The sequence below is a fragment of the Xenia sp. Carnegie-2017 genome, unplaced genomic scaffold, assembly GCF_021976095.1.
Source record: "Xenia sp. Carnegie-2017 unplaced genomic scaffold, XeniaSp_v1 HiC_scaffold_6, whole genome shotgun sequence".
In the NCBI taxonomy this organism is placed as follows: Eukaryota; Metazoa; Cnidaria; class Anthozoa; order Malacalcyonacea; family Xeniidae; genus Xenia; species Xenia sp. Carnegie-2017.
In genome coordinates, this window is record NW_025813526.1 from 16,916,891 (window position 1) to 17,061,069 (window position 144,179).

The 144,179-nt window shown below is 32.6% G+C and overlaps 9 protein-coding genes and 5 long non-coding RNA genes across 26 annotated transcripts in view; 6 read left to right on the forward strand and 8 right to left on the reverse strand.

Moving 5' to 3' along the window:
- Window positions 1-1,547: 1,547 nt before the first annotated feature.
- Window positions 1,548-18,355, reverse strand: LOC124457209 (IgGFc-binding protein-like). Its single transcript, XM_047007490.1, has 33 exons — window positions 17,932-18,355; window positions 17,579-17,822; window positions 17,449-17,504; window positions 17,058-17,162; window positions 16,280-16,396; window positions 15,885-15,995; window positions 15,351-15,461; window positions 14,114-14,185; window positions 13,917-14,066; window positions 13,263-13,742; window positions 12,910-13,153; window positions 12,780-12,835; window positions 12,389-12,493; window positions 11,612-11,728; window positions 11,219-11,329; window positions 10,687-10,797; window positions 10,062-10,187; window positions 9,248-9,520; window positions 8,593-9,072; window positions 8,240-8,483; window positions 8,110-8,165; window positions 7,716-7,820; window positions 6,932-7,048; window positions 6,537-6,647; window positions 6,003-6,113; window positions 5,382-5,504; window positions 4,564-4,836; window positions 3,983-4,462; window positions 3,630-3,873; window positions 3,500-3,555; window positions 3,107-3,211; window positions 1,943-2,060; window positions 1,548-1,658 (listed from the first exon to the last, which is right to left on the reverse strand). The coding sequence occupies exons 1-32, from the start codon at window positions 18,353-18,355 to the stop codon at window positions 1,999-2,001; spliced, it is 5,580 nt and encodes a 1,859-aa protein (XP_046863446.1). The 3' UTR covers window positions 1,548-1,658; window positions 1,943-1,998.
- Window positions 18,356-18,679: 324 nt separating this feature from the next.
- Window positions 18,680-29,291, reverse strand: LOC124457210 (neurogenic locus notch homolog protein 1-like). Its single transcript, XM_047007491.1, has 18 exons — window positions 29,044-29,291; window positions 28,464-28,943; window positions 28,131-28,374; window positions 27,991-28,046; window positions 27,631-27,735; window positions 26,110-26,226; window positions 24,669-24,779; window positions 24,055-24,177; window positions 23,243-23,515; window positions 22,589-23,068; window positions 22,403-22,479; window positions 22,265-22,361; window positions 21,721-21,825; window positions 20,944-21,060; window positions 20,553-20,663; window positions 20,020-20,130; window positions 19,400-19,522; window positions 18,680-18,852 (listed from the first exon to the last, which is right to left on the reverse strand). Exons 1-18 carry the CDS (start codon window positions 29,252-29,254, stop codon window positions 18,680-18,682), a joined length of 3,114 nt encoding a protein of 1,037 aa, XP_046863447.1. The 5' UTR covers window positions 29,255-29,291.
- Window positions 29,292-29,294: 3 nt separating this feature from the next.
- On the reverse strand, window positions 29,295-38,537 carry LOC124457212 (adhesive plaque matrix protein 2-like; the record flags this gene model as incomplete). The annotated part of the gene is made up of 9 exons (XM_047007492.1): window positions 38,388-38,537; window positions 37,402-37,435; window positions 35,256-35,366; window positions 32,280-32,547; window positions 31,683-31,966; window positions 31,436-31,546; window positions 30,142-30,252; window positions 29,860-29,982; window positions 29,295-29,314 (listed from the first exon to the last, which is right to left on the reverse strand). Coding segments are annotated over exons 1-9 (1,116 nt in total), but the record flags the coding sequence as incomplete, so codon positions are not given.
- Window positions 38,538-42,325: 3,788 nt separating this feature from the next.
- On the reverse strand, window positions 42,326-72,944 carry LOC124457825 (neurogenic locus notch homolog protein 1-like). The gene is made up of 4 exons (XM_047008016.1): window positions 72,830-72,944; window positions 71,419-71,565; window positions 42,645-42,754; window positions 42,326-42,470 (listed from the first exon to the last, which is right to left on the reverse strand). The coding sequence occupies exons 2-4, from the start codon at window positions 71,555-71,557 to the stop codon at window positions 42,414-42,416; spliced, it is 306 nt and encodes a 101-aa protein (XP_046863972.1). The 5' UTR covers window positions 71,558-71,565; window positions 72,830-72,944; the 3' UTR covers window positions 42,326-42,413.
- Window positions 47,987-50,802, forward strand: LOC124457830. The gene is made up of 3 exons (XR_006952821.1): window positions 47,987-48,106; window positions 49,618-49,850; window positions 50,757-50,802. It is a non-coding gene; the product is annotated as an uncharacterized LOC124457830 (long non-coding RNA).
- LOC124457831 lies at window positions 50,866-53,350 on the forward strand. Its single transcript, XR_006952822.1, has 2 exons — window positions 50,866-51,098; window positions 52,992-53,350. It is a non-coding gene; the product is annotated as an uncharacterized LOC124457831 (long non-coding RNA).
- On the forward strand, window positions 53,453-56,422 carry LOC124457829. The gene is made up of 3 exons (XR_006952820.1): window positions 53,453-53,985; window positions 54,842-55,125; window positions 56,002-56,422. It is a non-coding gene; the product is annotated as an uncharacterized LOC124457829 (long non-coding RNA).
- Window positions 72,945-74,199: 1,255 nt separating the features above from the next.
- LOC124457820 lies at window positions 74,200-78,935 on the reverse strand. 4 transcript variants are annotated; one of them, XM_047008012.1, is made up of 2 exons: window positions 78,662-78,906; window positions 74,200-76,321 (listed from the first exon to the last, which is right to left on the reverse strand). In XM_047008012.1, exon 2 carries the CDS (start codon window positions 76,269-76,271, stop codon window positions 74,463-74,465), a length of 1,809 nt encoding a protein of 602 aa, XP_046863968.1. In that variant the 5' UTR covers window positions 76,272-76,321; window positions 78,662-78,906; the 3' UTR covers window positions 74,200-74,462. The 4 variants fall into 4 exon arrangements, 3 of the variants coding, with proteins under 3 accessions (XP_046863968.1, XP_046863966.1, XP_046863967.1); XM_047008010.1 differs by lacking the exon at window positions 78,662-78,906 and adding an exon at window positions 78,233-78,627 and having other exon boundaries at window positions 74,200-76,323; XM_047008011.1 differs by lacking the exon at window positions 78,662-78,906 and adding an exon at window positions 78,245-78,271 and having other exon boundaries at window positions 74,200-76,323.
- Window positions 78,936-84,946: 6,011 nt separating this feature from the next.
- On the forward strand, window positions 84,947-85,620 carry LOC124457827. Its single transcript, XR_006952819.1, has 3 exons — window positions 84,947-85,014; window positions 85,095-85,254; window positions 85,492-85,620. It is a non-coding gene; the product is annotated as an uncharacterized LOC124457827 (long non-coding RNA).
- A 13,114-nt stretch (window positions 85,621-98,734) lies between these two features.
- LOC124457823 lies at window positions 98,735-105,736 on the reverse strand. The gene is made up of 8 exons (XM_047008014.1): window positions 105,583-105,736; window positions 105,102-105,126; window positions 104,083-104,320; window positions 103,421-103,701; window positions 102,804-102,908; window positions 101,165-101,396; window positions 100,293-100,576; window positions 98,735-98,873 (listed from the first exon to the last, which is right to left on the reverse strand). The coding sequence occupies exons 1-8, from the start codon at window positions 105,625-105,627 to the stop codon at window positions 98,869-98,871; spliced, it is 1,215 nt and encodes a 404-aa protein (XP_046863970.1). The 5' UTR covers window positions 105,628-105,736; the 3' UTR covers window positions 98,735-98,868.
- A 4,351-nt stretch (window positions 105,737-110,087) lies between these two features.
- LOC124457826 lies at window positions 110,088-110,574 on the reverse strand. Its single transcript, XR_006952817.1, has 2 exons — window positions 110,535-110,574; window positions 110,088-110,407 (listed from the first exon to the last, which is right to left on the reverse strand). It is a non-coding gene; the product is annotated as an uncharacterized LOC124457826 (long non-coding RNA).
- Window positions 110,575-112,119: 1,545 nt separating this feature from the next.
- On the forward strand, window positions 112,120-112,687 carry LOC124457824. Its single transcript, XM_047008015.1, has 3 exons — window positions 112,120-112,157; window positions 112,259-112,419; window positions 112,493-112,687. Exons 1-3 carry the CDS (start codon window positions 112,147-112,149, stop codon window positions 112,666-112,668), a joined length of 348 nt encoding a protein of 115 aa, XP_046863971.1. The 5' UTR covers window positions 112,120-112,146; the 3' UTR covers window positions 112,669-112,687.
- Window positions 112,688-115,877: 3,190 nt separating this feature from the next.
- On the reverse strand, window positions 115,878-129,778 carry LOC124457818 (adhesive plaque matrix protein 2-like). 10 transcript variants are annotated; one of them, XM_047008000.1, is made up of 25 exons: window positions 129,681-129,774; window positions 129,153-129,177; window positions 128,322-128,562; window positions 127,161-127,441; window positions 126,732-126,842; window positions 126,362-126,472; window positions 125,989-126,099; window positions 125,627-125,737; window positions 125,247-125,357; window positions 124,865-124,975; window positions 122,769-122,879; window positions 122,312-122,422; window positions 121,847-121,957; window positions 121,496-121,606; window positions 121,149-121,259; window positions 120,718-120,828; window positions 120,344-120,454; window positions 119,960-120,070; window positions 119,596-119,706; window positions 118,202-118,312; window positions 117,521-117,634; window positions 117,259-117,372; window positions 116,997-117,110; window positions 116,199-116,309; window positions 115,878-116,024 (listed from the first exon to the last, which is right to left on the reverse strand). In XM_047008000.1, the coding sequence occupies exons 1-25, from the start codon at window positions 129,726-129,728 to the stop codon at window positions 116,008-116,010; spliced, it is 2,841 nt and encodes a 946-aa protein (XP_046863956.1). In that variant the 5' UTR covers window positions 129,729-129,774; the 3' UTR covers window positions 115,878-116,007. The 10 variants fall into 10 exon arrangements, with proteins under 10 accessions (XP_046863956.1, XP_046863960.1, XP_046863957.1 ...); XM_047008004.1 differs by lacking the exon at window positions 116,997-117,110 and having other exon boundaries at window positions 129,681-129,778; XM_047008001.1 differs by lacking the exon at window positions 125,989-126,099 and having other exon boundaries at window positions 129,681-129,773.
- An 8,838-nt stretch (window positions 129,779-138,616) lies between these two features.
- The window catches only part of LOC124457213, an 8,257-nt gene continuing 2,694 nt past the window's right edge, over window positions 138,617-144,179 (forward strand). Inside the window, exons 1-2 of the mRNA XM_047007493.1 lie at window positions 138,617-138,727; window positions 142,332-144,179. The exon at window positions 142,332-144,179 is cut by the window's right edge and continues 2,694 nt beyond it. Coding sequence (XP_046863449.1) covers window positions 142,351-144,179 — 1,829 coding nt within the window. The 5' untranslated portion in view covers window positions 138,617-138,727; window positions 142,332-142,350. The remainder of the gene's footprint in view (window positions 138,728-142,331) is intronic.

Consider the following 144,179-nt stretch of genomic DNA (forward strand, 5'->3'; position numbering starts at 1 on the left):
ATTTTTCATTTTTTGCCTTTTCAAGGAAAGCGGAATTTTCATGAAAAACTGCAGAGTCTATGTTTGCTGCAGCAACATGTTCAGAAAAGTCATTTAAACGACGGACTGATCATTATTTTTAAGTTGATGTGTGACTTTTAAACGAAAATAATGTTCAATGTTTTCTGCAAGTTACATTACACACTCTTTGCCCTGCACTTCGTCTTCTCCATCATGCCAGTTAAGTATTATTAATAATGAACAACATGAAAGCATGCAGAACGAAGATTATTTAAGCATGTCTTGAGATTAAATTTTTTGAATTAAATTTTAACAAACAAAATTGAATTAGAAATCACTGGTTGTTTTAGTAATTGCGTAGCTAAAAATGAAATTTCTGGTGTTTATACTTACATTGTGAATGTTCGCAGTTGTTTCCGCCAAAAGCAGGTTTGCATTTACATGTGTAGCTGTTACCCAAAATGTTGCATTGTCCACCATTTTTACATGGATTTGGCTCACAAGGATTTGGAACTTCTAAAATAAAACCCAAAATACTATTTGTAAGATAATTTTTAAAACATAATGTTTTCTGTTAGAGTACGTAAATCTATTTGCTAGAGATGTCGTTACGAAAATTGACTTTTGTTGAAAAATACCAACTTTATAATATTTAGACGCGATATTGTATTTGTATAAAGGTGAAACCAGTCAAATGTACTAGTTTTTGGTAAGACATGATACTATAGTATAAAACTACAGGTTTATTATTTCAAGCCATATATGTGTGTTATTTACGTATTGCAGTCAAACGTTCCCTGATATAGAATGTTTTATTGAACAAACTTTCGGCTGTCTGTCTACATCCTTTGACGGAGGCTAACATGCAGAATGCTGTAAACAGAAAACCGAAAGCTTATTCAGCAAAAAGTTTCTTATCAGTGAATGTTTTACTGCATTATGTATAATCCTGATATGGGATCACGCATTATTTCTAGATACGTAGTGTTACAATGAATGTAAGATTTTCATTTACTTGTTTCACAGTGAATACCAATAAAGTCTGGAGGGCATGTACATTTGTATGAACTACCATCAACAACACACGAACCACCATTCTTACAAGGACTATGATCACAAACTCCAACTATATCAAAAATATATTTTAATTGTATGTAAACTTGATCTGCATACTGACAATAAATGGTATATCTTCATAATCTGTTCTAGCTGCTTTAAATAGAATATTACTCTTGTATTACACTTTGCTAAAAATGATTAAGAATGTTTTCTATAATAGTACCTAGTACTTCAAAATTTTGATCATATTCATCAATAACCTGTGCAAAATGCTAATGAAAGCTGCTATAGAAAAAACACGTCTATTTGTGTCATTGATATAAAAAACTTAAATTATGAATATTGTCAAGTTTTAGGTAATCTGGCGTCATTTGAAGTCTGGCAGTATCAACTTTGCGAGATTTATTTTCTATAAAATTTCTGCATCTCTCCTGATTTAAATGCATGTTGATTGCAATTCAATTAAGAAAATGTATGAGTAGACTTACCCTCGCAATTCTTTCCAGTGAAACCATATTTACATTCACATTTATAAGAAGATCCAACAATTGTACAAACACCTTCATTCTTACAAGGTCCTTTTGCACATGCATTCGTAACTAAAATTAAAAAATTATTAGTCACAACTTTTTGTGATGAAAATAGTTTTAAACGTTTTTGCTTGTGTTATTATTGCTAATATCATATGTAGCTTATGTTTATGCGGTAATTTTATTTGCGTTTTAGACAGGTACATTATGCCAGTCACGGTGTGTGAGAACCAAGTTCTATTTGATATTTGAATGATTTTAAAACATTTTATCATCCATATTCAACTCTTATACATTGATATAAAACTGTATTTTTCACAAATTACTTTAAGGAAAACTTAAGCTTTACAAACCTTCACAAGTGTTGCCTTCAAAACCAACAGCACATTCACACGAAAATGTATCTCCATTAATTGAACAGATACCGTTGTTTTTTACAAGGACGAGAGTCACATGGTGTTGGTGGTAACTCTATGGACAGAAAGATTATAGGATTACTGTAAATGATATTTTTTCTTGATATTTAACGCATATAATTAAATATGATGGCACAAAAACTAACTATCAAATATAAATTTTAAATAACAATGACAAAGAGTTTTGTTAAAGTTGTTTGGTGACCAAAATTTACAAATATTTTTTTTAAAATCTGTGAGCATACCCAATTTAATGTGGCAACTACTATTTGTATTTTAAACCGCAGTAGTTTCGGAGATATCCACTTTAATGTGGTAAACCTATTTTATATTTCTTTTTTAGTTAGGGAGAACCACAATATAAAAAGCTGATATTTTGATGGCGGTAAGAAGCTAAAGAAGGTAAAACCAAACAAAGAAAATCGACAACTTTCTCATTACATACAAAATATAATGTTTCTGTTACACAATGACAGTCAAAATGGCAGTCTTAAAAAGCCTTACTGATGTGTAAATTAATGAGGTCTAAATTTGAGCAAAAACACTAAGAGTTTTAGTGTTGGAAAAATGTTGCAAACATATCTGCTTTTTTAAATATAAAAATGGCATCTAATACTCTTGTATAGATGAGTCCAACTCATTTTTCTGCCATTTCTTATGACGTCCGATATTTCACTGCTTAGTTTTAAGTGTAAATAGCCAGCGAATTATTTGAGTAAAAGCAAATTAATTATTTGCGTAAAATCATATTATAGCCAGATCAGTGAGTGAAACATAGGGCCAACATTTTCTTAACTTCTTCTTCTTCAATGTACTACGTATAGATTGTGCGAGGAAGCCTAATAAAGTGCAAGGACTGACGGGGAGCGTGAGGAGATTTTTCATTAAAACATATAGGTTAACCATCAAACGGGCTTTTGACAAAAACCACGCCCGTAAGCAAATAAATAACGTTATCTAGTAGAAAATATTTAATTTAATCGCTTTTCGCAATTCAGTTATCTCATGTTTGCATTTTGTATAAAACTTGAAGTAGTAACAATAAAAAGAATTGATATTTGACTTGTGCAGTTCCTTAATTATAAGTGTAACATAACAAACCTTCACAAGTTTTGCCATGATATCCATTGATACAAATACAAGAGAATGTATCTCCTTCCTCGAGACAACCACCATCATTTTTGCATGGGAACGATTCACAAGGACCTATAAACATATTTAGTATACTAAGCGTTTGTTAGAATAGGTTTGTGTTTGAAGAATTAAATAACGAAAGAGTTTATATATGGTAAACAAACGTTAAAATCTTCATGTGTAGCTAAGAAGTAAATGTTTTACAGCTAATTGTTAAAAGCTTTTTGTTTGACAAAACTCATGTTCATAAATTTTTAATATAAAATATAATTGGCAACATTTTGCGGGTGACTAATCACTGCATTTCACTTGTCTTATTTCGACATCTTTCAAGCCTTAAAAACGCAATGTTATTCTCACTTTTGGAGGAGCAATTTCGGTCTTCCACACAAGCCATAGCTCCCGTATTACACGTACTGAAGAAAAAACACAAAAAAAATATAGTGAAGATAAAAATTATTGGTATAATTATGCTTGAAGAAATACCGACCAGGTTTTACAACGTCCAACTTTGACACTTTCACCCGCCTTGTAATAATTTCCTTCAAAGAAACATGGACATTCCTTCATAGGAACACAATGATTCTTCTCGTCCAAGTAAGATCCTTTTGGACACTGGCATCCAGGAATGCATCTTTCATTGCATTTTAAACCACGTGATATATCACGACATGTTTTTGCACAAGCAGATCCGCATTCTGTGAAAATTTCTCCTTTGTTACTGCATGTTTTTTCTACATAACAGATAATGAACTTTCAAGGATAAATTTATTTATGTACGAACAACTATTCTGTGTCAAAGTGTTAAAAAAAATGAATGCTAGTTTACAAATTTATTCTTACCACATTCTTTGAGTTTTGGATATAAATAAGTTCCATTAAATCTCCAGTCAATTACACCGCCATATTCAACACAAAGTTTACTGTAAGCAGCAAAAGCGTTACAAACACATTTCATTGGATCTGTGCAGCGACATGCGTCATATTTACAATTACTGATCAAGGCGGCTGGATCAACATAACGGTTGCACGCTTTGTGGAATGGAGATGAAGCATCGCTCATCAAGTGACATTTATCTATTACAGCTTTCTTCTGGGAAGCAATGATACATGGTTGAGATGATGACGCACATTTTCTGCTGTATTGATTGTCATCATCTCGACGACCATTGTTGTTGCCACATAGAGATGTGCTGCAAATCTTTCCCTTGTATTTTCCTGAAACGGTGACTTTGACGTATGTCCTACTGTTCCAACTCGTCGACATTTCGATGTCAGCAGTAAAAACCAGCCAACTCCCACTGGGATTAGTGATTTTAAATCCTTAAAAAAAACATAGTTTTATACTAAAAGCAAAAAGATCTCTTTGTTTACTGATCTCTAAAAAATGAAATGTCAAGAAAAAATAACCTAGAAACACATACCGGGACGAACTATTGGAAATTGTGAAAGCCTAACTCCGTTTACAACTGCGGAACGTCTCTGACGTGTGAACTGAATGAAGTAACCAGCTATATAGATCTTAACAGCCGCTGTACAAGTGACACGCCTCCCACAACGCGTATTTTTAGTGCGGACTGTAAAAAGTTTGTTTTCGCTGCAATCTTTAGCAAAGTCGTATTCACAATCTCCCATGAAGTTAAATCTTTTGCCATCAAATGAGGTGTAATGAGGATCGCCAGATGCAATGCATGTTGCTACAGAAATTATAAGAAATGCAACATGAAACATGAACTATATTCAATTTCTATATAGTTAAATACTTTGGCATGGTGGAAAACGCTGAGTGCGATGTTAAAGTTTGCAATATGAAATGTTTCTTGACTTTCTATAATCGTTCCAGGGACAGATTTTTCTTTTTTTACCTTTTCGAGGAAAGCGGAATTTTCATAAAAAGCTGCAGAGTCTATGTTTGCTGCAGCAACATGTTCAGAAAAGTCATTTAAACGACGGACTGATCATTATTTTTAAGTTGATATGTGACTTTTAAACGAAAATAATGTTCAATGTTTTCTGCAAGTTACATTACACACTCTTTGCCCTGCACTTCGTCTTCTCCATCATGCCAGTTAAGTATTATTCATAATGAACAACATGAAAGCATGCAGAACGAAGATTATTTAAGCATGTCTTGAGATTAAATTTTTTGAATTAAATTTTAACAAACAAAATTGAATTAGAAATCACTGGTTGTTTTAGTAATTACGTAGCTGGAAATGAAATTTCTGCTGTTTATACTTACATTGTGAATATTCGCAGTTGTTTCCGCCAAAAGCAGGTTTGCATTTACATGTGTAGCTGTTACCCAAAATGTTGCATTGTCCACCATTTTTACATGGATTTGGCTCACAAGGATTTGGAACTTCTAAAATAAAACCCAAAATACTATTTGTAAGATAATTTTTAAAACATAATCTTTTCTGTTAGAGTACGTAAATCCATTTGCTAGAGATATCGTTACATAAATTGACTTTTGTTGAAAAATACCAACTTTATAATATTTAGACGCGATATTGTATTTGTATAAAGGTGAAACCAGTCAAATGTACTAGTTTTTGGTAAGACATGATACTATAGTATAAAACTACAGGTTTATTATTTTAAGCCATATATGTGTGTTATTTACGTATTGCAGTCAAACGTTCCCTGATATAGAATGTTTTATTGAACAAACTTTCGGCTGTCTGTCTACATCCTTTGACGAGGCTAACATGCAGAATGCTGTAAACAGAAAACCGAAAGCTTATTCAGAAAAAAGTTTCTTATCAGTGAATGTTTTACTGCATTATGTATAATCCTGATATGGGATCACGCATTATTTCTAGATACGTAGTGTTACAATGAATGTAAGATTTTCATTTACTTGTTTCACAGTGAATACCAATAAAGTCTGGAGGGCATGTACATTTGTATGAACTACCATCAACAACACACGAACCACCATTCTTACAAGGACTATGATCACAAACTCCAACTATATCAAAAATATATTTTAATTGTATGTAAACTTGATCTGCATACTGACAATAAATGGTATATCTTCATAATCTGTTCTAGCTGCTTTAAATAGAATGTTACTCTTGTATTACACTTTGCTAAAAATGATTAAGAATGTTTTCTATAATAGTACCTAGTACTTCAAAAATTTTGATCATATTCATCAATAACCTGTGCAAAATGCTAATGAAAGCTGCTATAGAAAAGACACGTCGATTTGTGTCATTGTTATAAAAAACTTAAATTATGAATAGTGTCAAGTTTTAGGTAATCTGGCGTCATTCGAAGTCTGGCAGTATCAACTTTGCGAGATTTATTTTCTATAAAAATTTCTGCATCTCTCCTGATTTAAATGCATGTTGATTGCAATTCAATTAAGAAAATGTATGAGTAGACTTACCCTCGCAATTCTTTCCAGTGAAACCATATTTACATTCACATTTATAAGAAGATCCAACAATTGTACAAACACCTTCATTCTTACAAGGTCCTTTTGCACATGCATTCGTAACTAAAATTAAAAAATTATTAGTCACAATTTTTTGTGATGAAAATAGTTTTAAACGTTTTTGTTTGTGTTATTGTTGGTAATATCATATGTAGCTTATGTTTATGCGGTAATTTTATTTGCGTTTTAGACAAGTACATTATGCCAGTCACGGTGTGTGAGAACCAAGTTCTATTTGATATTTGAATAATTTTAAAACATTTTATCACCCATATTCAACTCTTATACATCGATATAAAACTGTATTTTTCACAAATTACTTTAAGGAAAACTTAAGCTTTACAAACCTTCACAAGTGTTGCCTTCAAAACCAATAGCACATTCACACGAAAATGTATCTCCATTAATTGAACAGATACCGTTGTTTTTACAAGGACGAGAGTCACATGGTGTTGGTGGTAACTCTATGGACAGAAAGATTATAGGATTACTGTAAATGATATTTTTTCTTGATATTTAACGCATATAATTAAATATGATGGCACAAAGACTAACTATCAAATATGAATTTTAAATAACAATGACAAAGAGTTTTGTTAAAGTTGTTTGGTGACCAAAATTTACAAATATTTTTTTTAAAATCTGTGAGCATACCCAGTTTAATGTGACAACTACTATTTGTATTTTAAACCGCAGTAGTTTCGGAGATATCCACTTTAATGTGGTAAACCTATTTTATATTTCTTTTTTAGTTAGGGAGAACCACAATATAAAAAGCTGATATTTTGATGGCGGTAAGAAGCTAAAAGAAGGTAAAACCAAACAAAGAAAATCGACAACTTTCTCATTACATACAAAATATGTATGCCTAATAAAGTGCAAGGAGTGACGGGGGGAGCGTGCGGAGATTTTTCATTAAAACATATAGGTTAACCTGAAAACAGGCTTTTGACAAAAACCACGCCCGTAAGCAAATAAATAACGTTATCTAGTAGAAAATATTTAATTTAATCGCTTTCGCAATTCAGATATCTCATGTTTGCATTTTATATAAAACTTGAAGTAGTAACAATAAAAAGAATTGTTATTTGACTTGTGCAGTTCCTTAATTATAAGTGTAACATAACAAACCTTCACAAGTTTTGCCATGATATCCATTGATACAAATACAAGAGAAGGTATCTCCTTCCTCGAGACAACCACCATCATTTTTGCATGGGAACGATTCACAAGGACCTATAAACATATTTAGTATACTAAGCGTTTGTTAGAATAGGTTTGTGTTTGAAGAATTAAATAACGAAAGAGTTTATATATGTTAAACAAACTTTAAAATCTTCTTGTGTAGCTAAGAAGAGAATGTTTTACATCTAATTGTTAAAAGGTTTTTTGTTTGACAAAACTAATGTTCATAAGTTTTTAATATAAAATTCAATTGGCAACATTTTGCGGGTGACTAATCACCGCATTTCACTTGTCTTATTTCGACATCTTTCAAGCCTTAAAAACGCAATGTTATTCTCACTTTTGGAGGAGCAATTTCGGTCTTCCACACACGCCATAGCTCCCGTATTACACGTACTAAAGAAAAAACACAAAAAAACTATAGTGAAGATAAAAATTATTGGTATAATTATGCTTGAAGAAATACCGACCAGGTTTTACAACGTCCAACTTTGACACTTTCACCCGCCTTGTAATAATTTCCTTCAAAGAAACATGGGCATTCCTTCATAGGAACGCAATGATTCTTCTCGTCCAAGTAAGATCCTTTTGGACACTGGCATCCAGGAATGCATCTTTCAGTGCATTTTAAACCACGTGATATATCACGACATGTTTTTGCACAAGCAGATCCGCATTCTGTGAAAATTTCTCCTTTGTTACTGCATGTTTTTTCTACATAACAGATAATGAACTTTCAAGGATAAATTTATTTATGTACGAACAACTATTCTGTGTCAAAGTGTTAAAAAAAGCGAATGCTAGTTTACAAATTTATTTTTACCACATTCTTTGAGTTTTGGATATAAATAAGTTCCATTAAATCTCCAGTCAATAACACCACCATATTCAACACAAAGTTTACTGTAAGCAGCAAAAGCGTTACAAACACATTTCATTGGATCTGTGCAGCGACATGCGTCATATTTACAATTACTGATCAAGGCGGCTGGATCAACATAACGGTTGCACGCTTTGTGGAATGGAGATGAAGCATCGCTCATCAAGTGACATTTATCTATTACAGCTTTCTTCTGGGAAGCAATGATACATGGTTGAGATGATGACGCACATTTTCTGCTGTATTGATTGTCATCATCTCGACGACCATTGTTGTTGCCACATAGAGATGTGCTGCAAATCTTTCCCTTGTATTTTCCTGAAACGGTGACTTTGACGTATGTCCTACTGTTCCAACTCGTCGACATTCCGATGTCAGCAGTAAAAACCAGCCAACTCCCACTGGGATTGGTGATTTTAAATCCTTAAAAAAAACATAGTTATATACTAAAAGCAAAAAGATCTCTTTGTTCTACGAAAAATGAGGTGACAATAGGGGTTTACCTACTGTCATAATTTTTAAGCTCTTTAATAACTTTCCTTTTTATTATAAAGATTAATTTAAAAGATGTCAAGAAAAATAACCTAGAAACACATACCAGGACGAACTATTGGAAATTGTGAAAGCCTAACTCCGTTTACAACTGCGGAACGTCTTTGACGTGTGAACTGAATGAAGTAACCAGCTATATAGATCTTAACAGCCGCTGTACAAGTGACACGCCTCCCACAACGCGTATTTTTAGTGCGGACTGTAAAAAGTTTGTTTTCGCTGCAATCTTTAGCAAAGTCGTATTCACAATCTCCCATGAAGTTAAATCTTTTGCCATCAAATGAGGTGTAATGAGGATCCCCAGATGCAATGCATGTTGCTACAGAAATTATAAAGAATGCAACATGAAACAGGAACTATATTCAATATTTATACAATTAAATATTTTTGCATGGTGGAAAACGCTGAGTGCGATGTTAAAGTTTGCAATATGAAATGTTTCTTGACTTTCTATAATCGTTCAAAGGACAGATTTTTCTTTTTTTACCTTTTTTGAGGAAAGCGGAATTTTCATGAAAAACTGCAGAGTCTATGTTTGCTGCATTAACATGTTTAGAAAAGTCATTTAAATGACGGACTGATCATTATTTTTAAGTTGATATGTGACTTTTAAACGAAAATAATGTTCAATGTTTTCTGCAAGTTACATCACACACTCTTTGCCCTGCACTTGGTCTTCTCCATCATGCCAGTTAAGTATTATTAATAATGAACAACATGAAAGCATGCAGAACGAAGATTATTTAAGCATGTCTTGAGATTAAATTTTTTGAATTAAATTTTAACAAACAAAATTGAATTAGAAATCACTGGTTGTTTTGTAATTACGTAGCTGAGAATGAAATTTCTGGTGTTTATACTTACATTGTGAATATTCGCAGTTGTTTCCGCCAAAAGCAGGTTTGCATTTACATGTGTAGCTGTTACCCAAAATGTTGCATTGTCCACCATTTTACATGGATTTGGCTCACAAGGATTTGGAACTTCTAAAATAAAACCCAAAATACTATTTGTAAGATAATTTTTAAAACATAATTTTTTCTGTTAGAGTACGTAAATCCATTTGCTAGAGATATCGTTACATAAATTGACTTTTGTTGAAAAATACCAACTTTATAATATTTAGACGCGATATTGTATTTGTATAAAGGTGAAACCAGTCAAATGTACTAGTTTTTGGTAAGACATGATACTATAGTATAAAACTACAGGTTTATTATTTTAAGCCATATATGTGTGTTATTTACGTATTGCAGTCAAACGTTCCCTGATATAGAATGTTTTATTGAACAAAATTTCGGCTGTCTGTCTACATCCTTTGACGGAGGCTAACATGCAGAATGCTGTAAACAGAAAACCGAAAGCTTATTCAGCAAAAAGTTTCTTATCAGTGAATGTTTTACTGCATTATGTATAATCCTGATATGGGATCACGCATTATTTCTAGATACGTAGTGTTACAATGAATGTAAGATTTTCATTTACTTGTTTCACAGTGAATACCAATAAAGTCTGGAGGGCATGTACATTTGTATGAACTACCATCAACAACACACGAACCACCATTCTTACAAGGACTATGATCACAAACTCCAACTATATCAAAAATATATTTTAATTGTATGTAAACTTGATCTGCATACTGACAATAAATGGTATATCTTCATAATCTGTTCTAGCTGCTTTAAATAGAATGTTACTCTTGTATTACACTTTGCTAAAATGATTAAGAATGTTTTCTATAATAGTACCTAGTACTTCAAAAATTTTGATCATATTCATCAATAACCTGTGCAAAATGCTAATGAAAGCTGCTATAGAAAAGACACGTCTATTTGTGTCATTGATATAAAAAACTTAAATTATGAATAATGTCAAGTTTTAGGTAATCTGGCGTCATTTGAAGTCTGGCAGTATCAACTTTGCGAGATTTATTTTCTATAAAATTTCTGCATCTCTCCTGATTTAAATGCATGTTGATTGCAATTCAATTAAGAAAATGTATGAGTAGACTTACCCTCGCAATTCTTTCCAGTGAAACCATATTTACATTCACATTTATAAGAAGATCCAACAATTGTACAAACACCTTCATTCTTACAAGGTCCTTTTGCACATGCATTCGTAACTAAAATTAAAAATTATTAGTCACAATTTTTGTGATGAAAATAGTTTTAAACGTTTTTGCTTGTGTTATTATTGCTAATATCATATGTAGCTTATGTTTATGCGGTAATTTTATTTGCGTTTTAGACAGGTACATTATGCCAGTCACGGTGTGTGAGAACCAAGTTCTATTTGATATTTGAATGATTTTAAAACATTTTATCATCCATATTCAACTCTTATACATTGATATAAAACTGTATTTTTCACAAATTACTTTAAGGAAAACTTAAGCTTTACAAACCTTCACAAGTGTTGCCTTCAAAACCAACAGCACATTCACACGAAAATGTATCTCCATTAATTGAACAGATACCGTTGTTTTTACAAGGACGAGAGTCACATGGTGTTGGTGGTAACTCTATGGACAGAAAGATTATAGGATTACTGTAAATGATATTTTTTCTTGATATTTAACGCATATAATTAAATATGATGGCACAAAACTAACTATGAAATATAAATTTTAAATAACAATGACAAAGAGTTTTGTTAAAGTTGTTTGGTGACCAAAATTTACAAATATTTTTTTTAAAATCTGTGAGCATACCCAATTTAATGTGACAACTACTATTTGTATTTTAAACCGCAGTAGTTTCGGAGATATCCACTTTAATGTGGTAAACCTATTTTATATTTCTTTTTAGTTAGGAGAACCACAATATAAAAAGCTGATATTTTGATGGCGGTAAGAAGCTAAAAGAAGATAAAACCAAACAATGAAAATCGACAACTTTCTAATTACATACAAAATATGTATGCCTAATAAAGTGCAAGGACTGACGGGAGGTGCGGAGATTTTTCATTAAAACATATAGGTTAACCTTAAAACAGGCTTTTGACAAAAACCACGCCCGTAAGCAAATAAATAACGTTATCTAGTAGAAAATATTTAATTTAATCGCTTTCGCAATTCAGTTATCTCATGTTTGCATTTTATATAAAACTTGAAGTAGTAACAATAAAAAGAATTGTTATTTGACTTGTGCAGTTCCTTAATTATAAGTGTAACATAACAAACCTTCACAAGTTTTGCCATGATATCCATTGATACAAATACAAGAGAATGTATCTCCTTCCTCAAGACAACCACCATCATTTTTGCATGGGAACGATTCACAAGGACCTATAAACATATTTAGTATAGTAAGCGTTTGTTAGAATAAGTTTGTGTTTGAAGAATTAAATAACGAAAGAGTTTATATATGGTAAACAAACGTTAAAATCTTCTTGTGTAGCTAAAAGTGAATGTTCTACAGCTGATTGTTAAAAGGTTTTTGTTTGACAAAACTCAAGTTCATAAATTTTAATATAAAATTCAATTGGCAACATTTTGCTGGTGACTAATCACCGCATTTCACTTGTCTTATTTCGACATCTTTCAAGCCTTAAAAACGCAATGTTATTCTCACTTTTGGAGGAGCAATTTCGGTCTTCCACACAAGCCATAGCTCCCGTATTACACGTACTAAAGAAAAAACACAAAAAAACTATAGTGAAGATAAAAATTATTGGTATAATTATGCTTGAAGAAATACTGACCAGGTTTTACAACGTCCAACTTTCACACTTTCACCCGCCTTGTAATAATTTCCTTCAAAGAAACATGGGCATTCCTTCATAGGAACGCAATGATTCTTCTCGTCCAAGTAAGATCCTTTTGGACACTGGCATCCAGGAATGCATCTTTCACTGCATTTTAAACCACGTGATATATCACGACATGTTTTTGCACAAGCAGATCCGCATTCTGTGAAAATTTCTCCTTTGTTACTGCATGTTTTTTCTACATAACAGATAATGAACTTTCAAGGATAAATTTATTTATGAACGAACAACTATTCTGTGTCAAAGTGTTAAAAAAAGCGAATGCTAGTTTACAAATTTATTTTTACCACATTCTTTGAGTTTTGGATATAAATAAGTTCCATTAAATCTCCAGTCAATAACACCACCATATTCAACACAAAGTTTACTGTAAGCAGCAAAAGCGTTACAAACACATTTCATTGGATCTGTGCAGCGACATGCGTCATATTTACAATTACTGATCAAGGCGGCTGGATCAACATAACGGTTGCACGCTTTGTGGAATGGAGATGAAGCATCGCTCATCAAGTGACATTTATCTATTACAGCTTTCTTCTGGGAAGCAATGATACATGGTTGAGATGATGACGCACATTTTCTGCTGTATTGATTGTCATCATCTCGACGACCATTGTTGTTGCCACATAGAGATGTGCTGCAAATCTTTCCCTTGTATTTTCCTGAAACGGTGACTTTGACGTATGTCCTACTGTTCCAACTCGTCGACATTCCGATGTCAGCAGTAAAAACCAGCCAACTCCCACTGGGATTGGTGATTTTAAATCCTTAAAAAAACATAGTTATATACTAAAAGCAAAAAGATCTCTTTGTTCTACTAAAAATGAGGTGACAATAGGGGTTTACCTACTGTCATAATTTTTAAGCTCTTTAATAACTTTCCTTTATATTATAAAGATTAATGTAAAAGATGTCAAGAAAAATAACCTAGAAACACATACCAGGACGAACTATTGGAAATTGTGAAAGCCTAACTCCGTTTACAACTGCGGAACGTCTCTGACGTGTGAACTGAATGAAGTAACCAGCTATATAGATCTTAACAGCCGCTGTACAAGTGACACGCCTCCCACAACGTATTTTAGTGCGGACTGTAAAAGTTTGTTTTCGCTGCAATCTTTAGCAAAGTCGTATTCACAATCTCCCATGAAGTTAAATCTTTTGCCATCAAATGAGGTGTAATGCGGATCCCCAGATGCAATGCATGTTGCTACAGAAATTATAAAGAATGCAACATGAAACAGGAACTATATTCAATTTCTGTATAGTTAAATACTTTTGCATGGTGGAAAACGCTGAGTGCGATGTTAAAGTTTGCAATATGAAATGTTTCTTGACTTTCTATAATCGTTTAAAGGACAGATTTTTCATTTTTTGCCTTTTCAAGGAAAGCGGAATTTTCATGAAAAACTGCAGAGTCTATGTTTGCTGCAGCAACATGTTTAGAAAAGTCATTTAAATGACGGACTGATCATTATTTTTAAGTTGATATGTGACTTTTAAACGAAAATAATGTTCAATGTTTTCTGCAAGTTACATCACACACTCTTTGCCATGCACTTGGTCTTCTCCATCATGCCAGTTAAGTATTATTAATAATGAACAACATGAAAGCATGCAGAACGAAGATTATTTAAGCATGTCTTGAGATTAAATTTTTTGAATTAAATTTTAACAAACAAAATTGAATTAGAAATCACTGGTTGTTTTAGTAATTAGGTAGCTGGGAATGAAATTTCTGGTGTTTATACTTACATTGTGAATATTCGCAGTTGTTTCCGCCAAAAGCAGGTTTGCATTTACATGTGTAGCTGTTACCCAAAATGTTGCATTGTCCACCATTTTACATGGATTTGGCTCACAAGGATTTGGAACTTCTAAAATAAAACCCAAAATACTATTTGTAAGATAATTTTAAAACATAATTTTTTCTGTTAGAGTACGTAAATCCATTTGCTAGAGATATCGTTACATAAATTGACTTTTGTTGAAAAATACCAACTTTATAATATTTAGACGCGATATTGTATTTGTATAAAGGTGAAACCAGTCAAATGTACTAGTTTTTGGTAAGACATGATACTATAGTATAAAACTACAGGTTTATTATTTTAAGCCATATATGTGTGTTATTTACGTATTGCAGTCAAACGTTCCCTGATATAGAATGTTTTATTGAACAAAATTTCGGCTGTCTGTCTACATCCTTTGACGGAGGCTAACATGCAGAATGCTGTAAACAGAAAACCGAAAGCTTATTCAGCAAAAAGTTTCTTATCAGTGAATGTTTTACTGCATTATGTATAATCCTGATATGGGATCACGCATTATTTCTAGATACGTAGTGTTACAATGAATGTAAGATTTTCATTTACTTGTTTCACAGTGAATACCAATAAAGTCTGGAGGGCATGTACATTTGTATGAACTACCATCAACAACACACGAACCACCATTCTTACAAGGACTATGATCACAAACTCCAACTATATCAAAAATATATTTTAATTGTATGTAAACTTGATCTGCATACTGACAATAAATGGTATATCTTCATAATCTGTTCTAGCTGCTTTAAATAGAATGTTACTCTTGTATTACACTTTGCTAAAAATGATTAAGAATGTTTTCTATAATAGTACCTAGTACTTCAAAAATTTTGATCATATTCATCAATAACCTGTGCAAAATGCTAATGAAAGCTGCTATAGAAAAGACACGTCTATTTGTGTCATTGATATAAAAAACTTAAATTATGAATAATGTCAAGTTTTAGGTAATCTGGCGTCATTTGAAGTCTGGCAGTATCAACTTTGCGAGATTTATTTTCTATAAAAATTTCTGCATCTCTCCTGATTTAAATGCATGTTGATTGCAATTCAATTAAGAAAATGTATGAGTAGACTTACCCTCGCAATTCTTTCCAGTGAAACCATATTTACATTCACATTTATAAGAAGATCCAACAATTGTACAAACACCTTCATTCTTACAAGGTCCTTTTGCACATGCATTCGTAACTAAAATTAAAAAATTATTAGTCACAATTTTTTGTGATGAAAATAGTTTTAAACGTTTTTGCTTGTGTTATTATTGCTAATATCATATGTAGCTTATGTTTATGCGGTAATTTTATTTGCGTTTTAGACAGGTACATTATGCCAGTCACGGTGTGTGAGAACCAAGTTCTATTTGATATTTGAATGATTTTAAAACATTTTATCATCCATATTCAACTCTTATACATTGATATGAAACTGTATTTTTCACAAATTACTTTAAGGAAAACTTAAGCTTTACAAACCTTCACAAGTGTTGCCTTCAAAACCAACAGCACATTCACACGAAAATGTATCTCCATTAATTGAACAGATACCGTTGTTTTTACAAGGACGAGAGTCACATGGTGTTGGTGGTAACTCTATGGACAGAAAGATTATAGGATTACTGTAAATGATATTTTTTCTTGATATTTAACGCATATAATTAAATATGATGGCACAAAACTAACTATGAAATATAAATTTTAAATAACAATGACAAAGAGTTTTGTTAAAGTTGTTTGGTGACCAAAATTTACAAATATTTTTTAAAATCTGTGAGCATACCCAATTTAATGTGACAACTACTATTTGTATTTTAAACCGCAGTAGTTTCGGAGATATCCACTTTAATGTGGTAAACCTATTTTATATTTCTTTTTAGTTAGGAGAACCACAATATAAAAAGCTGATATTTTGATGGCGGTAAGAAGCTAAAAGAAGATAAAACCAAACAATGAAAATCGACAACTTTCTAATTACATACAAAATATGTATGCCTAATAAAGTGCAAGGACTGACGGGAGGAGCGTGCGGAGATTTTTCATTAAAACATATAGGTTAACCTTAAAACAGGCTTTTGACAAAAACCACGCCCGTAAGCAAATAAATAACGTTATCTAGTAGAAAATATTTAATTTAATCGCTTTCGCAATTCAGTTATCTCATGTTTGCATTTTATATAAAACTTGAAGTAGTAACAATAAAAGAATTGTTATTTGACTTGTGAAGTTGCTTAATTATAAGTGTAACATAACAAACCTTCACAAGTTTTGCCATGATACCCATTGATACAAATACAAGAGAATGTATCTCCTTCTTCAAGACAACCACCATCATTTTTGCATGGGAACGATTCACAAGGACCTATAAACATATATAGTATAGTAAGCGTTTGTTAGAATAAGTTTGTGTTTGAAGAATTAAATAACGAAAGAGTTTATATATGGTAAGCAAACGTTAAAATCTTCTTGTGTAGCTAAAAGTGAATGTTCTACAGCTGATTGTTAAAAGGTTTTTGTTTGACAAAATTCAAGTTCATAAATTTTTAATATAAAATTCAATTGGCAACATTTTGCTGGTGACTAATCACCGCATTTCACTTGTCTTATTTCGACATCTTTCAAGCCTTAAAACGCAATGTTATTCTCACTTTTGGAGGAGCAATTTCGGTCTTCCACACAAGCCATAGCTCCCGTATTACACGTACTAAAGAAAAAACACAAAAAAACTATAGTGAAGATAAAAATTATTGGTATAATTATGCTTGAAGAAATACTGACCAGGTTTTACAACGTCCAACTTTCACACTTTCACCCGCCTTGTAATAATTTCCTTCAAAGAAACATGGGCATTCCTTCATAGGAACGCAATGATTCTTCTCGTCCAAGTAAGATCCTTTTGGACACTGGCATCCAGGAATGCATCTTTCACTGCATTTTAAACCACGTGATATATCACGACATGTTTTTGCACAAGCAGATCCGCATTCTGTGAAAATTTCTCCTTTGTTACTGCATGTTTTTTCTACATAACAGATAATGAACTTTCAAGGATAAATTTATTTATGTACGAACAACTATTCTGTGTCAAAGTGTTAAAAAAAGCGAATGCTAGTTTACAAATTTATTCTAACCACATTCTTTGAGTTTTGGATATAAATAAGTTCCATTAAATCTCCAGTCAATAACACCACCATATTCAACACAAAGTTTACTGTAAGCAGCAAAAGCGTTACAAACACATTTCATTGGATCTGTGCAGCGACATGCGTCATATTTACAATTACTGATCAAGGCGGCTGGATCAACATAACGGTTGCACGCTTTGTGGAATGGAGATGAAGCATCGCTCATCAAGTGACATTTATCTATTACAGCTTTCTTCTGGGAAGCAATGATACATGGTTGAGATGATGACGCACATTTTCTGCTGTATTGATTGTCATCATCTCGACGACCATTGTTGTTGCCACATAGAGAGGTGCTGCAAATCTTTCCCTTGTATTTTCCTGAAACGGTGACTTTGACGTATGTCCTACTGTTCCAACTCGTCGACATTCCGATGTCAGCAGTAAAAACCAGCCAACTCCCACTGGGATTGGTGATTTTAAATCCTTAAAAAAACATAGTTATATACTAAAAGCAAAAGATCTCTTTGTTCTACTAAAATGAGGTGACAATAGGGTTTACCTACTGTCATAATTTTAAGCTCTTTAATAACTTTCCTTTATATTATAAAGATTAATGTAAAAGATGTCAAGAAAAATAACCTAGAAACACATACCAGGACGAACTATTGGAAATTGTGAAAGCCTAACTCCGTTTACAACTGCGGAACGTCTCTGACGTGTGAACTGAATGAAGTAACCAGCTATATAGATCTTAACAGCCGCTGTACAAGTGACACGCCTCCCACAACGTATTTTTAGTGCGGACTGTAAAAAGTTTGTTTTCGCTGCAATCTTTAGCAAAGTCGTATTCACAATCTCCCATGAAGTTAAATCTTTTGCCATCAAATGAGGTGTAATGAGGATCCCCAGATGCAATGCATGTTGCTACAGAAATTATAAAGAATGCAACATGAAACAGGAACTATATTCAATTTCTGTATAGTTAAATACTTTTGCATGGTGGAAAACGCTGAGTGCGATGTTAAAGTTTGCAATATGAAATGTTTCTTGACTTTCTATAATCGTTTAAAGGACAGATTTTTCATTTTTTTGCCTTTTCAAGGAAAGCGGAATTTTCATGAAAAACTGCAGAGTCTATGTTTGCTGCAGCAACATGTTTAGAAAAGTCATTTAAATGACGGACTGATCATTATTTTTAAGTTGATATGTGACTTTTAAACGAAAATAATGTTCAATGTTTTCTGCAAGTTACATCACACACTCTTTGCCATGCACTTGGTCTTCTCCATCATGCCAGTTAAGTATTATTAATAATGAACAACATGAAAGCATGCAGAACGAAGATTATTTAAGCATGTCTTGAGATTAAATTTTTTTGAATTAAATTTTAACAAACAAAATTGAATTAGAAATCACTGGTTGTTTTAGTAATTAGGTAGCTGGGAATGAAATTTCTGGTGTTTATACTTACATTGTGAATATTCGCAGTTGTTTCCGCCAAAAGCAGGTTTGCATTTACATGTGTAGCTGTTACCCAAAATGTTGCATTGTCCACCATTTTTACATGGATTTGGCTCACAAGGATTTGGAACTTCTAAAATAAAACCCAAAATACTATTTGTAAGATAATTTTAAAACATAATTTTTCTGTTAGAGTACGTAAATCCATTTGCTAGAGATATCGTTACATAAATTGACTTTTGTTGAAAAATACCAACTTTATAATATTTAGACGCGATATTGTATTTGTATAAAGGTGAAACCAGTCAAATGTACTAGTTTTTGGTAAGACATGATACTATAGTATAAAACTACAGGTTTATTATTTTAAGCCATATATGTGTGTTATTTACGTATTGCAGTCAAACGTTCCCTGATATAGAATGTTTTATTGAACAAAATTTCGGCTGTCTGTCTACATCCTTTGACGGAGGCTAACATGCAGAATGCTGTAAACAGAAAACCGAAAGCTTATTCAGCAAAAAGTTTCTTATCAGTGAATGTTTTACTGCATTATGTATAATCCTGATATGGGATCACGCATTATTTCTAGATACGTAGTGTTACAATGAATGTAAGATTTTCATTTACTTGTTTCACAGTGAATACCAATAAAGTCTGGAGGGCATGTACATTTGTATGAACTACCATCAACAACACACGAACCACCATTCTTACAAGGACTATGATCACAAACTCCAACTATATCAAAAATATATTTTAATTGTATGTAAACTTGATCTGCATACTGACAATAAATGGTATATCTTCATAATCTGTTCTAGCTGCTTTAAATAGAATGTTACTCTTGTATTACACTTTGCTAAAAATGATTAAGAATGTTTTCTATAATAGTACCTAGTACTTCAAAAATTTTGATCATATTCATCAATAACCTGTGCAAAATGCTAATGAAAGCTGCTATAGAAAAGACACGTCTATTTGTGTCATTGATATAAAAAACTTAAATTATGAATAATGTCAAGTTTTAGGTAATCTGGCGTCATTTGAAGTCTGGCAGTATCAACTTTGCGAGATTTATTTTCTATAAAATTTCTGCATCTCTCCTGATTTAAATGCATGTTGATTGCAATTCAATTAAGAAAATGTATGAGTAGACTTACCCTCGCAATTCTTTCCAGTGAAACCATATTTACATTCACATTTATAAGAAGATCCAACAATTGTACAAACACCTTCATTCTTACAAGGTCCTTTTGCACATGCATTCGTAACTAAAATTAAAAATTATTAGTCACAATTTTTGTGATGAAAATAGTTTTAAACGTTTTGCTTGTGTTATTATTGCTAATATCATATGTAGCTTATGTTTATGCGGTAATTTTATTTGCGTTTTAGACAGGTACATTATGCCAGTCACGGTGTGTGAGAACCAAGTTCTATTTGATATTTGAATGATTTTAAAACATTTTATCATCCATATTCAACTCTTATACATTGATATGAAACTGTATTTTCACAAATTACTTTAAGGAAAACTTAAGCTTTACAAACCTTCACAAGTGTTGCCTTCAAAACCAACAGCACATTCACACGAAAATGTATCTCCATTAATTGAACAGATACCGTTGTTTTTACAAGGACGAGAGTCACATGGTGTTGGTGGTAACTCTATGGACAGAAAGATTATAGGATTACTGTAAATGATATTTTTCTTGATATTTAACGCATATAATTAAATATGATGGCACAAAACTAACTATGAAATATAAATTTTAAATAACAATGACAAAGAGTTTTGTTAAAGTTGTTTGGTGACCAAAATTTACAAATATTTTTTAAAATCTGTGAGCATACCCAATTTAATGTGACAACTACTATTTGTATTTTAAACCGCAGTAGTTTCGGAGATATCCACTTTAATGTGGTAAACCTATTTTATATTTCTTTTTAGTTAGGAGAACCACAATATAAAAAGCTGATATTTTGATGGCGGTAAGAAGCTAAAAGAAGATAAAACCAAACAATGAAAATCGACAACTTTCTAATTACATACAAAATATGTATGCCTAATAAAGTGCAAGGACTGACGGGAGGAGCGTGCGGAGATTTTTCATTAAAACATATAGGTTAACCTTAAAACAGGCTTTTGACAAAAACCACGCCCGTAAGCAAATAAATAACGTTATCTAGTAGAAAATATTTAATTTAATCGCTTTCGCAATTCAGTTATCTCATGTTTGCATTTTATATAAAACTTGAAGTAGTAACAATAAAAGAATTGTTATTTGACTTGTGAAGTTGCTTAATTATAAGTGTAACATAACAAACCTTCACAAGTTTTGCCATGATACCCATTGATACAAATACAAGAGAATGTATCTCCTTCTTCAAGACAACCACCATCATTTTTGCATGGGAACGATTCACAAGGACCTATAAACATATATAGTATAGTAAGCGTTTGTTAGAATAAGTTTGTGTTTGAAGAATTAAATAACGAAAGAGTTTATATATGGTAAGCAAACGTTAAAATCTTCTTGTGTAGCTAAAAGTGAATGTTCTACAGCTGATTGTTAAAAGGTTTTTGTTTGACAAAATTCAAGTTCATAAATTTTTAATATAAAATTCAATTGGCAACATTTTGCTGGTGACTAATCACCGCATTTCACTTGTCTTATTTCGACATCTTTCAAGCCTTAAAACGCAATGTTATTCTCACTTTTGAGGAGCAATTTCGGTCTTCCACACAAGCCATAGCTCCCGTATTACACGTACTAAAGAAAAACACAAAAACTATAGTGAAGATAAAATTATTGGTATAATTATGCTTGAAGAAATACTGACCAGGTTTTACAACGTCCAACTTTCACACTTTCACCCGCCTTGTAATAATTTCCTTCAAAGAAACATGGGCATTCCTTCATAGGAACGCAATGATTCTTCTCGTCCAAGTAAGATCCTTTTGGACACTGGCATCCAGGAATGCATCTTTCACTGCATTTTAAACCACGTGATATATCACGACATGTTTTGCACAAGCAGATCCGCATTCTGTGAAAATTTCTCCTTTGTTACTGCATGTTTTTTCTACATAACAGATAATGAACTTTCAAGGATAAATTTATTTATGTACGAACAACTATTCTGTGTCAAAGTGTTAAAAAAAGCGAATGCTAGTTTACAAATTTATTCTAACCACATTCTTTGAGTTTTGGATATAAATAAGTTCCATTAAATCTCCAGTCAATAACACCACCATATTCAACACAAAGTTTACTGTAAGCAGCAAAAGCGTTACAAACACATTTCATTGGATCTGTGCAGCGACATGCGTCATATTTACAATTACTGATCAAGGCGGCTGGATCAACATAACGGTTGCACGCTTTGTGGAATGGAGATGAAGCATCGCTCATCAAGTGACATTTATCTATTACAGCTTTCTTCTGGGAAGCAATGATACATGGTTGAGATGATGACGCACATTTTCTGCTGTATTGATTGTCATCATCTCGACGACCATTGTTGTTGCCACATAGAGAGGTGCTGCAAATCTTTCCCTTGTATTTTCCTGAAACGGTGACTTTGACGTATGTCCTACTGTTCCAACTCGTCGACATTCCGATGTCAGCAGTAAAAACCAGCCAACTCCCACTGGGATTGGTGATTTTAAATCCTTAAAAAAACATAGTTATATACTAAAAGCAAAAAGATCTCTTTGTTCTACTAAAAATGAGGTGACAATAGGGGTTTACCTACTGTCATAATTTTTAAGCTCTTTAATAACTTTCCTTTATATTATAAAGATTAATGTAAAAGATGTCAAGAAAAATAACCTAGAAACACATACCAGGACGAACTATTGGAAATTGTGAAAGCCTAACTCCGTTTACAACTGCGGAACGTCTCTGACGTGTGAACTGAATGAAGTAACCAGCTATATAGATCTTAACAGCCGCTGTACAAGTGACACGCCTCCCACAACGTGTATTTTTAGTGCGGACTGTAAAAAGTTTGTTTTCGCTGCAATCTTTAGCAAAGTCGTATTCACAATCTCCCATGAAGTTAAATCTTTTGCCATCAAATGAGGTGTAATGCGGATCCCCAGATGCAATGCATGTTGCTACAGAAATTATAAAGAATGCAACATGAAACAGGAACTATATTCAATTTCTGTATAGTTAAATACTTTTGCATGGTGGAAAACGCTGAGTGCGATGTTAAAGTTTGCAATATGAAATGTTTCTTGACTTTCTATAATCGTTTAAAGGACAGATTTTTCATTTTTTGCCTTTTCAAGGAAAGCGGAATTTTCATGAAAACTGCAGAGTCTATGTTTGCTGCAGCAACATGTTTAGAAAAGTCATTTAAATGACGGACTGATCATTATTTTAAGTTGATATGTGACTTTTAAACGAAAATAATGTTCAATGTTTTCTGCAAGTTACATCACACACTCTTTGCCATGCACTTGGTCTTCTCATGCCAGTTAAGTATTATTAATAATGAACAACATGAAAGCATGCAGAACGAAGATTATTTAAGCATGTCTTGAGATTAAATTTTTTGAATTAAATTTTAACAAACAAAATTGAATTAGAAATCACTGGTTGTTTTAGTAATTAGGTAGCTGGGAATGAAATTTCTGGTGTTTATACTTACATTGTGAATATTCGCAGTTGTTTCCGCCAAAAGCAGGTTTGCATTTACATGTGTAGCTGTTACCCAAAATGTTGCATTGTCCACCATTTTTACATGGATTTGGCTCACAAGGATTTGGAACTTCTAAATAAAACCCAAAATACTATTTGTAAGATAATTTTTAAAACATAATTTTTTCTGTTAGAGTACGTAAATCTATTTGCTAAAGATGCAGTTCCAAAATTGACTTTTGTTGAAAAATACCAACTTCATAATATTTAGACCCGATATTGTATTTGTATAAAGGTGAAACCAGTCAAATGTTCTAGTTTTTGCTAAAACATGATACTATAGTATGAAACTACATGTTTATTATTTTAAGCCATATATTTGTGTTAGTTACGTAGTGAAGTCAAAAGGTTCACTGATATAAAATTTTTATTGAACAAGCTTTCGTCTATCTGTCTAGAGCCTTCGACGGAGGCTAACATGTCGAAGGCTGTAGACAGACACACGAAAGCTTGTTCAATAAAAATGTTTACATCAGTGAACGTTTTACTGCATTATGTATAACCCTGATATCGGATCACGCATTTTTTCTAGTTACGTAGTGTTACTGTAAGATTTCCATTTACTTGTTTCACAATGAATACCAATAAAGTCTGGAGGGCATGTACATTTGTATGAACTACCATCAACAACACACGAACCACCATTCTTACAAGGACTATGATCACAAACTCCAACTATATAAAAACATATTTTAGAAAAAAACCGTCAGACAAATTTTGAGCTTTATGTAAAATGCAAAGGAGCGCAGCACACTAATTCGGTAACAATGTTTATGAAAGAATGTTATATGCAGTGCGGTGTTTGAAATTAAGCGGGATTCCGTTGAGTCACCTAAATTTTTCAGGTTCATGAGACAATTGCTTAAATTGTCCAGCAAAGTGCGGAGATCATATCTTCATTTAACAATGATTATGTTAAAATTAAAAACTTTATTTTTTGTAATTTTAATTGACAGCAATATATTGAAAAAAAACACCAAATATCGTGATTTATCTTAAAAAAAAGGCATGCAAGTATTCGAAAACGTTTATATTCAAATCACGCAAAATGTGTTAATAAACCAAAAACAAGAAAATTATGATTTTCAATTGTTGCATAAGTCATTGAACATGAAAATAATAAATTGATTTTCAATAATTGTGAATTTTAAGTGTGTGGCTATGTAAAAAGGACTTGTTCAAAAAATTAGGCTTAGATGAAACGACAGTTCATTTTATTAAATATTTCTTTTTTTATTTATTTTTCATCGTACTGAACTTTTGAAGCCAATAACATTTGATTTTCTAAAACATATGTGTTGTTTCTTAAGTGTAAAGTTCCTTATACAACAGAATTTTTTATGCTTAATCATAAAACTCTTGAATAGCTATTCGTATATTTGCAGTTTTTTGATATATTTTCGTTCTAAAATATGATAAGTAGCTATAAACGCGAAAGGACTTTGTCTTAACCAGCTAAGTTGGTCAGAGCACTGCACAGGCACCGCAGAGGTCATGGGTTCGAATCCCGTTGAGTCACCTGAATTTTTCAGGTTTATGAGACAATTGCTTAAATTGTCCAGCAAAGTGCGAAGATCATATCTACATTTAATTTCAAACACCGCACTGCATAAAACATTCCTTCATATGACAATCCTTTCACGAGAAAACATGAGCCCAACAAAATTGACCTGCTCACCACTGTGTGACTTCATAGGTCAGTTGGTCAGAGCACTGCACCGGCACCGCAGAGGTCATGGGTTCGAATCCCGTTGAGTCACCTGAATTTCTCAGGTTCATGAGACAATTGCTTAAATTGTCTAGCTATTTATACATTACAATAATCTTTTTAACATAACCTAAAACATTTTAAAGCATTAATATATAGGCAATATCGAACAAAATACAAAATTACGGAACACCTTAGATTTAATCATTGTATCATGGCAATTTATGATGTTTGACTTAACATTAAATTATTTTTCTTAAAAATTAGCTATTTTACAAAACTCATCAATGAACAAACCTTCACATGTTTTGCCTTTAAAACCAGAAGCACATTCACACGTGAATTTATCTCCATTGTTTGTGCAAATACCGTCGTTTTTACATGGACGCGAGTCGCAAGGTGTTGGTGTTAACTCTGTATGTGTAAAGAAAGACCATACGATTAGTCTAAATTATACTTTCCGTTTACATTTACGAACTGAATACGCAGAATGGGGAAAATTTGAAGTATGTATTAACCAAAAACTCTGAATATATATTCAAGCAATTCCAGCAACAGTTTAACTGGAAATTAAATCAAATTATATAACTATTATCGGGAACGTCATTAAGAAAATACCTTAGCCGCTGTACAACCCCCACCCTCTTGAGATAAAAAAATCTATGAGTACCTATCAGTAGCAGAAGCACTCTCCTCTCTAATCCTTAATAACACTGTCCCCAACGATTCAAAGCCCTGACACTACTTGACATTTTTCCGACACATAAATGTAGAGAACATGCTATAAAACTGTATTTGTTAATTAAGCATCCCTCCACTATATTTATTTCCTCTAAAATAAATGGAGGAGAGACAGCCCTACACTATATTTATTTCCTCTAAAATTACATATCCCGAAACATCGGAAATTTTAAAAGGAAAACTAAATTAATATAATTTTTTTCAGTGGGTTAATTGATCATAACTATTTCTCTTATTAAAACACATAAATGTTTAGTAATACTATAGGTTTATATTTCTAACTATCAAATAAATAAAATCGCATATGATTTGGTGCAATTGAAAGCTTTATCATTTCTTTTTTTAAGTTGAGATACTAATGATCCATGTATGTATTATATAATAACCAGAAGAATTTGAGCAATTTCATTGGTCGAGAGCTATGATCTATAAGAGGACAGACGCCCGGAATTGACGTCACAGAAAATTTCGTGTTAATTAAAACATACAAATTGCAGATATATTTGAAAATTTATCGCAATACCTCCCTGAGTGGAAAATAAAGATATTCACAAAGACCTAGTTCAGGCAGTTGACGTATTGGAGCAAAACAAAGAAAACCCAGTTTTCAAACATTAATTTTACATCGTCGATAACAAAATTTCAAAACACTGATCAGCCATTGCTTATTTATTTTGTTAGTCATTCACATTTTAACTTATAGTATTTCTTTAACCTTATAGATCAAGTAAGCGCAATATTTGGATAATCCAGACATTTCAATGTTCCAAGTGTTGGGGGACAAAGAAAACAAACTGTTTGACGGTTTAATTTGGGAATTCCTTTGATTTTATTATGTAAAAGAAATAGATAACATTTACCGTTGTCTATACAGTTATAGTTACACGAGTAAGACGTCCTTTGTAATAAAAGCTACAAAAGTGGCCACGAGCCACCGGGGCGAGACAGTGGTTAAATGTTATCTATTTGTTAATTATCTATCATATGCCAATGTAAAATGTAGCTACATTAGAGTAAAAAACCGTGTGTTGCAAGTTGTCTCGTCAAATTTTAGTGCAAAAGTATGATGTGACAAACCTTCACAAGTTTTGCCTTGAAATCCCTTTTTACATTTACAAGAGAATGTATTTCCTTTCTCAGAACAAACACCATCATTTTTGCATGGAAAAGACTCACAAGGACCTATAAAAATATTTAATTTGCTCGCACAACGTTTCTAACAGAGCATTCATTGACATGCAAATAAATAAAAAACAAAATATTTATGTGTAATGAATGAATGTTCTTACGGCTAATCATGAAAAAAATTTTGTTTCCAAAACATTCACATTTTCTTCAACTTTAACGTAAAATTTATTTTTTTTTAGCAAATGTACTCATAGCTTAGTACTTTACATGTTGTAGCTAGACATGTAAAAAAGTCATTGTTATTATTACCTTTGGAGGAGCATTTTCGGTCTTCCACACACGCCATAGCTCCCATATTACACGTACTGAAGAAAAGACATAAAACAAAAAAACGAAACTATAGTGAAGATAAAAATTATTGATATAATTATGCTTAAAGAAATACCGACCAGGTTTTACAACGTCCAACTTTCACACTTTCACCCGCCTTGTAATAAATTCCTTCAAAGAAACATGGGCATTTCTTCATAGGAACACAATGATTCTTGTCGTCCAAGTAAGATCCTTTTGGACACTGGCATCCAGGAATGCATCTTTCACTGCATTTTAAACCACGTGATATATCACGACATGTTTTTGCACAAGCAGATCCGCATTCTGTGAAAATTTCTCCTTTGTTACTGCATGTTTTTTCTACATAAAAATAATGAATTTTTAGTGAATATTTTATGAATGCATAAACAAATCATTTCGAGAAACACTTTTTCTCGTTAAATTCTCACCACATTCTTTGAGTTTTGGATATAAATAAGTTCCTTTGAATCTCCAGTCAATTACACCGCCATATTCAACACAAAGTTTACTGTAAGCAGCAAAAGCGTTACAAACACATTTCATTGGATCTGTGCAGCGACATGCGTCATATTTACAGTTACTGATCAAGGCGGCTGGATCAACATAACGGTTGCATGCTTTGTGGAATGGAGATGAAGTATCGGACATCAAGTGGCATTTATCTATTACAGCTTTCTTTTTGGTGTCAGGGAAACATGTTTGAGGTGGCAGGGAACATTTTGTACTGTATTGATTGTCATCATCTCGACGACCATTGTTGTTGCCACATAGAGATGTGCTGCAAATTTTTCCCTTGTATTTTCCTGAAACGGTGACTTTGACGTATGTCCTACTGTTCCAACTCGTCGACATTCCGATATTAGAAGTAAAAACCAGCCAACTTCCACTGGGATTGGTGATTTTAAATCCTTAAAAAACATAGTTATATACTAAAAGCAAAAAGATCTCTTTGTTTTACTGATCTCTAAAAAATGAAATGTCAAGAAAAAATAACCTAGAAACACATACCGGGACGAACTATTGGAAATTGTGAAAGCCTAACTCCGTTTACAACTGCGGAACGTCTCTGACGTGTGAACTGAATGAAGTAACCAGCTATATAGATCTTAACAGCCGCTGTACAAGTGACAAACCTCCCACATCGCGTATTTTTAGTGCGGACTGTAAAAAGTTTGTTTTCGCTGCAATCTTTAGCAAAGTCGTATTCACAATCTCCCATGAAGTTAAATCTTTTGCCATCAAATGAGGTGTAATGAGGATCCAGATGCAACGCATGTTGCTACAGAAATTATAAGAAATGCAACATGAAACAGGAACTATATTCAATTTCTGTATAGTTAAATATTTTTGCATGGTGGAAAACGCTGAGTGCGATGTTAAAGTTTGCAATATGAAATGTTTCTTGACTTTCTATAATCGTTTAAGGGACAGATTTTTCTTTTTTTACCTTTTCGAGGAAAGCGAAATTTTCATGAAAAACCGCAGAGTCTATGTTTGCTGCAGAACCATATTTAGAAAGGTCATTTAAATGACGGACTGATCATTATTTTTAAGTTGATATGTGACTTTTAAACGAAAATAATGTTCAATGTTTTCTGCAAGTTATATTACACACTCTTTGCCCTGCACTTCGTCTTCTCCATCATGCCAGTTACGTACTATTAATAATGAACAACATGAAAGCATGCAGACCAAAGTTTATTTAACAATGTCTTGAGATTAAATTTTTTGAATTAAATTTTAACAAACAAAATTGAATTAGAAATCACTAGTTGTTTTTGTAATTACGTAGCTGAGAATGAAATTTCTGGTGTTTATACTTACATTGTGAATATTCGCAGTTGTTTCCGCCAAAAGCAGGTTTGCATTTACATGTGTAGCTGTTGCCCAAAATGTTGCATTGTCCACCATTTTTACATGGATTTGGCTCACAAGGATTTGGAATCTCTATAAAATAAGCCCAAAAATTAATTTGGATTTTGGAATTAATATTATCAACTGAGAAAATGATTAAAACAATCGGTCGTGTTAGGAAACTTTGAATTTCTTTTTTACAAAATACAAAGATTTAAAAGTTATTTTCTAAACAAAAGTTTTATTAATTACTTGTTTCACAGTGAACACCAATGAAGTCTGGAAGGCATGTACACTTGTATGAACTACCAACAACAATACACGAACCACCATTTTGGCAAGGAGAATGATCACAAACTCCAACTAGAAAATGAAAATAAATATTTATGGCCTAAAAATTCTCAAAAGATTTTTAGCACATAAATAAAGGTATAAAGCATAATTAAGTTGGATTTCCAGTACGACTGCATGCAGTTATTGTTGCTGATTCCCAAAAAATCTTTGTAACTAAAAAGGAATGCATTTATAAACAAATACAAAAAAATGAGCAGCCAAATTTTTGTTTAAAATTTTTCTTGTAGTTTTGCAACAGTATTTATTAATTTCTCGAAAAACGTTTATTTACCCTCAGCATACACTAGCTCTTTCAAAGATGTGGTAATTGTAGCGTGTTTGGAAATGTTGTTCACGTAATGTCAAATCAAGAAGTCTTTTATAGGCAAATTTTCTACATGTTATGACAACTTTCACAAAGAACGGAAAAGGAACAACTCGAATTTCTTTGTAAAACTAAATGCTTTTTTTCCTAGTTTATTTTCACATGTTTCAACAAGCTTAAGTTTTATCACACCTAATACTATGATGTCGCTTGTAGTGAAAGTAAAGTCTCTTAAGTGAATTGTTGCTGAATAAAAGAAGCAGAAAAAAATGTTCAATGTTTTAAGCATTAATGGTTTCAATTGATTTGTTCATAGTTTAGCATTCAAGCAGTTCAGCATAAAGTGAGAACATGCAGGAAACGACTTTGGTCACTGAGTGAGATTTCAATTTTTCATCCCTTTATCGTGGGTTGTGCACAATACGCACTAATCGCATTAGAAACCAAAGCCAACTAAATTGAGAAAACAGCTAGCGCGAGAAAGGGTTTAAACTTAGATTTTTTATTATGATCGTTCATACGAAAGAATGTTTTTTGCAGCGCGGTGTTTGTAATTAAATGTAGATATGATCTTCGCACTTTGTTAAACAATTTAAGACCCATGACCTCTGCGGTGCCGGTGCAGTGCTCTGACCAAAAGTGCGACAAAGTGCGAAGATCATATCTACACAGTGCGAAGATCATATCATTGTCCAAGAAAGTGCGAAGATCATATCTACAAGGTGCGAAGATCATATCTACATTTAATGATCGTGCATACGTTAATAATGACAGGCAGCCTTCCTATTTATTTATTGATCTTCATGTGTCCATGTTTTACATAGTTTAGGAGACATGCTTGTTCCAAAAAACGTAAAAAAGTAAGTGGAAGGAAAAGTTTACACTTACCTTCACAGTTCGTTCCAGTAAAACCAGATTTACATTTACATTTGTAAGATGATCCAACATTTTTACAATCACCACCATTTTTACACGGTTTCGAAGAACAAGCTTTTACCCCTGAACGAAAAAGTTTGAAATATAAAATATACAAGTCTAAACTTCTAAGTTCACGTCTTTCATACGTACATAATAAATGTTTCATTTAATCATAAACGTTTCCATTAGAAAAAATTTACCAAAAAATGTTACATACCTGCAAACATTTTGCAACATTTTAAGTAGTCAATATTGTGTAGCCAGTTCCCATGAAGATCTCGATAAAACCCAGTGACGTAGTAACCACGTTTTCTACACGTTGTCCACCCTTTCCTGTTAAACCTGCGTATGATGTTTTCATTGTAACAATGACCATACCTGTCTGGATGATTGACTGGTTTGCAACATTTTCCTTCCTCAATATTGTGTAATCTTTGGCCTTTGGTACGATAGAGACCATTTAGAAAATACCCATTGGGACAAACACTCCAAGTCCCAGGTCTAAAATATAAAATTTGACAAATAACTAATTTGCAATTTATGAGTTCTTTTCCTTCAAATAGTCTATAAAAGTTTTATTTAGTTGAAATCAAAAGGTCTGAACAAATTCTAATTAGAAATATAGTTCTGTTTCAAAGAATATTACAAACCTTGCTGGCTAAAAATTACTTAAATTACACAAACAAATAATTTTCAATATTTTTCAGATAAGTAGTGTTTTTACAAAACCCAATTTTTTGCTTTGCAACTCTTCATGACTTACTTGGCCCAGTTGAAATGGCTAATATATTGATTTAATGCAGAAGATACTCACTTATCAAAAGTGTCCCACCAGTTGGCATTTTGACATTTGCTACTCTGTCCTCTATACGTTTTACTTGACAAGCAGCACTTAGCTTCTTCAAGTCTGTAAATGCCATCCTTTCCAAACCATTTAACCCTTCCAAACCTTCTGAACTTTCTACGCCTGTTGCGCCAAAAACCAGTTATAAATTTGTTGTTGGAATCACAAGTTGACCAGCCTTCTTTGTTAAAAGATTTCCACCAGTTAGCATTCTGGCAAGTCTGAGGTTTTCTTAATACTAAAATAGATAAACAAAGATACATACTAACTCAAAATTTAAAGCAATGTATGTCAAAGAAAAGTGCCATAGAAAAATTTATGTCGCTTGGTTATGATAATTTACTCATATCTCCTTATTGCTAGAGTTATAGGGTTCTACTTTGTGTAATGAATGATATTCGCCCTCCTTCATCACCATGGAAACAACAAAAAGATTGAATAACAAATGAGCAATTAAGTTTCTTGAAAGATGACTGCATATGTTTATTTTAGTCAGAGGAAATTGGGTCCTATCAAATATCATATCATGTCATTGTATCTATATTTTAAAAAAACATACACATGGTGTAAATGTTACCTGTAGCCAAAGTATTTAACCAGCAATCTCATATTGTTGAGAAGGATGGTAAAAAGGATGGTAAAATACGGAGATATATATGTATTAAGATCCAACTATTTTTAAAGTCTAAAGTGCTACAATAAGCCATATGATATTGCTAAACTAAGTGCCTTTAGAAGGTTCTGGTTTTGCAGAGAACAAACAATTATAAACTAGCGATTCTTAGTATTGTGCCAAACTGAAAAGATAAATAAAAAATTTAATTATCTCACAATCAAAGTGTTGTATCAAAGAACAATGACTTCTATGTTTAACATTTAAGTAATGTAAATAATGTACATATATTCGGCTAATATTCTTCCCAGCTGGTGAGTAATGAGTAAACACTAAACAACTTTCATAAGTTAAGCAACTAAAAATTTTGTTAATGTTTATTATGGTTTAGTGTAGCATGGGGTGAACTTTTATTATTCCTAATCCTTAAAAAACAGCTGTATTAAAATCTATTGATAATACCTCCATGTGTACATCAGTTAACAGCGAGTCCTTTCTTTTTAGGAATAAAACTATACGAATGGTGGCCAGCATTAGCCTGAATTTTATTAATTAAAAGTTAATGAACGCACATGTTCATTGATACATGTCATCTTACAAAATCACAAATTTGCAACATATTATTTGCATCCGTTTAAGCCAAACAAGGATGTGTTTGTCATGTTTGTAGTCTGTATTTTCAGTGACGGTGGCATCGACAGTTTCAAATGAAGTTGACCGAGGATTTTCCTCAGAGTCTCAATGATTATAGTAAATGTACATAAAAATTTATAATATCATAAAAAATGTTCAGTCCAAATGTTGATTTCATTGTGCTTTTCATACCTTAATAATTGATGATTAATCCGATGCAAAGGTTTTATTCCAAAGCATATTCTTAAAGCAATTAGCAAACAATCATCCGCTGGCAATTACATGATATGTAGTAACATTGTGTGTTCCAAATTGAGCTTAATTTGAACTTCAATTTCTGCTCCCATACTTGACAAATAGGCCATAGCTCATTTTTCTAAAATTTGCTATAGCAGCTAAACAAACGACTGAAAACACCAATTTAAAATCGCGCCATAAAACTCGATTATATCTATAACACGGATGTTTGCTATACACTGCACAAACATCGCGATTTCAGGCGGGCTTCTGAGTAATTTACGAAGGTGATACAAAATCTCGAGCGCGTATAGATCTTTCTAGATAGCATAGTGGTATGCCGCTGACTGCGCCTTACCATGAAAACTAGAAGTTGCTAAGCACAGTAGAACACCCTTCGGCCCACCACTTGGTGTAGAACATATCTAGATGGTTTCGCATACATTGCAAATTAGCTTGGATAAAGTACTTCAAGACAAGTACTTCACATGCATGCCTGCTTTAATTTTAACATTTTTTGGTAAGGTGTATTTCAATTTGTAGCTATCAATATTTGTCAAAATTTACCATAATACAAAAGGTTTAACGGTTCGCCCTTTTTACAGCTTTCTTTTTTACACCGTGCAACATGCAGTGCTCTGTTGACTTTTTTTGGGGTAGTGCTCTTTTCCTTGGAAGAAACGAAGACAAGCGTACGGAAAGCTGACTTTCAACTTCCGGCATTAATAGCTCCCTTGCTTTTTTTTATCTAATTTCATTTCACAAATTGGAAAAATCCATTAATTACCATTGCGAATAAAAACAATTTCTTGAGAGGGAAACCACAACCGAAACAGAATGTTGATTGTCGACTACGTTCAGTTGTCGACAACGAACAGTTTCGTCAAAAATGAGAATTTATTTTTCATGCAATGTTAGTTTTATTTGTTACAAAAGATACAAGTTTGTTATCCTCGTCATATTTGTTTTTAAACAAGCAGGTACTTTTAGCAATTTTTGCATAAAAATTCAACAATTAGAGAAAAATATTTGATTTGCTTACATGCTTGTATAATAAAGTCCGTAACAAACCGGCAACTAATAATTTTTAAACTTATGTTAATAAACTTACTGCATAAACTTGGAGTCCTTCCGATTTAAAACGCGGATGCACAAAAATATAATTAAATTTCATCAATAAAACAAGGAGAATATACCAACATTGATTATTAAATCCCAATTAATTCATTTTTCCAAAAACTGATAAAAGGGAAATAATAATAAGGAGAAGAAATATTCTTTTAGTTTAGTGGTTATTTTATATGTTTTTAATACTAATATTTTAGTATGCTATATATATTGGTGTGTAACATTTAGTTAAAATTAGAAAGACGCATCTATTTTTTCATTGTTAAATATGAAATTTCTAACAAAAACATTCGAAAAAAAATTGTATAAAAGAGAAGATATAGCAATATGTTTACCTTGACAATTTCGACCGCTGAAACCAGATTTACATTTACATTTGTAAGATGATCCAACATTTTTACAATCACCACCATTTTTACACGGTCTCGAGGAACAAGCTTTTACCCCTAAATGAAACATTTAAAAATATAAAATATACAAATCTAAACTTCTATGTTTACGTTGTCTTGACGTACATATTAAATGTTTCACGAATTTTTTTTAAATGAAATACCAAAAAAAAGGAAAGATTTTACTATTGCAAGACGAATGCCTTTTTGAAAAATCATAAACATTTCCAATAGCAAATGTTTATGATTTTTCATGGTAACAATCACTTGAATATTCCTTTGAAGAGCACTCAAGAGCACATGATAATTGTCAATAACATGCTATTCAAAGGAAGGATCATCAAGATAAAGCAGACATTCAATAAACATGTATACACTTTGCACGAAAGAAATTTTTCACAAAGAGAAATATAGTTTGTATAGTTTGTTGCTGATACACTTTTGCAACTGCAAGAACGCCATATCCATTGGCTTTGCCTTAATGACCTTTTTATTTAGTGCAAGGTAATGCTACTCGAATATTCCCGATTTTCATATGGCGTCAGTAATTGTTATGAATGTGGACAATTATATTAAGTGCTCTCGAATGTTTCTTTGTGTTGTCTACAGCGCTATTGATGAGTTGAAACGTGTCCAAAGTGCTCTTACGATGCGCATTAAATGGGTGCACTAAAGCTTAGGAAATAGTAATTGGTACGTAAAGTAAGGATAAAATTAGAAAGTTAGAAATTTTAGAATAGTGATAACATTTTGGACTTCTTTGTTGAAGTCGGGTTTGTGCTTGTTTATGTAAATAGGGTTTTGACCTTTGAATTTTCGGGGTGAATGGATAGTTGCCAATATGAAATAAGATGAAGTGTATTTAGATTTGCATTCAAGATTTTGTAGATGTTTGTGAATGTGTGAGTTTTTGTCGGTGAAAGTGTGCTCTTTTATTCTTCTGGCTAACTGTCGGGTGTTTTAACCTTTATAATATGATGAGGTTCATGCTTCGTAAACAAATTTGTATTACACTATTTGCTCATTATTAAAATACATTGAAGATTCAATTGCACGCTTTAACTTATTAATAGCGCTGTAGAATATTCATCAACTGGAAAGAGCAATCCAGAGCACTCGTCCACAATCAATAATATATTATTTATGGCGCATGACATTCGAGAATAATTAAATAGTATTAACGAGAATAATTTAATAGTATTTTGTCGGTGAAAGCGTGTGCTCTTTTATTCTTCTGGCTAAGTGTCGGGTGTTTTAACCTTTATAATATGATGAGGTTCATGCTTCGTAAACAAATTTGTATTACACTATTTGCTCATTATTAAAACACATTGAAGATTCAAATGCACGCTTTAGCTTATTAATAGCGCTGTAGAATATTCATCAACTGGAAAGAACAATCCAGAGCACTAGTCGACAATCAATAATATATTTATTTATGGCGCATAACATTCGAGAATAATTAAATAGTATTAACGTGCATCCGACATAATCAAAGCAGACATTCAAATAAACTTAGACATACTTTGTATGACAGAGAAGTGTGGTTTTAAAGTCTTTCGTACAACGTATATACATACCTTCCATTATTAATTTCAATGGTAATTTTTACAAATTTACAATCTCCAGCTGTAAAACTATCCAAACTACATTCGCCAAAGATTTGTGAAGTAAAATTGAAAATCCATATAAAAGTGCTATAATGTCGATGCATAGTAGGCTTACATGCTAATCGCTAAAAATATTAAACTCGTACTTAAACAGCATTTCTACATTCTTTAAAACGAAACTAAAAAATGAAATTTGTTTTATTATATGTAGTGGAATTATTAGTTGTACACATCGTAGAAGGTGTTCTAGAAACCCACAAAACTAGAATATTCAGCTAAAGATCAAATAAAAGGGACAAAGAAATCTTTATCATTCACAAAGCATTCATCTTCAAAGTAAAATATCAATAAAGGAACTGTGTTGATATGAGAAAATTTTATTTAATTTGACGAAGAGATATTTCTCGGAATAGGAAGAAACACCGTGGTTTTAATTTTGTGCTCAATACTGGTAGCTAAATGGGAAAAAACTTTTCGCTTACTTGGTCTTCTCCACCACGCATCAGCAGATAATGTCTACAAAATTATATATAACGTATGTCTTACTTTTGCATATAATTGTCGCAATAATTATTTAACAAGACACGTGTTCAATTTTTTACTCCGATTCAAGGTATGACACACGACAAAAAAATCTAAGTTACTCATGTCAGAAGAAACAGGAATAAAAAGGAAAGTTGCATTTAAGCATGAAACAAAAGATTTGATTGATTGGAGATTATTTGATCTTATGTCGACGAATATATTTCAGTCGGAAAAGCCTTCAAACAAGGATTCCTACGCAATCACATAAAAGCTTTGTCATTTTTTCCACTTCAAATGACATTTACCACAGCAATAAAAGCATAAAACTCTATATTAGTTCACTCTCTTTTGCACCTTCAAGGCGTGCAAACTAATACATGCTATAGTGTATTAAGACATAAAGCTAGTCAAAAAGTTGTGGATTACTAGGTAATTATGGGGCGTTTAGACTAAGACAAAGTTGTGGGCCTTTAAGTGATATCTCTTCCTCCCGCTCATTAAGTTCGGTCTTTTGATGACATTTTCGTTCCTCACACTCTTTCGCTTTTGCACTCCCCTGTTTGTCTTTGCAATTCAAAAAGCAAAGAACAAGGGAAAAGCTTAAAGTTAAAACTGGGAAATCCCACTGCTTCAAGAGTTCTGTGCAACATGCGGTTTTGAAGATCAGAACCACTTTAAATTAAGCATACTTACTTTGACCCGAATAGCAAAAATTAAATACAAGAAGTATGTATACATACATTACAGAAGCCCGGGCTTGTTGTCTTAAGCCGTTTTATTCTACTTTGACAATCTGCTAATGTCGTCAAATAAAATATAGTGAGTTTTTATCGCGACAGCTAAAATCGTAAAAAATTGATTGATACTTAATATTTGGTACATGCAATGCATTATATATTTTAGCTGCAACAATCACTCTTGTAAATATGCTTTATCTGCTCACCATTACGACCAGAACTGCTACCACGATGCATGTATTCAACTTCATCATATTCATTCAATGGAGCAATGTTTCATGAGATTGATAAGTGGCCCGACTGAACAACGAATGAAGTGAGTTGTGATAAGATATCGGTGACGTTATATAGTGACGGTTTAACGCCTCAAAATATGCAGAGCATAGACAATTAAAATTATTATAATGAAGCACAAGAAATAATAATAACTATTTTTCTTTTATTATATTCTCTTGTTATTGCTACAGCTCATTTCAAAAGAATGAAGAATTTTACTCATAGTTTTGAAGTTTTATTTAACATCGTACTTATGGGATCTAATAAACTGGCAATCGTCAAATTAGGCGGTTTTAACTTAATAACTTCGCCCTTTTGTGATGCAAGTACCGTGAAGACAATTGCCCAGACAGTGACAACTCTAGCGTAACTCTCTATGAGATGTATTTTATCTCATTTTCTTAATTACCAAACAAACTATTACACTGTCATACACAAACATCAGAAAAGCTCAAACATAGATCGGTCAATACTAAAAACATGAATTAATATTTGCTGAAGTAGCTTTAGGATGAAAAACAATCATCATGCCATTTGTAAATTGTGCCTTGTGCTAGATATAATTTATCAGATTTACATTCTTAAAGGACACCATCTGATTCTTTAATGTGCAATAATTTTGTTTATGTTTTTATTCTAGAGAATACTCGGTGTAACACAGCTGAATACTTGCTTTACTTTAGTTAAGCAATTAATTCTTAATCGAGCTAACTTTGAGACATAAATGGTTGCTTTATTATAAAAATGCTATTTTAAAAACAAAAATCTTTGATTGTAAGAAAGTCCTAAATTAAAGAAATCTCTTTACCAGTGCAAGTTAATGTTCAATATAACAAATACTACGTTAAAAGGAGTGGCAGTGTATTATCGTTAAAAGCCTCGCCATACTATCATTACGCAGTAAGTTACCATAACGAAACAAACAACGAACAAAAGGTATAGCTATTGTCTTGTCATAACTAATTTTAGCATGTCTTCACTTTACTTGTGAACTATCTTTACATTTGAAAACGTTTGTAATCTAGACCTTTATGAAGAGGTCTTGAATCTCAAGAAATACTAAGATCTCATCAATTAACAGTAATTTAATTAAGTGCTGGTGTTAATTTTTTACATTCAAAACGCTTGGAGATAGTTGCGATGGATTTAGTTTTAAAAAACTTGTATCACTCTATATTTTAGTTATTTATTATTTAATCTTGCGCAAAACATTTCTTGGTAGGTATGTGGTGAAATTAACAAACGAAACAGCTGAAGCAAGTGATATGAACTTAAGTATTTGATATTCAAAGTATTGCTGAAAACATGCATAGAGTGGAAAAGCAATTTTGAAATTAAAAGTTTTTCATTTATTGAAGTAAATATTTTTTAGCACAGTAAAGACATTAAGATGGACTATATCAGGTTATACAGATGCAATTATACTTTTCATTTATTTATACGAATGGCTGCAAGAAGAGTTCCGGTAATATTAGTCGATCAGCATTATACTTATCAAGATATGCCAGAATAAGAGGAACAAACAGTATATGTCTACTTTACTGCATGTGCAACTAAGTGCTATATAATTTATAAGAACGTTGGCTGCGGTTAGCCAATGTTCCTGCAAAGTTCTAGACTGACTGTTCTATTTCTGACTGGCAGCCATGCATTGCAATAATTGCATTCTTAACAATCTATACGTGGCACAAAAAAAATTCTTGGCAATGCTCAACTATTTGCTCTTTATACTGTTTAAATGTTGTTGAAGTGACATGATAAAAATTCTAAAGACAGCAGAAAGCTGATATACAGAGGAAAAGTAGCTTTGAAGTGATAATTCTTATAATTTTATCTCAATCGAGTGGTCTACGCGTGTAATAGTTGCTTGTAAAAGATAAACAAGAGAGCACAATCATTTGCAGAAGCTCTGCATTTTTATAAAGCTTGCCTTGTTAGACAAATTACATAATAACTTGTAAGATTTACGACATATTGAAAGGAAGACACGTCACTTTTTCTATTAAATTATTGCTCTTTCCACACACGATATTGCACTTAACTGCTCATAAACTCTATCCACCTCATAAAATTAAAATATAATATCAGCCTAAGCAAACAAGAAGAAACCACATCAAAGTGTCTAATAAAAAAAACCCCTTAAAATAGGTTGTAAAACAAATTCTGACAATTTAATCCACATTTTGGGGTTTGTTTGCTTATTTTGAATAGATAGAAACGCAGCCAAGTGAAGCAAATTTCGTAAATAATGTTTATATATTTATGATTATTTACTGACGACGCGCTCCTTTGATGACGACGGGAAAGAGAACTTTCAGCATTATGTAGTGCTGTTTGTCTGTTCATCTCTCATTTCAAATATCAAAAGCTGGAAAGTGCTGGAATACTGTGTTGTTGAACAACACTAATAAACGAAACGCTCGAATACCATATTTCAAATTTCATTGTCTTCTGACGATGTACAACTGAAGATTAAGGGAAATTCATTAACAGAGCTTAAATTATCTGAATAAAGTATATAATTCCATTGCAAAGCATTATTTAATTTTGGAAGACCGCACGCTTTCAAAAGGTGGTAATAACGTTAGATTGTGTCACAGTGCGTTCATTGTGTATTATAATACAATTTGCTGAATTTAAATAACAAACAGTAAAGCAATCGAATGCAAGATTAGTGAATCGTGACTAAAACACCACACGAGTAAATACGAGTACATACGAGTGAAATAGGAGTACATAGAAGTACATACGACTGATATACAAGTACATACGACGGATATACGAGTACATACCACTTACGTACTAGCATATTCTAGACTTCTAGTCACAAATAGGAAGTGGCAATATTTTAGATAATACATAGATATTTGCATTTACTTTTGCTTGTATTTGTCTGGGCTCTAGGGCAACCATTTGATGGATTTAAATGTTGAAAATGTATTATATTTGCATACTACATTCATTTGCATGTTTCGATTGAATTTGGTATCTGATGTGGATTTACTCCTCAAATTTTGCTTTCATTACATTTATGATACGAAAAAAATATGAGATAGTCTATTAAGAAATCAATTGGATTGCACATTAGCTCACATCCAGCCCTTATTTTATACTTCATAAATAAATTAATTCTTCAAGATACTGATTTTGCCTGACCTTTATACATGAGGTTGTTTTGTGGTTGTTTTGAGGTTACTTTTATATATGCTTTAAACTCTATATAACTGAGGACTGAACAAAAATATGGGAGAAATAAAAGTTAAGAGTATGTGAGGTCATGCAAAAAAAAACATTAAAAGACGCAACTCGATCGTTTAGTTTATGTTACACAATTTACAGAAGAGTAATTGGATAACGCAATAAACAAAATGAATTACATAAATAAGAATGTAATTCTTACTACCTGATTACATGGAGGCGGGCTGGCCCGAATAGCAAGCTAGCCAGATGATTTCAAGGGATTAAAATAGCCAAAATTTCAAGGTTAAAATTACAACTGTTTGCGAAGCACTACATGTCACTCGAGTTGTAATTCTCAAGTTAGGGCAAATTGGTCATTTCAATTTTAAAAGTTTTGAGAAGTAATTATATCAGAATAATGTGAAATTGCTTGAGAAGATTTATCTGATGATAACTATTGAATCGTTTCCATTTACCAAAATCATTTAACGCTTGGCTGAATCCTGGCTGCTGGGCTCATGTAATCAGCAAACCATAGGGAAACATACTTTTATTAATGTCTTAATACATGTCTGTATTTCAATTTGGTTTTCATATATTATGCTATGAATTAGTTACTAATTTGAGGGAATCTGCATGTGAAGGGTATAATGCATAAACTATTTCATTCGTACAAATTTTTTTGAGCGTTTTATTGAAAGAAATAGAGAAAAAATACATTACAGTGAAATCAAAGTGTAATCTGTTACTGAAACTAGTTTCATCTAATACTTAGTTCAAAATTTTCTTTGATTAAGTGGGCAGATGATGAAAATTTTAGCCATAAATGGAGCCTATATAAAAAAATATCATGGCTAAAGATATACAAATATAAAAAAATTTCAAGATACAAAGATTATTTTGTAAAGCTACGAGATGTATTACAAAAAATACTTGTGTGGATAGAAAATACATCTTTTGCTTATACTTGTTCTGAGAAACGATGATTACTTTCAAAAAATACTTACTTTCACAATTTTTCCAGAGTACCCATGTTTATAATTACATCGATACGAAAAATCAAGACGGATACAAAGACCATTGTTCTTACAAGGTCGTCTAATGCAAGCATTGTAATCTACAATTAAATATAAAAATTACTAGTAAAAAATACTGCGCACATAATGGGTGTACATAAGATTGGGTGGCACAAAGTTAATCAGTAGGAAACTATGTGCTTATATTATTTACACACATTGATGTTTAAAAATAAATGGCATTGTATATAAGAAGGCAAACCTAGGTGCGAACAATTGTAGTCAGTTTGACGAAGTTTATCAAAAATGAAGCTAAATCTATGAGGATTTTTCTGTTTTGTTGTGATCTTCTGTGAGAAAAACAACATAATTGATGTTAATCTAATTTTTCAATTAAATTTTAGTAAAAAATAGTTTTTTTCATTTTTTTAAAATTTTCTTTATCATAAATGTAAAAATATCAACTAAATATTGCTTGTATGTAGCTGACAAATAAACCTTGATAATACAGCGTAAAAATTATGCTGTAATAAGACAATTGTAAACAATCAAACTAGTTAGCTGCAAAGCAGTTCAAGAGCACACAGTTATCATTTACATGAAGCTAGAATGCACATAAACTTATTACAATTACTATGTTGCGAATATTAAGTTTAAAATGTTGTTTCTATCTATAAAATTTGTAAACAGAGTAATGTATATCTCAACATGGATATATATTTGAACTAACAATGCATAGTAAATAGTCAAGGAAATAAAAGGGACTAAATAAATACAAAATTCTTACACTGACAATTCTTTCCAAAGTAACCATATCTGCACCGGCATTGATAAGAAAGTCCAATTCTGACACAACTACCACCATACTTACAAGGTTTGCTCAAACAAATATGTCTTCTTATAAAACACAAACAGATTAAAATGGAGCACTTCGCGTTTAAAGCATTTCTGAAATAGATTCTGTGCATATTTTTATTCTAAAAGCTTTTTGTCGTTTAACTCAAAATGTTGAAATTAATTAATTACAATAAGAAAATATGCAGTGTGTTTCAACTTCAAAGATGGTTTTAGATTAAAGATGCATGGTGAAAAATCTCGAATAGAGAGCTGGGGTAAAAAATGCCACTGACATTTGTTTTAATAATTACAAAACGGAATCTGCATTAGGATAAATGATCCATTCTAACACAACAACCACTTTCTTAAAAGGTTTTCTAAAACAAACATGATGATCTTGTAGAACGTAGCGAAATCATCGCACAACAACTCGAAGGGAAACTAAAAATATTAAGTGAACTCGATGAAGAAATACCGAAAGCGTGTAATGTTAATAAAATACAAGGTGAAATCGAGGACTCAGCCGAAAATTCTGATAGAGTTATGAGTATGAAACGAAAGAATGACAATCTGGTTGATACGAATGTCAACGATATCATATCGAACTCGAATTTGACGAACATGTCAAACCCTGGCCAACACTGAAAGTAACCTGATTGATCTACATCTACAAACATGTAACGATACTTCCGGATTCAAACCATTTACTTAAAGTTGTATCACCTTAGTTACATTTCGTGCAACATATGGTTACTGATTCAAACTTACTATATTCATACACTGCGACAAAGATAAAATTTAAATTGTAATTTGGGGAAGGCACCTATTACAAAAATTGTCTATTATGGAGTGTTGTCCAATAAATTTGAGGATTTATTATATTTGAGAGTCTTGAAGTATTTATTAAATCATGTAGCTACGCTACATACATATAAAGAATCCACTAAAACATTGTATCTATAAAACAACTTTAGGTTTATAAGATTTTAAGTGGTGTTAGGTTATAAGTAGCATTTTTTATACATTCATCATATTGCTAACGCTTTTAAATATTATTTAAACTTTTCAAATAAATTTGCTTTGACATTTGCTTGCCCATAATTTAAATACTTATTACAGTATTTGTCAAAAAAATTTTTCACTCCCATTATTTGAACAAACCATTATCTTAAAAGCGGTAGCTTTGCCTAAAACATTACTTGTTTCTTTTCGATCAATTGCGTTAGAATTCCTCTGTATCTTTTATGAGGTTTGATAAAGAAATTATTTGAAAGCTATTCATGAAGAAACATAATTTTTTTATTAAAAAATATGTAATTTGCCCAGTGTAATGAATTTTAGATTTTCTGCCTACTTGGACTATAATATGTTCTTAGGCATTGCTTTGTAATTTTCATATTTTGTTTTTTTTACTAAAAACAGTAATAATATCTTTTAAAGACGAAGAAAGTTATGTCTATTTTAATTTGGTTAGAATATTAATCTTATGTTTCTCTTGCAGTATTAAAGGTTTGAGAGGGTGTCAGGAAATTCAAGATACGCTGAAGAAGATACGAAACATTTCACTTCCCCCAGAAAAGACTTTTAATGGAATTAGGTGGAATGATGGTAAGAATATTCAATTTCAAAAAAAATGAAATATCTTTTATCAGTAAAAAAGTACAAATATAAGTAATTGAAAAATTTTGTAGCTTGTAAAGCTTGGAGTCTAATGTGTAAAACTACATGCGTCTTGATTAATATATAGAACAGCACTGTAGAATTTGAGATGCCTTAAAAAGACTTTTATTATTCTAATCTTTATCATTTTGTTCTACAACACTGCTCTTCTCAGTGCAATACATTTACTACCCAAAGTGCCAATAAAACAAAAACTGTCATTTGATTTTTTCCTCTGTTCTGTGAACATTTTGTTACGCTGTGTCGCGTAAGCTAGTTTGTTTTGACGTTACACTTTGCAAATAACTAATTTTTGTGGGGTTAGAATCACCATTTCGTGTAATTTACATTCCAAACAACGCACGTGGCCATGTAAAGTTTGTGACGTTACACGTTAGAGTCCATTTAGGTCTAAGTATCTTTTAGTGCGGTAAACGGAGGGGCGGATCCAGCTATACTGACACCTGCAGCAAAATTTTTCACATTAAAAATTTTCTTTGTCAGTTCAGAATTTCATTTCGCTTTCAATGATTAGCAAACAGTAATGTTTGTCTCATTATCTTAAAAATTCGCATGCCTCAACAACTCAACAAACACTAGCTTACTATAACATATTATTGTAAACCAAGTGTTTTTTAGTAAAACGCAATTGGCTTCTTGTACAGCAAAGACTGACAGAGCAACTGACAAACACTATATTCAAATTTCATTGACTGTCACAGTAATAAAAAAATGGAAGTGAAATATAAAATTCAGGATTCTTAGTAGAAAGATAGCATTTGTATTTGTCAACCGTTCGAAAGACAGACAATAATGAGGTTGCGTAAATGAGATATGAACAGCAAAAGTAGCTCAGACATAGACACATGCACCAAGAAACCGAATTTCTACTCACAAACAAACTACGATACATTATGTTATGTAGCAAAGGCAGCTCACTTTTACTCGGGCAATTGAAATACTTCTGTTCTCAATAAATGGAAAATATTCATTTTAGGAGTAAAAATCGGGTTGTATGGCTTCGCTACCTTGTAGGAATGATCAACTTTAAGAAAAAGTATCCCAAATTTTATGATTTTTCGAAATACACAATCTCACAAATCCTTGGATTCAATGAAATACAGTGTATATTGTATTTTCTATTTGTATACTTTACTAATGGATGATTGACATGTTGTTCTTTTTCTATTTGCATTTATAATTACTACTCTGATTTCTTCATGCAGTTAGCTATTCCTTTTATCAATCATTCTTAAGCCAAAGAACTTAACTATATGGATCTATATTGAAAATGCTCAATAAATGTATAATAATCTTGATGTTTCATTAGCTTTTGATGCCATATTAGAAATTCAAAATCATTGTGTTTGCTAATAATTAATATTTGATACAACTTGTCTTTGCTCATCAGTAAATAACCGGTTGTTATCAAAACCAAACAGGTGCTTGCTCAATGTGCGCACAAATCTAAATTTATTTTTCTAACTTTCAAATAAAAACAGTTTTTTAATTCGAAAATTTAAAACACAATATAGTAAAATATAATTTTGTAATATGAATTACTTCAAAAAGAGCAGAATTAAAAGAATTTAATAGCTAAAATTGAATTGCGAAAGTTAAGAATTAATGACGAATGGTTGCTTATGGATCTAATTAAAGTGCGTAATAGAGTCAATTTAGTTGGAGTAGCTTCAAAATTTACCATGGAATTTTCTGTTTGCGATAGAAAACAAATTAAAATGACTTTTCAATATACCGTTCTTTTTCATTTCCTTTTGGATACAAGCATAAAACAAACAATCTTTAACGTCAAGTTGACGGCAATAATAAAATATCACACTTCTGTACCTTTGAAAAGATAGCCATCTTCAAATGTAAACTATTCTATTTGTCAATGAAATAATCAAAGAATATGGAAAATTGACGGCTTTTAAATGTCATAAATATGTGATGTTATAACACTTAACATTTGTGATACAATAACGTCATAAACGATGTCACAAATTTCTGTTATGTTATAAAGTTTAAATTATTAAGCCCTTAATAATTGAGCGCAGGTTTTACGGAGAAATATCCGACCAAAACTATTTTGTACAGACTGAGCCCGTAATGTGAGTAAATAAAAAAATGATTTTAAGAGTGGAGCATTTACTTCATATTTGTTTTATTTTCGGCTGAACATTTTGAACAGTTTATGACACGAAATTTTATCGCGAATTATATTTATTGCTAATGCAAGATCATATAAATACTTATGATCTTATGATGTGATAGCAATGTTGTTCGAGAGTTAAATAGTTCTAAAATCAAAATAAAATTAGTTATGCACTTCCACTTGGGGCAAAAGAATGGCATTTATATGTTCTTTGCAATAGCATTAAGCAAATTTGTCATAAAGTTTTACGTCATCAACAATTGAAACACGTTTACCTAAAACAAAAACACCATTAACTTAAATTACAGAACAGATGCGCTACTTTTAAAAGCATTTTCACTTCATAAATAGTTTTGTTTTTATATGACTCGAAAATTCATTTAAAAAATCAATATTTAATGGATTGTAATTTGATTTAAATAATAAATGCAACTCCGATTTATAAAGCAACTTTAAGTTGGTAAAAAACTTTATAAAATGTTCACTGACAACTTTTTTGTAAACTGCAATTTTGAAGTATAAACTGGAACAACCTTCATATGAAATTACAATGACATGAAAAATATTAAAGGAAACAAACGTATTAATAATTTACGTATTGGCTATTAATGATGTTGACTTTTTTATGAAAATGCGTTGATCTTTAGAAATGTTAATCATTTTAAGATGAGCCCTACATGGAGCAACATGTTGTGCACAAAGAAATGTTTAAAGTTACTGTTGACGATCTTTTTTGCGTCTAAATTTGTTTATGAGGTCAAAACCTCAAGTTGTAACCAGTACAGCGGCTCTATATATAAAGGTAAGGCAATAAATAAAATAGACGTATATATAGAAAATATAAAAATAGTTTGAAATTTTCGAAATGCTTAGTAGACTTTGAATTTAGGAAAATATCTAATTGATTAATGACAGCATCGATAAATAAAAATTAACAGGAAAGAGATCAAATTGTAGGAATGGCAGGTTGAACTACTCGTGCAAACAGCAAACAAGATATAAAAATAAATTTTGTAATAATGGGCTGTTAGTTTGAGTTTTAATTTACAATATATGAAAGTTTCAGAAAAAAAGATGTTAACAAAGTATAAGACTGCTGATCCGATAAGATGCGTAGACTTTGCATATTTAGTGCATTGATATTTTTAACACTTAATTAATGAAATCTGTCGTAAATTGTTTTATTATTCCTATGCGAGCAATATCACTTTTGATTGGTCAACTATCTGCAATTGATTGTCAATATCTGTGAGTATGATGTCATATCTACAAACAATGGTTTCTAAAATTATGGAAGCAATTAAAATCCTGTTTTGACAAAAAAATCGAAAAACAGCGATAATTGCCACAGTTTTTTAAAAACGATGTGAAAGTTTGCAACAGAAACGATGCAGAAAACACTAAAAATGCTGCGAAGCTGGCTTTCAACGTATCTACAACATATCTGACAAAAAGAAATTAGCAAAGATTTGAAAAATGTTTAACATTTTTATGTTTTAAGATTATTTCAGTTAGTTAAAGTGCATAATAAAGTAATTATTAAACTCAACTTTTGCATGATATCAAGATATATTCAGACCAAGGTCAATGTTAACTACCGAAGCAAAGCTGGGCTTAAAATGTCTTTCTGTGGCATGACGTAATTGTGTAAATACTATTTTAAAGCCCAAAATGTGTTAAACAAAACAATGAAACTTTTTACGCTTTTTCACTAAAAAGAATTGTGAATGAACATTAGTCAACAAAAAATTTTTGTTATTCCAGGGGAAGCTGAAACATTTTATGTGCATGTTAGAGTAAGTCATCCATGGGAAAAAACTATAAGAGTTATCACTTTATTTTAATGGTTTTAATTCAGAGCTTGCGTGACCGCTTTTGTATACACTAATGATATTGCGCAAAGCGTTAATTAAAAGTTCTTTTATATACAATTGTTCGATAAAACTTTCTGTTAATTATACTATTCAGTGGAAACATTAACAAATATTTCTGCGTAAAATAGCTTGTGGACAAAAAGATTATGCATGGTGTGAATAAAAACATCAAACAACCAAACTTACACAACTGTGGAATGGAGTTACTCGTCATCAAATATTCAAAAAGTATTTTTGTTTTGTAAACCAAGACACTTTTGTCCAATGACATAGAAATGGATTTGAAATACACAAATCATGCTTGCAACAAGCTTTTCAAAGTGAACTATCTAACTTTCTACAAACTTCTATCCTACAATTTTTTTATTTTTTTACATGCATCTTATAGAACATATCTACGCATTAAAATTGCCTTTCATGTAATGTCTTCCTTTATTAGGTTGGAGACTTTACGATACTATTTATAAGAAAATTAATGTGAATGACAAATTAAAATGCATCACACTTTGTGTAAAGGAGCCATGTTGTCTATCAGTAAACCACAGGGAAAGGTTTAGCCAAGGACGTTGGAGTCTTTGTGAAATGTTACATAGTGCTCTTAACGAAACCAACACAAGCAATTTCAAAAAAAATCGATTTTATCAGTACATTTTTATGAATTCACGTTTCAAGGTAGGAAAGACCTTTATTTCAAAATACAGTTAAATAAAAATTACTTACTATAATGAATAAGAGTTAAATACGTAGAAATGTTTAGGGTGTGGTATCGCTTGGACTTTTATATATACTTTATATATAATATCATCGTTGGTAGGCATTTAAAAAAAGACAAAGATTAATAAACATCTTGACTGAGTAAGTCAATTTTCAGTATCAGAGTAGCATGTAGGGACACCGGAATTTCAATAATTTTGGTGGGGGCAAGTATTCATACATGCATGTTTTGCCTGATTACCTCCTTCTGAAAGCAATTGTTTTTGACGTGCTGTAACGACGAATATATGAATATCCCTCCCTTAATTTTCAACGATCAGGTGTCGCTGAGTGGCATAAGCAATCGAAATTGCAAAGCTTGTCCAACTCATGTCTTTCCTTTGCAAATATAAAAACCCTATCTTTGTTTTGTTTATTAACAATGGTCTAAAACTACAAAAATTTAGACAGCTGCAGTAAGAAATGAAACGAAAGATATGTGCATTCGATGCTAAAACATCATCTTTTAAATGTTAAAATTCTATTCATGGATATTCAGCAATTGAAGCGGACATTATCTGTCAAAGATTTGAACCACGTTTTGTAAATATTAGCCTATTTTTGCTGACATGGCACATTTTTCTTCTATTATAGCAAGCCTATACTTATTTCAAAATTACTCTATCACTAACTGTGCTCTAAAAGAACAAGTCATGTTTTTGGCAGTTAATGTTAAATTTGATATAAGGTACAGGTTATATTTCACATGCAGATTATTCCCCACAGTTAATTAAACTGAAAGAAACATATAACGTGTTGAAATAATTTATAAAAAAGTATTTTTAGCTCAACTTGTTATCATTAAAAAAAATTATTTCATTTTAGAAGTTTAATGCATTATGTGAGACAAAATCGTGTAAGTTTTCTTTGCTTTTTATGGTCAGTTTTTTATGATATTGACGTAATTTATGTACATTTTCTTCATTCTTTTTAAGCAAATAATAAAACTTACGATTTGCTTTTTCCTGATGCGAATGTCGAAAATGTGATTTTATTGGATAACGTGATGCCTAATATGGTAGAGATGTCGTTGATGTTTTGGATGAAAACAAATGAATTTCGACAAATGGCGTTGTTGTCTTACGCCGTGAAAGATAGTCCTGGTGAATTTTTTATTGGCATTGACGAAAAATGGCTGATTATTACCATGAAGTCAACGGATAATTTGTAAGGACAAGACTATTTATCATTCTATTTAAATTGTTGTTACCGAGCCATGAGATTTATGAGCCTGTTGTGATATTTTTTGCATTATTTATTATTTCTTTAGATTATATGATATGTGTATTAAACAGGCATATATACGAGACAATACAATAAACACGAAGAAATATAAATGAAATTAATATGAGTTTCAGACTTACAGTACTTTAGCATACTTTGCAATTTTCTAGCATCCAGATAGAAAAATTTTAAGAAAATAAATTATAACTTAACATTTGATAAATATAGTTAAGTTTTTCCAAATCGTTTTTTAATAACTATTTCTCATTTTATAAATATAGATAAGTTTTTCCAAATCGTTTTTTAATAACTATTTGTCATCTTCAATTGAGACGTCTTCATGTTAATCGTAGAACTGTTACGCAAACGTTCGAATGCAAGCAAGCCAATTATGTTTTTACAAGATGTTAAGTTGCACAACAAGGAGGAAAAGTGGGTTATTTATAAAAAAAAATTAAAGCTAAACGTATTTTAATTTAATAGTCAATAATTACTCGTCAGTGTACATTCAATATAAAATTGAACGATGCAAGTCTAGCTATATGCGCAAGAAATAAAAAAGTCATTGTTAGTGCCGTACCTACTGAATAAAAAGTAAAATTGTAGTTAAAATCGCAAAAGTTATATAACAGACAAAAATCAGATTCTGAAATTAAACATTAACAGCCGAAAACAAATTGTCTTTAAAAAGCCATATACGTATGATTTGTACTACTTATTTTTAAAAAAGCAAACAGCGTTTCAAACTTCGCATTTTACATCCACTGAGTATATTTAAAACAAAGGATAAAGAGAAATTTTTATCTCATTGTATTTTGTTTTAATGCACTCAGTTCATGTAAATTGCCAATTTTTAAACGCGCCTAATTACAGGAAAAAATTCAGACACATAATGCTTACAACAAGAACAGAATTATATTAGATTAGGTTGTAGCAATAATTTTAGAAAATGATGTAGCCGATTTTATCAGTAAAATATATATTTTCTGACTCGTTTTCAAAGTTGGAACTGGCAATTTAAAAGTTTTTGGTTAAGTGAAAATCGCTTGTAGAACTTGCTCAATATAGCTTAAATTACACGAGATATTAATTTATAATGAAATAGATGTTTTCATATAAAAATCACATGCTTATAAACACCAACATCCTTCACGATGGTTTTTTTACAGATTTTAGTTTTCATGCTTTCTACAAGATGAATCATTGCCATTTACGCAGCAATCAGTTATATATTGAATTGATATAACAAATCTCTTGTCAGATTGTTAGTCAAACCTCTTTGCCACATAGAAATGTTTTCCTTGTACACAGTTACTGGTTCCCTCGCTACATTCTTCCGGATTTTGCTTCTTATGTTTTTATCTTATCATTTGTAGCTTGTAAGCTTACAAATGTATATATTTATAACTCCTTATTCACAGCTATTTGCTGTATACAATGTAACATAACAAATGTGATGTTAATGTTATGTAAATGCTATGATATCACCATTTATGTATAATTTAATCTGTGTTTTAATTTGTCGAATTAAACTTGATACTAAGTTTCTTTGCATATTCAAAGAAAATAAGTCTGTTGCGAAGGAACATTAAAAATTTTTGAAAGAGTTTTTTTTGACAAAGATCGATTTCCATGTTTGACGATTTGCATTTAGCTAAACAATTTTTAATCAAACACAATGTAATAATGACAAGTTTTATTGCAACCGTTCGTCTTCCTTAAGCTACTTGCATGAAAAAAGTTTTTACAACGTACATAAAATTTTAAACTCATGAGTATTCAATAAAAGATGGTGAAGGCAAAAATATTTAACAGTTTATCATGATTATTTTACAGAAAACTAAATATTTCACAAATCAGCGATGGTTGCTGGCATCATCTAGCCATCATAATTGGTCGCACTAGTAAAAAAATTTTTCTCGATGGATTTATAACTTATAACGAAGCTATGGTCAGTCATTCATTACCACTATTACATGGTGGTGGTGTTGTTGCTATTGGTCAAAAACTTGAATGTGAGAATGCTGTTTTTGATCCAAATATGTCATTTGTTGGTGAAATACGTTATTTGAACTTGTGGAGTAAGGACGTGACGCGAGATACAACTTGTCCTATGATGTTGATTACTGACGAATGCACCACTGGTCGAAATGATGCTTTTATAATTAAATGGAGTCGTGTGTACCAACTTGCAAGTGGAAATATTATATTATGTATATAAAATTGAATATAAAATTATATGTTTGTATAAATTTGTTTATCATATTATTTTAATGCAGGTGGATGGGGAAGTCAGTTTAAAAAACGTTTTACTTTTTGAGTGGAATGCAGTTATTTGAAATAAATTTTGCACTACCAAACCGTTAGAGCAAAATCTTCCAACATGCGATAGATATGAATTACCTAAAAATTCGCACAATCCTAAAAAACATATAGCCAATGATAATTATTTGCTCACCAATTTATTAGAAGCAGATACAAAGTGTTTCTTTTGAAAGTAATATAAGTTTAAGTATAAACTTTTTAAATCTATATATTTTATATATCTACTGTATCCTTTCATTCTACAAAAAATAAATCTGTCGTTTCTTATTTCAGCTACCTACAAACCAGTTTGCGTCGACGCAGATTGGACATTTTCCTTCAATAAACAAGGATGGTCAGTCTGTAGCACAAAAAACAACTCTATCACTGGCTTTTATCGCAATGCCCTAATAGACTATGATGGAATTAACCGTCTTGAGAAAGCAAAATGCTGTACATCTAGTCCAAAATATTTTGCAGAGAAAGGTGTTTGTCAACGCGCTAATTGGCGTCATTCTTTAGACAAGTTAGTGCCTTACTTCATAACTGAAATTTTAAAACATCATATATTGGTTTATCAAGCTAGTTTATAATTATGGAAAAATTAATGAAAGCATAAGAAATTTGTTGTGCTCTTCGTAATGCTAGAACTTCCTCCAATTAACGTCCTTGCCAATTGCAATTTCTCCCTCAATCTGAAAACACTCCTAGCTAAATTTGGAGGTTGTGATTTTATAGTCTGATAACATTGCATTATTAAGAATGAAACATTAAAGGAATTAAAAATTAAAGGAATTAAAAGCTAATTGAACAACAATTAGCGAATACAAAATACATTTTTCAACAAGTTCAAATTCTAAATTAAAGTTCTACATAACTAAGTAAAATAGTTACATGTTTGTAAATGTAGATCGTCCAGGTTAGTATAGTCCTGAGAAGGACTGTTTTCCTTTTTGTTGACGGACGTTTCGACAACCTTAGCGGTAACATCCTCAACAAATACGGCTAACCTGACGTTCACTCCTCATTTGACTCTGAAGATGACTACAGCTAAGGTTGTCGAAACGTCAGTCAACAACAACAAAAACAGTCCTTCTCAGGACTTTACCAACCTGGAAGATGGATATTTAGAAACATGTAACGATACTCCCGGGCTCAAACCATTTACTTTAAGTAAAATAGTTTAGTTTTTTAAAAGTAAAGGTCGTCCCATTTCTCAAAACTCTTATGTTGATCCAAATTATACACTCTTAAGACTTTTTTTGATTTTAAATGCTTATTTTTCATAGAATAACTCCTTAAGTTTCAGCACTGTTAGATATTATGAGTGTGTAATAATCAAAACAAAATAGCAACTCAATTTTTTTAAAACTTTATTGTAGACCAGGCAATTGGGGTGTTTGTGCAGATGGATATTTTCTAAATGGTTTGTATCGTTCAAGTGGCAATCACTTATCTAGCATTGAATATGGACATTGTTGCAAACCAGTTAGTCATCCCGAGAAGTATGGTGATTGTTACCATGAATATATCAAAAATGATTTCAACAAACAGGGATGGGCAATGTGTAAAAAAGATGGCTACTACGTCACTGGGATAAGACGAGATTACATAGGGAATCGGCTTCATAATATTGATTTTTTCAAGTGCTGTAATATGAGGAGTGGTAAGTATCATCCTTTTAGATGATAATACGTTTATGAAGCTTCATAGAATTTCAGTAAAAGGGTTTGGCATCTATTGATGAATTTATATGGAAGCTTAAAAAAGTCATTTATTCTATGATGTGTTTTACGTGTTTGTTACAATCTTTCAGGGAATTTTTTAACTACATAACTTGACCCACTCAATTATGAACATTATAGCTATTTGTCCCCCAAGTGAGTAAGAAATTTTCCCTTTACAAACAATAAAAAATTGAGAAGCATGTGAAAAATTTTTTCCTATAGATGACTTTAAGGTAACATGGTATGACGGTAAAATTGATCCGTTTTGTTACCATAAAGTGATGTAGATCCCTTACAAGAACTAAGCTACTGTCAGAAACGTTGTATGAATTGTGCAATATCATATAAAATACTATACACAGTCCAACCTGCCGTTAGTGACTTAACAGTCACTTTTCGGATCACGACTTAGAGCCCTCTTGCAGGAGGTGAGCGTTTATGGGAAGTTGTAAATATGGTATAGAAGTAATGCAGTAGCAGGAACATAAGCATTGCCCACCTACAGGAGGTGTCTGCTTCTGAGAGTTATATGTTAGTAGAGGTCTACTTTCACTGTAGATACATCATCCCTCTCAATCATTAAAATAGATCCCTTATTACATTTCGCCCCCACAACTTGAACCCTCCGCACTTGAGAATTTTTTAAAAAGGCTTGCATACATTATTGCTTGCTTTTGAATAATGTTTTTATCATGACAATAATTATGTATTTTGTTGTAGTAAATTATGGAGCCATCCTTTCTTTGTAAACTTCTTGCTTCATACGTAATTATTTTTGAAGAAAATTAAGTTTTTATATGCATTCTTTTTTATAGGCTGAAGCTTTTTACCATTGGTTTAATCAGTAAAAAGTTTTGAATATAGATGAAATGTTTGTTTAGGATACTTTTTGTATCTAATATGTTGAAATTTAAATTTTTTTTAAAACGTTGAAAGAAACAATTCGTAGTTAGACAAGCTTTCTTTTAACTTAGCTTCTCTTGCTAAATAATGCAACACGCCTTAGATGATTATATGGCATTGTTCACGTGGCATCGATCTACAAATCTGCTTGAATCATGAAAACATCGCTATTTATAGATGTATATATTTATATGTACAAGGATGTACGATTTAATTTAACTATCTTGCAAATAAATAATTATTCGGATATAGTGTGTTTAAAACCCCACATCATGCCACGTACATAATTTTTTCAAAACACCGTGTAATGATTAAAGATACTTAACATATGCAGACAATGGTTGGTCTATTTGAAATTTTCATGGGCTTTGCAGTAATAAGCTTACAGTTCACAACTTATTTGCCATAAACAAAAACCATTTGTTTCAGTAATCACAGGCATGCTCCAAAGAAATAATAGCATTTAAAAAGGAATTTTTAATGTGGATTTAATACAGACGATGAGTTTTTTTTTGGGTTTTTTGTCGTCTATAATAAATGAACATTAGTAAAAATGCTTCTACGAAATTTTTATTGTATTTGTTGAACGATGTTTTATGATCTTAATTGTTGACAAGATCATTAACCTCAGTAAAAATGACAGTTTTGTCATATTGCTTCATGTCGAAACCCTTTTCATGGGTTACCATGAGAAAAACTAAATTAATGATAGCAACAGTAGTAAACCACTTTTCTACCGACGCTATGTTGATGATACTTTCTGCATGTTTGAAAATAAAACTGATGCCAAACTTTTCAATGATTATCTCAACTCTCGCCATCCTAACATTAAATTTACTTTTGAGACAGAACAAAACAATCAAATTTCTTTCCTCGACATTCTTATAAATAAATCGACTAACAACCTCGATTGACAACCTCGGTTTATTAAAAAAAAACTTACACCCGTTTTCTGGCTAACTTCCTTAGTTTCACCTCCTTCCAATATAAATCTAATCTTATTAAAACTCTTGTTGACCGCATTTATAAAATTAACAACACTAACGACAGCCTAAAGAATGACCTTAAAGAACTTACTAATACTCTCCGACGCAATTCATTTCCACTTTACTTCATTAAGCGCATTATTAGCTTACACAGTAATAAACAAAACACACAAATACCAAACGACACTAATATCACCAACTTACCTAACCAGCGGCATTCTAATAATTATTACTACAAACCTCCATGCATAGGACACATCTCACGAATTACCAAAAAGAAACTAATTAATCTCACCAAATGTTTCTGTCATGACTTAAACATGAAACTTGTCTTCACATCGCACAAAATTAAGAGTTTCTTTAGTTTCAAAGACTCTGTTCCTACTGAACTAAGATCTAACGTGGTCAACAAATTTACTTGTGCAGGATGTAACTCTTGCCATATTGGGGAAACCACCCGACATTTCACCGCAAGGATCAAAGAACACACCACCTCCGACAAAACCTCTCACGTTCATAAACATCTATAAAATCCGGAATGCAAAGCTAAATACAGCCTATCCTGCTTTACTATCATAGGCACTGACAACTCTCTATTTACCCTCAAACTTAAAGAAGCACTACACATACAAAATATAAACCTGACTTGAATAAACAGGTCCAACATTTCAACACCATTATTCAACAAATTATAACTTCCTAATTTATATTTTTTCTGTCTTTCTAACAATACACATCCTGTTAATTGTCCTCAACGTCTTGTAAATAATTAATGTATTCACCGAGTATCAACACTGAAACATGACTTACAGTTAAGTCGAAACATGTTTGTAATTAAAATTAAAAGTTTAAAAATGTTGTCGTTTATCTAAAGCGTTTATATGGGTTATTGTTATATGTATAACTTACACTTTCTCACGAATCACGATTATAAATTTGCTTTTCTCTAGCAACTAAGTACTTCATCAGCATTCAAAGAGTTGTATTCGAGTAAATGTTAAATGGTTAGTGATCCTTGGCAGTGGCCTTGCTAAGATAGATAAATTTTCTGACAAGACGGCGGGACACTTGGGCGTGGCAAAAGAAATGTAGTAAAAAATGGGCTTACAACTGTGTACACATAAAATAACATATGAAATTAACATTTGCAACATTTATATTTAATTTACAATGTACATGACATGTCGGATATTTCGTTTAAAAAAAGTTACCATTTTAATTGAAGCAGGTGCAACAAATGCGAAATAACACAAAATTATTTTAAAATTCTTCGAGATTTGTCGTTCAAGAAAGGCATTTGATGTTCTTGAATCTAAGTTTTCGAAATAATTTCTCGGTTAATGGAAATACTCGCGCGATTCGAAAGGCTTTTTTCTGTCATAATATTGCGAAAGTATGCTTTTACGCATTTCAAACAACAAAATGCTTTTTCATCATGTGCTGATGAGACAGGAACAGTTAGAGCAAGTTGTAACAAGGTTGCAATGCTTGCAAACTGGCCTGTAAAGTTTTGGGTCTTTATTAAATACAGGACAAGCAGACAATTTCAAATAATACAAAATAAAACAAATTCCGAAGAGGGACATCTCGTTTTCTTGATAGTCAAGATATTAAGAGTTTGAAACAAAATAATGTGTAATATTTCGTCTTTATTCCAAAGACTTAATCAGACTTATGATGACTTATAAAGACGAAATATTACACATTATTTTGTTTCAAACTCTTGTAATATCTTGAATGTCAAGAAAACGAGATGTCCCTCTTCGGAATTTGTTTTATTTTGTATTATTAAATACAGGAGAATGGGGAAATTTGACGGACACTAAACTTAACACGTGAATATCTTTCAAACAATTTGCTACCTACTTATGAATCACTGCAAAGAATTTGATAACAAAATATTGCAGATAGCACACAATCTATTGCTATTAATTTTATTGGTGTGAAAGGATTTAAAATCCAAGTGTATTGTCTCTTTGTTACACAATTGAATAAATAATCAGTTTGCCATCTCCCCAATAGCTACGCTATTGATGCTTGAAATAAAAAGCTAACTATGTTTATCGATAGTGATTAGTGGATATAATTTATTTATATTAGTATATTAATATTATATTTGAATACATAGAAGAAACACACATTGCCTATGGATCAGGATTTTACGCAACGCTTATGAGTTATTTCTTTTGAGAACAGAGAACGTGTATCTTACAGACCCTGCCTCTAAGTGTAGTACAGTCAATACAAATATCAACCATTAATTCAAGATTTATTTGGATACAACGGAAGGAATGGATAGACAACATAGCATTGCTAAGTAAGAGAAACTTGCCAATCGTGCTCAAGGAAAAATAGAAGACGCGGTTTTACTTATATAATCTATCTATAGGTTATGAATTATGATTCCAAACGAAATATGTTTACAATTTGAAGTGGATGTACGGAGTTTTCAACGGTAATGTCCGCAAGCCTTGCATTCTCTAATTATAGAATTTTTATCGTTATATAAGTCTATTAATCAAATCAGTATAATTGATCTCTATATCTGAACTGAATGTCACAGACAATGTGAAATATGTGATTTCCAATCGATGAATATCGATTGAGATCGTTTGTTTTCCTTTTATCATACCGTTCCTCAGTTTTACTAACGATTGTTACACATAAGCAACTCAAGATGTTATACAAATGCAAGCGATTGCGAGAATCATTTATATCTCGTTCGGGCAAAGCGATCGCAAATATCATTTATATCTCGTTTGGAGGAATGTCATAAGTTCTTGTACATCGTATAGCTCTTGTACATCATAAGTTCTTGTACATCATATAGCCCTTGTACATCATAAGATGCACCGTTCTTGTACATCATATAGCCAAGTTCGGTGTATTCTGGCCAAAATCCTTTGGTTAGTGGAAAGTTACAGCAAACTAACAGAACTACATAATGTATTTTTCTTACAGATCTTATTTTATAATGCATTGCTGACATTGCTAGTCTTATCAATCAAAGATCAGGTTGATTATTAAAAGTAACATTTTTGTGCGGCATGTGTAACTAAATATGTGTTCGATTTATTGGCAAAATAAACGAAACACTTTTCACAATAATGTACTACAGGCATTTTTAATTGACTGTGCGGCGTATAAAAACAGTGAAGCTCTATCGTTTCATTTTAGGGGAAATACAGTGACACGCAAAAGTATTTAATACACTGGATAATTGTTAATATCGCACGTTCTAATCATTATTTTGTTATGAAAATTGCATGAAATATTCATGTTAGTGTAAGAAACAAAATCTCTGAAGGATATTGAAAAGCAATCAGTATTTTATTTTTTATTCAAAAAAACATCAAAATAAGTAACGCAAAAGTATTCAACACATCAATTTAGTATTTAGTTGCAAATCCTTTATTCTGTTTTACAGCAAGAAGTCTCTTAGCATAGTTCTCAGTGAACTTCTTGCATGTCTCAGGCGTTATTCGATTCAATTCTTCGAAGCAGAAAGTTTTCAAATCTTCCATATTTTTAGGATTCCGCTTGTGGACATTGATTTTGAGAATCCTCCACAAATTTTCGATTGGGTTTAGGTCAGGTGATTGGCTGGGCCATTTCATCACATCAATTTTGTTATCCGTAAACCATTTTTTCATTAGCTTCGAGGTGTGCTTTGGGTTATTGTCTTGTTGAAACACAAAACCACTTTCAAACTGGAAGGAATCAAACGATTTCTTAAGTTTTTCCGTCAAAATGTCTTGATACATAAGGGCATTCATCCTTCCTTCTATGATCTTCAACTCTCCGACTCCATTCGAACAAAAACAAGTCCAAATCATTATACTACCCCCCGAATTTAACTGTTGGGATAGTGTTTTTTGGAGCATGAGATTCTCCGCTTTTTCTCCAAACCTTGTTAGCACCATTATGACCAAAAAGTTCTATTTTTGTCTCATCTTACCATACAACATTGTCCCAATACGTATCTGGCTTCACTAGATATTCGTCGCCAAACTTCAATCGATCAACAACATGTTTCTTCTTCAGAAGAGGCGTTTTTCTGGGAACCTGGAGTGAATACCGGCTCAATAAATAGTGCGACTGATTGTATCTTTGCTAACATTTACTTCAGCACCTTTTAACTGCTCTTGTATCTCTGAACGGGTTACAAATGGGTTCTGTTTCACTTTTTAAATGACCAACCTTTCAATAGAACCAGTAATCTTTCTTGGACGGCCTGTTCTGGGACCATTTAAACAGAGTCACACTTCCTCCATTTTCTGATGATGCATCCCACTGTGTTTACATTCACATTTAAAGCCTGTGATATCTTCCTGTACCCATTCTCTTTTTGGTACAGTTCTACGATACGTTCACGCATGTCGTTACACAATTCCTTTGATTTAACCATGGCTAAATAGTAAACACTAAGGGAAACTGAGTTCACGAATGGTTACAGAGGTATCACCCGCCATACTGACTTCAAAATAACGACGGGGACGCTGGTGATTGGTCAAATATTGTCATATTAATATGGAAATGAACCATGATGAGATGTTCGCAATAAAAAACTATAGTAATATGTTACCAACATTATGATAACATAATGTGTTGAATACTTTTGCGTTACTTATTTTGATGTTTTTTTGAGTAAACAATAAAATACTGATTGCTTTTCAATATCGTTCAGGGATTTTGTTTCTTACAATAACATGAATATTTCATAAAATTTGCATCAAAAAATAATGATTAGAACGTGAGATATTAACAATTATCCAGTGTATTGAATACTTTTGCGTGTCACTGTATATGGCAAGCCAAACGTCACATAAGTGCATTGAGAATACCAACTTAAGTTCGAGAATATCAACCATATGCTCAAAATATGATATAGCATTTGAGAAAAACAAACTATACGGGTTGAAAATTTTAAGCGATGGTCGAGAATATTTAGCGATGGTCGAAATTTTGATATACACAGCGAGAATCTAAAAATAAGACGAGAATTTTAGGTTGTTGTCAAGATTTATAACAGTAACAATGGTCAGCAACTTAGCAGTAAACTACTATTTCGGGCAATACTTGATGTACTTTAAAAGACTTCAGGAATTTCTTGCAATCATGGACGAGGACATTAAAGAATGGTCTCTGGTTTACAGAGATTGTTTGGCCAAAGTCTTCGAGTATTTAAAAACAAAGACCCAATAGGTATCGAATATTGCAAAAATAAGTTTGAAAGCTACATATCGTTTGTCGCAGCAGTGTTCGGGGCTGTTTCAGAGTACACAATAAAAACCTCATCTCGTGATACTCTTCTGATGATCTTGCCATGTTGCTGGAGAACTTGATCACTGTAATGGAGGAGGAACTGAAGAAACCATCGCGTGCCTTTGAGACGTGTCTCGAGCAGGAATTGTCCACAAAAGAAAATTCGTTTGCCATTGATACGCTTAGAAGTACTGGAGGTAGACCAGCTTATATTATCAGAAAAGAACAAGTTGAGAAAGTTCGTGATACGGTAACGAACTGGACGAACAATGCTAGCTTTCTTGGAATTTCTACCAGAACATTGCACAGGAGAAGAATCGACTTTGGAATTAAGCAAAGCTTCTCAGATATTAATAAAGCCGACATAGATGAAGAAGTTAGACAAAGTCTTCAGTTAACACCATACAGCAGTGAAACATACATCAGGGGTGGTTTGAGGGGCAGAAATATTCATGTTCAACGCACTAGAATTCGAGAAAAACTTCAGAGGGTTGATCAAATTTGTAGAAACGTTTTGCAATCTGCAGGCGTGTCTATAATGTCAAAGGTCCTAATTATTTATGGCACATTGATTCAAACCATAAACTGATCGCACAAAGATTTGTAATCCATGGTTGCATAAATGGATTCAGCCGAATGATTGTTTACCTGCATTGTTGCACAAATAACAGAGCCGACACTGTCCTTGAATTATTTCAAGTTGGAGAGCAGGTGTTTGGCTTACCCTCTCGTGTACGAGGTGATCATGGCAGTGAGAATGTGGATTGTTCATGACTAACGATAGAAAGTCGAGGCAATGACAAGGGAAGCTTCATAGCCAGAAAAAGTGTGCACAATCAAAGAATAGAGCGATTATGGGCTGAAGTGAACAGAGTGATGTCAGCACTTTACAAAGACATATTTTGATTTTTAGAGAACAATGGTTTATTGAACTCCTTCAACGAAATTCATCTACGTTTATCTAGTGCGTATAAATGCATCATTACATAAATTCAACATGTCAATACATCACTAAGAGTAAAAAAATGCATTAATCTTTCTCAAAATTTCTTGCCATTTTGGTTTTTGAGGATCGTGTCGAATGTGTGGCGTTTTCTCAGTTCCACCTGCACTAAGTGATATGAAGAATTCGTGCCAAAATCTTGTCAGAACATCTTGCAACACACCTGCACCTTCTCCTTTTTCTGGGTAACCATTTGCATTTATAACTGTGATGTTCAACCTTTGCTTCAGAATTTCTGGATCTTTGAAAACATCAATAATATCATGGCGATTCATTGAGCGGTGCACAATTACTTTTGCAACATGAAATCGTCATCTTCAACGAGGTGAATTCTTGCATCACTATATGAAAATTGAGACTGTGCTGTAATATTGAAATGGAGATTGTGCTGTAAAAAAATTGTTATGATTCAGCAATAAGATAAAGCATAGTGGCAATATAAAGTTTAATGCAACTAACCTGAAGTATCCTGTACACCAACTGCATGAAGATCAGTTATTGATTGTAAAAAAGCTTGTACTGTCTCTGGAGGCAGTGAAAATGGAGATTGTGCTGTATCTCGAGCTACAGCCAATGGCTCTTGATTGGCATCGGTAGAGCTTATTGACATTTGCGCATCACCAAACAAGTCCGGTAAATCTTTATTAAAAATATAATAAGGACTTCACAAACTATTCCTGTGATGTGTATTAATTTAAGTTTCTCTATTAAAGACAATGACCTACCACCATGACTTTTTCTTGTGCACAAATTTTCCTACATTGGCAGCATATTTAATTTATATATGATGAGTACAACAACGTCAATTATTTCATTTTTCCAATCAAGAGCATGAAAATGATGCATCAACATACACCTGTGCAAGTAAAACAGCTGATGCAGCTGTTTGACCATGCATAAGCTGAACAAGTTCCATTGATAAGACGACAACAGAAACTAATACCTGATGCTCAATTATGATCTTTTTTTTGGTCGCACATACACCGGTTTACTCTGAAAGAGCCGTTGCAAAAATGCTTCATTAATGCGAATCTGACCATAAGCCAAAGATGGCACAACAAGAGAAGTGTGCATCGACATTAATATTTCGATATCCACACCAGCTGGAACTTTGTCAGCAAAAGCTTTCATTATGGCAATTTCCATTGTGCAGCGTTCATTGCCCTGGTGAATCTGCAGTCTGAGATCATGTGACCCCCATAGGCGTGCACCTTGACGAGAAACGTCAAGGTGCACGCCTTGCTCTTATGTCTATTATATATAGCACCAGGCCTTCTTTTAAATTCCCCAATCTCTTCGATTAGAAGCAGACGGGCGCTGTGTATTAAAATTTCGCCTCGTGGCAAAACTCCTCCTTGGCACATTTATTTCAGTATTGTTCATAGTTGGTACAACTGATGTAGACCGCCGTCTAGCTGTATTAGAATTCAAAATGTGAGTTACTTCTGTCTCTGTTTCAGCACTTGTTTGGGGCTAAATTCTTGAAGAAAGTTTGTTTAATTTTCCAGAATTCGAACTACAATGTTTGTATGTCTATTTTCCGCTATTTTAGTTACTTCAGAATATTCAATTCGATTTATAAATATGAAATAAATCATGAAGTTTACTGCAAGGTCGCTGACCATTGTTACTGTTAAAAATCTCAACAACAACCTAAATATCTCCTCTATTTTTAGGTTCTCGCTATGTATATCAAAATCTCGACCATCGTTTAATATTCTCGACCATTGCTTGAAAAGTTCAACCCGTTTGTTTTTCTCAAATGATAGATCATATGTTGAGCATATGGTTGATATTTTCGAACTTAAGTTGATATTCTCAATACTCTTTTGTCACGTTTGGCTTGCCATAGAAATATTATATCAAAACATTAAAGTACGCAGAATTGTTATGGATGAGACATAGTGATTTTCATTGTCTTGGTCGTAGGTTGTCTACACTTTGCAAAGCAATGCTATCTCATAGTTAAGCCAAACACTATTCGCTGACAATATTATATCGTTCGAGAAAGATCTCGGGATCTTAACGTAGCTTCAAGTTCTACGAGAAAATAACACAGAGTAATTTCGTACATCGAAAGAGCAAAGATTTCGCGGAAGTAAACACGTGTTGGATTCATTTCTTGAATATGGGCAGAATAATCTTATTATTCACAAAGCCCTTTCATAAGACAGTTTACTGACAATATAGATATTGCTGCCTTATTTTTTCTGGTTGTCAAGCCCCCAGCAAGCCCAGTCTTTAATGGATACTGAAAGCACTGTATCCATGAATGCTACAAATATGACATCAATCGCATCATAAATAGTTACTATTTGAAATATCAACGATCATGATGTCCTGGACGTGCAGGTTGTATCAATCAGGAAGCCACCCTATTTTTTGCAGTATACTGCACATAGTTTTTTGTATAAATCAGTACCGCTGTCTGTATAACACTAACCGTTAACCTTATTGAGGAATATCTTTATCTTTAACTCTAATGAATTTCATTAAACTTGTATTTGTCGTACCTGTTAAAGTTTGCTGTCTATCAAACGAAATATAATATGCATAATATTATTTAGACCGTATTCGATGTTTCATGACGTTTAGCCATTTTTTAATTGCAATATTGTCTATTCAGTCTACAAACATGTATGCTCTGCGTACCTATTTTTTAGTAATATACAACAACACATTATTCCAACACTTTCCAAGTTTAGATGTTTGAATTGAGAAATGAACAAACAAACAGAACTAAATAAGGCTGAATATTCACTTCCTCGTTGTTATTAATGAATGTCTTAGCGTCGTCATGAAACAGATTTAGATTTGAGGACGTGAAGTTCAAGGCGACTTGAGTTGACCGAGGCGGTCTGGGTCGAAATCGCCGTCGTCTTTCATGTGAAGAGTGATTTAGATATGCAAAGACCACGGTTTATTTGTACGAATGAGCATCCGAAGTGTTAGGCTATTTTACTTCGTCATTTTTTATGATTGGTACATTGGGCATACTTGGAATGTAGGAATATGTAGTAAAGCAAATAGAGCACTGCAATATTTTATTGTAAATTGATAGAAAACTTGATAAGTGACATTTTATAATGTATATTTCTATTTGTCGTGTAGTTTTAGTATTTCATGGTATTTTGATAAAATTTAAAACATCCAAATTTATGTTGTCTTACTTATATTTTGCTATCATCATATGTCGTGATTAAAAAGTTTATTTTTTTTGACATAATCATGTCGCCTTGCAGTCTTGAAGCTGTTTGTAATGCTTTAATTTTTTCGTATGCCGATGATTTAATTGACGACGATGAATTCGTATTGCATTATAATTATAATATGTCAAAACCACTTTTTCCTTCCCTGGAAGTTTAATAAGTTTAAGACAGTTGGTATGATGTTGAATGTGTGACTGAGTTACGTTTTCAGAAAGATGATTTGTCGTCACTGATGAGATGTTTTAGAATCCCAGATACAGTTGTATGTGATCAAGATGCAGTTTGCAGTGGTATAGAAAGTCTGTGTATTGCATTGAAGAGGTTGTCATACCCATGTCGATATACTAATAGGGCTCATAGATTTGGACGAAGCCGATCAGAGTTGTGCCTTATTTTCAATAAAGTGTTGGATATAATACACAAAAACAATATGTTTTTGCATGGCAAGTTTGTACCAACCTTTCTTATCTCAGGACAAGCTGCACAACTATTCACAAGCAGTAAATGATCGTGTTGCTCCATTAGTTAATTGCTTTGGATTTTTTGATGGTACTGTGCGAAAAATACCACGCTCAAAATACAACAAAGAATAATATAGAGTGGCCATATGCGAATCCATGCCATTAAATTTCAAAGTATTGTTTTACCAAATGGTTTGATTGCAAATTTAACTGATCCATATGAAGGCAAAAGACACGACTCTACCATACTGCAAGAATCTCGAGTATTGCTTAATTTACGACGTGCTGCTTTAAAGAAACAATAAAATAGTACAAATATATCGTATATAAAATTTAAAATAGTGAAGATTTTCCAGTCTAAAGAGTCCTATATTCTCGTAAAATCAGTTTTACTGATATCATTATTGACAAATAGAGCCTTAGCTGCTTCGAAATCTTCAGTGTTTTACACAATAGAGTTTTGAACCTGAATGTCTTGAGTTTTTCATTTAACACCTAATCAGGTGCGTCGGTTTCCCTCTGAAATGATTAAGTTTGGTGAAGTTCAGTCCTCATTTTCTGTGTATCTGTTGAGTCGTTTTAGGCGTTAGGATCAATATGTACTGTCGGCCAGCGTTCTAGAGACGACAGTGGTGATTGAAATGACTCGAATGATTATTTGAATAACAGGATTAAGGAACAAAAAATAGAAATCATTACTAAATCTCAAAGCCTAAAGTCTTCAAAAGGCCATTTATTCAACATTTTTCATTTTGAAGAGTCATTTTACCTACTTATTTGTTTAGTACCGTATGTTCTTTCAATAATTTATTTTTAGGTGTGGATATCATAAGAAAAAATTTGAGTATTCAGTTATGTGGAAATTTTCCCTAAATACTAGTTTATAAACTCTTAAAATAAAGGTCTGCCCCCATTGAAAGCAATTTATTCAAGGAAACGATTCATAAAAACCTTCTTACGTTTCTTAACGTTTTGTGATTTCTTTCAGTTGCAAAATGCCCATGACTAAATAATTTAACCCTTTACTTCTTAATCTTTTTGGTACTTTGAGTTCTGGATGGTTTTCTTCATTTTGTCGTTTGGTAACGCATAGAGAGTAAAGGTTAAAACTTTAAAATAAAGTATAACGCACATAAAATAACTTATTCCATTGGAATAAATTTTACTGCCTCCTTTTATGGTAATTGCACCTGTTTAAAATCATGCCATCTAAATAATTGTATTACTTTTTCATAAAACCACAATAAGAATTTCTTTCAAAAATTTCAAAAAACTTTAGAAATCACATGCATTACAATTAAGTTCAATTGTTACTACTTTGAAAGTTGAGCCACACATATAGTTTATCCTGCCACATACTGCCAACCACAAGTTGCCAGTTGTACTGGTAACAATTTTGAATAAAAAAGATCGTCAAGAGTAACCTTAAACATTTTTTGTGCACAAGTTGTTGCTCCATGTAGGGCTCATTTTAAAATGATTAACATTTCTAAAGATCAACGCATTTCCATTGAATATTCAAATTAACTTAATAGTCAATAGGAAAATTACTAATACGTTTGTTTCCTTTAATATTTTTCATGTTATTGTAATTTCATATGAAGGTTATTCCAGTTTAGGCTTCAAAATTACAGTTTACAAAATTAGTTCCTTAATAATTAAGACATGAAAGAAAGTTGTCGGTGAACTTTCTATAAAGTTTTTCATTGACTTAAAGTTGCTATATAACTCGGAAATGCATTTATTATTTAAATCGAATTAGAAAACATTAAATATTGATTTTTTAAATGAAATTTCAAGTTATATAAAAAACAAAACCATTTACGAAGTAAAAAATGCTTTTAAAATTAGTGCATCTGTTTCTGTGATTTAGACTAATTCATTTTTTTGTTTTTAGCTAAACGTGTTTGAATCGTTGATGACGTGAAATTTAATCTGCTTAATGCGCTTTTGCAAAGAAATTATAAATGCCATTGTCTTTTTTTAAGTGGAACTGCATGACTAATATTATTTTGACTTCTACAACAATTTAAATTTTGAATATAATTGTTATCACATCACAAACGGTACAAGCACGTTTAGCTGAAATTAAATAATACGATGAACTTAAAATCCAGAAACAAATGCTCAAATTTTAAAAGCATTTTTTATTTGATAAAAGGTTGTTTTTTTTAACTTGCAAGTTCATTTAACAATTGAACATTTAATATTTTCTAATAATTCAAGTATTATAACATCACAGTAATTTATGACACGTTATTGCATCACAAAATTTTAATGTTATGACATCACACTGCTATGACATTACAGAGTATAATTACATTTTAAAAACCATTGATTTTCCATAATTTTTTATTCTTTTACGCACAAATACAAATGTTTACATGTGAAGATGACTATCTTTTAAAAGGTACAAAAGTTCGATATTTTATTATTGTCGACATTTGACGTCAATTTGACGTCAAAAGATTGTTATTTGTTGCTTGTATCTACAAGGAAATTATAAAAGCACAGTATATTGAAAAGTCAATTTAATTTATTTTTCTATCGAATACAGAAAATTCCAATGTAAATTTTGAAGTTGATCCATCTAAATCGAATGTATTACGCAATTTTATTACATCAAAAACAAGCAATTTTCATTTTTAACTTTTCCAAATTGGAACAGGGCAATTAGTTGAGAGTAGAATACAATAAACTTTGGCTCAGCACGAAGATTACTTGAACTACTTTTCTACACTCTGTGACGCATAATATAGCACAATAGCATGTGTGTTATAACACGTGCCTTCTGAAAAACACTCTTCTAGCAAAGTTTAACTTTTATCCATAACATAAGAAAAATTGTAATAACTGTGAAATCGTATAACAATCATATCACTCAACCTTATGTAACTATGTCTTTTCTTACTTCAATTTCTTCTTTACTAGTGTGGGTGTTCAGACAAATATTCAATATAGACGTTTTAATCAAAATCACCAATTTTTGTATTTATGTCGAGAATTTTCTTTTATATCACCAAAAACGACACGAGAAACTGATAGTTTATTTCAAAAAACAACATAGACATAACTATCTAGCATACATTCTATACTTGGAAAGTTTTTTTTCCTACATAGAAACCAGTAGTTCACATATTCAGTGTCCTATTTCATATTAACATCTAATAACCTTTTTTACACCCTGGGATTTAATCCATGTTGAAAATCTTCTGCCGAGAATTTGAAAATAGTTGGATAGTCCGTTATCCAAAGTTCATCTCTGACAAGTAGAGGATAATTTATTAATTTATTAACTTACCAACTCCTCAAACCTCCTTTCAAAGGAGTCAGTCTCAAAATGCTTAGAGCATATCCTCCAGTACTTAGTCTGTATACTTTTGTAACGTTTTCTCCACACAAAATCGACTTAATGCTTTGATCTTTTTTGTTCATTTCTATCGTCATCGAAAAATAGAATCCCACGCATCGAATTCCCACAACCGTATACAACGCATGTATTAGGCGTTTTAGAGTATATTTGCTGCTGTGCTCTTACTTGCAAAAGAATATATTGTATAGCATCTATTTTGTTAGTTGGAAATAAACAGTTTGCATATGTAAAAAACTAAAAAAGTCAGTGAGTCAGTGAGTCAGTCAGTAATTTTTTTGTATATAGAAACTGTGAATGCACATCCGCACTCTAAATGAAAATTAATTTAAATATAATGAAAAAGGCTGTTTTGAATATATTCAATATTGTAAATGCACAAGTATTTAGATATTTTTGGATAGTGGTATGTATTGCTAGTTCTCCGTAAGCAAAATTTTCCGGAAGAGGTTAAGCACTTTAGAAAAATACTGTCTATTAGATACCGTCATCCAAAGACCTAGCTGTTACACGGAGATTTAGAAACACAGGCGTACGGAAGGTATCTCTTCTGGGGGGGCAGTAAATTTTTCCTCCAACTCACAATGAAGGTTCCACCGTATTTTAGCCAGACTAACGTTGAAAAGTTGCCCAAGTTTTTAGTCTCAACTTTCTTTGAGAGCACCTGCTCCCTTGCTCCCCTCCCCATCACGTACAACTATGTTTAGAAACTTTGGAAAATATATTATCCATTATAGATACCGTCATCAAGAGACCTGACGGGTTTTGAATTATTTCAAAAACGGCAACAATTTAAACAGGGCAATAGATAGAATGAAACGTTATTTGAAATCCAACGAAGTTTCTTCTTTGTTAAGAAAATACAATCATCCTATAGAATTGTGAAGTCGCCTGGACGGAGTTCTCGGGGGTTAATGCAACGGAAGATAAGTCTGCCACTGAGCGAACACAGAAATCAGTAATTTGACATTAGCTCTGATTTAAACCGCTTACTTCAATGCTGCCACTACGAAATAAAATGTGGAAACTACTCACCAACAGTGAGACGAATCAACTCCAATTGAGGATTTTCCTCGATGTGGATTGTCTCCACAACATTTCTCATAGGATTAAACGTGTTCTGTGCTGTATACGACACTGGGATGTCCCAATCTCTTGGTTCACACGTACTCATTCTACATACTACGTACACCAAAAAGAACATGACGTCATTGATTTATTTTACGAATAAACTTGTTGATTCCGGTGAAGGGGACAGAGTCAGAAGTTATATCCCATGTTTTTCGTGGTACTAACTCCTTGTCTTACAAATATTAGTAAATGATCCCTTACCCAAACCATAGATCTTAATCTTACAGTTCCAGGATATGGCCAACATGCAAGAAGTCAACAGGACAGAGCTAAATATATGAATATTTACCCCCACCCAATTAGCGTTCTAGTTTCCCACCTGAATAAGCTAAGCTGCATGTGGCTCTCACGAAGACTAAAGTTTAAGATTTCAACTTACTGAATTTGCAGTGCCACGCTCTTATACGTCCTAAATTACACTGAAGTACATAAAACAATGAGAAAATGGTAGCAAAGTCAGTATATCACTCCGAAAATAGTGCAACCGATATTTTAGAAATCTGTACTCTGTATATTAGCTATTATCAGCGACATGTTGGACATTTAACGGCGTTTACAGCAAAGCCGATATCGGACAAGACACTTGAAACTTTTTTTATGTTATGCAACACTTTGAGAGTCACAGCAGAAGCAGAGACAAAAAGCGTTTTTAGTGATATCTGTGATTTGCAGACACTCGGAAAATATGCATGAAAAATACATCAAAAATCTTTGTAGGTCCCAATTCCGGAAGTTACAAAAATAGGAGCGTCGAGAATTATAGCGCTCACAGAAAAATCACACGAGATGATTTTCTGCATTTCATAGTACTCTGTGCTGGAAGAATATAAGTGTTGCTCTCCAACATTACTTTGTACGTCATGAACAGGATTTTGAAACTCGTTGTTCATGAAATCTTTGCATTGATTGTAAACGGTTTATCTTTCCTCTGCCGGGGAGGTTTGAGGTCGAATGTGGTCTGCTATCACAGAGCAACGAGTCGAAACCAGCCTTTCATGATTTACTCCATAAACGTAAATTTTCTAGCAAAATTGCTATTCATGTCTTTAAAAAATGAATTACATAAATTTCATTCATTGTTATTTTTCCAGTGAATGAACACAAATATATTTTCATCGTAGAAGTAAAAAACCGACAGACTCTCCTACGGTTGGTGTGTATCATTTGTGTTGTCGCGAAGTACAATTTTCGCACAATTAAAGTTTTTACAAAGTTAACATTATTGCCACAAAAGGGTGGTTTCAACAAACGTAGCTACAGACATACAAAATCTAAGTTGATCTTGTCATGTCATAATGCCATTGAATATAAATACCTTATTGAGTGGAGTTGTTTGACAGCATTTTTGCTGTGGAATCTGATCTTTAAACGCGAGGTAATTCGAACAATCCGTTTTAACTAAACTGATTTTCATCACCATGAAGAATTAGCTAAAAGAGGCTCGTCAAATGAATCAGTGAACGTTCGTGGTTTCAATCAAGACAAGCGTGCAACTGTGGTATGTGGTGCCACGAGGTCAGTCAGACGTTTAAATTATGCTTTTTGAAAGTTTAATCACCGGATGTATTTTAAATACAAGTCAATTGCTCACACTTAAATATTCATCAACAAACTAATATAGGCAAGCCCATGAAAAAGTGTGTTTTCCCCGAAAAATCAGTAGAAAGTGAGTGTTTTTTGGCTTCTGCTGTGCAAAAATTTCTGTTTTCATTCACTGAAGGAAGAAAAAGTAGAAATAAAGATGAGATTTGCATAATATAGAGCCAAAAAAAACCAAAATTCTGCCACGTTCTTTGTGGTGACTTCGGGGATATTAAAAATATTAAGGGCACGCGAATCTCCACTAAACTATTTAAGCCTACCGAAACTATGAGTAATTTAGTAAGGTTAAAGTGGTCGACTATTTTCAACACATACGACAGCAAAACAAAATGACGACAACAAACAAGACCGAATTCACGAATAGATTTTTAGTTAGGTAACAAAAAGAGTTGTATATCAATTCTACACAAAGTGACGAACAATCTATCGTTACAAATAAAAACAAAAAATTAAGTCGAAATTTAAGTTTCGTGAAACACCAAAAAAACAAAAAACAAAATTTGAATTCAATCTTTGATTTCAAAAACAAAAAACAAATTTTGGATTTGATTTTCCCATTGTTATTTTTTAATGTCATAATAAAAGGAATGGTTCTAAGAAATGAGTTTTAAGATTAAAGCCAGCTTGTTCACACTAGTGAAATAAAAGGATAAGCAGAAGCGTAGACAAAAGATAAAACAAAGATAATCAACGAAGCATGTGACATTAGCATCGACATAAGCGCAGGTATAAGGAAAAAATTCAACATAAGCTAGGAGAAGAACAAAAGAAGAACAAAAAAAGATTTAAAGAAAATCCCAATGTGTTTGTCTTCATAAACCTCTAGAGCAATAGAAACAAAAGTCTTGACGTTCGTGCTTATTTTCCTCGTGTGAACCAGGCTTAAATATTTGTACTTCAGTAATGCAGAAAGTGATTGTGTTCGCAAATGAGAGGTTAATTACATAATATGTTTCTTCACAACATTTAAAATGGTAATTAGAAAGATAATTAAGATAATTAGTAGATTTTTGTAAATGCGTTGGATGGTAAACTTTGAAATAAAGTATTTTCCAGTACGAAAAATATTTTAAGTAAAGTAAGTTTTACCCTGGAAAACATGTATTTTATTGTTCAATAAACTGCAATGAAACAAACACAGGAAAAAAGGTATAAACTATCCTCTAAAAACTCAAACTTATTTAGATACAAAAGCCATTCACCTATTTCAGAAATTTATCAAAATAGTTAATGATTATATGAGCTTTTGAACTATATATTTTAAATTTTACAAATTTATCATCAAATATAGTCCAAACGAGCATTAATGAGTTATAACGTTCCATAACTTAATGAAATTTTGTGTCTTAGACATACTTTTGTCCAAAAGGTAAAACTTCAGCAATGGCTTGAAATCGTGAAAAATTCATTGAAGGAAGATATGCCCATGAAGAACTACTTCCCTTTTCGAAACACTCCACGGACTTAAGACTTTCATCTTTATCATTCCTGCCTCCCATGACAACAATTGTATCACCAGTTATAACTGCACAACACATGGATCTTCTTTCCATCATGGATGGTAAGGTTGTGACTTTACCTGTTTTGATGTCATACATGTTAACACTGTTCAACCTTTTATTTCCATCATAACCTCCAAGAAGAACAACTTGATCTCTCCATTGAACTGTTGCCATTGCAGTCAATGGAAAAGGTAATGGAGCCATTTCCTTAAATGTAATAGTCCTTGGATCAAACTCCAAAACACTGGACAAAACTTCCCAATCTTTTCCGTGTCCTCCAAAAATAAGAACTTTGTCATCAACAACAACAGCTCCATGGCTCCACCGTGGTTCAGGCATATGAAACAACTCCTTTAAAACATGAGATGCTGTACCGGTAATGTTTATTTCACGAATCAAATCTGATTCTTCATCACGAATACGTCCTCCAATGTGAAGAATTTGTTGTTTACAAACAACAGTTTGATGACCATAACATGCATAAGGAAGCTCTCGAGGAAATGTCTTCCATGTCAAAGGAAACTGTTTTATCTTAAATGTCTCTATTGACTTGCAGTGAAATCCTCCAACAACATATAAATTATCATTATAAATAGATGATGAAGCCCTAAAGTGTTCATTTTCCGTTGATGCAATCTCAAGCCATTTTTTCTCCTTCCAAGAAAAAATTTCTACTTTCCTTGAAGAATCAATAGGTAAACCTCCAGCAACCAAAATATCACTTCTTAAAAAATCCATAACTAATTCAACTGGTGATGTCAATATTGGAGCAAAATATTCATTTATAGTCATCTTGTCCAAAAGTTCAAACATCATGGTTTTCATTTTTTCCATTTCTTGGGAAGATTCAATCAAATTTTTATACCAAGACTCGACAGCAAATTGCTTGCGCCAGTCCCGTATTGGATTAAATATTTTTCCGTCTCCAAGTTCAATACTTGGCCAAGTTGATAAATGATCATGATTGTTGTTGATCCTTGCAATGAACTGATATAAATGATGGTTGAGAAGAATGACAGACTTCATGTTTTCCATTCTTTGAGACTTTTTGAACATTACTCTGATGCCACCACCGATAGAAACAGAGAACATTTTACGAACACCGTCCAATTCATGCAGCCTTTTTATATAAGATAAACATAAATCAATGGCATTCTTTCGATGCTCCGGACATTCAAAAATTTGTGCCATGATCTTAACGATTGCGGCAAATATTCTGTCCTCCAAGCTTAAATTTTTGTTGTTGAAAACATCCGTTGCTTTCTCACGGGATTTTTTAAATCGATCCTTTGCCGATTCAAATTCCTTTGAATGTTGTATTGCACGGGAAAGATCATACTTGGTGGTGATGGCAGTACAAGTTGCCTGAGACTCATCATTATTACTTGCTTCTTCACATTCTCTATCACTTTCTACTTCGTCAATGCAATTAAAAAGTAGAATAAATCCTTCCTCCAAATAGTTCAAACTGGAGAAAAGGTCTATTTTTGAAAGATTATCTAGCATTGTTTCGATTTCGTGTAAATCTCGCTTGATAAGTTCGCGAAGTCCTTCATTACCAACGTCACCGTTTTCTAGCCTGTCTGCTGCAGCATCTCGGGCTTTGTTCGTAAAAAATTGAAATATGGAGAGCAGTAAGTTATCAAGAGACATGGCGTTTTGATGATTTGTACTCGTAGAGCTTGTGTATAAATCTGTTGCGTCTCTGTCAAAAGCAAAAACATTAACAAAATTACCTGTGTTTATAAATACTAGATTCAAATAAAATGCTTTATTTCTTTTAAAATTTCAACCAATCATATTAATAGATATTAATATGTCAACAGCAACGATTTACAGCATTTTCCATAGATCAGACTTTTACCGTTTCAAAAAAATTTTGGAAATTACGACAAAATTATCCCAGATCTCTCTCTGCAGTAAGGTTTTACAAAGAGTAGACAATATTTACAGTCCACTATATAGTCCCGTTATTTCATCGATTCTGTATCGTGTGTGTGTGTTTGAAGACAAGAAAATTGATGTGTGTAGTGACTTGTAAAGTGTATTTATTAGCTAACATTAAATATGGCTCGAAGTCTACATTGTGAACTGACGAAAGTAAAAAAGCGATAACCAAGGAAATACGTCGAAGTGAGAAATTATAAAAGAGAAGGGAAGTTTATTTAAATTAAGAAAAATATCAATAATGAGGGAAATTCTGTGTGGAAACCGTAACCATTTTTCTGGCTGATTCTGCTCTAGTTTATAAATTTTGGATCTATATTATATATTGTATTTGTAGTTACAATAGTTTGTGTCGATCAGTACGTCGTGCTTTAATTTATAAAACTAAACTCACGTTGACCTTTTCAACAGAAATCATTCAATGATATTTAGTGCAGCTAGTGCTTACGCTTTATTGATAACGTTGAAACCTTCAGTTTGTCGAACGACCTTTGCAATGTTAGGGAAATTTTCTATATTTTGAAAAGCAATTTATTCTGCGTCGTAGATTGTCGTTTATGCATCTTCAAACATGCATTTGCAAAGTTCACAAAAATATCAAGCTCCGCAGCTAGTGGCATAGGGTGAGTGGGAGACTTCAGTGTGACATATAGAGTGAGTTGGAGACTTCAGTGTGACACAAAGGGTAAGTGGGGGACTACAGTGTGACACAATGGGTGAGTGGGGGAGTATAGTATGACAAGAAGTAAGTGGGCAGTACAGTATAACATAGGGTGAGTGGAGGACTTTAGTGTGACATAGAGTGAGTAAGGACTACAGTGGGACAAAGGGTGTTTGAGGACTTCAGTGTGACATATAGAGTGAGTGGAGGACTATAGAGTGACACATAGTTTGAGTAGGAGACTCTGAAAGTGACAAAGAGTGAGAAGGGAGGCAGTGGTATGAAGTGAGGGGGGAGGCAGTATGACATAGAGTGGGATTAGTGGACACATAGGTGGAGGGTGGAATACAGAGTGGAAATATAGGGTGGACATAGTGGACATGGAAGGGGGGGATGGACGGACAACGGAACAAGGAACAACGAATCGAACAACACAACAACAACAGAAGCCACCATTCTTAATTCAAAGGTACGTCTGAGACTATCTCGCGTATCTTTACGACCATACAACATACGTGCCGCACATAAACCAATCACAACGCTATGATAAGTATTAACAAACGTCAAAGACAATGAACGATCAAATGAGCGCTAAGGTGCAGTTTACCGAAAAAACTGCCCGGACTGCCATGTCTTCTACATCGGTGTGACTGACAGGAACTTAAACATAACTCTTACTGAAAACAAACGTAGAACAAAGAAACAAGACAAAACTAATCACAGTGCAGAACATCACTAACTGACAAAACACAGCATTCATTGGGACTCGGCAAAATGCATTACTTACAGCACTGATTACAGAAAATGGAGGGCTTACGTTTCAAAGTTGGTATACCAACTTAGAACAAATCTATTGAACAGATCACAACAATTACCAGCACTTTACGAAAACAATTTATTCACAACATCAAACATTACTTTCATGATGACAATGCACAATTGATACCCACACATTTCCTGTAGAGACAATACGATGACGTGTGAACAAAACAACAAATACTATTACCCGACTCCTTACTTGACTCGATCTGAAGATGACTACCGCTAATGTTGTCGAAACGTGATTCATCATCAACACCAGCAGTCTTTCTCAGGACTCTACTAACGTGGAAGATCTACATCTACAAAGATGCAACGATACTTCTGGGTTAAAACCATTAACGTTAAAGTAACAATCTTGATAAAATAAAGTCATAATGAACGAATAAGGAAGAGAATCAACAATTTGCTCTGACCAAATGCGTTAAGTAATTAAAAATTGCTCAATTAAACACAATTTCGTGTCACAAATTTGCTTTAGTATATACTTGTTACATTGCGTTTTATCTTTATAATGTTGGTTTTTCACAATAAAGAAAAATAGCGAATCTATATTATTGATTGAAAATTTATATGTCGACATAAGTATGAAGTTATAAGAAACTATTTCATTCACCTTCCTCAAATATCTGTTTGTCTTTGTATTTCTGGATTATTGGTGTCTGAAGTTGCTTGCCAAACACGGATCTCTTTGAATCTTTTTGTTGTAACAGAAATAATGAAAAGTGGAAAAACCCGAATTTGCCTTGTTTGCAATCACAGATTGAATCATCGAAATGAGTGCGACAGCGGAAAACGGTTTATGCGAATTAGCAAATTCACGCGTATGATAATGAGCAACGCCAAGTCCAAGAACCAATAAAATCTCCTCTATACTTCTTACACTCGCGGGTGTCACGAAAGGAACAAACACGTGACTAAGTAAAAAAACAAACAATATAAACTCTCGACATAGCTAATTAATATTGTTAAGTAATAAACTTGGCTTTTTCTAAAGAAAAGAGAGAAAATGAGCACTTGATTTGAACAGTGTTTATTTGAAGAAATCGGTTTTTGTATTTTTGAGCATTACAAAATTGTAATCAACATTGTCTGGCAGTAGAAACATTATGGCCATGTATTAGCTAATATTTGGTATGACTAAAAGAGTGCGCAAAAAAGGCTGAGGATAGTGGTTTATTGAACTTCATAATGGACTGGAGTACTAACCTTGCTGTAATCATTTTTGACAAACCTTTGTTTTAAAAAATAGTGACTAAATTTTTACAAGATAGATGGTCATTGGCTTTTTAGTAACAAAATCATACGGTGCGAAGGTTTCCAAACTAGCATATTACGATACACAAAAATTTTACAATGGCTTTGTCAGTCATTGACTGTAAAATAATTAAAAAGGTCACCAAAAATTTGAATGTTCATGCTGCGTCTAAAAATGTTCAATAGGTTCAATTTAATTCACTATTTTAGATATTAATTAGTCACTTTTACTAAAGCATTTTTCTAAAAAAGACAACGACAGAATCTTAAATGTTTAAACTTCCATAGCACATCATACAAATTTTAAAGTATTCGTTGAATGTAACGTTAATTTCTTCACTAATTCGTTTATATGCATATTGCCAAAATACGAAGGCGTGCGTAGGAAGAAGGGGAGACAAACATACCAAACATACCAAACATACCAAAAATGTCTCTATTGAAAGGAATCTTATTGCGTACAAATTCTCATGTAAAACTAGCATTCAAAAAATAAACATCAATGTATTTGTGACATCAATCTTTTGCCTTGCTATTTTTATTACTTTTTGTCCTTCTGGTGAGTGGTGACAACAGATGAACGACATAAGAACGCCTTGCGAAGAGAAACAAGAATTCAACAGACTGAATACGTGGAGGAACTAAGTTGCACTCAATCTAAGACAAGTTCCTGACACAAATTAGTCCATAGAAGGTTGGAAGTAAGGGGGGGGGGAGGGTTTGGGCTTCTCACTCATACGTGCTCATCGAGTGTGAATCAGAAATTGTGCTCATACGTATCAACGGCAGACTCGTCTATCGACGGTAAGATTTTTGCTAAAATATTTCAAATCAAGTGGTGGAGTGAAAATATTGTCTTGGAATAGTCATGAGATGATTTTGAAGTCCCACTCGGCGAATATCCTTTTAGAATGGAAGCTTTGTTTAGTCGAAAGACCTTGGTTGGGTATTCAGTATATCTCAAACCTGGAATGCCATAATTTGCATATCATATGATATAATGACATAGAAATTGCGACATATCGACAACAATGTGAATTTCTGAAGAAATATTTTAAATTCAAACAACCGCTGGAGATAAATAATTTCTTGTTGTTTTAGGTGTAAATTATGTTATTTTCATATGTAAAAAGTTAACAATGAATATACAACAGTAAAAACTGAAAAATGGATATATATTACCGCATTTCATTCATCGGAAACCAAGTTCTGAGCGGGCTAAGTATTTTCAATGAAAATATAGCGTGAACAAATTGAATTATACTTAAGATTGTCATAGATAGTTTTTAATCATATGTGTATAATGTCAACATGCTTCAAATGTCGATGCTAAAGTCGAGTTCACTGCTCTCGGCATAAGCTCATTATTATCCTTGAAGCCTGACTTTACTCCGTTATCCCGAAATCCAAGCAAAATATTCTTTCTAAGCGTCTGTTCACTTTAAGTTGACACCAGTGGCGTAGCTAGCGGTACCGCTACTCCCGCCCGGCGGGAGTAGAAATTTCCCAAAAAAATAATAAATATTCTATTTGGACATAAGATATACATTATCACGAACAATTTGTAATATTATGTTTTATTCGTTCATATACGATATTAGGTGGTTCGTAATCGTAATACAGCAAAATCTCAAGATTTGATATGTAACCTAGCAACCGCCTTTTCTCACATTGCTTATTGCGCGCGATTCTTCCACGTATTCCGCCCATCTTCAGAGGGCGGAACATACAATATCCTATATAAGAAGTTTTGAATTCTGGTTGGCTAAGGGACTTGACGCATGCTCAAATCTGCTGTTTTATAGTCGAACTCCCGATATTTTAAATTGGCGGAGGTATTATTCGACCTTTAATACGAGTACAGCGATTAGTGATTATCAAATTACGTGTCATTGTCGGTATTAATTTTCCATTGTGTTTACTCTCAAATTGCTATTTTGTATTTGTGTATGACACAATGGCTTCAAGTGCAACTGTGATTTGCTCAACTGATGTTGATTTAGTAAATAGCTTATTAGCTAAACCGTTCTCTGCTCGATCGTCGGTCGAACAGAATGTTATCGTTCATGAACGGCCTACTCTGATTTAACTATCCAAAATAAGGAAGAGCATTTAGAGAGATTGGTATGAGGTGAAGGACTGGCTGTGTGGCAGTACAACCTTTGCAGAAAGTGTTTTGTTGGCCATGTCTAATGTTTTCTCTAAAACATCGCCATCGTGGACTAAGAATGGCTACAACGATATGCGAGTATTATGTCTGATGCTAAGAAGATGCATGAAAATCTAAATCGCATTTGACTGCATTTAAGACATGGAAAACGTATGGAGCTAGTGAACGAATTGATTGTCTTATGTCCCTCGCTAGAAGAAATGAGATTCAGCGTCACAATGAGGAGGTAAGACAAAATCGAGAAATTTTAAAACTGTTACTGAGGCCGTGCTGTATTTGTCAAAGCAAGAGCTGCATTTAGAGGTCACAATGAGTCCGAAGGTAGCTTGAACAAAGGTAATTATAGAGAGTTGCTCGAATGTTTTGCTAAGTTTGATTCTGTATTTGAGCGTCGACTGCACAGTAGACTAGCAGAATCTGATATAGTTGGTGACAGAAGATTTACTTGAGTCTCCCCAGAAATTCAAAATGGTCTTATCAGCTGTCTTGATTCAATTATTGAAGAGGAAATCAGAAAGGAAATAAATGATTGCACATTTATGAGTATTCAGGTTGATGAAGCATCTGATGTTCCACCAAAGAGCAGCTAAGTGTTATTGCTCGGTTTGACAAAGGTGAAATTATGGAGAGGCAATTAGGATTTGCGGATGGGTATGAACAGAAATGCCACAGCAATATCACAAGTTGTCAAAGATAAACTTGGTGAGTATTCTAATATAAAAGAAAAACTGGTTTTACAAACACATATGATGGTGCTTCTGTCATGTCTGGCCATATCAATGGTGTTCAAGCATTGGTTCGACAAGAGTATCCTTTGCTCATTTTGTTCATTGTGCAGCTATAGATTGAACCTGGTCCTATGCCAGTCAGCCTCATCAATTCTCCTGTTAAAATCTTTTTATTAATATAGCTACATTCAGCACATTTACAAGCAATGCCCCAAAAAGAAAAGCTTTTCTCACATCTAACAACCTTGAGTTTCCTGCCCCTGCACTGTAAATTTTGGGGGGTAAAAATTACCCTTAACGTTAGGGGTGAAATGAGTGCCACAGAATGCCCCGGTTTTGAAGGGTAATATTTTATGGGGTAATATTTATTTAGGGTAAAATTTGATGGTAATATTTAGTTAGGTAACTTCTATTAAGGGTGAAATTTATCAAGGTAAAATTTATGGGGTAAATTTTAAGCAAGGGATTTGATGGACATAATTTCCATAATTTGGGGGTAAAAAGAAATTACACAGAATGCGATTTTCACAAGTAAAAAGGCGATTAGGTAATGAAAATATTTCGTGTCAAAATGTGCCTGGGATGCAAGAGATTTTTGAAGAGAACAACGCAATAGCCAATCCATTCAAAAACTTGAAACTGAAGCACAACGACGACGTTTTACAAAGACATTTTGATTAAAGGTATTACATTTTATTAACGAGAACGCAGAAACATATGAAACAATGAAAAAGCTTTTCCTGGACGTCTTTGCTTTTTTAAACAGGAACCACGTAGAATTATTCTGGTCAAAAGAGAGTCTTCAAAAGAAGAAATGTATTAGAGCAAATTCAAGTTAATGAGGAGGCATATTATATACCACTTTTGGATAGTCTGCAACAGCTTTAAATGACGACTTCATTTTAGCAGAGGTCAGGTGCATGGTCTTTGAAATTAAATAATAGTTAAGTCAAATATACATTATGGCAAATTGAAAAGTTGCATTTACGATGATTTCACTTGAGATATTATCATCTTCACAATGATGTTTCTTAGAAGTTATTTCTTTCATCTTTTTAGGTCAAAACTCACACGAGTTCAGATGGCCTTCTGAGAGACTATTGTGATGGTCATCAGTTCAAAATGCACCCAATTTTTTCGAAAAAAAACAGAGGCTCTTCAGATTATGTTGTATTACGACGATTTAGAAACATGCAATCCGCTTGGATCGAGGGCAACTAAACATAAAATTGGTAAAGTAAAATAAATTAATCAAACGCGAAATTATTAAATTAGAACTTTCATAATTACACATATAAATTTTGGAGCATTCTACTATACACTGGGTAATATTAACTTAAATCAGTCATCGATGAAGGCAATTCAGCTTCTGTGTCTATGCAAACGTCTAACATTAAAGAGTATGGAATTGATGCAGTACTAAAACCATTCGTTACTGATTTAAAAAAGTTAGAAAAGGTATGCTCAGCTCACACAGCAGCATAATAAAGTAAACAACTTCACTTTTCCACTTTGGTTTCAGAACAGTGGTCATTCCTTCGAGATTAAAGGTGTAGACGAGACCTTCTGTGGATCCATAGCATACACATCTGCTGACAATCTTGGGGCACAGTTGTTAGGAGGATTTAAAGAGAGTTGCAGTGCAAACAAGCCATGTCGATATTGTCTTGCAAGTGCTGAAGAAATGAAAACAAAGGTATAAAAAACATCTCTCATTGCAGCAGCTATCAACTTAATTCAAACTTGAATTAGTTAGTGGTTACTCTACATACAATAACGCAACTATTACTTTTAGTTTCATGAAAGACTTTGTTTTGAGAACAAAAGAAAACTATAACACCCATGCTTCTCAAGTTGTACAGTATGGCGAACACTTCAGTAAAGTATGGCATCAACCGTACATCAATCCTAAATCTAAGCAGCTACTACTGTTGGTGGCTTACCACCAGACATAATGCATGACATTTTAGAGGGGGTTCTGCAATACGAAACAAAGGAAATATTAAAAAATTATATAAGAGAGGAACGTTATTTCACTCTGGATACATTGAATGAAAAAATTGCCAAATACGACTTTGGATATTACAATGACACCAACAAACCATCACCAATATCAGAAGCAAAGTTATCATCAAATGACAACAGTTTAAAACAACATGGTACATTGTTCATTGGAAATGCGCAATGACTTATAATATTTATTATCGTAATATGTTGATGTAGTTCCAACAGCTAGATAGCTGAGGTATGTGTTTTTATTCTAATTGATTGCAGCTGTTCAGATGCGGTGCTTGGCAATTCACTTACCACTCATAATTGGAAATATTGTTCCTCCAGAAAATGACCGATGGAAACTTTTTCTTAGTTTGCTACAAATCATATCTCTTTGCTTTTCACCTGTAATATCAAAAGATGAAGTGGCATATCTTCAAGTCCTAATCAATGACCACCACAATAAGTTCAAGGAGCTTTATCCCCACTGCAGCATAATTCCAAAAATGCATTTTATGGTCCACATTCCTAGTGCTATAATCAGGTATTGTAAAATCAAACAGTAATAGAGTATTCCCTTCAATAGAAATCAAATAGCAAGGTACCATATTTAAAACTTGTAGAATGGGCCCTCTAGTTCAGCTTTGTGCATGCGATTTGAAGCAAAACACCATTATTTTAAGAAGTTGAGCACTGTAATTGGTAACTACACAAACTTACCATTTACTTTGGCCATGCGACACCAACAATGGGTTTGCTATAAATTGCAGTCTAGCAATCATGAATCAGGATTTCTCGAAAAAGGCATTGAAGTTGGACCAGGTACAGCAAATAATTTAAAGGAGCTATAGCAAGAAATGAGCATGAATTACAAATGTAAATTTAAATTTTTAAATTTAAAGGTCCAACACTATGTGCAGGAGATCATGAGAACTATGACTTATTAAGCAACCAGGATGTCTTCATACATCAAACTACTTCTATTGCCAGGTATACTTTAAAAATACTCACTGAAACTTGAGTGAAATACGCATGGCAAAGCTTTTATCAATAATTGAAAAGGTAATTTTTAAAAAATTCTGGTAAAATGCAGTTATTGCACATACTTTTTCATGTATAAAGAAGTAAAAAATGCAATTTTAAGAAAAAATTATACAAATAATGACTATTTGCAATTTTCATGATTGAACATTCTTTTTCCTAGTTTTTTTTACCTTTTGGCAGTTAGTTATTAATGCACTAATTCAATTAAGTAGATTTACAGAACAAAAATACAAATTGTTTTTCTCAATATTTTAGACCAAAATGGATTTCAGTTCATGGTACGAAATTCAAAGCTGGATGTGTTTTGTGGGTTAGTCATGACAAAGAAGAAATGCCATGTTTTGTGATATTGAAAGAGATTTTGGTGGTAGAATGGAATTTGGAAAGAGCATGGTTCATTACTCAGAAACTTGAACTGTCAAATTTCATGAGCATTTCAGTGCATATGAAATGGTTGACACAACTGAGCTACAGATAATTAAACAGCAAGAGCTACTATACCCATTGCCACTGCATTTGATTAATATTTCAGTTCATGGGCAAAACAAAATATTTGTGTGTCCAAAATATCAAATACCTGTTATTTAAGGAACAAAACTTTGCATTTTTACGTTGAATTAAAAGGCGAGCATAATATGAATTAAAACATAATCAGAAGCATAAACCTTCTCTAGTAGGAAAATATGTTTCCTATTGAAACAAAACACAACCTCTATTGCATTTGAGTTGATCAAGAGCAACAATCGCAAAGAGAAACGTACTCAAAAGAAAAATAGTCGGAGCCCTAGACAGTTAAGATTCTATCTCCAGGTCATTTTGCCAAAATAACCTAAATGCAGCCTTTTCCATAGTACACAAATATCTTAAATGGTTAGTAATACAAGAGCCTATTCAAAATACAACGAAGTTCAGAACTTCAGAGTAATGAGAGCATGTATTAAGTATTCGTTTACAACTCTTACATTACGTGGTGTTATTTAATTATACTATAAATCTATATATATATATATATTTAATATACTTACTTTCTTCTAGAAATCTTGGAGAAATAGACCATAAATGCTAATATTCCGACAAAGTGGTTTGGACTCTGTTGACGAAGAAGCATGTTTCTTCCACTCTTGCTTAATTCCGCCATGTTGATTTTAAAACATGCGTTGCACTTGGCATTACACCAAACGCATGGGGTAATTTTTAAACCCACATGCTGCATTTACACCCAAAGAGGGTCATTGTAAACATTACCATTATGTTGAGGGTAAAAGTTAAACCACGGATAGCAAACTACCCAAGATTTTAGAGTAAATATTACCCTTTAGTGAATTACCCATCTGAAGGTAGTAAATATTACCCTAAAAAAAGATAACTTTTACCCCCTAAAATTTACAGTGTGGTGAAACAAGATGGTATTATCGCTCTAGATTAATCAATGTATTGCACAAAAACTATGAAAAACTTTTAGATATTTTTGAGGGGGTACTTGAACAACCAGCTGGGTGGGATGATGAGTCATTAAGTAAAATAAGTGGCTTACTGCATTATCTTGATAGCTTTCTCTTTGGTTTTCTAGTGTGTGTTTTTTACAGGATTTTAGAACAGTCCACAATTTTGTATTCCATTCTTCAAAATAGGGAAACGCATTTTAACTATGGCATAAGCAAGATTGTAAATTTCAAGCAGTTTATTGTGTCGCTTCGCACAGATCAAGCTTTCACCGAGTTTTACCAAACTGCACTAGAAAAAGTAGGCCCACCAGCAACCAGAGCAGACAGTAGATACAATTACAAACAGCTTTATTTTGAGATTATTGATTCCATTAAAGGCATGTTAAGTGAACGATTTCAAGATATTAATCAGTTCGAGTTTTTAGACCTTGTAAATCCTAAACTATTTACTACATGGAAGGGCATAGTTCCACAGGAGAAGATCAATCTCTCAAAGATAAGTATAGTCCTCTTTTTGACATCCAAACTTTGAGAGTCAACTTTCCTTCATTTACAACGACAAGGACTTTCACAAAGAGTGCAGTAATGAGGTTCTTAAATACATCTTCAAATTTAATCTCCAGTCGAGTTTATGTCAAGTGGTAAATTTGCTAAAATTGAATGGTGTGTTGGCAGTGGCAAGTGCTTCAGTAGAGAGGTCGTTTTCTTGCTTAAAAAGGGTAAAAAGCTATTTAAGAAATAGAATGGGTCAAGGTTGGCTTAGCTCTTTGTGTAGAATATCTATTCACAAAGATATCATTAAAAATAAAGAGGAATCAGAGGTGTTGCATAACGAGGTGGTTGAAAAATTTGTAGAAAAACCCAGGAGGCTGGCCTTTCTTTATAAATGATGAGTATAGTATGTGTTTTGATATTTGTTCGTATAATACATGGTACTTCATTGAGAAAATTAAGCATAACTTTAAAGAATAAAGCCATCCCTGTCTACTTGCCCCAATCTAAACAAGTTTAAACTAACAAGTAGAATGCTAAGAACAATCTCTCTCTATGCACTTTAGAAGTGTCGTATACTATATTATTTTTTGTGCTAATACAAATTTCTTCTGTTTATGCAGGGGCAGTGATGAGTAAATTATATTTTAGGGGACAGTTGTCTCCTGCGTAACGTTTCTCTGAGCCACCTTTAGTACCTTTTTAACTAGTTGCAGTTTCAACGATTGCCACATTAAGAATGCAGCTAACAAAAATGGGTTTTTATAAATTATTGTACAACAAATAATTCGCCCTCGAAATCGCAGGAAATGCTGTTTCCAAGGCTCTGGATTTAAAAATTTTCCGGGGGAGCATGCCCCCGGACCCCCTAGTGGGGTCGCGCCTCCGGCGCGAGAGGGATTAGCGGGAGTGACTATTTTTCCTAGCTACGCCACTGGTTGACACTAGGAATACTTTGAGCATGATCGGCAGGAAAATTATGATTCCTTTCCAAAAATGGTTGGATTTTATTTACGTGACCACTTTGACGGCAGTGCAGTTCAATATGTCCATATCTTTAGATCTGCTTGGATGATATCCTGTTTTGTGGATAAAAAATTTCCCATAAACCAAAAATCGTTTCTTACTATGCACTAACACGTTGAAGTGGGCGGAGACCGTTATATTTAATTACTCTTTCCATAGCCTAACAAAATGTACACAAGCAATTATACAAGGCAGGTAACTGGTCACGATTCAAAAGGTTTTTGGAAAAAATAATACATACCTATCCCCCAGTGTCTGTGGTATTCATTACCATTCCATCAATTAATGACTATTATATACTTCAAATTAGAACTCATTACTTTCATGACGAATTTTGCAAGGGTTATTTATTTGATTTATAAATAATCGGTAATAAGTTACATCCTGCTTCCCCATGTTTGACTGCGCAATTTGCTCAGAATTAATTTCATGTATGTAGCGACTAATTATGGCTTCTTGAAGACTTGGGACAGCATAGTCCACAATCAGTTGGCATAGAAGAACTTTAATTCGAAATTGCTGTTTCAAACTTATATGAACAAATTTTCTCAAACAAGAAATTAAAAACGACTATACTTTCCTTTTTTTTCCTTTTTATTGCCGCATTATTAAAAAATCAGTAGGTATTTACTTAACTTTACTATACTAAACTGTTTTCATCTAAGTTCATAATCTCCTGTTTCATTATACTAGTGCATGGTTTTGATCTCAGACTAGAGAAAAAAGAACACATAACAATATATAAAAAATTATCAAATTTTAAGTGACTACTGACGTTCGCTCTAAAAATTGTGGAAGTAGTATAGGCTATAACATGATATATATATTATATAAGCTTGAAAATTGGTAATCCGGGCATTTAATGTATAATTATTAAATTTTTTTCGGATTTTAATAAAATTATTTTACAGTGCTTCGAGCCTTCATCAAAATTATATAGGAAGTTATTTACAATTATTTTTTAATTTGTAGCCATTTAAAGCGTCTAATTGGATAAGCGGGTGGATTAATATGATTGAAGGTGTGGAATGCGTTGTCATTGTAGTCATAGGGACAGCTTAACTTCCTACACAAATGCAAACAACAATGACAACGCATTCTACATCATCCAGTCATATTAATCCACCCGCTAATCCAATTAGACGTTCTAAACATCTAAAAATTAGAGACAGTTGCAAATAACTTCCTGTATAATTCTGATAAAGGCTCGAAGCACCGAGTCGAGAGCTCAATAAAATAACTTCCTTACAATCCGGAAAACTTTCATTTATATAAAGATTATATAATATATAAGATTATTATTTATAAAATAAACACAATTAAACTCGTGCACTGATTGGTTTAGAAATGTTCTTGCATTAGCCTGCGCAAAACACAACCGAGCTCAACCAATCAAATGAAATATCACAATTAATCAGTCAAAGAGAATTTGCAAATCGATCATGAATACATTTTAGAGGAAAAATTAAAATGTTTGTCTGTTTCATATTATTGTTATTTTATAAAAGAAATAAATGTTTTTCGTGTATGCACTAAATTATGCAAACCTCGGCGACGTTAGTGAGATATCCCAAGTCGGTGCAACCCTCGACCTTCGTCTAGGCTCTTGCCGATTGTGCTAGCATAATTTTTGGCATAATCTGAGGGATTGAGCATAATTTTTGCCCTTTTTCAAAAAGTAGCACTGCTAGCATAATCCGTATATTTTCTTGTCTTAATAGCACAATTTTAGAATAATTCAAGGAAACAAAGATCTCAGCTACTAAAAACGATAGATTACTATTGACAGTTGCTTCCACTCCTATTTTTAGATTTTTTTTTACTTGTGTTGAGATACCGTGGGAGCTCGATGAAACGGAACCGGAAGTCTGTGTCTCGGTCCCAGACTACTTAGTCTTTCTCCCAGTGCTCGTTTCAAAATGGCGGCCGCCACGCCAAACCAGTCAAGTGCAGTGAACTTACATCCAGATAGTTTACAAGGTTGGGAGAATAGAGAGGATAGACCAAAGCCTGCACAACTTGCCCGGGATAGACACCTCGAATCCACCACTGGAAAATACAAGAGGAGGGGGACGAGTAATGTCACTAATGCGAAAAATGTCCCTTTGCAAGATCGTATTAATCAGTTCCCTGATCAGCACCTGAGTGTCAGAGGCACAACGATCTATTGCAATGCCTGCAGAGAAATGGTATCATCCAAAAAGAGCATTTTAGCATCACATTGCAGTTCAAGAAAACATGCCAAAGGAAAGATGCGCTGAAGAGATCAAGGTTAAGAGAACAAACGATAGCCGAGGCAATCAGCAGAGAGAAGACTCGTAAAGACAACACGCTACCGTTGGCTGATTAAGCATACCGACAGGAAGTAGTGGAGGAATTTTTGAAAGCAGGGATTCCAATCGGGAAGGTAGACAGGCTACGTCCTTTGCTAGAGAAAAATGGGTATCGCCTCACTCATAGCGCGCATCTCGGACAGTATGTTTCTCCTATTTTCAAGCAAGAGGTTGAGAGAATAAAGAAGGAACTGTCTTTGCCAGGAGAAGATATGACAAGGGACGTCTCAGTAATATTTGACGGGAGCACCAGGCAAGGTGAGGCTATTGCGATAATCCTTCGCTTTATTAATGATGAGTGGATGATAACACAGCGTCTTATAAGAATTGACATTTGCTCAAAGTCGGTGAATTCAGAAGAACTAGCAAGAGTTCTCAACGAAGCCCTTTGCGTTGAATTTGGGGTCAAGGCGAACTCTTTGCTTGCAGCGATGAGGGATGGAGCAAGTGTCAATCAAGCAGTATTGGATCGGATAGCATTCATCTTCCCAAAGATGTTGAACATTGTCTGCTTTTCCCACACGCTCGATAATGTTGGCAAACATCTGGAAATTCCTACTCTTTTGGAGTTTGGAAACCTGTCGGTACGCTTATTCAGTCACAGCCATAAAGCAAAGTTGGCATGGCAGGATCTAACCGATCGAAAGCCGAAATCGTATAGCGAAACACGTTGGTGGTCAAAATGGGAAGTTTACAGGCAGCTACTGGAGCAGTTTGGAGACGTTGCTCGATTCCTGAATGATGCGGAAGTAGAGAACATTGCTCCAAAGATTGTGGCACAGCTTCGAGCTATACTCTCAGATCCTCAGCGCCTTGTCGATCTTAAGCACGACTTGGCTGTGACCATTGATGTAAGAGAGCATTTTGTCAAAGCTACATACTACTTGGAAGGTGACGGGCCCCTTGTGTTTTCATGCTACGAGAAGTTAAAGGCTGTCGCCGAGGCATGCCAAGCCTCGCACTTTCCTAATGTACGCGCAGTTGCTGCCGCAATTGCCAACGAAGATGCTACTCAGAGAGCCGCGGATCTAGAACGAAAGGCAAAAGCTTGGGTACAGCCGGCTATACTTTGGTTCTTGCAGAAGTTTAACGTGAAGCTCTATGACACCGTCACGGCCTTCAAAGCTGCAAGAATCATGTGTCCAGTTACCGTTCAATGGATTAGGCCTACACCCGCCACAATAGAAGCCCTAAGGATTTTTCCTTTCATTGACAATGATGCAACTATCAATGGCCTAATTAGAGAGCTTCCACAGTACGTCGCTGCTGCTCAGGATATGGTCATTGAACAAGAGGAAAAGAAGGTGGAGTGGTGGCAGGCCCACGCAGACCGTCTCCCAAATTGGTCCATGGCAGTGAAGAAAATACTGTTGGTCCAACCATCGTCTGCTGCCGAAGAGAGAGTATTCAGCATCCTGGCAGCTTCATTCTATCGATAAACAAGATCATGCACTTGCAGATTACTTGCAAGCAAGTGTGATGCTTCAATATAACAAGCGCTAATTAACTGTTGGAGAACGAATTAGAGAAGTCAAGCCAGACTGCGTGGTTCAGAAACGAGCGAGATTATTCAATGTTAAATTTGTTATCCAGGGCTTTGTCAGAAACTGCATGATTAAGTTTTCACTGTATTTGTTTTTATTTGTTTTGAAACCCAGTGCGCACAGTTCGTTGTTGCTAGCGCGCGCACCGTTCGTTGTTTACTCGAAATTTGCATACTTTACCATGGTAACTGGAGGCCATTTGAGTGCAAAACCTTGCGCAAACTGTGTCGTGCTCTGCTACACGCGATGGTTAGCAACTAGCAAGCTATCCGCGGATAGTTATCCACCACACTATCCAGGCTTTGTGCAACCTACTTTTGTTCGCTAGATAACTATCCGCTGGATAGCAGATTAATTCGCCGTATAGGCCCAACCACCGGATAAAGTTACCTAGGTTTTGAACAACCGAGCCCAGAACGTCTGGCCAGGGTTAATAAAATACATTTTCAAACTTGTCTTGTGAGTTGTGAAGTTTGTGCACAGAATAATTTTTTAAAAAAGTAGCATAATTTTGAAGAGCGAGCATAATTTGAGCATAATTTGGGCAAAAAACGAGCACTGCCACTAGCATAATTTGCCACTTTTACTAGCACAATCGGCAAATGCCTACCTTCGTCTCGACCTTCCACTGATCTGCTCTCGAGTTCTCCCTAAGGTCTCTTTGGTTTGCATAAGCCCGTGCAAACACAGTAAGCATCTTTTATTTCTTAAATACTATATAGGGTACATTGCTATACATTTTTTATATTGTGCTCACTGCGCATGCGCAGTTTGATAACTTTAGGATTGCGTAGAGAGTGTCATGATGAGCGTTCCCCATTTTCCCGCTATTTAAAGCTCGCCTGTATAAGTTTGAGCACTCTGGTGGCTCTATAAAACAATCCATACTATGTGTAACCGTACATTTTGTGTCGCAAGTGCAGCAGTCATTATTGCACATTGATGATTGCCCGAAGGGCACATTTTATACGTATTGTGTAATATGATAAGACGTATGTATACCATCATATTAATTCCATTTTTAGAAAATAAGGTTTTAGCACATGCATTTAAACATAGTATTGTTGTATGGATAAATGGTTGCAAATATACATAGGCAAAATCAATGTTTTCAACAGTTTTCAGCAATTCTAAGTTCTTTGAAAAATATCATATTAGAGCATTCGTGATTCGTACCTCGAAACATTTTGCAACATTTAAGTTTATCAATGTTATGAAGCCAGTCTCCATTACGATCTTTATACAATCCAGCGACGTAATAACCAATTCTTTTGCACCTTGACCATCCTTTCTTGTCAAACGTTTGTCTGGTAAGTTCGTTGTAACAGTTAACATACTTGTTCGGATGACCTTTTGGCTTGCAGCATTTCCCCAGCTCAATATTGTGTAAGTTATTTCCACTTGAACGATACAGGCCATTTACAAAATATCCTCTTGGACAAACACCACATGTTCCAGGCCTGAATTTTTGAATGAGAAACAAGTGAAACATTACGTTATTTTAAAATTTAATACTAAGTGACACACAGATTTTAAAATTGGCAATGATATTCTGATATCTGTCTTATTTGAAATACTCTTATTCTGTTGAATAAGTTGTTTTATTGCTGCATAAAATTGCAGCAGTTTTTCAAATTTTATGTGGGTCTGACTTATCATGTTCTGCTTTAATGAGAGAAATGTTTACAAGGGTGTAGGAATATTAATAAGTGAGAAAACTTGTATTTGAATATAATTGTGGGTGAGATAAACCATATTTAGCTTATTTGAAACGAGTTTGAAACCCATCGATTTATCCTGATTTTATCATTTATATATGAATATTACCCAGCACCACTGACAATTATTAATGTTTCTACACTCATGATTGCTCAAAACAAATCTTTTTCAGTGAGTTTTTTTATTCAACTCAAATTCATTAAGAGTTAACTTCAGTGACTATAACTGAATTCTTGTTCCTTTGCACCGCAAATGTTTTAATACTATCAATATATCAGCTAGCTCTGTTAAAATGATGCAACATCAACATAGATAAATACAACTACTATCTTCTGATGATATTGCCATGTTGCTGGAGGACTTGATCAATGTAATGGAGGAGGAACTGGAGAAAACGCCGCGTGCCTTTGAGACGTGTCTCGAGCAAGAATTGTCCACAAATGAAAATTCGTGTGCCGTTGATACGCTTAGAAGTGCTGGAGGTAGACCAGCTTATAATATCAGAAAAGAACAAGTTGAGAAAGTTCGTGATACGGTAATGAACTAGACGAACATTGTTAGCTTTCTTGGAATTTCTACCAGAACATTACACAGGAGAAGAATCGACTTTGGAATTAAGTAAAGCTTCTCAGATATTAGTAAAGCCGACTTAGATGAAGTTAGTCGAAGTCTTCAGTTAACACCTTACAGCGGTGAAAAGTACATCAGGGGTTGTTTGAGTGGCAGAAAAATTCATGTTCAACGCACTAGAATTCGAGAAAGTCTTCAGAGGGTTGATCAAATTGGTAAATGCATTCGGAAACGTTTTGCAATCTGCAGGCGTGTCTATAATGTCAAAGGTCCTAATTAATTATGGTACATTGATTCAAACCAAAAACTGATCGCACAAAGATTTGTAATCCATGGTTGCATAGATAGATTCAGCCGAATGATTGTTTACCTGCATTGTTGCACAAATAACAGATCTGACACTGTCCTTGAATTATTTCAAGGTAAAGTTCAGAAGTTTGGCTTACCCACTCGTGTACGAGGTGATTATGGCAGTGAGAATGTGGATGTGTCATGATTTTTGACAGAAAGATCGAGGCAATGACAAGGGAAGCTTCATAGCTGGAAAAAGTGTGCACAATCAAAGAATAGAACGATTATGGGCTGAAGTGAACAGAGTGATGTCAGCACTTTACAGAGACATATTTTGATTTTTAGAGAACAATGGTTTATTGAACTCCTTTAAAGAAATTCATCTACGTTTATCTAGTGCGTATAAATGCATCATTACATGATTTCAACATGTCAATACATCACTACCAGTTAAAAAATGCATTAATCTTTCTCAAAATTTCTTGCCATTTTGGATTTTGAAGAACGTGTCGAATGTGTGGCGTTTTCTCAGTTCCACCTGCACTAAGTGATATAAAGAATTCATGCCAAAAATTTGTCAGAACATCTTGCAGCACACCTGCACCTTCTCCTTTTTCTGGGTAGCCATTTGCATTTTAAATGTGATGTTCAACCTTTGCTTCAGGATTTCTGGATCTTTAAAAACATCAATAATATCATGGTGAACCAATGAGCGGTGCACAATTACTCTTTCCAATTTGGAATAGTTTTGCAACATGAAATCGTCATCTTCAAAGAGGTGAATTTCTTGCATCACTAGATGAACATTGAGATTGTGTTGTAATATTGAAATGGAGATTGTGCTGTAAAAAATTGTCATGATTCAGCAATAAGATAAAGCATAGTGGCCATATAACGTTTAATGCAACTAACCTGAAGTATCCTATACACCAACTGCATGAAGATCAGTTATATATTGTAAAAAATTGTGTACTGTCTCTGGAGGCCATTTAAAATGGAGATTGTGCTATATCTCGAGCTTAATCCAATGGCTCTTGATTGGCGTCGGTAGAGCTTATTGACATTGGTGCATCACCAAACAAATCAGGCAAATCTTTATTAAAAATATAAGAAGGACTTCACAAACTATTCCTGTGATGTGTATTAAATTAAGTTTCTCTATTAAAGACAATGACCTAACATCAAAGCCCCCAGCAAACCCAGTTTTTAATGGATACTAAAAGCACTGTATTCCATAAATTCTACAAATACGACATCAATTGCATCATAAATAATTACTATTTGAAATATCAATGATAATGATGTCCTGGACGTGCAAGTTGTATCAATCAGTAAGTCACACTATTTTTTGCAGTATACTGCACATATTTTTTTGTATAATTAGCACCACTGATTGTATAGCACTAACTGTTTACCTTATAGAGGAATATCTTTTATCTTTAACTCTAATAAATTTCATAAACTTGTATTAGTCGTACTTGTTAAAGTTTGCTGTGTATCAAACGAAATATAATATGCATAATATTACTTAGACCGTATTCAATATTTCATGACGTTTACCCATGTTTTAATTGCAATATTGTCAATTCAGGCTACAAACATGTATGCTCTGCGTACCTGTTTCTTAGTCATATACATCAACACATTATTCCAGCACTTTCCAGGTTTAGATGTTTGAAATGAGAGATGAACAAACAAACATAACTAAGTTGGGCTGAATATTCACTTTCTCGTCGTTATTAAAAATGTCTTAGCGTCGTCATTAAACAGATTTAGATTTGAGGACGTCAAGTTTAAGACGGCGTGAGTTGACCGAGGCGGTCTGGGTCAAAGACGCCGTCGTCTTTCATGTGAATAGAAATTTCGATATACAAAGACGACGGTTTATTTCTACGAATGAACATTCGAAGTGTTAGGCTCTTTTACTTCTTCAATTTTTATGATTGGTACATTGGGCATCCTTGCATTGTAGGAATATGAAGTAAAGCAAATAGAGTACTGCAATATTTTATTGGAAATTGATAGAAAACTTGATAACTGACACTTTATAATGTATATCTCTGTCTGTCGTGTAGTTCTACTATTTCATGGTATTTTAATAAGATTTCAAACATTCAAATTTGTGTTCTCTTACTTATGTTTTTCTATCGTCATATGTCGTGATTAAAAAGTTTACTTTTTTGACATAATCATGTCGCGTTGCAGTCTTGAAGCTGTTTAATGCTTTAATTTTTTCTTATGCTGATAATTTAATTGACGACGATGAATTCGTATTGCTTTATAATTATAATATGTCAAAACCACTTTTTCCTTCCCTGAAGTTTAATAAGTTCAAGACAGTTGGGATGATGTTGAATGTGTGACTGAGTTACGTTTTCAGAAAGATGATTTGTCGTCACTGAGGAGATGTTTCAGCATCCCAGATACAGTTGTATGTGATCAAGATGCAGTTTGCAGTGGTATAGAAAGTCTGCGTATTTCATTGAAGATGTTGTCATACCCATGTCGATATACAGATATTGCTCATAGATTTATAATAATAATAATAATAATAAGGACTTTATTTGAAGAGGGGGACACGTAAGAGCTAAAAAGCTGACAAACCTGTGGCCCTCTAACTAAATTATACAGCATTACAAAAAAACTGATAAATGAATAAATATATAAATAATTACAAAATTCTATGATAAAAATAGCAGGACACATAAAAAATATTCAGAAAGATAAAATTAATTTATAAAAAATTAAAATTAAAATTAGGTAGTGTGCTATTGCTTAATATGGTTTCAAAGTTGTCCAGGTTTTTATATGAGCTTATAAAATGCTTTTTCACAGCTGTTTTGAATAGATTTATACTAGGCTTTTTTTGATATCATGGGGAAGGCTGTTCCATAACTTAACTGCGTCAACACTGAATGCCTTGCCACCATCGTTATTTCTTAGGTATTTGGGACACACTAAATTTAAATTGCCATGTCTCGTGGACCTATTGTGAACAGAATTGTTCGTCTTGAACAAATCTTTGATATCAATAGGAGCATCGCATTTGAGGCTCTTAAAAATCATGGCACATTTAAAGCACGTATTTAAAGCAGCTATTTGGACGAAGCCCATCATAGTTGTACCTTATTTTTAATAAAGTGTTGGATATAATACACAACAACAATCAATAATGCCTGGCAAGTTGAGACCAACCTTTCTTATCTCAGGACAAGCTGCACAACTATGCACAAGCAGTAAATGATCTTGAAGCTCCATTATTTAATTGCTTTGGATTTGTTCATGGTACTGTGCGAATAATACCACGCCCAAAGTACAAAAAAGGATAATATAGAATAGCTATAAGCGAATCTATGCCATTAAATTTCAAAGTATTGTTTTGCCAAATGGTTTGATTGCAAATTTAACTGATCCATATGAAGGCAAAAGACATGACTCCACCATACTGCAAGAATCTCGAGTATTGCTTAATATACGACGTGCTGCTTTCTATAATGAAGAGCCACTTTTTTGTATGGCGACCCTGCATATCCTTTAGGTGTTCACCTTCTTTATTGGCCTTTTAAAAATGCCCATTTTACGTAACAAATGGAAGCATTATATTTATAGCAAGTAAGACCATTATATTTAATTACTCTTTCCATAGCATAACAAAATGTACACAAGCAATTATATAAGGCAGATAACTGGCCATGACTAGCACAAAAGATATAACTTCAAAAGGTTTTCGGAAAAAATAATGCATACCTAGCCCCCAGTGTCGGTGGTATTCATTACCACTCCATCAATTAATGACTATTACATACTTCAAATTTGAACTCATTACTTTCATGACAAAGTTTGCAAGGGTTATTCATTTGATTTATAAATTATTGGTTGTAAGTTACATCCTGCTTTACCATGTCTGACTGTCTAATTTGCTAAGATTTATTTTTATGTATGGAGCGATAATTATGGCTTCTTGAAGACTGGGGACAGCTTAATCGACAATTAGTTGACATAGAAGAACTTTAATTCGAAATTGTTGTTTCAAACTTATATGCACAAATTTTCTCAAACAAGAAATTAAAAACGACTGTACTTTGCTTTTTTTTTATGTTTTATTGCCACATTATTAAAAATCTATAGGTATTTACTTGACTTTAATATACTAAACTGTTTTCATCTATGTTCATCATCTTCTTTTTCATTATACTAGTGTATGGTTTGATCTCAGACTAGAGAAAAAGAGCATATAATACAATTAAAACAAATTATCAAATTTTAAGTTACTACTGACGTTCCCTCTAAAAATTATGGAATTAGTATAGGCTATGACATTATATATATATTATATAAGCTTGAAAATTGGTAATCCGGGCATTTAATGTATAAAAATGAAAGTTTTTTCGGATTGTAATGAAAATATTTTGCAGTGCTTCGAGACTTCATCAAAACTATATAGGAAGTTATTTCCAGCTATTTTTAATTTGTAGACTTTTAAAGCGTCTAATTGGATTAGCGGGTGGATTAATATGATTGAAGGTCTGGAATGATTTGTCATTGTCGTCATTGGGACAGCTTAACTTCTTGCACAAATGCAAACAAAAACGGCAACGCATTCCTCACCATCCAGTCATATTAATCCACCCGCTTATCCAAATAGACGTTGAAAACATCTACAAATTAGAAACAGTTGCAAATAACTTACTGATAAGTCTGATGAAGGCTCGAAGCACCTAGTCGAAAGCTCGATAAAATAATTACCTAACAATCCGGAAAAACTTTCATTTATATATATATTATATAATATATGACATTATTATTTATAAAATAAACACAATGAAACTCGTGCGCTGATTGGTTTAGAAATGTGCTTGTATTAGCCTGCGCAAAACACATCCGAGCTCAATCAATTAAATCAAACATCACAAGCAATCAGTCAGAGAGAATTTGCAAATCGATCATGAATACATTTTAGAGGAGAAATTAGAATGTTTGTCTGTTTCACATTATTGTTATTTCATAAAAGAAATAAAAGATGTTTTTTATGTATGCACTGGTTTATGCAAACCGTGGCGACGTTTGTAAGATATCTCAAGTCGGTGCAACCCTCGACCTTCGGTCTCGTGCTTCCAATGATCTTCTCTCGAGTTCTCCCTAAGGTCTCCTCGGTTTGCATAAGCCCGTGCAAACACAGTAAACATCTTTTATTTTTTAAATACTATATAGAGTGCATTGCTATAATTTTTTTTATTGTGCTCACTGCGCATGCGCAGTTGGATAACTTTAGGATTGTGTAGAGAGTCTCATGATGAACGTTCATCACTTTCCCGCTATTTAAAGCTCGCCTGTATAGTTTTGAGCACTCTGGTGGCTCTACAAAACAATCAATACTATGTGTAACCGTACATCCTGTGTCCCAAGTGCAGCAGTCATTATTGCGCATTGATGATTGCCCAAAGGGCACATTTTATACACTTTGTGTAATATGATAAGATGTATGTATATAAGGTTTTAGCACATGTATTTAAAAATAGTATTGTTGTATGGATAAATAGCTGCAATTATACCTAGGCAAAATCAATGTTTTCAACAGTTTTCAGCAATTCTAAGTTCTTTAAAAAATATCATATTAGAGCATTCGTGATTCGTACCTCGAAACATCTTGCAACATTTAAGCTTATCAATGTTATGAAGCCAGTCTCCATTACGATCTTTATACAATCCAGCGACGTAATAACCAATTCTTTTGCACCTTGACCATCCTTTCTTGTCAAAGGTTTGTCTGGTAAGTTCGTTGTAACAGTTAACATACTTGTTCGGATGACCTTTTGGCTTGCAACATTTCCCCAGCTCAATATTGTGTAAGTTGTTTCCACTTGAACGATACAGGCCATTTAGAAAATATCCTCTTGGACAAACACTCCATGTTCCAGGCCTGAATTTTTTAATGAGAAACAAGTAAAACATTACGTTATTTTAAAATTTAATACTAAGTGACACACAGATTTTAAAATTGGCAATGATATTCTGATATCTGTCTTATTTAAAATACTCTTATTCTGTTGAATAAGTTGTTTTATTGCTGCATAAAATTACAGCAGTTTTTCAAATTTTATGTGGGTCTGACTTATCATGTTTTGCTTTTATGAGAGAAATGTTTACAAGTGTGTAAGAATATTAATAAGTGAGAAAACTTGTATTTGAATATAATTGTGGGTGAGATTAACCGTATTTAGCTTATTTGGAACGAGTTTGATACCCATCGTTATATCCTGATTTATCATGCATATATGAATATTACCCACCACCACTGACAATTATTAATGTTCCTACACTCATGATTGCTCAAAACAAATCTTTTTCAGTGAGTTTTTTTATTCAACTCAAATTCATTAAGAGTTAACTTCAGTGACTATAACTGAATTCTTGTTCCTTTGCACCGCAAATGATTTAATACCATCATTATATCAGCTAGCTCTGTTAAAATGATGCAACATCAACATAGCTAAATACAACTACTAACTTATCCAATGTTTTCACCCAGTAGCCATTTTTGCAAATGCTTTTACGGTTCTTGTACTTTAGTGTCGATTTGCAACATCGTGCTGCTTCAAGCTTAGAAATTTCGTCTTTTTTAAAACTGGTAAGTCTGCTCCGATAAAAACCAGTAATAAAACGCCTGATGTTGCCACAGTGAGACCATCCTTTTTTATCAAATGATTTCCACCAATTTGCATTCAAGCAAAAAGATTCAACTGAAACAAATAACATGTTTTATTTGTAGCATTAAATGTCATACTGAATTTACGGAGCAACAGTTTAGAAAACTAACACATTTTAATTTATGATGTATTAGACTACAAACTTTGAACTGTCTCTAAAAATAGTACAATGTGTAAAAAATGCTAACAATACTACAGGCCATTAAAGAAAAACATTTTTTTCTATGCTATACTGTACTGAGTTCTTGCTGTTCTAGACTACTCCTATTTTGAAAATACGAACTGTATTGTAAATTTTATACTGCATTCGAGAGTGATGTTTGTTTACAAAGTAAATAATATAAACTTGATTATTTTACAGAGATTGATTGAAATGGCAATTATTACCCAGTTGCCTTTGAGTTCAGTTTTTTGGAAATCTTTTTTGGTAATTATATCGTTCAAGCACATTTTTATGGAATGTTTTCTAAATGTACAATAGTGTTTTTGATTACAAAACTCTTTCCTATTTGTTTCCTATTTGTACCAAACTGGACGATCTACATTTACAAACATGTAACGATACTCCCGGGTTCAAACCATTTACGATATAAACAATATTATTAAACAGTCTTATAAGTTATATTATTATATTTTTTTCACTTAATGTCATGATGTTTTTAATTTTTAGTATCTTTATTTCTTGGTATTGTTAGTAAATCATTTCTCATAGTAAATTATTTATTATTGTCACAATTGGTTACTTCAGGCTCTTGGAAGTAGTTGCCCTGACTACCTTAAAATTTACTTACCTCAAGTGGTCGCCACTCTAATTTCACTTACTTTCGGGAAGCACTTGATTTAAGCTGCTATTTTCATCTTTGGCTAACTCCTGTCCTTACGTCTCAATGCACGGAATATAAAAGGTGTTTTTCAGTGAATTTAAATCAGTGAAAGGTTGTGGTAGTTGCCACATAGGTGAATGAACGCTTTATTTCGACAAAAGTGCAATTTCTTGAAGCTCTTTAAAAACGTCATTTTGTGGAAAGGTATTACTTTTAAAGGGGCAGAAACTTACGGGGGGTTAATTAGATATTTTAATAAAAGTTTAAAAGGCAGCTATTTTTGAAGGGAAAAGGCACTCATTTCAGGAGAGGCTACGTTTTAGAATTACGGCATTCGTTATGCGCAGGTATGGTTTTTTAATAAGAATTACCGTTACATTATGTAAAATCCTAACTAATTTGCTAACCTGAAACTACTCTAAAGTGATATTTAAGTTTAGTTTCTATATTCTAGCGTAGAGACACGCATAACTTACGTAATTGCTTAAGCAATTCTTTCTTTCTGGTTTTGTGTTTTCATTAAACAGCAAGATTTTGGTTACGTTCATGATACTCAAAAAAATTTCAAGAATAGTGACAAAGAATGTATTAAAAAATATATACAAAGCAAACTTACTTTGACAGTTCTTCCCTTTGTAACCATGTCTACATTTACATTGATAAGACGTTCCAATATTTTTACAAAGGCCACCGTTTTTACAAGGCCTTCTTGCACAAGCATCTGAAGAATAAATGGAGTATAAGTAACGTTTTTTGCTTTGCAAAATAGATTTTCAAATAAAAAAATTAAATTCCTGATTTTTATTGATATTTTGGGTACAATATTATAAAATTCTCACAATGTGCATATTTCTTAAAAATACATACAAATCACAGTTAAAGACAGAGAAGTCGAAAACAATAAGATAGTCATTCATTGTAAAACTTTGATTTTTTTGTTTGTTTTCTGATTTCCTTGGTGAAATTGGCCTTCATAGATATTGTAATTTTCATTTATAAAATAATGTGTACATTAGAAAATTCAGACTAAGAGTTTGATGAAGCACAAGTACTTTTCAATATCACAAATGCATTTATAAAAACTCAGTTACAGAAAACTTTATTGTTGCCAAAGGAACTTCAAACTTTGAAAAAATGTTTCAACAGCAACTAGTTGCAAAGTAAGATTTTAGAAACTATAGGCAAATCTATGATTTTAGACAATAAGCATAAAATAATATTTCTTATTCTTACGAATAAACATTCTGCAGCATTTCAAATAGTCAATATTGTGAAGCCAATTTCCTCTGCCTCTTTTTAAACCAGCTATGTAGAAGCCAACTCTCCCACACGTTGTCCATCCTTTCTTATTAAAGGCATATTTAATGGATTTGTAGTAACAGTGACCATACGTTTTGGGATGATTGACTGGTTTGCAGCAATATCCCATTTCGATATTGTGTAAATTGTTTCCCTTTGTACGAAACAGGCCATTTAGAAAATATCCTTTTGAACAAAAACTCCATGTGTTAGGCCTAAAATGGTTTTTTAATATAAAAAAAGGAATGCAATACTACGTTATTGTTAAATTAGATTGTAAAATGTACAAGTATTTACTGATATTTATCTTGACTGGAATAAAAGTATTTTATTGTGTCAGTTTTTGTTTGGCTCATGAGAAATATTTAATCACAATTTATTAACTTATATGTCAGATTTATCAGGTTTTTTAGTTTGTATTTTATGAATTTTTTATACACAACAGTAATCATCAAGTAACCTTCATCAGTTAAATGGAAAATTAACTTTAGCAAACGGGCCGAATTCTAGTTCATATCTTGATAAGTGTAGTTGCCTTCAACACTATTTTTCTGAAAATTATGCACTGTATACATAGTATGTTTACAACTACTGACTTGTTTAAAGATCTCCACCAGTTGGCGATTTTACAAGTGCTTTTACTTTTTCGGTATTTTCGACTTGATATGCAACATCGTGCTTCTTCAAGCTTGGAAATCTCATCTTTATTAAAACTAATAATTTTGCTACGATAGAAGCCAGTTATAAAACGCGTTTTGTCACCACAGTTTGACCATCCGGACTTGTTGAACGAATTCCACCAATTTGCGTTCAAGCAGACACGTTTAACGGCAGCTGGAATAAACAAATCATATATTTATAGCATAAGACAAAGGTATAATATTAATATCTTCACAACCAATTGCAAAAGCACAAATTTCCAAAGACATAAATGACCCTTGAAGCAGCAAAGCTTTACAAAAGTAAATTTAACAATAGAAAATGATTAATTTTATTGTGATGCAATAATTCTTATTATTAGTAGTCAGAATTATATTTATTATTGGAGTTTTCCGTTGCTTAGAAACCTTATGACTGTTTCGTTTTTTCGCACTTTTCTAATGAGACGGCGTAAAGAGTAAATAGCCAATTTAATAATAGTATTGAGCTCACAGCTGTATTATTTATTGAAATTTTGACTGTGTTTAGACATATCGTTGTCACTATATTGATAAGAAAATGCAAAACATTAGAAGCCAACATGGTAATTAATCTCCTGCATTAATTAAAAACAAAGTAGACGCTCTGTTTCTTGCAATAATTGTGATATATGTTTATTGTAACGGCCTGTATGCAATCATGCTTTTGTTTGTAATGATTATATCCATGATAGCAAATAAACTACGTTCTGTTGTATGACATAAATGAAAAGTTCTATATGTAGCACGACATATACGGCTTATAAAACTTGAAAACATATAAGTAAAAGCGAAATTTGTTTTGTGCTATAAATGTATTGATTTCATCATTTCATTTGTAATTACTTCAACCATAATAAATGATGCAAATGCAACGATCTTAAAATATAAAAAATTACTGATATCTTTAAAAAGGTTTTGTTAATTTTGTTACTTACCTTTCTTTGCATTTGCTGAAAAGATCTAGGAGAATAAATCAAAAAGATGAATTTTTGCTACTGCCTTCCTCAAGTTAACACGCTGTACAATATTCTGAGTTGCTTTTGCACAATTGCTTGTTCAGAAAAATAAACAAAATTTTATAGTACAGTACATAAAAATGATATTGCTTAAATGGTAGTCTGCACGACTTTTTCTTTTGTTCTCAAAATCGTATTTCACGGGTGCCTATTTCTGGTTTAAAATTTGTTTACCGACTGGTAATAGATAAATATATATATTCGCTCCTAGTCTATAGCCTGTAAAAATTCATGGTCTTAGAATTTTATGAAGCAGCAATTCAATTGTTAAAAATGATTTGCAGTTTGCGTTTACACATGTAAAATATGTGAGTAAATTTATCCTTTCTCTGTAGTAAGTATTGAACATAAGAAAATTAGTTAGATAGATTAGTTTAGTAACATTAAATTTGTTACATACCAGTGACAGAACACTTCCAGCAAATACAAGAACAAGTAATTTCATGATACCCTTTTGACAAACTTTTTGCTTCCAATTCTAGTATAATACGAATGTCTTCGAAATATGTAAGAATTTGTGTCCGAAGCAGTTCTTTTATGCCCTCTGCTTGCAGCTGTTTCTTTTCAATTGTCAAACTTTCGTCGGCCCCCCGTAGAGTGCCAAAATGTCTAATGACACAAAAATGTTGGAAGAAATTGCCCTGGTTTCGAACAAACAATTTAAGAGTGTCAGAAATCTGTGTATCTATTGTTTTCAATTATTATTTCCACAAAAATGGAAATAATTGAAAAAAATCCTTTCGCTCATTATTGAAAATTACACCTTTTTTCGTTGCAATTTAAAAGTGCATAAAGCATTTTTTTGTATGGGGCTCAGATCAGAAATTTGTGAGTTAGACCATATTGTACTGATTTAAAATTTATTTCTAATTTAAAAAAAGGTTGAATGCAAATTAATTGACAAGAGTTGAAAAATATTTTAGATGTAATGAGATGATTAAAATAAAATGCGATATATAGTTGTCATGTAGGAGCAATTTTGTAATACAAAGTCATAACTCATTATTATTTTATTTACTGTGTTTAATTTTCCTCGTGTTTTTAGCGCTGAAATTTATCCTCACTCAAAAACAACTGACAGATAAAAGTGCTCATGGGACTGCATTTGCAAATGAAGTATTTGTAAGTACTTAAGAGGAAGGATTATAATGCTAAAGAAGTACATACCATCAGAAACCGGGCTGAATATGTGAGTATTTATCCCCCTTTCCCGTTTTGGTTTTATCAATGCATGCCATGTTAAAATCCGTTGACAAATATGTCAAAAAGACGTTTCTTCAAACCTTAAATCTGCTGTTCATGTTAGGCACAAAGCCATTATTTAGATTGCAGTTGACCTCTTTAAGATTAAAAATTTATTTAATGGCAAAAGAACTGCAATTATCATAAGATCATATGTTCAGTAAAACTGTGTTATTTAAGAGCAATTGTTGCTGCATATGCATGGAAACGCTTGCTATAAACTACAGTGCAATTTTTAGTAAGGTAAGAAATTATGTATTTCACTTATCACAAATAACCAGGGACGCCTTTTAACCGTACCATATCGGTAAATTTTGCTATAATTAAGTCCGTTTAGGTGTTCTATTAAATTTTTTGTGATTGAAAACCGTATTTCCAACAGCACGAATGTATCGAGCTCGTTTGAATGAATTTGGATACACATTACTTGCTTTAATGCTAATTTTGCTTGGTAATTAAAGATGCAGTTATAAATGTTGACCCTAAATATTATAAATTTACCAATGTACAAAGTAATAGAAAATAAATTTCAGCATTTTTAAGAGTAAAAAGCCTTTGTAATTAGGTAAACTTTGTATTAACTGAATTAATGAAAATTGCGGCAGTTTGATCATTTGACAATTTCCAAACGTAACAGACAGCAAACTTATATCATCTGGCTGAAAAATATCTAAAAATGATATAATATGCAGCAAAATGCTTTGTATACTTCAAATATCAAGGCACAGCTTATTGCAATCTGATTTACGACGCAATAAGCTCTGCATTAATCTTTGAAGTATACATAAAATTATAATATTCTTAACGATTTAAAGCACACACGATTTTACCCACAATTTGATATATGATGCTTCGTAAAATGAAGCATCATATATCAGATTCTGATAAAATCCACTAAACAAGTGGTTCTTTAAGTCCTTAAGAATATATTTACGTTTAATTAAAAGGCTGTCAGTTTACATCACATATTTACCAACCACATGTTGAAAATTGGATAAAATTTTGTAATAATTACAACAATTATTGGCATTACAGCGTAAAATACGCAAATGGTGAAATAATAAACGACATGTTCATCGCCTCACGTTAAAAAAATGACAATAGATGCGCACAAAAAAAAGTAAACCTGCTTTTCGAATGAAATATTTTTAAGTACTTAAAGATGGGGCTTATATTGCTGAAGGAACTGCATACCATGTCAGCAATTTTGAGAACAGATGTCAACAATACGTTGCTACGTACGTATTTCACATAGTCCAGAAAAGAAAGAAAAATTGTTGATATAAGCCGTAATTGCAGATGATCACAATGTCGATTATTGATTTGGTAAAAGATTTTTTTCTATACAACATGTCTGTATGACCAAATGTGTATTCTACTTTTTTTGTGTAAAAGTAAATGCTATTCTTTGTGAATATAGAACCGAGAGTACTTCAAACTGTTATGTTTCTCAATTTAATAGAGCATAAATTAAATATGTTTGAAAGTGAATTTATGTTCAAAATATGGTTGAGAAACACTCCTTCAAATGTTGTTTTAACCATCATATTGCTTTTTGTTGTTTTAACTGAAGCGAAACAAACCAAATAAAACTAATCAGAGACATCGCCGCTTATATTATTTTGTTATTTCCTTAAAAACGAATAAAGATTATTTCTGTCTTGCGGCTAGAAAAAAACTGAGAAAAAAATTAGGAGCGTAATGCTTGTGCTAAAGACCGTAAATACATGAATAGATCTGCACTAAAAAAGTATATTTTTATATAGATTTAATTTTGCAATGAATATACCCTTAAAGAAAAAGCTTTTTGTCTTTATGTATCCAAAAATGAGGATTCTTAAAGAAAACCAATTCAGTTACGTTTTCGTTTTTCTTGACATTTTATAAGTTATATTTACATGTTTTTCACATGTTTGTATACAATTTGAATATGTGCTGAAAACCTTGACAATGAAAAATGCACCTCTTGGGAAAGATTTGAATAGATTTGAACCATTAACTTTTCAAACACTATAAATAAATCTAAAACTTTTGTCCAAATTATATGTAGCTACAATAGCAAACAGTAAACTTGACTTTCGGTATAAGCGTCTCAGCACAAGGCTTCCTGTATGCTTGTTATTGTATGTTAATATTGTTTAAAATCACTTCAAATGTAGACAAAAAGTGGGTCATCACACAAAATAAAAAAATGTTGTCTAAGAAAGAGTTGGACGCCGCATTCACACAAACTTAAATTTAAAGAGCGAAATACAATGCAATGCTAAATTTGTTATTTTTTATTTTTTGTTCAAGTTGAACTGAATATGTTCTTTTGATTTGGAAATATAATATTGAATACTTATAGCGACAGTAAACATAACATTGCATGACCTTTATAATTGCCTGGATCATTTTTCCTCGTGTTTAGCCACATATACAACTGTTCTTTTATACCATCTTATTTTCTAAAGTTCGTACAACAAAATTAGCAAAATTACTGAAATTTTGTCGAATGATTTTTTAACATTGATAAGTGTAGAACAAAGGTCATTTTTAAGTTTTGTCTGCTTTACTTCAAAAAAACTCTGTCATTGTTTGTTGCGTATGTCATGTACACTATGTTAACACTGGATTGCAGAGTAAAAACGTAATCTAATTTTACCATTGTATACAAGCATTATTCTTAAATTTATTTCATATTGTAAATAATAATGAAAATATACCGATGAAAATAATGCACATAGTTTTAAAACAACGACTTTCCCGTACATGTGCACTTCTGAAGTCAATTTGTAACGTCCTGAGACATCCTATACGGATTTTATATTTGTTTTTTTTTGTTAGTCTTTAACACGGAACGAATGTGTTATAGCCAAAGTAGAAGCGTTGAAGTTGCAACAAATCATTGTGATACGTTACAATGTTTTTCGGCATTATTTGTTGTTTGTAGCATATGTTACGCAGTTTTCAATGCCCTTGCTTGTATTGCAGTTGCAGCTCATGTTTTGTTACAATTTCCTATGGTTTTTCCGTGTTGGAGCAGTCAACTCTCTTTAAATCTTCTATTATCTATTGATATGAAGGTGCACATATTGAGCTACTTTAGCGCGTTGCTGTGCGCCAGCGTGACAGTATACAGTACTTTATACGCCACCGTTATTTATCCCGCAACCTATGTACTGGCAAAATTTGTGTTTGTCTGTTAGAATTCTTAGGGAGATTTTTACTGAATGAGTGTCGGAAAAAAATTTAATCTTGCAATTAGCTGAGTGCCATACAGTGATATTTACGTCTAAAATCTGAAAGCTAAAAATGCAACTTTAAATTCAGAAAATACTAAAATCGTTAGCCGTTAATATCATGTAAGCTTTGCCTAAAGTTATTTTTGACATTAAAGGACACATGCAACATAAAATTCGGATTTTTATTTTTGTACTTTACTTAAAGGTATAGCTCCAACTAATAGTTCACCAAAGTTTGAGACTCAAAGGAGAAATGTTACTGAAGATATGGAGGTTTAAAGTTGATGCTTTACTAATAACGTATTGAAAATGCCCGACGAGCTAACGACGGCTACCGATTGGAAAAAGGTCATTGTGACGTAATAATTGACATTAGCTAAACGCGGTCAATTACGCGCTTCGTTCAAAATATATTGGTAACTTCTCAACAACATGACAATTTAGCATTGAAAATTTGGTTTATTGTGCCGCATTTAATTGTACAAACAGTTCTTCTAAGAACCACCAAACGCAGCAAAAGGATTCTTTTTGGTTTCCGAAACAAGCACATGCGAGATATTTGGATTGAAAAAATCCGACGCAAAAATTGGAAGCCAACAATGAGCTCAAAATTGCTCTCGCAACATTTCGAGAGTTCGTGTTTCGTGCAAAATTTTGAAGCGATGCAATCAGTAGGATGGACAGCAGGACGGCTTCGCCTTAAGAAGGATGCTGTACCCACGACTTTTGAATACTCTGTGGAACCCACAAGTGTAGCATCTAAAAGGAAGCAGCCAACAAATGTTAGAACTGCATTTGAGAAGAGACGAAGGCAAGAGGTGAATATTATAGTTATAGTTAGCAATATTTGTTTACTTTTATCAAAAACTAAGCTATTTAGCATTACCAAATTGAAGACAACTTTATAATTTTAGATTATTGACGACGTTCTTGCAGAACATGACGACTTTCTTGTAGACGACGACCACGATGTGTCGACATTGGCTCGAAATGTTTGTGCGTATTTCCTCAAAGGAAGTTTGTCTAAGATAAAAGATGTCAAAATATATGTAGACAGCGAAACACAAACATATACAGTGGTAACTAATTCAGACTAATGTCTTTTGATTTTTATGTTATTTTAACTCATAGAAAGTTCCTTAACGTACCTTAGAAGCGCAATGTGAAATGCCAAGCAGACATAACAATCCGCCCGCATAAACACGTAAGGTCAAGAACCACTCAAACAAAAGTGCCAAATATGATAAGTAGAGGTATAGACTTTCCATTTCAGCCGTTTTGATTTTTGTGAAAAATCCAGCTCTACGATAATTTTATGCTAAGGTACAGAGGTTCAGTTCATTTCAACAAAAGCACAGCACACAGACGACGTCATGTGAAATTGAACATTTTGAGGATAGCGCTGTATGGTCTGATACAGAAAGCACGTCGACGATGAGCAATAGCTACAATGGATCAGACTCTCAATGTTCAAATGAGTTAAGCGAAAATGAAGAATCCGACAATGACAATGGACGTTAGTACCAACTATTCAGCCACCTGACTATTCTTTACATTGCTTTTCTCTGTCATATGTTTCTCAGAACGTTACGTTTATCTCTCTCTGATTCTGATGGTAATTTTTATGCTATAGGGAAGATGCTCAAAATGAGAGAAAATACATAGTGTTTGATAGTTGCCTGAGACCGTTAGTGAGTCAATGCCCATGTTGTGGTGAAAGCTGTTCCATTGTGACAAAAACAACTGGTAGTATGGTTAACGTACTAGCAAAATTTCATTGTGGTTATGTTCGAGACTGGAATAGCCAACCACTGCATGGGCGAATGCATTTGGGTAACTTGGTCTTTGCTGCCAGCATCTTGTTTAGTGGTAGTAGCCGCAGCAAAGTTCTTCAATTCCTTCGTCACTCAGGCATACAATTTCTGTCAGAGCGTACATATAGCTATATTCAAACAGAGTATTTGATACCCAGTGTTTCAAATATTTGACTTATGCACCTAAAGCATCTTCTAGAATCAATCAGAGAAAGGAACATTAACCTTGGAGGACATGGAAGATGTGATTCGCCTGGATATTGTGCCAAGTATGGGTCATATAGCTCCATGGATTTGGAATCTTACAACATTTTAGACACACAACTTGTTCAAGTAACAATTCTTCAACAACTGTACATAAAACATGATTAGAATACTCACATAATTATGTTAAACAGTCCAATGAAGTGTCCAACTTTGTAGCAATGGAACTTGAGGGATTAAAAAGATGTCTGGCAAAGTTTGATGAAAGTGGGATGAAGGTGAAGTCAATGACCACAGACAGACATGCTCAAATCAAATCCTACATGTCAAAACAAAGACCAAAAATCGAGCACTACTTTGATGTATGGCATGTAGCAAAAGGTATAGATTGTCATAACAAACCAACCTTTTACACATTTTATCAATAATCAAAACCCAACAGGAATCAACAAGAAAAATACCCATTTTTTCTACAGATCAATGGAAGCAAGGTAATATAATTATGACTAGTGTATGATTACTTAAAAAAGTCATCATTGCAAAAGCAATAAGTTGCAATAGTTGTAAACATAAACTTAACATTCATTTGTAGATTGTTTATTGCCGCTCTTCATTTCATTGAGAATGGAAATAAAGTTCAGAAAACGAAGAATGGTGGGCAAACAGAAGAGGCATTGATTTGGAGAGTGGCTTATTCAAAGTCAAAAGAAGGACAAGGGGTTATCAAACCAGTGAAAGTTGACAGCACTTATGGTTAGCACAGAACAATAAACATACCTTTTCTCAGTGCAATGCAAATCCAACATAAATATTGATTTGCTTTTAGGATATGTTAAGGATTTGATGAAAGAATTTTTGTACTGCAGACGCATTAAGCCAACACTGTCCAAAGCTCTTGATGTCATTGGAGTGAAAGAAATACCTGTCCCAATGACTCGCCACAAATCAAAAATCAGCAAAACTGAAGCCATTAAGCAACATAAAACTCGTTTTAATAAATAAAATGCAACTAACCATTCAACTTTTCCAATTCTGTGAATGTATTCATCTTCGCCCGATGACGAAGAATTGTCATCATTATGACCACCTTGCGCGTTGGCCAATGGCTCTAACATATAAGGTTGTATATCATTGTTATTGATGACAATTTTATAATCGGCTTCTTCAAAAGAATCCATTAATTTTTGTTAAATAAAAAACAATGACTAGCAAACTACCTTAATAGAAAACTACCGAAAGTCGTGCAAGTCGTAGAACGATATAAGAACGAAGCTTGTTTATGTCAACTAATACGTCACTCCTTCCCAGTTCCCAGACTTAAACAATCTCAAGCCGTTTTAGCAATGGTCATTGAAAATCGTGTTTTTTACCGATTATAACCCTAAATATCTTTTGAAATATTTTGCGGACGACTTTGAAACTTGGTACGTCTTATTTTCACGCTATAGGCATTACAATAAAATAAAGTTGTCTTCTAGCTTGCATGTGTCCTTTAAGTTAAATCGCCTATTTAAAAATTCTGAGAATAGTGTGATCGCCTTTTATGAAATTTCTACTGGTTGTTAATGTATAGAGGTTGGAATCAAAAGAAAAATTATATTTTTCATAAAATTTGAACGTTTTTGCACGATATCACTTTCGTATGACCCTAACAATATTGCAAAAATCCTGAGAGAGAATTCAGACAACGAACATGTAGGCAGTTTAGCTGTGAAAGAGCATTCAGCAAGTTAAACAATATCAAACATGGTAAAATGAAAGTGGAATCTGCGTTGTTGCAAAATGATAGGCGGGTTAAATGATTTACTTTATAGCATTACCAGAATGACATAATTGATGTTTTTGCGGCAAATGAATGTGTGTGTTTCCACAAATACTCTTTTAATCATATACCTGGTTGAGCCTTTTTTTCATGCAGCTTTGTAGCCTTCAAAATTTCACATAAAACGCAAATTTTATAGTGCTGCTCCACTAAAATACTTACTATGTACAATTATCGATCCCTTTGAAAAATTTGTCTGTATATGCATCATAACCTCGATAGCATTTTCAAACTATAGCTTGCTATCTTTAATTCAATGATGTTCATTGATGGACTATTACAAAAAATCTTTATTATAGAAAACCAAAATAAGTAACAACAAGATAAGATTATTGTGTGATTAAAGTGTAATTCTCCGTCGTCATTGGTTGCGTCATTACGAAGTCACGTGTTGAGACAGCACGGGAACAAGCGAGCTTCAGTTACGCTATAATCTTTATCGGATGTTTAATAACAAGCTGTAGTTGTAAAAAATATTGTGAAATATGGATGAAATCGAAAATTTTACTGACAATTATTGCAAAATAATATATAGGAAGTATGAGACAAAAAAAATGGGAAAGGCTGATTTTATGGAACTATTGGTGAATATAAATGCTAAATTGTGTGCCACGAATGAGTCAATCAAAAAGCTCAACGAGCCTATCTAGTTCATTGATGTGCTGAAGCACAACCTGCTAAAAACAAGCAATAACATCTGAAGCATGATAAACTATATTCTATCGTGCAAAATTAATTATGATTTATTTTTGTATAAGATTTTTAATATTGTTAGCGAATGATTGCTCTCTTTAAATATACGTATTTCTGTATTTGCTGTATTTGTTGGATAGTTGTATGTATTTATAGGGTGGGTCATTTGTATGTGTTATTTACTTTGTTCATTCGCTTTCCACGGACAACGTGAAAAGTAACAAAATGATATTTACCTAAGCCATAAATATTATTCAAAAATTATTAGAACGTTGTTTAGAATAAATGAAGTAAGTGTACAGTGCTACGTATTTAGTGAGTTCCAAGGACTTACATCGTAGAAAAATTTCAAAGTCTATCCATTAAATTGCTATTTCCCGTTTTCATAGTCGTAGTTACCAAGCGGATTTAATGATTACTTAATTCCTTGTCCTTTATCCTTTTTTGCTTTAAAATTCAGACATAAATAAAATTCATACTCATGCATTTTATAGCAACAACTAATCAGCAGCATTACCAATTCATGAAAAAGAATAAATCAACTGCAACAAAAGTTTTGTTGAACGAAGAGTTGCTCATTTTGTTTAAATGTTTTGAATAGTATATGTTGACTGTGTTAAACTCAAGTACAGGCTAAGTTGCTTACTGTAAATAAGCATTCATTCAATTAATTATATTCATTCATGCTTCTAAATTTTGCATAACTTGATATTCAAGGTAAAATTATAAAAAGGGACCTGCATTTTAAAGGTGTATTATAATTATGTACATAATTTTACCATGTGAAATACGATATGATGACATGTTAGAGTAAAAACTATGCAAAATAACAATGTAACACGAATTAACACATTTTCGAGTGATTATTATAAGTAAACGCATGCTTTTAAGGATAGTAGTAATTAAATTTCCCGCAATCCAGGGAGGTTTAGTGCTCTGAGTTGAGTTATTCCCTGCGATTTTGTACAAAAGGGTAAAAGATTTAGTGGTATCTCAAGTATTAACGATAAAACAGTCGAACAAGAGGCCATTTGATTGGTAAACTTGCCCTCAAAGTCGTGTGGATTCAATAAACTTGCCGTAGACGTCGTATGCTATTGACCTTTCTATCTCACCAGAGTTGAAGTTTATTGAAGACGAAGCTGACGCATTTTTTTACGCAGCAAGAATAAAATGTGAATAAAGGTGTACTTTAAAATTGACCAGGGATATTAGGTCTAAACGTCCCAAATGAATATATTGATTAGGTTATTTAGAACTAAATATTCTCATCCATGTGATTGAGGGAAATACGTAAGTAAACATCCCTGTGATAACAAACTGTTTGCGAAGCACTACATTTCACTTGAGTTGTAATTCTCCAATTAGTGCAAGCAAGTTGGTTGTTTCAATTTTAAATGCTTTGAGAAGTAATTATATCAAAATATTTTGAAATTGCTTAAGGACATTTATCTGATGATAAATATTGAATCGTTACCATTTACTAAAATCATTTAACGCTCGGCTGAATCCTGGCTGCCGGGCTCATGTAAGCAGCAAACCATAGGGAAACATACTTTTATTATTGTCTTGATACAAGTATGTATTTTAATGTGGTTTTGCTACATTGTGCTATGAATTAATTACTAATTTGAGGGAATCTGCATGTGAAGTGTATAATGCATAAACTATTTTATTCGTACAAATTTTTTTGAGCGTTTTATTGAAAGAAATACAAAAAAAAAAACACTACAGTGAAATCTAGGTGTAATCTGTTACTTAAACTAGTTTCATCTAATTCTAAGTTCGAAATTTTCTTTGATTAAGACGGCAGATGATGTATATTCTTAGCCATAAATGGAGCCTATATAAAAAGAATATCATTAATAATGATATACAAATATCAAAATTTTCAAGATACAAAGATTATTTTGTAAAGCTAAGAGATGTATTACAGAAAATGCTTGTGTTGAAAGAAAATATATCTTTTAGTTATACTTGTTCAGAGAAACAATAATTACTTGCAAAAAATACTTACTTTCGCAATTTTTTCCATAGTACCCATGCTTACAATTACATCGATACGAAAAACCAAGACGGATACAAAGACCATTATTCTTACAAGGTCGTCTATTGCAAGCATTGTAATCTATAATTAAATAGAAAAAATTACTAGGAAAACATATTGCGCACATAATGGCTTTTCATAAGATTGGGTGGCACAAAGGAAATCAGCACGATGTTATGTTCTTATGTTATTTACAAATAATGATGTTTAAAAATAAATGGCATGATTGTATAAGGTAAACCTATGTGCGAACAATTGTAGTCAGTTTGACAAAGTTTATCAAAAATGAAACTAAATGTATGAGGATGTTTCTGTTTTGTTGTGATCCACTGTGAGAAAAACAACATAACTGATGTTAATCGAATTTTTTAAATTAAATTTTAGTAAAAAACAGAATATTTTCAATTTTTTAAAATGCTGTTTGTCATAAATGTACAAATATCAACTAAATATTGCTTGTATGTAGCTGACAAATAAACCTTCATAAGACGGCGTAAAAATTATACTGTAATAAGACATTTGTAAACAACCAAACTAGTTAGCTGCAAAGCAGTTCAAGAGCACACAGTTATCATTTACATGAAGCTAGAATGCACATATACTTATTACAATTACTATGTTGCGAATATTAAGTTTAAAATGTTGTTTCTATCTACAAAATTTGTAAACAGAGTAATGTATATCTCAAAATGGATATACATTTGAACGAACAATGCACAATAAAAGGTCAAGGAAATAAAGGGGATCAAATAAATACAAAATTCTTACACTGACAATTCTTTCCAAAGTAACCATATCTGCACCGACATTGATAAGAACGTCCAATTCTGACACAACGACCACCATACTTACAAGGTTTCTTCAAACAAATATGTCTTCTTACTAAACACAAACAGACTAAAATGGAGCGCTTTGTGTTTAAAGTATTTCTGAACTAAATTTTGTGCATTTTTTATTGCTAAAAGCTTACTGTCGTCTAACTCTTACAAAATGTTGAAAATAAATAATTACAACAAGAATATATTCTTACACTGACAATTCTTTCCAAAGTAACCATATCTGCACCGACATTGATAAGAACGTCCAATTCTGACACAACGACCACCATACTTACAAGGTTTCTTCAAACAAATATGTCTTCTTACTAAACACAAACAGATTAAAATGGAGCGCTTTGTGTTTAAAGTATTTCTGAACTAAATTTTGTGCATTTTTTATTGCTAAAAGCTTACTGTCGTCTAACTCTTACAAAATGTTGAAAATAAATAATTACAACAAGAATATATTCTTACACTGACAATTCTTTCCAAAGTAACCATATCTGCACCGACATTGATAAGAACGTCCAATTCTGACACAACGACCACCATACTTACAAGGTTTCTTCAAACAAATATGTCTTCTTACTAAACACAAACAGATTAAAATGGAGCGCTTTGTGTTTAAAGTATTTCTGAACTAAATTTTGTGCATTTTTTATTGCTAAAAGCTTACTGTCGTCTAACTCTTACAAAATGTTGAAAATAAATTAATTACGACAAGAATATATGCAGTATGTTTCAACTTCAAAGATGGTTTTAGATTAAAGATGCTTGGTGAAAAATCTCGAATAGAGAGCTGGGGTAAAAAATGCCACTGACATTTGTTTTAATAATTACAAAAACGGCAACTGCAATAGGATAAATGTTCGATTCTAAAACAACAACCACTTTTTTAAAAGGTTTACTGTAACAAACATTTTTTGTTTATGTACTTGCAAGATTTGATCGGTCAAAGTTTGTAAAACACTATTTGTCGTGACAGTACTAATGATTTTTATCTGAAGCATTTCTTTATATTTTCTATATTATTTTAGAGCTATCGTTAGAGCATCATTATTTTAGAAAGGAGGGTCGCTAACGCTTATGTGAGCAAATTATTTTGTTTTAATGATAAAGTAAATGTAAAGAGAAAAGAAAATAGATGATACTTACACAAGCAATTCCTTCCATAATAAGGATTTCTACATCTACATCGATAAGAAGATCCAATCCTTAAACAAACACCCTTATTCTTGCATGGTCTTCTTGCACAAGCATTGAGGTCTAAATCAGAAATGAAATAGTTAAATAATCATTTTAGCAAATGTACGAAATTTTATGAGAATAAAACGTTAAAAATTTTTGTATTAATATATAATTAAACAATGAAATAAATTCAAATGCAGATGTTTCATAAAAACACCTAAGCAACTGGCACATGTTTGTAGCCTGATAAAGATATAGCCAAAATTACAATAACGTATTTTAAATAAAAGAAGAATATGAAGAAAGAAGAAAAGTTTAGATGTAGAAAAAAAATACAAATAATTCTTACAGTGGCAATTCCTTCTATAATACCGAATTGGACTACATAATACCGAATTGGACTAAATACCAGACATAACATAGTACTAAAGACTAAGTACATAGGTTGCTTGTACCGCACGCTTGAACGACATATCATTGTGATATAAGTTATCTCCTGTGAGCCGGCATTTGACTAGTACCTAGACTTTAAGTTATTAGTTTTTTATGAAGTATATGTAGAGTAAGGTAATTTGTTAGTACAATCAATTAGTTTAGCTTGTGTTTCGTACCTCTTGAATAGATATGACAGGTAATATCATACAAGTCAACTTATTAGGCTGCGATACAATATTTTTTGTTAATATTTCTCAAAATAAGAACCATTTGATAGGAATATGCCCCCTACAACTCTGTGCTGATTGCAAATAACTTCTGCTTGGATCTTTGGACGCCAACAGACGCTTTTCAGTTTTCACACAGCAAACGTATTATATTAATACTATAATATATATTAGATTTATTTTTAATGTAATGTTTCATTGACCTTATGAACAGTACATTTTTTACCGTAAACCTTTGCAGATTAAGCTTAATTACTTAATGATAAAATTCACTTTAGTTACGTTTAACACACCAAATTTAGTGTTTCCTTACGAAAAATTCGTTCTTGGTCAATCGACAGAATGAAAGACAAATTGCTTTACTTTTTTCAACGAATTCATAATTACATAGTAGCTATTAGCTTACGGTATTTTTCGGATATGACGACGAATGTACAAAACATTATTCGTCATCTTGGCATAGGCGAATATAACCGAGGAAACAGCCAAGGTTATCACAATGGACCGACAGACACCGCCTCTCTAAGAAACTTTTTCAGTTTAGCAGTGGTTAGCCACGCATGCGCAGCAGCCACCCACAAAACTACGTGTATGTGTGTGGCCTTTTAAATATATAGTCAAAATTGCACTATTTTATGTTAAATAAAAGAAAAAGAGGGAAAAAGCCAATAGATGAAGAAAAAATATAATCATTCTTACATTGACAATTCCTTCCATAATAGGGATATTTACATGAACATCGATAAGAAGATCCAATCCTTGAACAAACACCCTTATTCTTGCATGGCCTTCTGGCACAAGCATTGAGGTCTAAATCAGAAATGAAATGGTTAAATAATCTATTTTTGCAAATGTACGAAATTTTATGAGAACAATACGTTAAAAACTTTTGTATTAATACATAATTAAAAAAGGAAAAATTTCAAATGCAGCTGTTTTATAAAAATACCGACGCCACTCGTAAATGTTTGTAGTCTGGTAAAGATATAGCCAAAATTAAAATAATGTATTTTAAGTATAAAGAAAAGTTTAAATGAAGAAAAATTATATGAATAATTCTTACACTGGCAATTTCTTCCATAATAGGGATATCTACATCTACATCGATAAGAAAATCCAATCCTTAAACAAACACCCTTATTCTTGCATGGTTTTCTGGCACAAGCATGGATGACTAAATCAGAAATGAAATGGTTAAATAATCATTTTTTGCAAATGTACGAAATTTTAAAAAAGTACAATACGTCAAAAACTTTGTATTAATATATAATTAAAAAAGGAAATAAATTCAAATGCAGATGTTTCAAAAAAACACCTAAGCAACTGGCACGTGATTGTAGCCTAGTACAGATGAATCCAAAATTGCATTAACATATTTTTAATAAAAGAATAATATGAAGAAAAGAAGAAAAGTTTAGATGTAGAAAAAAATGCAAATATTTCTTACACTGGCAATTCCTTCCATAATAGGGATATTTACATGAACATCGATAAGAAGATCCAATCTTTAAACAAACACCCTTATTCTTGCATGGTCTTCTGGCACAAGCATTGATGACTAAATCAGAAATGAAATGGTTAAATAATCTATTTTTGCAAATGTACGAAATTTTATGAATGCAATACGTTAAAAACTTTTGTATTAATACAGAATTAAAAAAAGAAATAATTTCAAATGCAGCTGTTTTTATTAAAATACCTAAGCAACCCGTACCTGTTTGTAGCCGGGTAAAAATATAGCGAAAATTACAATAACGTATTTTAAATATAAAGAAAAGAATGAAAGTTTAAATGAAGAAAAAATATATGAATGATTCTTACACTGGCAATTTCTTCCATAATAGGGATATTTACATCTACATCGATAAGAAGATCCAATCCTTATACAAACACCCCGATTCTTGCATGGTTTTCTGGCACAAGCGTTGATGTCTAAAACAGAATTTTATAAATCACTTTTTTTAGCAAGCATAATCAAATTTATGAGAATACGATTTTTGGAATTTTTGTATTTATGCAACATCAAAAAAAGAGATTTTGATGCATATTTTTTCATGAAAAAAGGTTTGCAATGAGAACATGTGTGCCTGATAAATAGTTGGCTATAAAATGAATTAACGTATTTAAGGACGTTTATGTGCAAGCAAAAATAATGCTATAAAGGTATGGTATGGTACTTTAAAATTGTTAAGTTTTCTATATTAGTCAAAAAGACTAGTATGAAAAAATGAAATAAAATGAATGATTCTTACATTGACAATTCCTTCCATAATATGGATATTTACATTTACAGCGATATGATGATCCAAGCAACTGGCAAACACCTTTATTCCTGCATGGCCTTTTATAACAAGCATTGACGGCTAAATTAGAAGTAGAAAATGTAGAAGTCATATCGTGAAAGCATGTTAATTTTTGAGTAAAATATGTTGGAAAGTGTTGTTGTATTTATAAGACATTAAAAATAGAAAAAAACTTTGGAAACGAAAATTTTTTACAAAAATGTCTATGCAATGCATATATGGCCTGTAAATAACTACAAAACAATTTTCGACTGTATTCTTGAAAAGAAAAACAAATACATAAGAATGATTCTTACACTGACAATTCCTTCCATAATAAGGATATTTACATCTACATCGATAGGAAGATCCAATCCTTAAACAAACACCTTTATTCTTGCATGGTCTTTTAACACAAGCATTGATGTCTAAATCAGAAATCATAAATTGTGAAAGTGTTTTTTAGCAAGCATAAAGTAATTTTTTGAGCACAATATGTTTGAAATTATTTCATTTATGCAACCCCAAACTTAGAATAACTTTCAAAATTAAAATTTTTTTTATAAATATCACGCAATGTAAATACATGTATAGCTTGGTGAATATATACACAAAAAGATAATTAATGTACTCTTGAAAGAAGAAGAGCAAAGAAATATGATTCTTACACAAACAATTCCTTCCATAATAGGGATATCTACATTTACATCGATAGGAAGATCCAATCCGTATACAAACACCCTTATTCTTGCATGGTCGTTTAACACAGGCATTCTTAACTAAATCAGAAATCAAAAGATGTAATTCATAGTTTAGTACAATATGTTAAACAGTTTGTACTTGTGCCACTTTAAAATTTAAAAACTTTCAAATGAATCATTTCTCATAAAAAAATAAATGCAGCTTTTCTGCATGAAAACATGCTTGCAAAGTGATTATGTGTGTATCCTGTTAATTATTTTATCTAAAATGGATCAATGCAATTAAGGAAGTTTATGTGTCAGCAAGAATGTTGCTATAATGTATGATATGGTACTTTAAAAAATGTTAATTTTTCTAATATAGTTGAAAAAATTATTACGAAGGAAATAAAACTAAAATGGAGAAAACGAAAATGTATGAATGATTCTTACACTGGCAATTCCTTCCATAATATGAATATTTACATCTACATCGATAGGAAGATCGAATCCTTATACAAACACCCTTATTCTTGCATGGTCGTTTAACACAGGCATTCTTAACTAAATCAGAAATGAAAAGATGTAAATTATAGTTTATTACAATATGTTAAAAATTTTGTACTTGTGCAACTTTAAAAATTAAAAACTTTCAAATGAATCATTTCTCATAAAAAAATAAATGCAGCTTTTCCGCATGAAAACAGGCTTGCAAAGCGTTTATGTGTGCATCCTGTTAAATGTCGTGTCTAAAATGGATTAACATATTTAAGGAAGTTTGTGTGTCAGCAAAAATGTTGCAATAATGTATGATATGATACTTATGAACTTTTCTAATATAGTATAAAAGATTATTACGAAGTAAATAAAATCGAAATGAAGAAGATGAAAATAAATGAATGATTCTTACATTGACAATTCCTTCCATAGTATGGATATTTGCATTTACAGCGATAAGATAATCCAATCCTTATACAAACACCCTTATTCTTGCACGGTTTTCTAGCACAGGCATGGATGTCTAATTTAGAAGTGAAATGATAAAAAAGCTTTCTTTGCAAGTGTACATAAATTTATAAATTCAATAGGTACGCAATACGCAAATGTGTGTATTCTGTGAAGTTAATGGCCAGTAAATTAAGTAGAATTAATGGTAATTTTTCAAATAAGATTGCATATTTAATTTACGTCAAACTTGTTTCAGATAGGAAATCGATTTTAGTTAAGAGACCCATATATGTGTAACTCTGCATTTTTCGATGTTCTAGCTTAGCTTACATGTCACGTGACGGAGCTCAGTAGTCTTCCATAAAGAAAGTGACGTCATTTAGATACCTTGCGAACTTATAAATGTTTTAATCACTGATAAATATTTTTGCTAATGGCGTGTTACAAAAACGTTTTCTTAAATGTCTCAGACGTCGTTCAAACAACCGATAAAGCAACAAGCTTATGACATGTAGTATATTGCATATATAAACACTTGTATTGTACTAATATAACCATAGTGCATAGATAGGCATTAGACACTTATTTTTCTCCAACGAGCCATGCTGTCTATTTCCCCTTTTTTCATCACATCTTAAAAAGCCTATAATTTCAAGGATTTTGTGTTTGTTGCAAACAATGTTCGAAAATAAATTCTTTGCAACTTTGCAAGCAATCGCAATTATGTTCATTTTTCGTGTTTATAGTTTGATGCGTATCATATTTCACCAAGGGGCCAATTACATGAAGAAATTTCAGCAAGGGCTGAGTTTCAGCCTGGGTGGCCAGGCTGTAATTTTGTGTGATTGTATGGTAAATTTATAAAGCTCTTCCAAAGCATGATCGCCAGTTGTCATTACTTTCTTGTCATTTTGTTGTCGTCATTATAAGCAATAGGTACGCAATAACGCATTCGTGAATATTTTAGCTATGGTTAAAATATCATCCGGATTGTTCTCAATTTCATCCCGGATTGTTCTGAAATTTCATACAGAATTGTCCTCTTGTAATTGCGTACGCTATTTAGAATATTATAAAGAACCATACTGAAATTTAAGCCTGGCCAGCCGGGCTGAAATTGTTCTATGTAATCGGCAACTAAGTACATAGGTTGCTTGTACCGCTAGCTGAAATGAGTTATAATTGATATATATTATCACCTGCGAGCCGGCATTTGAATATATCTTCACTTTAAGTTATTAGTTTTAAGAAAAGCAAGATAATTCGTTGGTACAATGAATGAGTCGAGCTCTGTTTCGTTCCGCTTGAATCAATGACACATGCAGTATATCATACAAGTCCATTTATTAGGCTGCGATAGTTTTAGTTAATATTTCTGAAAATATAAAAAAATTCCTTACGAATATGGGGCAGACAAGTCTGTGCTGACTGGAAATAACTTCTGCTTGATCTATGAACGCGGACAGACGATATACAGTTTTCTCATATCAACATATTATTATACTATAATATGTTTCATTTTCAATGTATGATTGACTTTTTGCGTTGTACAGTTTTAACATATAAACCTTTTATCAGAAAGCATAAATAAGCAAGCTGAGTTACTTAATGATAAAATTAGGTTTAATTTAGTTTAAGACACCAAATTTAATATTTCCTCACAAAGTACTACTTCTGCGGGTCAATCAACAGAATGAAATGACGAGTTGTTGCATATGTTTAACAATATCAAACAAAAGCCATATTTTTCCGACAGGCGATAAACGCTCAAAAAGGTGTTCTTCGTCCTCGTTCTTATATTCGACTATCTCCGAGGATAAAAACACTCAGACGGAAGCACTGACGGACGATTTTTAAGTATAGCATAGTGATTAGCAACGCATGCACAGCAGCTACCGGGGAAAAACGAAAAAACGAATGACCTAGAACCCAACCTACTAAATATATGACTCCGCCAAAATTCGGTAGTTACCAGTCAGGCAATCCATTACGTTAAGGTGTTATAAAGAACAAAAGAATAAAAGTTTAGATGAAGATAAAAGTATAAATAATTCTTACACTGGCAATTCCTTCCATAATAGGGATATTTACATCTACATCGATAGGAAGATCCAATCCTTAAACAAACACCCTTATTCTTGCATGGCTTTCTGGCACAAGCATGGATGGCTAAATCAGAAATGAAATGGTTAAATAATCATTTTTTGCAAATGTACGAAATTTTTATAGTACAATACGTTAAAAACTTTTGTATTAATATATAATCAAAAAAGGAATTAAATTCAAATGCAGATGTTTCATAAAAGCACCTAAGCAACTGGCACATGTTTGTAGCCTGGTACAGATAAATCCAAAATTACAATAACGTATTTTAAATAAAAGAATAATATGAAGAAAAGAAGAAAAGTTTGGATGTAGAAAAAATACAGATAATTCTTACACAAGCAATTCCTTCCATAATAGGGATATTTACATCTACATCGATAAGAAGATCCAATCCTTGAACAAACACCCTTATTCTTGCATGGTCTTCTGGCACAAGCATTGATGTCTAAATCAGAAATGAAATGGTTAAACAATCTTTTTTGTAAATGTACGAAAATTTATGAATACAATGCATTAAAATCTTTTGAGTTAATACATGTTTGAAAAAGGAAAAATTTTCAAATGCAGATATTTCATAAAAATAACTAAGCAACTCGTGCATGTTTGTAGCCTGGTAATAATATAGCCAAAATTACAATAACGTATTTTAATAGAAGAATAATATGAAGAAAAGAAGAAAAGTTTAGATGTAGAAAAAATACAAATAAATCTTACATTGGCAATTCCTTCCATAATAGGGATATTTACATGAACATCGATAAGAAGATCCAATCCTTGAACAAACACCCTTATTCTTGCATGGTCTTCTGGCACAAGCATTAAGGTCTAAATCAGAAATGAAATTATTAAATAATCTTTTTTTGCAAATGTACGAAATTTTATGATTACAATACGTTAAAAACTTTTGTACTAATAGATGATTAAAAAAGGAAAAAATTTCAAATGCAGCTGTTTTATAAAAATACCGACGCAACTCGTAAATGTTTGTTGTCTGGTAAAGATATAGCCAAAATTACAATGTATTTTAAATATGAAGAAAAGTTTAAAAGAAGACAATATATATGAATGATTCTTACACTGGCAATTCCTTCCATAATAGGGATATTTACATGTACATCGATAAGAATATCCAATCCTTAAACAAACACCCTTATTCTTGCATGGTTTTCTGGCACAAGCATTGAGGTCTAAATCAAAAATAAAATGGTTAAATAATCATTTTTTGCAAATGTACGAAATTTTATGAGAACAATACGTTAAAAACTATTGTATTAATACATAATTAAAAAAAGGAATAATTTCAAATGCAGCTGTTTTATTAAAATACCTAAGCAACCCGTACCTGTTTGTAGCCGGGTAAAAATATAGCGAAAATTACAATAACGTATTTTAAATATAAAGAAAAGAATGAAAGTTTAAATGAAGAAAATATATATGAATGATTCTTACACTGGCAATTCCTTCCATAATAGGGATATTTACATCTACATCGATAGGAAGATCCAATCTTTAAACAAACACCCTTATTCTTGCATGGTCTTCTGGCACAAGCATTGATGACTAAATCAGAAATGAAATGGTTAAATCTATTTTTGGAAGTGCACGAAATTTTATGAATGCAATACGTTAAAAACTTTTTTATTAATACATAATTAAAAAAAGAAATAATTTCAAATGCAGCTGTTTTATCAAAATACCTAAGCAACCCGTACCTGTTTGTAGCCGGGTAAAAATATAGCGAAAATTTCAATAACGTATTTTAAATATAAAGAAAAGAATGAAAGTTTAAATGAAGAAAAAATATATGAATGATTCTTACACTGGCAATTTCTTCCATAATAGGGATATCTACATCTACATCGATAAGAATATCCAATACTTAAACAAACACCCCGATTCTTGCATGGTTTTTTGGCACAAGCATGGATGGCTAAATCAGAAATGAAATGGTTAAGTAATATTTTTGTTTTTAGCGTATAGCAATTTATGAGTAAGATTTTCCATGGCGTTTAAGTAAGACCTTCTTAATCTAACGACGTAAATACGCAAGCTCTTATAAAAAAGAAAAGTACTATAGAAAACAGTCTTGAAGATTATTTGACTTTAATCTTAACTGACACTTTCTTTTTCATCACTACAGCAAAAACATAAGAATGCATGATATTTGCTCATGAAATGTGGATACAACACAATATCTTTGATAACTTTCACCAGTAGATCGTTTAAAAAAAATTAACTAATTACTTACGTTTAAGCAATCTGCAGCATTTGAAGTAGTCAATGTTGTGAAGCCATCGCCCTCTACCTCTTTTTAAGCCAGTTATGTAGTAGCCAACTCTATTACACGTTGTCCATCCTTTTTTATTAAAGGCATATTTGACGGATTTGTAGTAACAGTGACCATATTTGTTTGGATAAGCGACTGGTTTGCAGCATTTTCCTTGCTCGATGTGGTGCAATGACTTCCCATTTGAGCGATAGAGACCATTTAGATAATATCCCGTTGGACAAACATTCCAAGAGTATTTTCTAAAGATTGAGCTTTGTTAGTTTTTTTGCAGCGAGCAATGATTGCTAAGTCTATAAAAATCTGCCATGAATGCACGAAGCGTTTAAAAGCAATATTATCTTTCGGTTTCGATACACTTAATATAGTTATTATGAACTTGAAAAAATGAACTACCCGCCCACTGTTTGCTTTTGCCAAATGAAATATTTTGATTTTGGAGATGTTCAAATTTTGTTCAAATACAAGACTCGGCGGTGATCTTTTAATTCATTCAAGGGTTAGATTGAAAAATGTTTAATTAAACATTGCAATATGGGATTTCATCTTACTCATTTTTTCCGTTTCTCCAAGATTAAAAAAACAACAAATTTCTCGGTGCTGAGATCAAAGTAAGCTTTTCAAGATTTTTTTCGATATTTATTATTTGCTAATTTTTATTTTCAATTTGTGTATACTTATTTGTACTACATGTGCAATCATGAAGCGTATTAAAAAAATCAGTCAACACATTTAAACGATATGTCTGTTTTAATTCGATATAAATGACATGCCAGCTGAAAAGATTTACTTTGTCTAATTAAGTTGAAGAAAGTGCTCTATTTGTGTAAGTATTCATTATTTATATATTCCCTATAAATGCGAGCATCGGCTTTGAAAGCTTGAAAGAGTTATCAATTTAATATTACTGCAACTATTCGTACTTCTCTCAAAAGTAAATCTACATGAAAAAGCTTTTGCTATACACCCAGTCAAATAAAGTTAAAACACAGTCAAATAAATAAGTATATATATTAAGAAGCTATTCAATCTATTTTAATGCTATAGCGTTGTATTTAATAACTTTTGATGTTTTGTTGAAAGAATTGCAAGCATTATTAGCTATGTACAATACATACTGACCTGTCGAAAGATTTCCACCAATTTGCGTTTACACAAACAGTCCTCCTTCCTCCGTATAGTAACCTCGGTTGGCAGCATCTTGCTTCTTCAAGTTTGTAAATGCCATCTCTTCTGAAAAAGGATCGCTTATTTCGATAAAACCCAGTAATATAATAATTGGTTCTGCCGCATGTTGACCATCCTTTTTTGTCAAACGATTTCCACCAATTGGCGTTGAAGCAGACTTTTCGTCTAATGATCACTAAAACAACACGTGTCACAAATATTCAACACGCATTAACTGTCTCACTAAAACGTCTCAAATGTACAAGGGTTATATGATCACATGCTACAATTAAAAAAAGTTTAAACGTAATGACCAGCATCCATTGCTATAGTAGGTAAGAAATTACTTTTAAAATAACAATCAACAAAGTCTGCAGACGACAAGGGACACTTCTCAATGAAATCGTAGCGATATATTTATGATGGTATTGCAAGCACTGTTATTTTCTCACAAAAGCAAAAAATTTTTGAGATCCAGATAATGCTTCAATGTAAGATCAAGAAAACTCAATGCATAATCCAAGGAATATTTAAGGCGTAAATGCTTTTGGCGCATAAAATATTAAACCAACTGAAAAGGGCACTGAAATTTAAAAAATTAAAAATGAAAAACATATAAATTATACACAGGTAAGACAGAGATTATTTATCAAATCAAACTTCATTGATAACTTGTAGAACACTTATATGACCAATCCAATTAAATTTCAAACGAGTTTTTGTTAAAATTACGAGTTCATCCTTTAATATCGAAGTAAATAGTACATACTAATAAAATACACTTACGTCTCCTTGCATTTGTGGAGATTACCTGTAACAATAAAGAAATAAGTTAAAATGAATTTATACGTATTTCCCTTTGAGTTTTAATATGAAGCTGGCGACTTCAAAGTTAAATATTGGTGATAATAGGTTCATGATTAAACGCTGTAAGAGCTGTATAAATGGTAATATGTGACTGAGGTCAAAAGATTTTGGAAAATCATACGATAAAAGAAAATTGAGTATTGCTACTACTCCATCAACACAACTAAAAACTGAGACTAAGAATACACCATAGCATATTACCAAATGCTGAAGCAATACGAAGAAACCAAGAATAGAACATGGCTATGATAAATATTTGATCTGAGTTGAACGCTTGTGTGTAAGTTGAGTTTATAATATGTAATAGCCGGGATTTAGATTATGTATCGTCTATTTAAGAAAATGTAGCACTCTTCAACAAAGCGCAGTCTTCGCATAACCTTAATTTGCCACTTAATTGACTTGTAATAGCTCCTTAAGTATTAAAGAATTCTATGCGACACATACCATTGCGGCAAGAACTGCAGCTAAAATCGCGAGACTTGACTTCATCATGTTGAATGGACGAGACACAACCAGTTCTCCTCAACTGACAAAAATTCCCAGCTCGAATAAAGCTGTGTGGTTTAGAAGATCTTTTATAATCTTGTTTATTCGTTTCAACTTCCTTTCAATTGGCAAAATTTACATTTTGAGGATTTGTTAACTAAGGATATCCCTACTTCGAATAATTACATTCAAATGAACGTCATTAATTTGGGTAAAGAACAAACGCTCTTTTATTTCCTTTGTATTTGTTTTTAAACTTTCAGCAGATTACTTTAGAAAATTACCATTTTGCTAATGTTACTCTACGTAAAATTTGCTGGAGTAAAATTGTTAATTTGATAAATTTTGTCGTTTCAAGCTAACAAGGCACTTATAAACACCAGATGATATTCAAAAAATAAAGTATACTATTAACATTTGCTCTAGAAGATTTCTTTATCTTTTTGTTTGACTTGAAGGGCTTTGTTCGAAATGCGTCCTTAAAAAATGACTGAATGTTATTTTGTTTTTCAATTTTAGATACGTATGCATAACAAAAATTAAAAATTGAATTGTTGTACTATCATTTCTAGAATAATAATTCATAAGGTACATGCTCAATGCATTTTGCTTGTGCTGATTAAATTTGTACATATTGAATTAATTGTGACTCCTCTAAAACGTTTATTTGTACAAACTCACATGAAATTTAGATTATATACTTCTTATACGTTCCATATATTACAATTATGATTTTGTTTCTACTCTTATAGAATTAAAACACCGACTAAAACACCAACTTTAAAATGACTGCGATAATTCTTGTTCATAACAGAAAACGTGACGTTAATTAAGATAAGTAGATATTTTGATTATTAAACAACTCTTACTTTCAGAAAATAAACGGTTTTCTTCACTCCTCCTAACCTCCCTCCCCTCATTTAAACTAATGCTCCATTTCTTGACTGTCGTAAGTCATCTATTTACACGTTCCTTAATCTGCACATTTGCATCATGTCATTATAGCATCACAAAATATGCTGATTTTAAATAGTACTTGACATTTACCAAGTAGTTTTGTTGTAGCTCTGAGAGACACTAATGTCAATGTTAACAATTCATTCATAAAGAGTAAATTTTTCGAAATATTCTTATACAATCGCAAAGCACTAAAACAAAGCCTTCTTCTAGCCCAATAAAGATTTTTGTATCAAAGCGAAAAAGAAGTTGGAAGCGATCATTTTGTTGTTCTTTTTGAAAATATGTGTAAGCATAGATTTACCAATATTATTCGTCCTTTAAATTTCAAGAAAACCTTTCAACAATTGCTAAAGAATTTTTTCATTGGAATTTAAGAAGACTTGAGACATTACGATAACAATTTAAGACTGACATTTTATCATTCATAATAAGAGTCAACAAGGAGTTTTTTAAAGACAGAATGTTTTGCGTTTGCGCGGTCGAAACAAGACAAAATTATACGCTTCTTTAAGAAGTTAACTTCTAAATACAATGCATTGCAATAAACTTGGCAATAAAAATCTGTACGTGCAACTGTACGTAATGATCTTATAGCATTATGTAAAAATAATAAGCATTACTTTTAACTCGGGTTGATTTTAAGATTAGGAGCAAAGTTCCACGATGCTTTGCATTTAGTATGTATTAATCATCAAATTCTTGAAACCGTGCATACTGAGTCAGACCAAAATATTCACTGAAAAAAATTTAATGGAAAACTAATTTATCTTGTCGCACAGATACTATGCAGCTCATTACTCATAAAATAAAATTTTTAATTCATTTCAACGAGTATGATGAGGAATGCGTATATGTGGCATACTTTATACGCGTAGTGTAGCTAGTCTGTTTTATTAATATTATTTGTTCTGTATTTTATATGCAATTGTTACAATGCTGAGTACAGACTTTTGGCTTATTTGTGAATGCATGAATAATGCAGGTAATTCAACATTATGCTCCTGAAAGACTTTGTTTTCATTTTAAACTAAGCTATTTTACCATGACATTGCGTTTGGTATCCGTTGGAATCTCGAGCCGAAATTCAATTCTAATCGCACTTCAGGAGAACGGAACTACTAAGCAGTTTCTTTGTTTTATCAATTCTTTGTTTTATGGAAAGTCCAATATCACGTAAAGAAAAAACTTAAGGCATACATCACGTTCAGCGAAAGAAATGTTTAAACAAAGCATTCCATAAGTTTCTTGTATAATAAAGTATCTGCATAGCTCAGCAAATACAGAATACACATTACAAAATGGTAAATTTATCCGAATTATCAAAAAACAATGCGTGTGTGGGTAGTTTGATTAAAAAGAAAAAATTTGACATAAGCAACATTCAAATAAGAATTCATACAAACTGATAAAAGTGGCCAATTGCTTTAAACTTATAATATACAACTTACATTATTACGTCAGTTATTAGTCACACACATGAAAATATTGCAATTGCATTGAGAGTTTACTTGAGAAAACAATCTGCTTGGTTTTAAGTGTTTCGCAATTCCAGCAAAAGGCCTCCTGATTCTTGCTTTTTTAGTTGGACGAGGTGTAATTTGAGAAACTTTTGTGGGTTTCGGAACAATAGTTGGCAATCGATTTAAATATCGAATATTGAATAGTCTATCGTAGATTTTCCGCCAATTTCTGAGCTAGAAGCTTCCTAAAGATCCGGGCAGGAGTTTTCAATGGAACTAGGGCCTTCAGTCATACTTATTCACTCAAAAACGTGGCTAAGAACAGTAGTAAAATCTATTTCGCTAGGTGGCCATGTTGCAATGCTTTCATGTGCGTGACTACTAAGTGACGTAATAATGCAAGTTATCTATTCGTTTTTACTAAGAGAGGCGAACGAACTTTTGGGTGCATTCTTTTTGTGAGAGGCCTGTATGAACCCTAAGGACTCTGCCAAATTCCACCAAGAATGAAAACAGCGATCTGCTTACATCCATATTATTAATCTCTGTTTGGACTATACGTAACAATAATGAAAGAACTCGCATAATTTACTTTTAATCACTTTTAACAAAGAAGTATTAACGGAAACTTACATAGTAACGATACTTTTAATGCTATGACAAAAGGAATGCCATAGTACACATTTGTCTTACGGCTGATTTCCATTCGGTACAAATTGTCGCGCGATCGACTTTTTGCAATCACTTTCTTTTGAATGTGTACAGCAGTGTAAAACTGTTCCGGTCGAGAGTTTATAATTGAAAAGAAAGTGATCTCAATAAATGGATCGCGAAAATTGGCCTTTACAGACAGTAGTCGGAGTATATATCTGTCACCCAATGCTTAATTAATATGATGAAATTTCTTCATGCGTAATGGAGAATCTTTCTCGAAAGAAAATCGAAGAGACAAACTGTAAACATGCATAATGAGGTGCATCAAAAACTTCTTCACCGCTTGTTGAAATTTTGATATGTAATGACTATATGTCAGGCAACATTATTATGCTAATTATTATGCAGTTGTTTTTTTGCTACATATAATGCCAGCTATTATATTCACACGAGCAGATATTTTCTAACAAAGATATATAATTTAAGCAATTAGCCGAATATACTTTACCCTCTATATTCTAAGCAAAGAGAGCTAGCATTAAAGTCATAAAATTTAATTGGATGTTTTCTTCAAGTCTCCTATTTATATTCCTTATGTATTTCTAAGCATAAATTGTCTCATTAAAGTTATCGAATTATCATTGGAAAATCTTTGTCACGTGACACGATCTGTCTTAGCAAAATACTATGATCCCAGCTAATCGTTGGCCGCAGGCTTTTATAAAATGTCTCTGGTTACAAACATTTTTAACTAGTATATTGTGTGTATTCTAAAATCTTATTCACGCTCACACTCCATCATCGAGTGTGTCTCAGAAATCGCCCTTCAGCAGACTAATTTTTCCATCGATAGCAAGATTTTTCCATAATATTTTAAATGAAGAAATAAATTTAGTAAAAATACCATTTCGAAGTCAAGATAAGGTGATTTTGAAGCCCCATGGCCAACAAGTTAATTAAAAAATAGTTTATAAGTTTCTGCTAAACCAACAAACAGTCTTTGTTTTAATGTGCGAGCATTTGAATGAACACACAGTGCCAAATAACACGATCAATCTGCATTCTGTGAGCTATTCGTTGCCTGTGTGTAGTATAAACTTGTTTTACGTACCCAAAAAATGTAAATTGGATGAATAATGAATTTTCATTCCAAGCATAGTTATTTAGTTGTAGGATGCGTCTATACAATATACAAAATTTACTCAATGTATTGTAGTTGAACATTGATTCGCACGAAATATCATTAGCTTTAATAGGAGTTTCCTGTTGTAAAAATTTCAATACTAGCATGGGTAAATGGAACACAGAGTTGCTGTAAAAACACATTTTTTAATCGTAGGGAATCTGTCTATGGCATTTAAGTGACTTTTTAAGTGCCGCTATTATAATCCTATCACTTTGTCATTAATAACTGCTGCGATAATTCACCGCCCACAAGCAGTCGTACAAATGTTCGATGTTGATAATTGGTAAAATCTACCTTTGAATTTGTTCCACGTTACACTGTCTGTCAACTAAAAGTTGATCAAAGGCTACTCTATTTAAGGAAGCATTATCTTATGAACTGTAGTGTAAAAACATTTGCAATAATTAAGTTAGACTGCCAATTAACACTATCACGATATTTCACATGTATATCCATGTCATATATGTGGGAAAAATTAGAACGGAATGAGGGAGAGCACACAATTACATACAGGAAAGTAGAAACTTTCGGAAGTTCTGTAAGTTTCTGTTTGATTTTAAACGTCTGTAATCTGAATAGATATGAGGCATAAACAACGTAATACAGTAGATACTAAAATCCAGTAACCACCGATATCAATTATACATATCTCGTTTTGCGAAAATACATGAAATGGATTCACCGTGCCGTATTCCGCCAGTTCGGTTCACATTGTTAACCAAAACACGGAACCAAAACAATCGGCTCCGACAAATCAAATCGTGTGAAAGGGCCTTTAAGATAAAAAGAAGGCTCGAAACATGGCGAAATATACAACGCAATGTTAAAAGTTAAAAAGACACACTTGTAGAATTTCTATGTCTATCATTAAAATCACGTACGTATGAAACTACCTAGATTGCTGTATACAAAGAGGTGGTTCTAAGGGGTGCGACTGTACCGAGCAATTTTTTGCTAAAAGGTGGAAGATGCAGCACTTCCTCTTGCCATAGTAACTTCTAGTCTTGACAGTAACCTAAAACTGATGAATTTGCGTAACTAAAGACCAAGCCTTTTTTTAGCTTTCCTGTTTGGAGCACTGCCATATTAATATACACACGTGCTGTAATATCTGTCATTCGGATGCATCTTAGCAACGATTGCATCGAAGTTAATTACGTATGTTCAAGGGCTTTATTAGTGTTTCAGCATTTCCGTTTTTAAAAGACACTCAAAATTGTAAGAGCTTACTAACGCAGGCAACTTCAAGTGTTTTCTTTCTTATTATGTGGAACGTGCAGATTCGCTACGTGCTACTTTTAACCATGGAGCATTTGAGAATCTCCTAAGCATCTTAAGGCAAAACAGAGAGTTTAGCTACATTTAAACTTATGACAATCAACACACGTTTTTTTGAGTATTTCGTTTCCCTGCGTTTTGCCGTCACAATTAACCAAATTAAAGAAATAATGTAAATAACATCATTTAAAAACAGAAAAGATTATATCTTAAGTATTTCTTACAAGGCATGTTGATTTTATGTTCTCTCAAAAAGTAATATATAAGTATTGTTTGTATGGTCTTGTTATTTATGGTCTCGTTTGGTTGTCCGAACAAATAATTGTTACATAATTTCACAGTGATTCGAAATTATGTACCTTAAGAAACGGAATAGCAAGTAAAATTAGGTTTTATTACATACTCAACAAATACAACAAAGCTTGTCTATATATTTATTTCAACGTTGATGAAATGTTTGAAAGTTTTTAAATAAATGAAGTAAGACGACAAACGCGAGTAAGCACGACTAAATTAGTTTTCCGTTTGTGTGAAAGTTGGGAACGGATGTAATTTGACATAAAATTATGTCGCCAACTTTTTGGTAAAAAAACAAAATTGAAATCGGGTGAAAGAGGTGCGAAATTTGTTGATCTTGAAAATTTTTACATTAAGGTTACATCTGGTAATGGTGCAGGAGTCGGCGGATCTGCTTGTAGTGATAGACAAGTCCTTGAAATGCTTATTTGGTATCTTTATAAAACAAGTATAAACCTTATTTTGGTGATAGGCAAAAATATGTGATAGAGCTGTTAGAATGTGCGTAATGTTTACAGTTTGTACCATGTGAGAAACAAAAATACTACACCTGCTTCCTATTGGCGAAGTGGAGGAAGAACATGAGTATTTTTCATCAAAAACTTGTGTTGCCTGATTTTTTTATATTGTGTTCAATGTAGTAAAAAATACAATCATATGTGAATAAAAATTGGAAAATTTTATCAAAAAGGACTTTTCATAAAACTAACTTTATTAAAGTTTTGGCCGTTTGATATGGCTGAAATAAGGCGTTCGCTTCGGATGCACTTGAGAACTGGGGACAAGTGAGGGATTTTCACCGTAAGCTGAAAATTCGTTGGATATTTCTAATCCATTCATTTATATATGACTTGTACTCAATGTTCAAATATGTAATAAACAGTTTCCAGACCTTTTTTAACATATAAGCTGTACGGGGGTTGTTTGTTGCCCTAACCCTCCCCCTACCCTCAAATGGGCATTTTGCCCCTTCAAGTGGTAATTCCTTTGTTAAAAATAGACAATGCAAACAGAGCGACATCTCTAGATGATGAAAATGTATTAAAATTTGCATTTTCTTTATAAATCTCTGCTTAATTTCTGAATATGAATTACCAAGCGCAAATTACTTGAAAGAGACAAATATCTTTGAAGTCTCGACGAACTTTTTTTGTAATAAATTTGAAAAGTTTTTTTGCACCGTTTGTAGAAATGTGGCCATTTAAGGAATATATGATTATTTAAAAACATCATTGATGAATTTAATTGGATTACAAACAGATTTATTTTAACCTGTGAATAGCATTTTGAAGAAAGTCATCTATAAAACATTCTACTGCAAAAAAACTATCATTTCAATATTTGCGGTAGTTAAAGTTTCACGAAAATAAGGTGAGCTGTATGTGCAATAGTGTGCGAAAAGCTTTTTTTGTTGTCCATAATTTGAATATTAAGTTGTCAATTAAATTGTCATTGTTAAGACAGAAGTTATAGAAATGGTAAAGAATATTTAAGATTTTTTATTAATGTATAATCTGCAACGACGCAAGAGTTGAAGACAGCCATGTAAAATAATCATTTTAGATTCATAGCTCGTCCTTTCAAGATAAATGTCAAAGAAACAGAGTCTTGATTATAAAAAATCAAGAAAAGCCATAGAATTTATATTTATCGTGCACAAAAACTTTAATCACTGCATTAAAATTAAAATAAAATCCAAGAAGTAGCAGGTATGTTGTTAAAGTCAGGCTATCGGTTTTCTGCAAGTCCATCTATCACAATTAAGCTAAAAAAAACTGACAATCTACAGCGAACCTCATTTCTCAAAATAAAGTCGATATAAAGTTTAGAGATAAGTTTTTCCATTTCTTTAGAGGCATCTCTTAGATTTCATGGCAACAAATCACATGATTTTTGTGACACCTCTGAATACCGCAAACAATGATTTTATATCATTCCAGCAACATCATGTTCTGTGTAAATTTTTGATTCTGAAGATTATGCATACATTAAAATAAATCGGTTTTCAATTTAGTCATACATACAATAACGTTCTCATTTAAACATGTAAATTTTCTTTGGGCAGCTCTTTTCCCACCCATCTTTCTTGTATGATTTACACATTTTAGTCAATCGTTCATTTTCTGCTTGAGTAATTGCCTCACTTGCAAAAATCTTGTTATGTATTCTTATTTCGTCTCTAAGCTCCAGCTAATTATTAAATGCAGTTCAAAGGTGGTTTCCAATGTCAGAAAATCAACACATTACTCTAAAGTAACGATTTTGGGAAGTACTTCATATTCTCTTATTTGTGTCCACGTTAATAGACAGGAATAATAACAAAATTACATTGTGGATGTCACTGAAACTACGAATTTAAAATATATATAAGAACAAAGTTTCATCTCCTGAACTGATATTTGATGAAACAGTGTTCTGGAGATGTTTCTAAAGTCAAGAGCAGTATTAAGTTTGCTTGTTTCGTGTTACATATTTAATGTGAATGCAACAACGAGATAACATGGCTCCGTCTACAGTTGCTCATAATAAACTTGCTCAGCCAACTTAACAACGAGCTACATATTCGAGCACAATTATACAGAAAGAAAAGGAACGCGCCTGAAGAGTTCTGGCTAAGTACCTGGTCATTAACCCGTATAAAAGTGAAAATAAACAACAATATTTCAACATTAACAGATTTATATGGAAAGATGTAACATCGAAAATTGTTTGAGATAGTAAAAACTGGCTGATTATTTTGATAAGATAATATTGTGACCCTCCCCGCAATCATCAGTATTCGCTGTCTTTGTTTATGCTGTCTACAACAGCTGCACTTCGTTCTCGTCCGTCCATATCAACGCATTCTTCTTCATGTTTCTCGCAATTTTTAGGCCTATTTGCTGCGAAGATCTTGCCACTATCAAAAATTTCATACATTTCGTTTTATATAGACAATGAACAGCACAAGGCATCATCGGAATTTACTTGATTTCCTTGTTCTTTGTTGTTTGTCATGTAATCTTCTACGTAACCTTTTATTAGATTACAAATATTCCCATAAAATTGTGTCGTAGTACGAAAAATTTGCGTTGTGAGCTTTTGATTCAAATTTATATCGATTGATACTTGTGTTGTTGTCTTTGGTGTCATTGTGTCTACATTTGTACATCGAGCTGTTTCTAATTTTGGTAAGTTTATTTTTACATAGATATTAGCCTTTACATTTAAGTACGTAGTAAGGAAATGCCTTTAAATTCAAATAAGCATTATCTTAGTTAATGGTAGACGTTTTCTTAACGATGACTCATTGAATAAACAGAAAGCTTCTTCTGATAAAGTACAACTTGTGCAGCGATTTATAATAAACCTTTCTTAATGTTGCTTAAAGTACAACTTGTGCAATGATTTATAATAAACCTTTCCTATGACAGGAAGCGAATGCACTAAGCTTGCTTGGAGACTTTTATATCTCGATTATAGAACTATTAAAAGGGAAAAATTGACCTCTCAATTAGAAATAAAATCAAATTAGGCGTGGGGATATACTAAGTCATCCTTGAAATAAGGGAAAGACATAATCAATCTCGATCTTTGTTGTGAGGTAAAATTATTTACGTGTAGTAAATAATAAAACTCGACCTGGTATAATTAGTTAAAATGCATAAAATTTTATTTCATATTTAAAGCCTTATATCAATTTGAAGTCCATACAATTGTAATTAAAAATTTAATACAAACTCTATGCCTTTAAACTAAGAAAGATTACTATAATTATAAAAGAAGGAAGGAAGACTGATAATATATAATAATACACAAATATGCGTGTTCTTTCCTCTATTATTTTTGATGGGATTTCTAAATATTATTCCCCATTACAGTCAAAAATGTCAAATAAGTCCCATTCAGTTGCAGCTACGACAAAACATGAATAAAAGTGATAAAATATTTCAAAAGAGTGATACAATACCTATTGCAATAACATTTATAGTTTACATACATTAACTATCAATATCTTTAACACTCCCACTCAAACTTCACATAGGCCGTTTTTATGCCTAAGATGAACAATACATCTGGGCGATTTAAGACAAATCTTTTTAATGCGTCTCTTAAAACGTCAAAGGATAAAGACGACCACAAGACGAAGTAACCGCCCAGACGAATTTAGCGTTTAATTCGTCTTGACAGACGAACTTAAGTTGTAAAATTGTCTCGATCAATTGATTTTGCCGTTTAGTTTTGAGTTAAGTCGACCTGTCTTTTTGTTGGATAGTTTAACGGTTAGATCTATAAATCGTCCATATGTATTATCCGTCTTAAGCATAAGAACGGCCACTGATTGATTTAATATTCATCCTCTCTCTGACAAAATGATAAGCAAGGTCGATGTGTTTAGTGTTACAATTTAGTCGTTCCTTGATTGTCCTCTGGCAAAAAAACATGGTTTTCCTTTACTCGATAATTTTCAAGTGATCTTCTTGACATAATTATTTTTCGCGTTGCTAGACTAGCACCTCATAATCTGCTTAGGTAGACGATTTAGATACGATTGAAGCAGGATTGTCGCTTACTACATTAGCATTCTTATTCTTAACTTGGCTCTTGGCAATGATCTGCAAATGTTGGATGCTCATCACACTTATCATAAACTAATGTGTAGTCACTTAGTTCCTTGAAATTTTCTTGACATAACATTCGTAAAGTAGAAAAAATTTTTGCGGGATGCTGGATGACGATTCAAGAAACAATGAGACTGTATTCATTCGAATATAACTTTGACATAGATATAGGATATTTACAATGTCGCAACTTTTGACGACAAACGTTGATTCGTTACCACGCATTAATATAAAAAATGCGTATCCAATACGTCTCTCAAGACTTCAACACAAAGCGCTACAATGTGTTAATGCGTATCGGAACACCATTTGCAGCCTCTCTATATACTAAACATTCTACAAGATAAAATTACAAAGTTTCCTCTTTCCCACGATTGGAAAGAATGTTTTCCTCAGTAACTGAGTGTTTTGAGCTTCCCATGCCAAATGCAAGTGCGTAGTTCATAATTCATAGTTCATAACGTATAAATAGTTTCCGTTTTACCATCCTATTACGTCTTTAGTATTGTTTTGCTAACAGCAAGAGAAAGATATTTCCCTTGCTTTTGTTATTTTACTTCCCATGTACTATTTTATGCTGATAAGTTTTACATCCCCTGTTGACATCACACAAACACATATTACGAACAAACATAAAATTTCACAACAGCTGCTTGCCTGATCTGTGTAACTTGTTTTGCTATTGGTTTATCTAAAATTAGTTCATTTATTTCAAAGGTCACCTACAATCTTTTTTCTCTAAAAATTGCAGGTCTTATTTCCTTTATTTTTCCTTGCTATATTTTTGTACTATAGCTAATTATATATTTAATTATATATATTTAATTGGCAATTTGTATTTTTTCCTAGTCTCCAATGTTAGTCTCCATGTCACGTCTTTATGCATTCTCTGTTTTACACATGTCAAACTCAAAATATCATAATATTTTACTTTTTAGCATTCCATGCTGAGCAAATACTTGTAATGCACTATCATGTTTAACATTATTCGTGTCCTACTATCATTTTGCATCCTCCAAAATTTCCTCTTGAAACCACTGACGACTCTTTGCATCAACCGAAACTAATCTTGATTTTCTTTTGCATATAACAATGAATTATCTTTTACTCAAAATTCACGAGCGCAAAAAATATTATGCATTTGGTTTTCTTTAAATTCTTTTTGTTGGTGCAAATATTCCTAAATCCTGCAACAATAATCATCAGCAATAATTTGCAGCATTTGTGAAATTTCATTGGCATTTTTCCATTAAATTGTCCAACAAAGTGTGAAGATCATATCTTCATTTAATTTCAAACACCGCACTGCCTATAACAATCTTTCGTATCACATTCCTTTGACGGAAAAACATTAGCCCAACAAATTGACCTGCTCTCTACTGTGTGAGCTCAGTTGGTTAGAGCACTGCACCGGCACCGCACAGGTCATGGGTTCCAATCCCGTTGAGTCACCTGAATTTTTCAGGTTCATGAGACATATCTTCATTTAATATATATATTTATATATCCTACATTATATATTAGTATATATCATACATTATTCTTAGCAAATATCACACATTACACATGCATGTTATTAATTGGTGTGTTCAACTTTGAACCTTCCTCACCAACCTCATTTAAGGGAAACCTTCCTCACGGGTGGTACCCATCTAGGTGAATGATAGAATCGTTGCCTATGTCCTTTAACATCAAGTCATCTGCAGTGTAAAAGATCTTAAAGTGACTTAAAATAGGTTCTAGGATATTTGATAAAGATGAATTAATAAGTAGTACATTAATAAAGTGTTTCAAAAAGTGTTGGAGTATAAGTTAGATTGACATGGTATGCTTTGTGAGCCTGGTAGAGAAAAATTTATATATTTGTAATTGAAGGTTGAATTTGTTTGATGAGATCGGCTTAGTGTTTGTGTACGTTGAATTAAGTTTGAGAGACATTGAGTTTTGCCAGTATCTAAGCTGTTGAAACAAGAGCAAGTGCATTTGGATTTGCAATTAGTATTTTTAGTTGGTGTTTCTAGAAGGGTGAATTTTGGCTATAAAGATGAGTGAAATTTTGGCTAAGTGGATAAGTGAATTTTTACAGTAAAAATGTAAGACTATAATAAAAAAAATTATACAACACTTTTTGTAAACATACAACATTTTTATTCTTTTATTCATTTGTTTTTAGAATGATTGTTTTTTGAAACATGCAGTCAAGGGAAGAGAGAAACAGGAACTACTTACACAGAATAATAAATGAAATTGTTCAAAAGAAGCTCGCTGAATTTTTTATCACCAAGTGGAACAATAAATTCAAAACAACCTATGGAGAGTGGGATAACTCCATACAAATTGGTAAAAAACTATACAATACAGAATCAACGAGAAAACGACCGAACAAGGATGCTATCCAATCTAATTTTCAGAATGGAAATCCCAGCTGTTGGGATTGTACGACATTATTTGATGCAATACTTTTTTCCAACGCAATTGGAAACAATCTAAAATCATCTGAGAAAAAAGCTTGGGATGCTGTCGATGATCTTCGTGTTGTTCGAAATACCATAACCCACGATAAAACAGTCACTTTATCAGACTTTGATTTCCAAGATCTGGTGAGTAAAATTGAAAAATCATTTTACATACTAAATTTTTCCATTAGTGACATAATAGAAATAAGAACTGATAGAAACAGCTTTGAATCTTTTAAAGTTCTTCCTTGTAAGCCCAATCATTTTGTCGTTGAACGCTCTGAATTACGAGATCAGATTGTAAATGATCTTAAGAAGTTAAGGAACGAGAATAATAATATGCTTACCTATTATTATATTTCGGGCAATAGTGGCAGTGGTAAATCTCAACTTGTAAGACAAGTTTTCGAAAAAATGTTTCAACTGTGGGATTTCGAAAACGAAATTTCATTTGTATGGACTTTTGATGGAAAAGACGTGAATTCTCTTTTCACAACTTTTCGTGATCTTTGTTACCGTTTGAATTGTGATAAGGCTATGCTAAAGAGCGTCTTAGAGGAGCATATTGCTCTAAAGGAAAAAGTCAAGAGTTTGCGATCCTTACTTTCCACAAGAATAAAACCTTGGAATAATTGGTGGGTAGTTGTTGACAACGTTCATCAGCTGAGCGAAATCTTACCGTTGCTACCACAATTAGGTGAAAATGAGTGGATGAATGGACAAATTTTATTCACTGTCCAGAACACAGATGCTGTAACTCATGATGAAATATTAAGTAAGCATATTTCTATAAGTCATGGAATGAACGAGGAAGAATGTCGTGAGCTATTAGGTCATTACACCAAAACAGAAAATGCAGATGCGGATTTGTTAAAGGAAATAATGCATGCATTAGATCGTCAACCGCTGGCCTTGGCTGCTGCAGGCTATTACGTCAGTAGTATAAACAAAACAAACTATAGTTTCAGTTGGAAGCAATATTTGGAGAAACTGTATTTGGGAAAATATAATGAATCAAGCAATACCCTGGCAAAAGTCAACTCTGTATATCCTAAAACTATGTTTCAAGCTGCAGTTTTTGCTGTTCAACAAAATGCTCAAATTTCGACAGCTCTGTCAAATATCATTCGACTTTTTTCCATGATATCTTTTGATCCATTACCTCGGGATTTAATAGTTTATCACATTCAAACTATTGATCCTAATGAAAAAAAGGAAGATATATCTCTAAAATTGGCACATTGCTCATTATTTTTGTATTCAGAAAACAACGATATTCGTTTGCATCGCGTTGTTCATGAAGCTATATATTTCTACCAATTTGAACTTTTTCATGAAGAGGAAGAAAATGAGCAATTTTGCAACACAAGTTGTTTTCAACAGACAGTAAGTCAAGTTGTCCAAACACTTTACAAATTTAAAGGCAGAGATGACCAAGTCTTATTAATACCACATCTTGAAAAATTTTTAGAGCTGTTATATGCAAACAATGTGAAAATTGACATAAATATTTTACAAATTTTTAAATACTTTGTCAGCACTTTAAGGTACTTTGGAAAATACAA

Bases quoted from the DNA above. Each gene is read 5' to 3' on its own strand.
- LOC124457209 (XM_047007490.1), bottom strand. From the start codon at position 18,355: ATGTCGACGAGTTGGAACAGTAGGACATACGTCAAAGTCACCGTTTCA. The intron at 17,823-17,931 runs GTTAGAATAAAT...TCTGTTATGTAG, and splicing joins TCCAAAACTCAAAGAATGTG to AAAAAACATGCAGTAACAAA. The intron at 16,397-17,057 runs GTTTGTTATGTT...TTCTGTCCATAG, and splicing joins TCATGGCAAAACTTGTGAAG to AGTTACCACCAACACCATGT.
- LOC124457824 (XM_047008015.1), top strand. The intron at 112,420-112,492 runs GTTAGCACAGAA...ATTTGCTTTTAG, and splicing joins GAAAGTTGACAGCACTTATG to GATATGTTAAGGATTTGATG.
- LOC124457818 (XM_047008000.1), bottom strand. From the start codon at position 129,728: ATGATGAAGTCAAGTCTCGCGATTTTAGCTGCAGTTCTTGCCGCAATG. The intron at 122,423-122,768 runs GTAAGAATCATT...TTTCTGATTTAG, and splicing joins CTATGGAAGGAATTGTCAAT to TTAAGAATGCCTGTGTTAAA. The intron at 121,260-121,495 runs GTAAGAATCATT...CTTCTAATTTAG, and splicing joins TTATGGAAGGAATTGTCAGT to CCGTCAATGCTTGTTATAAA.
- LOC124457210 (XM_047007491.1), bottom strand. From the start codon at position 29,254: ATGGGAGATTGTGAATACGACTTTGCTAAAGATTGCAGCGAAAACAAA. The intron at 28,944-29,043 runs GTATGTGTTTCT...ATGTTTTTTAAG, and splicing joins ATTTCCAATAGTTCGTCCCG to GATTTAAAATCACCAATCCC. The intron at 20,664-20,943 runs GTTTGTAAAGCT...TTTTAATTTTAG, and splicing joins TGAAGGCAACACTTGTGAAG to TTACGAATGCATGTGCAAAA.
- LOC124457823 (XM_047008014.1), bottom strand. From the start codon at position 105,627: ATGAAATTACTTGTTCTTGTATTTGCTGGAAGTGTTCTGTCACTG. The intron at 105,127-105,582 runs GTATGTAACAAA...TTATTCTCCTAG, and splicing joins CTGGAAGTGTTCTGTCACTG to ATCTTTTCAGCAAATGCAAA. The intron at 101,397-102,803 runs GTAAGTTTGCTT...TATTTGTTTCAG, and splicing joins CAAAGGGAAGAACTGTCAAA to TTGAATCTTTTTGCTTGAAT.
- LOC124457820 (XM_047008012.1), bottom strand. From the start codon at position 76,271: ATGTCTCTTGATAACTTACTGCTCTCCATATTTCAATTTTTTACGAAC.
- LOC124457825 (XM_047008016.1), bottom strand. From the start codon at position 71,557: ATGAGTACGTGTGAACCAAGAGATTGGGACATCCCAGTGTCGTATACA. The intron at 42,755-71,418 runs GTGAGTAGTTTC...ATTTAATTGTAG, and splicing joins GTTGATTCGTCTCACTGTTG to ATTACAATGCTTGCATTAGA. The intron at 42,471-42,644 runs GTAAGTATTTTT...TTTTTTATATAG, and splicing joins ACTCTGGAAAAATTGTGAAA to GCTCCATTTATGGCTAAAAT.